This window comes from Vanacampus margaritifer, unplaced genomic scaffold (genome assembly GCF_051991255.1).
Source record: "Vanacampus margaritifer isolate UIUO_Vmar unplaced genomic scaffold, RoL_Vmar_1.0 HiC_scaffold_23, whole genome shotgun sequence".
NCBI classification, from domain to species: Eukaryota; Metazoa; Chordata; class Actinopteri; order Syngnathiformes; family Syngnathidae; genus Vanacampus; species Vanacampus margaritifer.
Genome location: NW_027520733.1, coordinates 654641 through 798819, shown reverse-complemented (window position 1 = coordinate 798819; position 144179 = coordinate 654641).

Here is a 144179-nt window from a genome sequence, read left to right as displayed (position 1 = left end):
TGCTCATTTTGAAGATTTTGACATTTTCACCTAAAGTGCACAATCAGGCTGAAAACGCATTTAAAGCCATAAAAAGTTCATTTTGGCTCTCACACCTAAACAAAACGTTGTAGACTCAACATTTTTGCTGTATTTAGTGTATTCTAGCATCCTGAAGATGATTCCAGCATTAATTTCATTGTGCTTATGCTCATTTTTAAGATTTTGACATTTTCACCTTAAGTGTACAATCAGGGGCTGAAAACGCGTTTAAAGCAATAAAAAGTTCATTTTGGCTCTCACACCTAAACTAAACGTTGTAGACTCAAAATTTTTGCTGTATTTAGTGTATTCTAGCATCCTGAAGATTATTCCAGCATTAATTTCATTGTGCTTATGCTCATTTTGAAGATTTTGACATTTTCACCTAAAGTGCACAATCAGGCTGAAAACGCATTTAAAGCCATAAAAAGTTCATTTTGGCTCTCACACCTAAACAAAACGTTGTAGACTCAACATTTTTGCTGTATTTAGTGTATTCTAGCATCCTGAAGATGATTCCAGCATTAATTTCATTGTGCTTATGCTCATTTTGAAGATTTTGACATTTTCACCTTTAGTGTACAATCAGGGGCTGAAAACGCGTTTAAAGCAATAAAAAGTTCATTTTGGCTCTCACACCTAAACTAAACCTTGTAGACTCAAAAATTTTGCTGTATTTAGTGTATTCTAGCATCCTGAAGATGATTCCAGCAATAATTTCATTGTGCTTATGCTCATTTTTAAGATTTTGACATTTTCACCTAAAGTGCACAATCAGGCTGAAAACGCATTTAAAGCAATAAAAAGTTCATTTTGGCACACAAACCTAAACTAAACGTTGTAGACTCAAAATTGTTGCTGTATTTAGTGTATTCTAGCTTCCTGAAGATGATTCCAGCATTTATTTCATTGTGCTTATGCTCATTTTGAAGATTTTGACATTTTCACCTTAAGTGTACAATCAGGGGCTGAAAACGCGTTTAAAGCAATAAAAAGTTCATTTTGGCTCTCACACCTAAACTAAACGTTGTAGACTCAAAATTTTTGCTGTATTTAGTGTATTCTAGCATCCTGAAGATGATTCCAGCATTAATTTCATTGTGCTTATGCTCATTTTTAAGATTTTGACATTTTCACCTAAAGTGCACAATCAGGCTGAAAACGCATTTAAAGCAATAAAAAGTTCATTTTTGCTCACAAACCTAAACTAAACGTTGTAGACTCCAAATTTTTGCTGTATTTAGTGTATTCTAGCATCCTGAAGATGATTCCAGCATTAATTTCATTGTGCTTATGCTCATTTTGAAGATTTTGACATTTTCACCTTAAGTGTACAATCAGGGGCTGAAAACGCGTTTAAAGCAATAAAAAGTTCATTTTGGCTCTCACACCTAAACTAAACGTTGTAGACTCAAAATTTTTGTTGTATTTAGTGTATTCTAGCATCCTGAAGATGATTCCAGCATTAATTTCATTGTGCTTATGCTCATTTTGAAGATTTTGACATTTTCACCTAAAGTGTACAATCAGGCTGAAAACGCATTTAAAGCAATAAAAAGTTCATTTTGGCTCTCACACCTAAACTAAACGTTGTAGACTCAAAATTTTTGCTGTATTTAGTGTATTCTAGCATCCTGAAGATGATTCCAGCATTAATTTCATTGTGCTTATGCTCATTTTTAAGATTTTGACATTTTCACCTAAAGTGCACAATCATGCTGAAAACGCATTTAAAGCAATAAAAAGTTCATTTTGGCACACAAACCTAAACTAAACGTTGTAGACTCAAAATTTTTGCTGTATTTAGTGTATTCTAGCATCCTGAAGATGATTCCAGCATTAATTTCATTGTGCTTATGCTCATTTTGAAGATTTTGACATTTTCACCTTAAGTGTACAATCAGGGGCTGAAAACGCGTTTAAAGCAATAAAAAGTTCATTTTGGCTCTCACACCTAAAATACACGTTGTAGACTCAAAATTTTTGCTGTATTTAGTGTATTCTAGCATCCTGAAGATGATTCCAGCATTAATTTCATTGTGCTTATGCTCATTTTTAAGATTTTGACATTTTCACCTAAAGTGCACAATCAGGCTGAAAACGCGTTTAAAGCAATAAAAAGTTCATTTTGGCTCTCACACCTAAACTAAACGTTGTAGACTCAAAATTTTTGCTGTATTTAGTGTATTCTAGCATCCTGAAGATGATTCCAGCATTAATTTCATTGTGCTTATGCTCATTTTTAAGATTTTGACATATTTACCTAAAGTGCACAATCAGGCTGAAAACGCGTTTAAAGCAATAAAAAGTTCATTTTGGCTCTCACACCTAAACTAAACGTTGTAGACTCAAAATTTTTGCTGTATTTAGTGTATTCTAGCATCCTGAAGATGATTCCAGCATTAATTTCATTGTGCTTATGCTCATTTTGAAGATTTTGACATTTTCACCTAAAGTGCACAATCAGGCTGAAAACGCATTTAAAGCCATAAAAAGTTCATTTTGGCTCTCACACCTAAACAAAACGTTGTAGACTCAACATTTTTGCTGTATTTAGTGTATTCTAGCATCCTGAAGATGATTCCAGCATTAATTTCATTGTGCTTATGCTCATTTTGAAGATTTTGACATTTTCACCTTAAGTGTACAATCAGGGGCTGAAAACGCGTTTAAAGCAATAAAAAGTTCATTTTGGCTCTCACACCTAAACTAAACGTTGTAGACTCAAAATTTTTGCTGTATTTAGTGTATTCTAGCATCCTGAAGATGATTCCAGCATTAATTTCATTGTGCTTATGCTCATTTTTAAGATTTTGACATTTTCACCTAAAGTGCACAATCAGGCGCTGAAAACGCGTTTAAAGCAATAAAAAGTTCATTTTGGCTCTCACACCTAAACTAAACGTTGTAGACTCAAAATTTTTGCTGTATTTAGTGTATTCTAGCATCCTGAAGATGATTCCAGCATTAATTTCATTGTGCTTATGCTCATTTTGAAGATTTTGACATTTTCACCTAAAGTGCACAATCAGGCTGAAAACGCATTTAAAGCCATAAAAAGTTCATTTTGACTCTCACACCTAAACAAAACGTTGTAGACTCAACATTTTTGCTGTATTTAGTGTATTCTAGCATCCTGAAGATGATTCCAGCATTAATTTCATTGTGCTTATGCTCATTTTGAAGATTTTGACATTTTCACCTTAAGTGTACAATCAGGGGCTGAAAACGCGTTTAAAGCAATAAAAAGTTCATTTTGGCTCTCACACCTAAACTAAACGTTGTAGACTCAAAATTTTTGCTGTATTTAGTGTATTCTAGCATCCTGAAGATGATTCCAGCATTAATTTCATTGTGCTTATGCTCATTTTTAAGATTTTGACATTTTCACCTAAAGTGCACAATCAGGCTGAAAACGCGTTTAAAGCAATAAAAAGTTCATTTTGGCTCTCACACCTAAACTAAACGTTGTAGACTCAAAATTTTTGCTGTATTTAGTGTATTCTAGCATCCTGAAGATGATTCCAGCATTAATTTCATTGTGCTTATGCTCATTTTGAAGATTTTGACATTTTCACCTTAAGTGTACAATCAGGGGCTGAAAACGCGTTTAAAGCAATAAAAAGTTCATTTTGGCTCTCACACCTAAACTAAACGTTGTAGACTCAAAATTTTTGCTGTATTTAGTGTATTCTAGCATCCTGAAGATGATTCCAGCATTAATTTCATTGTGCTTATGCTCATTTTTAAGATTTTGACATTTTCACCTAAAGTGCACAATCAGGCTGAAAACGCGTTTAAAGCAATAAAAAGTTCATTTTGGCTCTCACACCTAAACTAAACGTTGTAGACTCAAAATTTTTGCTGTATTTAGTGTATTCTAGCATCCTGAAGATGATTCCAGCATTAATTTCATTGTGCTTATGCTCATTTTGAAGATTTTGACATTTTCACCTAAAGTGCACAATCAGGCTGAAAACGCATTTAAAGCCATAAAAAGTTCATTTTGGCTCTCACACCTAAACAAAACGTTGTAGACTCAACATTTTTGCTGTATTTAGTGTATTCTAGCATCCTGAAGATTATTCCAGCATTAATTTCATTGTGCTTATGCTCATTTTGAAGATTTTGACATTTTCACCTAAAGTGCACAATCAGGCTGAAAACGCATTTAAAGCCATAAAAAGTTCATTTTGGCTCTCACACCTAAACAAAACGTTGTAGACTCAACATTTTTGCTGTATTTAGTGTATTCTAGCATCCTGAAGATGATTCCAGCATTAATTTCATTGTGCTTATGCTCATTTTGAAGATTTTGACATTTTCACCTTTAGTGTACAATCAGGGGCTGAAAACGCGTTTAAAGCAATAAAAAGTTCATTTTGGCTCTCACACCTAAACTAAACCTTGTAGACTCAAAAATTTTGCTGTATTTAGTGTATTCTAGCATCCTGAAGATGATTCCAGCAATAATTTCATTGTGCTTATGCTCATTTTTAAGATTTTGACATTTTCACCTAAAGTGCACAATCAGGCTGAAAACGCATTTAAAGCAATAAAAAGTTCATTTTGGCACACAAACCTAAACTAAACGTTGTAGACTCAAAATTGTTGCTGTATTTAGTGTATTCTAGCTTCCTGAAGATGATTCCAGCATTTATTTCATTGTGCTTATGCTCATTTTGAAGATTTTGACATTTTCACCTTAAGTGTACAATCAGGGGCTGAAAACGCGTTTAAAGCAATAAAAAGTTCATTTTGGCTCTCACACCTAAACTAAACGTTGTAGACTCAAAATTTTTGCTGTATTTAGTGTATTCTAGCATCCTGAAGATGATTCCAGCATTAATTTCATTGTGCTTATGCTCATTTTTAAGATTTTGACATTTTCACCTAAAGTGCACAATCAGGCTGAAAACGCATTTAAAGCAATAAAAAGTTCATTTTTGCTCACAAACCTAAACTAAACGTTGTAGACTCCAAATTTTTGCTGTATTTAGTGTATTCTAGCATCCTGAAGATGATTCCAGCATTAATTTCATTGTGCTTATGCTCATTTTGAAGATTTTGACATTTTCACCTTAAGTGTACAATCAGGGGCTGAAAACGCGTTTAAAGCAATAAAAAGTTCATTTTGGCTCTCACACCTAAACTAAACGTTGTAGACTCAAAATTTTTGTTGTATTTAGTGTATTCTAGCATCCTGAAGATGATTCCAGCATTAATTTCATTGTGCTTATGCTCATTTTGAAGATTTTGACATTTTCACCTAAAGTGTACAATCAGGCTGAAAACGCATTTAAAGCAATAAAAAGTTCATTTTGGCTCTCACACCTAAACTAAACGTTGTAGACTCAAAATTTTTGCTGTATTTAGTGTATTCTAGCATCCTGAAGATGATTCCAGCATTAATTTCATTGTGCTTATGCTCATTTTTAAGATTTTGACATTTTCACCTAAAGTGCACAATCATGCTGAAAACGCATTTAAAGCAATAAAAAGTTCATTTTGGCACACAAACCTAAACTAAACGTTGTAGACTCAAAATTTTTGCTGTATTTAGTGTATTCTAGCATCCTGAAGATGATTCCAGCATTAATTTCATTGTGCTTATGCTCATTTTGAAGATTTTGACATTTTCACCTTAAGTGTACAATCAGGGGCTGAAAACGCGTTTAAAGCAATAAAAAGTTCATTTTGGCTCTCACACCTAAAATACACGTTGTAGACTCAAAATTTTTGCTGTATTTAGTGTATTCTAGCATCCTGAAGATGATTCCAGCATTAATTTCATTGTGCTTATGCTCATTTTTAAGATTTTGACATTTTCACCTAAAGTGCACAATCAGGCTGAAAACGCGTTTAAAGCAATAAAAAGTTCATTTTGGCTCTCACACCTAAACTAAACGTTGTAGACTCAAAATTTTTGCTGTATTTAGTGTATTCTAGCATCCTGAAGATGATTCCAGCATTAATTTCATTGTGCTTATGCTCATTTTTAAGATTTTGACATATTTACCTAAAGTGCACAATCAGGCTGAAAACGCGTTTAAAGCAATAAAAAGTTCATTTTGGCTCTCACACCTAAACTAAACGTTGTAGACTCAAAATTTTTGCTGTATTTAGTGTATTCTAGCATCCTGAAGATGATTCCAGCATTAATTTCATTGTGCTTATGCTCATTTTGAAGATTTTGACATTTTCACCTAAAGTGCACAATCAGGCTGAAAACGCATTTAAAGCCATAAAAAGTTCATTTTGGCTCTCACACCTAAACAAAACGTTGTAGACTCAACATTTTTGCTGTATTTAGTGTATTCTAGCATCCTGAAGATGATTCCAGCATTAATTTCATTGTGCTTATGCTCATTTTGAAGATTTTGACATTTTCACCTTAAGTGTACAATCAGGGGCTGAAAACGCGTTTAAAGCAATAAAAAGTTCATTTTGGCTCTCACACCTAAACTAAACGTTGTAGACTCAAAATTTTTGCTGTATTTAGTGTATTCTAGCATCCTGAAGATGATTCCAGCATTAATTTCATTGTGCTTATGCTCATTTTTAAGATTTTGACATTTTCACCTAAAGTGCACAATCAGGCTGAAAACGCGTTTAAAGCAATAAAAAGTTCATTTTGGCTCTCACACCTAAACTAAACGTTGTAGACTCAAAATTTTTGCTGTATTTAGTGTATTCTAGCATCCTGAAGATGATTCCAGCATTAATTTCATTGTGCTTATGCTCATTTTGAAGATTTTGACATTTTCACCTAAAGTGCACAATCAGGCTGAAAACGCATTTAAAGCCATAAAAAGTTCATTTTGGCTCTCACACCTAAACAAAACGTTGTAGACTCAACATTTTTGCTGTATTTAGTGTATTCTAGCATCCTGAAGATGATTCCAGCATTAATTTCATTGTGCTTATGCTCATTTTGAAGATTTTGACATTTTCACCTTAAGTGTACAATCAGGGGCTGAAAACGCGTTTAAAGCAATAAAAAGTTCATTTTGGCTCTCACACCTAAACTAAACGTTGTAGACTCAAAATTTTTGCTGTATTTAGTGTATTCTAGCATCCTGAAGATGATTCCAGCATTAATTTCATTGTGCTTATGCTCATTTTTAAGATTTTGACATTTTCACCTAAAGTGCACAATCAGGCTGAAAACGCGTTTAAAGCAATAAAAAGTTCATTTTGGCTCTCACACCTAAACTAAACGTTGTAGACTCAAAATTTTTGCTGTATTTAGTGTATTCTAGCATCCTGAAGAAGATTCCAGCATTAATTTCATTGTGCTTATGCTCAATTTGAAGATTTTGACATTTTCACCTTAAGTGTACAATCAGGGGCTGAAAACGCGTTTAAAGCAATAAAAAGTTCATTTTGGCTCTCACACCTAAACTAAACGTTGTAGACTCAAAATTTTTGCTGTATTTAGTGTATTCTAGCATCCTGAAGATGATTCCAGCATTAATTTCATTGTGCTTATGCTCATTTTTAAGATTTTGACATTTTCACCTAAAGTGCACAATCAGGCTGAAAACGCGTTTAAAGCAATAAAAAGTTCATTTTGGCTCTCACACCTAAACTAAACGTTGTAGACTCAAAATTGTTGCTGTATTTAGTGTATTCTAGCATCCTGAAGATGATTCCAGCATTAATTTCATTGTGCTTATGCTCATTTTTAAGATTTTGACATTTAAACCTAAAGTGCACAATCAGGCTGAAAACGCATTTAAAGCAATAAAAAGTTCATTTTGGCACACAAACCTAAACTAAACGTTGTAGACTCAAAATTGTTGCTGTATTTAGTGTTTTCTAGCATCCTGAAGATGATTCCAGCATTTATTTCATTGTGCTTATGCTCATTTTGAAGATTTTGACATTTTCACCTTAAGTGTACAATCAGGGGCTGAAAACGCGTTTAAAGCAATAAAAAGTTCATTTTGGCTCTCACACCTAAACTAAACGTTGTAGACTCAAAATTTTTGCTGTATTTAGTGTATTCTAGCATCCTGAAGATGATTCCAGCATTAATTTCATCGTGCTTATGCTCATTTTTAAGATTTTGACATTTTCACCTAAAGTGCACAATCAGGCTGAAAACGCATTTAAAGCAATAAAAAGTTCATTTTTGCTCACAAACCTAAACTAAACGTTGTAGACTCAAAATTTTTGCTGTATTTAGTGTATTCTAGCATCCTGAAGATGATTCCAGCATTAATTTCATTGTGCTTATGCTCATTTTGAAGATTTTGACATTTTCACCTTAAGTGTACAATCAGGGGCTGAAAACGCGTTTAAAGCAATAAAAAGTTCATTTTGGCTCTCACACCTAAACTAAACCTTGTAGACTCAAAATTTTTGCTGTATTTAGTGTATTCTAGCATCCTGAAGATGATTCCAGCATTAATTTCATTGTGCTTATGCTCATTTTTAAGATTTTGACATTTTCACCTAAAGTGCACAATCAGGCTGAAAACGCGTTTAAAGCAATAAAAAGTTCATTTTGGCTCTCACACCTAAACTAAACGTTGTAGACTCAAAATTTTTGCTGTATTTAGTGTATTCTAGCATCCTGAAGATGATTCCAGCATTAATTTCATTGTGCTTATGCTCATTTTGAAGATTTTGACATTTTCACCTTAAGTGTACAATCAGGGGCTGAAAACGCGTTTAAAGCAATAAAAAGTTCATTTTGGCTCTCACACCTAAACTAAACGTTGTAGACTCAAAATTTTTGCTGTATTTAGTGTATTCTAGCATCCTGAAGATGATTCCAGCATTAATTTCATTGTGCTTATGCTCATTTTTAAGATTTTGACATTTTCACCTAAAGTGCACAATCAGGCGCTGAAAACGCGTTTAAAGCAATAAAAAGTTCATTTTGGCTCTCACACCTAAACTAAACGTTGTAGACTCAAAATTTTTGCTGTATTTAGTGTATTCTAGCATCCTGAAGATGATTCCAGCATTAATTTCATTGTGCTTATGCTCATTTTGAAGATTTTGACATTTTCACCTAAAGTGCACAATCAGGCTGAAAACGCATTTAAAGCCATAAAAAGTTCATTTTGGCTCTCACACCTAAACAAAACGTTGTAGACTCAACATTTTTGCTGTATTTAGTGTATTCTAGCATCCTGAAGATGATTCCAGCATTAATTTCATTGTGCTTATGCTCATTTTGAAGATTTTGACATTTTCACCTAAAGTGCACAATCAGGCTGAAAACGCGTTTAAAGCAATAAAAAGTTCATTTTGGCTCTCACACCTAAACTAAACGTTGTAGACTCAAAATTTTTGCTGTATTTAGTGTATTCTAGCATCCTGAAGATGATTCCAGCATTAATTTCATTGTGCTTATGCTCATTTTGAAGATTTTGACATTTTCACCTTAAGTGTACAATCAGGGGCTGAAAACGCGTTTAAAGCAATAAAAAGTTCATTTTGGCTCTCACACCTAAACTAAACGTTGTAGACTCAAAATTTTTGCTGTATTTAGTGTATTCTAGCATCCTGAAGATGATTCCAGCATTAATTTCATTGTGCTTATGCTCATTTTTAAGATTTTGACATTTTCACCTAAAGTGCACAATCAGGCTGAAAACGCGTTTAAAGCAATAAAAAGTTCATTTTGGCTCTCACACCTAAACTAAACGTTGTAGACTCAAAATTTTTGCTGTATTTAGTGTATTCTAGCATCCTGAAGATGATTCCAGCATTAATTTCATTGTGCTTATGCTCATTTTGAAGATTTTGACATTTTCACCTAAAGTGCACAATCAGGCTGAAAACGCATTTAAAGCCATAAAAAGTTCATTTTGGCTCTCACACCTAAACAAAACGTTGTAGACTCAACATTTTTGCTGTATTTAGTGTATTCTAGCATCCTGAAGATGATTCCAGCATTAATTTCATTGTGCTTATGCTCATTTTTAAGATTTTGACATTTTCACCTTAAGTGTACAATCAGGGGCTGAAAACGCGTTTAAAGCAATAAAAAGTTCATTTTGGCTCTCACACCTAAACTAAACGTTGTAGACTCAAAATTTTTGCTGTATTTAGTGTATTCTAGCATCCTGAAGATTATTCCAGCATTAATTTCATTGTGCTTATGCTCATTTTGAAGATTTTGACATTTTCACCTAAAGTGCACAACCAGGCTGAAAACGCATTTAAAGCCATAAAAAGTTCATTTTGGCTCTCACACCTAAACAAAACGTTGTAGACTCAACATTTTTGCTGTATTTAGTGTATTCTAGCATCCTGAAGATGATTCCAGCATTAATTTCATTGTGCTTATGCTCATTTTGAAGATTTTGACATTTTCACCTTTAGTGTACAATCAGGGGCTGAAAACGCGTTTAAAGCAATAAAAAGTTCATTTTGGCTCTCACACCTAAACTAAACCTTGTAGACTCAAAAATTTTGCTGTATTTAGTGTATTCTAGCATCCTGAAGATGATTCCAGCAATAATTTCATTGTGCTTATGCTCATTTTTAAGATTTTGACATTTTCACCTAAAGTGCACAATCAGGCTGAAAACGCATTTAAAGCAATAAAAAGTTCATTTTGGCACACAAACCTAAACTAAACGTTGTAGACTCAAAATTGTTGCTGTATTTAGTGTATTCTAGCTTCCTGAAGATGATTCCAGCATTTATTTCATTGTGCTTATGCTCATTTTGAAGATTTTGACATTTTCACCTTAAGTGTACAATCAGGGGCTGAAAACGCGTTTAAAGCAATAAAAAGTTCATTTTGGCTCTCACACCTAAACTAAACGTTGTAGACTCAAAATTTTTGCTGTATTTAGTGTATTCTAGCATCCTGAAGATGATTCCAGCATTAATTTCATTGTGCTTATGCTCATTTTTAAGATTTTGACATTTTCACCTAAAGTGCACAATCAGGCTGAAAACGCATTTAAAGCAATAAAAAGTTCATTTTTGCTCACAAACCTAAACTAAACGTTGTAGACTCCAAATTTTTGCTGTATTTAGTGTATTCTAGCATCCTGAAGATGATTCCAGCATTAATTTCATTGTGCTTATGCTCATTTTGAAGATTTTGACATTTTCACCTTAAGTGTACAATCAGGGGCTGAAAACGCGTTTAAAGCAATAAAAAGTTCATTTTGGCTCTCACACCTAAACTAAACGTTGTAGACTCAAATTTTTTGTTGTATTTAGTGTATTCTAGCATCCTGAAGATGATTCCAGCATTAATTTCATTGTGCTTATGCTCATTTTGAAGATTTTGACATTTTCACCTAAAGTGTACAATCAGGCTGAAAACGCATTTAAAGCAATAAAAAGTTCATTTTGGCTCTCACACCTAAACTAAACGTTGTAGACTCAAAATTTTTGCTGTATTTAGTGTATTCTAGCATCCTGAAGATGATTCCAGCATTAATTTCATTGTGCTTATGCTCATTTTGAAGATTTTGACATTTTCACCTAAAGTGCACAATCAGGCTGAAAACGCATTTAAAGCCATAAAAAGTTCATTTTGGCTCTCACACCTAAACAAAACGTTGTAGACTCAACATTTTTGCTGTATTTAGTGTATTCTAGCATCCTGAAGATGATTCCAGCATTAATTTCATTGTGCTTATGCTCATTTTTAAGATTTTGACATTTTCACCTTAAGTGTACAATCAGGGGCTGAAAACGCGTTTAAAGCAATAAAAAGTTCATTTTGGCTCTCACACCTAAACTAAACGTTGTAGACTCAAAATTTTTGCTGTATTTAGTGTATTCTAGCATCCTGAAGATTATTCCAGCATTAATTTCATTGTGCTTATGCTCATTTTGAAGATTTTGACATTTTCACCTAAAGTGCACAATCAGGCTGAAAACGCATTTAAAGCCATAAAAAGTTCATTTTGGCTCTCACACCTAAACAAAACGTTGTAGACTCAACATTTTTGCTGTATTTAGTGTATTCTAGCATCCTGAAGATGATTCCAGCATTAATTTCATTGTGCTTATGCTCATTTTGAAGATTTTGACATTTTCACCTTTAGTGTACAATCAGGGGCTGAAAACGCGTTTAAAGCAATAAAAAGTTCATTTTGGCTCTCACACCTAAACTAAACCTTGTAGACTCAAAAATTTTGCTGTATTTAGTGTATTCTAGCATCCTGAAGATGATTCCAGCAATAATTTCATTGTGCTTATGCTCATTTTTAAGATTTTGACATTTTCACCTAAAGTGCACAATCAGGCTGAAAACGCATTTAAAGCAATAAAAAGTTCATTTTGGCACACAAACCTAAACTAAACGTTGTAGACTCAAAATTGTTGCTGTATTTAGTGTATTCTAGCTTCCTGAAGATGATTCCAGCATTTATTTCATTGTGCTTATGCTCATTTTGAAGATTTTGACATTTTCACCTTAAGTGTACAATCAGGGGCTGAAAACGCGTTTAAAGCAATAAAAAGTTCATTTTGGCTCTCACACCTAAACTAAACGTTGTAGACTCAAAATTTTTGCTGTATTTAGTGTATTCTAGCATCCTGAAGATGATTCCAGCATTAATTTCATTGTGCTTATGCTCATTTTTAAGATTTTGACATTTTCACCTAAAGTGCACAATCAGGCTGAAAACGCATTTAAAGCAATAAAAAGTTCATTTTTGCTCACAAACCTAAACTAAACGTTGTAGACTCCAAATTTTTGCTGTATTTAGTGTATTCTAGCATCCTGAAGATGATTCCAGCATTAATTTCATTGTGCTTATGCTCATTTTGAAGATTTTGACATTTTCACCTTAAGTGTACAATCAGGGGCTGAAAACGCGTTTAAAGCAATAAAAAGTTCATTTTGGCTCTCACACCTAAACTAAACGTTGTAGACTCAAAATTTTTGTTGTATTTAGTGTATTCTAGCATCCTGAAGATGATTCCAGCATTAATTTCATTGTGCTTATGCTCATTTTGAAGATTTTGACATTTTCACCTAAAGTGTACAATCAGGCTGAAAACGCATTTAAAGCAATAAAAAGTTCATTTTGGCTCTCACACCTAAACTAAACGTTGTAGACTCAAAATTTTTGCTGTATTTAGTGTATTCTAGCATCCTGAAGATGATTCCAGCATTAATTTCATTGTGCTTATGCTCATTTTTAAGATTTTGACATTTTCACCTAAAGTGCACAATCATGCTGAAAACGCATTTAAAGCAATAAAAAGTTCATTTTGGCACACAAACCTAAACTAAACGTTGTAGACTCAAAATTTTTGCTGTATTTAGTGTATTCTAGCATCCTGAAGATGATTCCAGCATTAATTTCATTGTGCTTATGCTCATTTTGAAGATTTTGACATTTTCACCTTAAGTGTACAATCAGGGGCTGAAAACGCGTTTAAAGCAATAAAAAGTTCATTTTGGCTCTCACACCTAAAATACACGTTGTAGACTCAAAATTTTTGCTGTATTTAGTGTATTCTAGCATCCTGAAGATGATTCCAGCATTAATTTCATTGTGCTTATGCTCATTTTTAAGATTTTGACATTTTCACCTAAAGTGCACAATCAGGCTGAAAACGCGTTTAAAGCAATAAAAAGTTCATTTTGGCTCTCACACCTAAACTAAACGTTGTAGACTCAAAATTTTTGCTGTATTTAGTGTATTCTAGCATCCTGAAGATGATTCCAGCATTAATTTCATTGTGCTTATGCTCATTTTTAAGATTTTGACATATTTACCTAAAGTGCACAATCAGGCTGAAAACGCGTTTAAAGCAATAAAAAGTTCATTTTGGCTCTCACACCTAAACTAAACGTTGTAGACTCAAAATTTTTGCTGTATTTAGTGTATTCTAGCATCCTGAAGATGATTCCAGCATTAATTTCATTGTGCTTATGCTCATTTTGAAGATTTTGACATTTTCACCTAAAGTGCACAATCAGGCTGAAAACGCATTTAAAGCCATAAAAAGTTCATTTTGGCTCTCACACCTAAACAAAACGTTGTAGACTCAACATTTTTGCTGTATTTAGTGTATTCTAGCATCCTGAAGATGATTCCAGCATTAATTTCATTGTGCTTATGCTCATTTTGAAGATTTTGACATTTTCACCTTAAGTGTACAATCAGGGGCTGAAAACGCGTTTAAAGCAATAAAAAGTTCATTTTGGCTCTCACACCTAAACTAAACGTTGTAGACTCAAAATTTTTGCTGTATTTAGTGTATTCTAGCATCCTGAAGATGATTCCAGCATTAATTTCATTGTGCTTATGCTCATTTTTAAGATTTTGACATTTTCACCTAAAGTGCACAATCAGGCTGAAAACGCGTTTAAAGCAATAAAAAGTTCATTTTGGCTCTCACACCTAAACTAAACGTTGTAGACTCAAAATTTTTGCTGTATTTAGTGTATTCTAGCATCCTGAAGATGATTCCAGCATTAATTTCATTGTGCTTATGCTCATTTTGAAGATTTTGACATTTTCACCTAAAGTGCACAATCAGGCTGAAAACGCATTTAAAGCCATAAAAAGTTCATTTTGGCTCTCACACCTAAACAAAACGTTGTAGACTCAACATTTTTGCTGTATTTAGTGTATTCTAGCATCCTGAAGATGATTCCAGCATTAATTTCATTGTGCTTATGCTCATTTTGAAGATTTTGACATTTTCACCTTAAGTGTACAATCAGGGGCTGAAAACGCGTTTAAAGCAATAAAAAGTTCATTTTGGCTCTCACACCTAAACTAAACGTTGTAGACTCAAAATTTTTGCTGTATTTAGTGTATTCTAGCATCCTGAAGATGATTCCAGCATTAATTTCATTGTGCTTATGCTCATTTTTAAGATTTTGACATTTTCACCTAAAGTGCACAATCAGGCTGAAAACGCGTTTAAAGCAATAAAAAGTTCATTTTGGCTCTCACACCTAAACTAAACGTTGTAGACTCAAAATTTTTGCTGTATTTAGTGTATTCTAGCATCCTGAAGAAGATTCCAGCATTAATTTCATTGTGCTTATGCTCAATTTGAAGATTTTGACATTTTCACCTTAAGTGTACAATCAGGGGCTGAAAACGCGTTTAAAGCAATAAAAAGTTCATTTTGGCTCTCACACCTAAACTAAACGTTGTAGACTCAAAATTTTTGCTGTATTTAGTGTATTCTAGCATCCTGAAGATGATTCCAGCATTAATTTCATTGTGCTTATGCTCATTTTTAAGATTTTGACATTTTCACCTAAAGTGCACAATCAGGCTGAAAACGCGTTTAAAGCAATAAAAAGTTCATTTTGGCTCTCACACCTAAACTAAACGTTGTAGACTCAAAATTGTTGCTGTATTTAGTGTATTCTAGCATCCTGAAGATGATTCCAGCATTAATTTCATTGTGCTTATGCTCATTTTTAAGATTTTGACATTTAAACCTAAAGTGCACAATCAGGCTGAAAACGCATTTAAAGCAATAAAAAGTTCATTTTGGCACACAAACCTAAACTAAACGTTGTAGACTCAAAATTGTTGCTGTATTTAGTGTTTTCTAGCATCCTGAAGATGATTCCAGCATTTATTTCATTGTGCTTATGCTCATTTTGAAGATTTTGACATTTTCACCTTAAGTGTACAATCAGGGGCTGAAAACGCGTTTAAAGCAATAAAAAGTTCATTTTGGCTCTCACACCTAAACTAAACGTTGTAGACTCAAAATTTTTGCTGTATTTAGTGTATTCTAGCATCCTGAAGATGATTCCAGCATTAATTTCATCGTGCTTATGCTCATTTTTAAGATTTTGACATTTTCACCTAAAGTGCACAATCAGGCTGAAAACGCATTTAAAGCAATAAAAAGTTCATTTTTGCTCACAAACCTAAACTAAACGTTGTAGACTCAAAATTTTTGCTGTATTTAGTGTATTCTAGCATCCTGAAGATGATTCCAGCATTAATTTCATTGTGCTTATGCTCATTTTGAAGATTTTGACATTTTCACCTTAAGTGTACAATCAGGGGCTGAAAACGCGTTTAAAGCAATAAAAAGTTCATTTTGGCTCTCACACCTAAACTAAACCTTGTAGACTCAAAATTTTTGCTGTATTTAGTGTATTCTAGCATCCTGAAGATGATTCCAGCATTAATTTCATTGTGCTTATGCTCATTTTTAAGATTTTGACATTTTCACCTAAAGTGCACAATCAGGCTGAAAACGCGTTTAAAGCAATAAAAAGTTCATTTTGGCTCTCACACCTAAACTAAACGTTGTAGACTCAAAATTTTTGCTGTATTTAGTGTATTCTAGCATCCTGAAGATGATTCCAGCATTAATTTCATTGTGCTTATGCTCATTTTGAAGATTTTGACATTTTCACCTTAAGTGTACAATCAGGGGCTGAAAACGCGTTTAAAGCAATAAAAAGTTCATTTTGGCTCTCACACCTAAACTAAACGTTGTAGACTCAAAATTTTTGCTGTATTTAGTGTATTCTAGCATCCTGAAGATGATTCCAGCATTAATTTCATTGTGCTTATGCTCATTTTTAAGATTTTGACATTTTCACCTAAAGTGCACAATCAGGCGCTGAAAACGCGTTTAAAGCAATAAAAAGTTCATTTTGGCTCTCACACCTAAACTAAACGTTGTAGACTCAAAATTTTTGCTGTATTTAGTGTATTCTAGCATCCTGAAGATGATTCCAGCATTAATTTCATTGTGCTTATGCTCATTTTGAAGATTTTGACATTTTCACCTAAAGTGCACAATCAGGCTGAAAACGCATTTAAAGCCATAAAAAGTTCATTTTGGCTCTCACACCTAAACAAAACGTTGTAGACTCAACATTTTTGCTGTATTTAGTGTATTCTAGCATCCTGAAGATGATTCCAGCATTAATTTCATTGTGCTTATGCTCATTTTGAAGATTTTGACATTTTCACCTAAAGTGCACAATCAGGCTGAAAACGCGTTTAAAGCAATAAAAAGTTCATTTTGGCTCTCACACCTAAACTAAACGTTGTAGACTCAAAATTTTTGCTGTATTTAGTGTATTCTAGCATCCTGAAGATGATTCCAGCATTAATTTCATTGTGCTTATGCTCATTTTGAAGATTTTGACATTTTCACCTTAAGTGTACAATCAGGGGCTGAAAACGCGTTTAAAGCAATAAAAAGTTCATTTTGGCTCTCACACCTAAACTAAACGTTGTAGACTCAAAATTTTTGCTGTATTTAGTGTATTCTAGCATCCTGAAGATGATTCCAGCATTAATTTCATTGTGCTTATGCTCATTTTTAAGATTTTGACATTTTCACCTAAAGTGCACAATCAGGCTGAAAACGCGTTTAAAGCAATAAAAAGTTCATTTTGGCTCTCACACCTAAACTAAACGTTGTAGACTCAAAATTTTTGCTGTATTTAGTGTATTCTAGCATCCTGAAGATGATTCCAGCATTAATTTCATTGTGCTTATGCTCATTTTGAAGATTTTGACATTTTCACCTAAAGTGCACAATCAGGCTGAAAACGCATTTAAAGCCATAAAAAGTTCATTTTGGCTCTCACACCTAAACAAAACGTTGTAGACTCAACATTTTTGCTGTATTTAGTGTATTCTAGCATCCTGAAGATGATTCCAGCATTAATTTCATTGTGCTTATGCTCATTTTTAAGATTTTGACATTTTCACCTTAAGTGTACAATCAGGGGCTGAAAACGCGTTTAAAGCAATAAAAAGTTCATTTTGGCTCTCACACCTAAACTAAACGTTGTAGACTCAAAATTTTTGCTGTATTTAGTGTATTCTAGCATCCTGAAGATTATTCCAGCATTAATTTCATTGTGCTTATGCTCATTTTGAAGATTTTGACATTTTCACCTAAAGTGCACAACCAGGCTGAAAACGCATTTAAAGCCATAAAAAGTTCATTTTGGCTCTCACACCTAAACAAAACGTTGTAGACTCAACATTTTTGCTGTATTTAGTGTATTCTAGCATCCTGAAGATGATTCCAGCATTAATTTCATTGTGCTTATGCTCATTTTGAAGATTTTGACATTTTCACCTTTAGTGTACAATCAGGGGCTGAAAACGCGTTTAAAGCAATAAAAAGTTCATTTTGGCTCTCACACCTAAACTAAACCTTGTAGACTCAAAAATTTTGCTGTATTTAGTGTATTCTAGCATCCTGAAGATGATTCCAGCAATAATTTCATTGTGCTTATGCTCATTTTTAAGATTTTGACATTTTCACCTAAAGTGCACAATCAGGCTGAAAACGCATTTAAAGCAATAAAAAGTTCATTTTGGCACACAAACCTAAACTAAACGTTGTAGACTCAAAATTGTTGCTGTATTTAGTGTATTCTAGCTTCCTGAAGATGATTCCAGCATTTATTTCATTGTGCTTATGCTCATTTTGAAGATTTTGACATTTTCACCTTAAGTGTACAATCAGGGGCTGAAAACGCGTTAAAAGCAATAAAAAGTTCATTTTGGCTCTCACACCTAAACTAAACGTTGTAGACTCAAAATTTTTGCTGTATTTAGTGTATTCTAGCATCCTGAAGATGATTCCAGCATTAATTTCATTGTGCTTATGCTCATTTTTAAGATTTTGACATTTTCACCTAAAGTGCACAATCAGGCTGAAAACGCATTTAAAGCAATAAAAAGTTCATTTTTGCTCACAAACCTAAACTAAACGTTGTAGACTCCAAATTTTTGCTGTATTTAGTGTATTCTAGCATCCTGAAGATGATTCCAGCATTAATTTCATTGTGCTTATGCTCATTTTGAAGATTTTGACATTTTCACCTTAAGTGTACAATCAGGGGCTGAAAACGCGTTTAAAGCAATAAAAAGTTCATTTTGGCTCTCACACCTAAACTAAACGTTGTAGACTCAAATTTTTTGTTGTATTTAGTGTATTCTAGCATCCTGAAGATGATTCCAGCATTAATTTCATTGTGCTTATGCTCATTTTGAAGATTTTGACATTTTCACCTAAAGTGTACAATCAGGCTGAAAACGCATTTAAAGCAATAAAAAGTTCATTTTGGCTCTCACACCTAAACTAAACGTTGTAGACTCAAAATTTTTGCTGTATTTAGTGTATTCTAGCATCCTGAAGATGATTCCAGCATTAATTTCATTGTGCTTATGCTCATTTTGAAGATTTTGACATTTTCACCTAAAGTGCACAATCAGGCTGAAAACGCATTTAAAGCCATAAAAAGTTCATTTTGGCTCTCACACCTAAACAAAACGTTGTAGACTCAACATTTTTGCTGTATTTAGTGTATTCTAGCATCCTGAAGATGATTCCAGCATTAATTTCATTGTGCTTATGCTCATTTTTAAGATTTTGACATTTTCACCTTAAGTGTACAATCAGGGGCTGAAAACGCGTTTAAAGCAATAAAAAGTTCATTTTGGCTCTCACACCTAAACTAAACGTTGTAGACTCAAAATTTTTGCTGTATTTAGTGTATTCTAGCATCCTGAAGATTATTCCAGCATTAATTTCATTGTGCTTATGCTCATTTTGAAGATTTTGACATTTTCACCTAAAGTGCACAATCAGGCTGAAAACGCATTTAAAGCCATAAAAAGTTCATTTTGGCTCTCACACCTAAACAAAACGTTGTAGACTCAACATTTTTGCTGTATTTAGTGTATTCTAGCATCCTGAAGATGATTCCAGCATTAATTTCATTGTGCTTATGCTCATTTTGAAGATTTTGACATTTTCACCTTTAGTGTACAATCAGGGGCTGAAAACGCGTTTAAAGCAATAAAAAGTTCATTTTGGCTCTCACACCTAAACTAAACCTTGTAGACTCAAAAATTTTGCTGTATTTAGTGTATTCTAGCATCCTGAAGATGATTCCAGCAATAATTTCATTGTGCTTATGCTCATTTTTAAGATTTTGACATTTTCACCTAAAGTGCACAATCAGGCTGAAAACGCATTTAAAGCAATAAAAAGTTCATTTTGGCACACAAACCTAAACTAAACGTTGTAGACTCAAAATTGTTGCTGTATTTAGTGTATTCTAGCTTCCTGAAGATGATTCCAGCATTTATTTCATTGTGCTTATGCTCATTTTGAAGATTTTGACATTTTCACCTTAAGTGTACAATCAGGGGCTGAAAACGCGTTTAAAGCAATAAAAAGTTCATTTTGGCTCTCACACCTAAACTAAACGTTGTAGACTCAAAATTTTTGCTGTATTTAGTGTATTCTAGCATCCTGAAGATGATTCCAGCATTAATTTCATTGTGCTTATGCTCATTTTTAAGATTTTGACATTTTCACCTAAAGTGCACAATCAGGCTGAAAACGCATTTAAAGCAATAAAAAGTTCATTTTTGCTCACAAACCTAAACTAAACGTTGTAGACTCCAAATTTTTGCTGTATTTAGTGTATTCTAGCATCCTGAAGATGATTCCAGCATTAATTTCATTGTGCTTATGCTCATTTTGAAGATTTTGACATTTTCACCTTAAGTGTACAATCAGGGGCTGAAAACGCGTTTAAAGCAATAAAAAGTTCATTTTGGCTCTCACACCTAAACTAAACGTTGTAGACTCAAAATTTTTGTTGTATTTAGTGTATTCTAGCATCCTGAAGATGATTCCAGCATTAATTTCATTGTGCTTATGCTCATTTTGAAGATTTTGACATTTTCACCTAAAGTGTACAATCAGGCTGAAAACGCATTTAAAGCAATAAAAAGTTCATTTTGGCTCTCACACCTAAACTAAACGTTGTAGACTCAAAATTTTTGCTGTATTTAGTGTATTCTAGCATCCTGAAGATGATTCCAGCATTAATTTCATTGTGCTTATGCTCATTTTTAAGATTTTGACATTTTCACCTAAAGTGCACAATCATGCTGAAAACGCATTTAAAGCAATAAAAAGTTCATTTTGGCACACAAACCTAAACTAAACGTTGTAGACTCAAAATTTTTGCTGTATTTAGTGTATTCTAGCATCCTGAAGATGATTCCAGCATTAATTTCATTGTGCTTATGCTCATTTTGAAGATTTTGACATTTTCACCTTAAGTGTACAATCAGGGGCTGAAAACGCGTTTAAAGCAATAAAAAGTTCATTTTGGCTCTCACACCTAAAATACACGTTGTAGACTCAAAATTTTTGCTGTATTTAGTGTATTCTAGCATCCTGAAGATGATTCCAGCATTAATTTCATTGTGCTTATGCTCATTTTTAAGATTTTGACATTTTCACCTAAAGTGCACAATCAGGCTGAAAACGCGTTTAAAGCAATAAAAAGTTCATTTTGGCTCTCACACCTAAACTAAACGTTGTAGACTCAAAATTTTTGCTGTATTTAGTGTATTCTAGCATCCTGAAGATGATTCCAGCATTAATTTCATTGTGCTTATGCTCATTTTTAAGATTTTGACATATTTACCTAAAGTGCACAATCAGGCTGAAAACGCGTTTAAAGCAATAAAAAGTTCATTTTGGCTCTCACACCTAAACTAAACGTTGTAGACTCAAAATTTTTGCTGTATTTAGTGTATTCTAGCATCCTGAAGATGATTCCAGCATTAATTTCATTGTGCTTATGCTCATTTTGAAGATTTTGACATTTTCACCTAAAGTGCACAATCAGGCTGAAAACGCATTTAAAGCCATAAAAAGTTCATTTTGGCTCTCACACCTAAACAAAACGTTGTAGACTCAACATTTTTGCTGTATTTAGTGTATTCTAGCATCCTGAAGATGATTCCAGCATTAATTTCATTGTGCTTATGCTCATTTTGAAGATTTTGACATTTTCACCTTAAGTGTACAATCAGGGGCTGAAAACGCGTTTAAAGCAATAAAAAGTTCATTTTGGCTCTCACACCTAAACTAAACGTTGTAGACTCAAAATTTTTGCTGTATTTAGTGTATTCTAGCATCCTGAAGATGATTCCAGCATTAATTTCATTGTGCTTATGCTCATTTTTAAGATTTTGACATTTTCACCTAAAGTGCACAATCAGGCTGAAAACGCGTTTAAAGCAATAAAAAGTTCATTTTGGCTCTCACACCTAAACTAAACGTTGTAGACTCAAAATTTTTGCTGTATTTAGTGTATTCTAGCATCCTGAAGATGATTCCAGCATTAATTTCATTGTGCTTATGCTCATTTTGAAGATTTTGACATTTTCACCTAAAGTGCACAATCAGGCTGAAAACGCATTTAAAGCCATAAAAAGTTCATTTTGGCTCTCACACCTAAACAAAACGTTGTAGACTCAACATTTTTGCTGTATTTAGTGTATTCTAGCATCCTGAAGATGATTCCAGCATTAATTTCATTGTGCTTATGCTCATTTTGAAGATTTTGACATTTTCACCTTAAGTGTACAATCAGGGGCTGAAAACGCGTTTAAAGCAATAAAAAGTTCATTTTGGCTCTCACACCTAAACTAAACGTTGTAGACTCAAAATTTTTGCTGTATTTAGTGTATTCTAGCATCCTGAAGATGATTCCAGCATTAATTTCATTGTGCTTATGCTCATTTTTAAGATTTTGACATTTTCACCTAAAGTGCACAATCAGGCTGAAAACGCGTTTAAAGCAATAAAAAGTTCATTTTGGCTCTCACACCTAAACTAAACGTTGTAGACTCAAAATTTTTGCTGTATTTAGTGTATTCTAGCATCCTGAAGAAGATTCCAGCATTAATTTCATTGTGCTTATGCTCAATTTGAAGATTTTGACATTTTCACCTTAAGTGTACAATCAAGGGCTGAAAACGCGTTTAAAGCAATAAAAAGTTCATTTTGGCTCTCACACCTAAACTAAACGTTGTAGACTCAAAATTTTTGCTGTATTTAGTGTATTCTAGCATCCTGAAGATGATTCCAGCATTAATTTCATTGTGCTTATGCTCATTTTTAAGATTTTGACATTTTCACCTAAAGTGCACAATCAGGCTGAAAACGCGTTTAAAGCAATAAAAAGTTCATTTTGGCTCTCACACCTAAACTAAACGTTGTAGACTCAAAATTTTTGCTGTATTTAGTGTATTCTAGCATCCTGAAGATGATTCCAGCATTAATTTCATTGTGCTTATGCTCATTTTTAAGATTTTGACATTTAAACCTAAAGTGCACAATCAGGCTGAAAACGCATTTAAAGCAATAAAAAGTTCATTTTGGCACACAAACCTAAACTAAACGTTGTAGACTCAAAATTGTTGCTGTATTTAGTGTTTTCTAGCATCCTGAAGATGATTCCAGCATTTATTTCATTGTGCTTATGCTCATTTTGAAGATTTTGACATTTTCACCTTAAGTGTACAATCAGGGGCTGAAAACGCGTTTAAAGCAATAAAAAGTTCATTTTGGCTCTCACACCTAAACTAAACGTTGTAGACTCAAAATTTTTGCTGTATTTAGTGTATTCTAGCATCCTGAAGATGATTCCAGCATTAATTTCATCGTGCTTATGCTCATTTTTAAGATTTTGACATTTTCACCTAAAGTGCACAATCAGGCTGAAAACGCATTTAAAGCAATAAAAAGTTCATTTTTGCTCACAAACCTAAACTAAACGTTGTAGACTCAAAATTTTTGCTGTATTTAGTGTATTCTAGCATCCTGAAGATGATTCCAGCATTAATTTCATTGTGCTTATGCTCATTTTGAAGATTTTGACATTTTCACCTTAAGTGTACAATCAGGGGCTGAAAACGCGTTTAAAGCAATAAAAAGTTCATTTTGGCTCTCACACCTAAACTAAACCTTGTAGACTCAAAATTTTTGCTGTATTTAGTGTATTCTAGCATCCTGAAGATGATTCCAGCATTAATTTCATTGTGCTTATGCTCATTTTTAAGATTTTGACATTTTCACCTAAAGTGCACAATCAGGCTGAAAACGCGTTTAAAGCAATAAAAAGTTCATTTTGGCTCTCACACCTAAACTAAACGTTGTAGACTCAAAATTTTTGCTGTATTTAGTGTATTCTAGCATCCTGAAGATGATTCCAGCATTAATTTCATTGTGCTTATGCTCATTTTGAAGATTTTGACATTTTCACCTTAAGTGTACAATCAGGGGCTGAAAACGCGTTTAAAGCAATAAAAAGTTCATTTTGGCTCTCACACCTAAACTAAACGTTGTAGACTCAAAATTTTTGCTGTATTTAGTGTATTCTAGCATCCTGAAGATGATTCCAGCATTAATTTCATTGTGCTTATGCTCATTTTTAAGATTTTGACATTTTCACCTAAAGTGCACAATCAGGCGCTGAAAACGCGTTTAAAGCAATAAAAAGTTCATTTTGGCTCTCACACCTAAACTAAACGTTGTAGACTCAAAATTTTTGCTGTATTTAGTGTATTCTAGCATCCTGAAGATGATTCCAGCATTAATTTCATTGTGCTTATGCTCATTTTGAAGATTTTGACATTTTCACCTAAAGTGCACAATCAGGCTGAAAACGCATTTAAAGCCATAAAAAGTTCATTTTGGCTCTCACACCTAAACAAAACGTTGTAGACTCAACATTTTTGCTGTATTTAGTGTATTCTAGCATCCTGAAGATGATTCCAGCATTAATTTCATTGTGCTTATGCTCATTTTGAAGATTTTGACATTTTCACCTTAAGTGTACAATCAGGGGCTGAAAACGCGTTTAAAGCAATAAAAAGTTCATTTTGGCTCTCACACCTAAACTAAACGTTGTAGACTCAAAATTTTTGCTGTATTTAGTGTATTCTAGCATCCTGAAGATGATTCCAGCATTAATTTCATTGTGCTTATGCTCATTTTTAAGATTTTGACATTTTCACCTAAAGTGCACAATCAGGCTGAAAACGCGTTTAAAGCAATAAAAAGTTCATTTTGGCTCTCACACCTAAACTAAACGTTGTAGACTCAAAATTTTTGCTGTATTTAGTGTATTCTAGCATCCTGAAGATGATTCCAGCATTAATTTCATTGTGCTTATGCTCATTTTGAAGATTTTGACATTTTCACCTTAAGTGTACAATCAGGGGCTGAAAACGCGTTTAAAGCAATAAAAAGTTCATTTTGGCTCTCACACCTAAACTAAACGTTGTAGACTCAAAATTTTTGCTGTATTTAGTGTATTCTAGCATCCTGAAGATGATTCCAGCATTAATTTCATTGTGCTTATGCTCATTTTTAAGATTTTGACATTTTCACCTAAAGTGCACAATCAGGCTGAAAACGCGTTTAAAGCAATAAAAAGTTCATTTTGGCTCTCACACCTAAACTAAACGTTGTAGACTCAAAATTTTTGCTGTATTTAGTGTATTCTAGCATCCTGAAGATGATTCCAGCATTAATTTCATTGTGCTTATGCTCATTTTGAAGATTTTGACATTTTCACCTAAAGTGCACAATCAGGCTGAAAACGCATTTAAAGCCATAAAAAGTTCATTTTGGCTCTCACACCTAAACAAAACGTTGTAGACTCAACATTTTTGCTGTATTTAGTGTATTCTAGCATCCTGAAGATGATTCCAGCATTAATTTCATTGTGCTTATGCTCATTTTTAAGATTTTGACATTTTCACCTTAAGTGTACAATCAGGGGCTGAAAACGCGTTTAAAGCAATAAAAAGTTCATTTTGGCTCTCACACCTAAACTAAACGTTGTAGACTCAAAATTTTTGCTGTATTTAGTGTATTCTAGCATCCTGAAGATTATTCCAGCATTAATTTCATTGTGCTTATGCTCATTTTGAAGATTTTGACATTTTCACCTAAAGTGCACAACCAGGCTGAAAACGCATTTAAAGCCATAAAAAGTTCATTTTGGCTCTCACACCTAAACAAAACGTTGTAGACTCAACATTTTTGCTGTATTTAGTGTATTCTAGCATCCTGAAGATGATTCCAGCATTAATTTCATTGTGCTTATGCTCATTTTGAAGATTTTGACATTTTCACCTTTAGTGTACAATCAGGGGCTGAAAACGCGTTTAAAGCAATAAAAAGTTCATTTTGGCTCTCACACCTAAACTAAACCTTGTAGACTCAAAAATTTTGCTGTATTTAGTGTATTCTAGCATCCTGAAGATGATTCCAGCAATAATTTCATTGTGCTTATGCTCATTTTTAAGATTTTGACATTTTCACCTAAAGTGCACAATCAGGCTGAAAACGCATTTAAAGCAATAAAAAGTTCATTTTGGCACACAAACCTAAACTAAACGTTGTAGACTCAAAATTGTTGCTGTATTTAGTGTATTCTAGCTTCCTGAAGATGATTCCAGCATTTATTTCATTGTGCTTATGCTCATTTTGAAGATTTTGACATTTTCACCTTAAGTGTACAATCAGGGGCTGAAAACGCGTTTAAAGCAATAAAAAGTTCATTTTGGCTCTCACACCTAAACTAAACGTTGTAGACTCAAAATTTTTGCTGTATTTAGTGTATTCTAGCATCCTGAAGATGATTCCAGCATTAATTTCATTGTGCTTATGCTCATTTTTAAGATTTTGACATTTTCACCTAAAGTGCACAATCAGGCTGAAAACGCATTTAAAGCAATAAAAAGTTCATTTTTGCTCACAAACCTAAACTAAACGTTGTAGACTCCAAATTTTTGCTGTATTTAGTGTATTCTAGCATCCTGAAGATGATTCCAGCATTAATTTCATTGTGCTTATGCTCATTTTGAAGATTTTGACATTTTCACCTTAAGTGTACAATCAGGGGCTGAAAACGCGTTTAAAGCAATAAAAAGTTCATTTTGGCTCTCACACCTAAACTAAACGTTGTAGACTCAAAATTTTTGTTGTATTTAGTGTATTCTAGCATCCTGAAGATGATTCCAGCATTAATTTCATTGTGCTTATGCTCATTTTGAAGATTTTGACATTTTCACCTAAAGTGTACAATCAGGCTGAAAACGCATTTAAAGCAATAAAAAGTTCATTTTGGCTCTCACACCTAAACTAAACGTTGTAGACTCAAAATTTTTGCTGTATTTAGTGTATTCTAGCATCCTGAAGATGATTCCAGCATTAATTTCATTGTGCTTATGCTCATTTTTAAGATTTTGACATTTTCACCTAAAGTGCACAATCATGCTGAAAACGCATTTAAAGCAATAAAAAGTTCATTTTGGCACACAAACCTAAACTAAACGTTGTAGACTCAAAATTTTTGCTGTATTTAGTGTATTCTAGCATCCTGAAGATGATTCCAGCATTAATTTCATTGTGCTTATGCTCATTTTTAAGATTTTGACATTTTCACCTAAAGTGCACAATCAGGCTGAAAACGCGTTTAAAGCAATAAAAAGTTCATTTTGGCTCTCACACCTAAACTAAACGTTGTAGACTCAAAATTTTTGCTGTATTTAGTGTATTCTAGCATCCTGAAGATGATTCCAGCATTAATTTCATTGTGCTTATGCTCATTTTGAAGATTTTGACATTTTCACCTAAAGTGCACAATCAGGCTGAAAACGCATTTAAAGCCATAAAAAGTTCATTTTGGCTCTCACACCTAAACAAAACGTTGTAGACTCAACATTTTTGCTGTATTTAGTGTATTCTAGCATCCTGAAGATGATTCCAGCATTAATTTCATTGTGCTTATGCTCATTTTTAAGATTTTGACATTTTCACCTTAAGTGTACAATCAGGGGCTGAAAACGCGTTTAAAGCAATAAAAAGTTCATTTTGGCTCTCACACCTAAACTAAACGTTGTAGACTCAAAATTTTTGCTGTATTTAGTGTATTCTAGCATCCTGAAGATTATTCCAGCATTAATTTCATTGTGCTTATGCTCATTTTGAAGATTTTGACATTTTCACCTAAAGTGCACAACCAGGCTGAAAACGCATTTAAAGCCATAAAAAGTTCATTTTGGCTCTCACACCTAAACAAAACGTTGTAGACTCAACATTTTTGCTGTATTTAGTGTATTCTAGCATCCTGAAGATGATTCCAGCATTAATTTCATTGTGCTTATGCTCATTTTGAAGATTTTGACATTTTCACCTTTAGTGTACAATCAGGGGCTGAAAACGCGTTTAAAGCAATAAAAAGTTCATTTTGGCTCTCACACCTAAACTAAACCTTGTAGACTCAAAAATTTTGCTGTATTTAGTGTATTCTAGCATCCTGAAGATGATTCCAGCAATAATTTCATTGTGCTTATGCTCATTTTTAAGATTTTGACATTTTCACCTAAAGTGCACAATCAGGCTGAAAACGCATTTAAAGCAATAAAAAGTTCATTTTGGCACACAAACCTAAACTAAACGTTGTAGACTCAAAATTGTTGCTGTATTTAGTGTATTCTAGCTTCCTGAAGATGATTCCAGCATTTATTTCATTGTGCTTATGCTCATTTTGAAGATTTTGACATTTTCACCTTAAGTGTACAATCAGGGGCTGAAAACGCGTTTAAAGCAATAAAAAGTTCATTTTGGCTCTCACACCTAAACTAAACGTTGTAGACTCAAAATTTTTGCTGTATTTAGTGTATTCTAGCATCCTGAAGATGATTCCAGCATTAATTTCATTGTGCTTATGCTCATTTTTAAGATTTTGACATTTTCACCTAAAGTGCACAATCAGGCTGAAAACGCATTTAAAGCAATAAAAAGTTCATTTTTGCTCACAAACCTAAACTAAACGTTGTAGACTCCAAATTTTTGCTGTATTTAGTGTATTCTAGCATCCTGAAGATGATTCCAGCATTAATTTCATTGTGCTTATGCTCATTTTGAAGATTTTGACATTTTCACCTTAAGTGTACAATCAGGGGCTGAAAACGCGTTTAAAGCAATAAAAAGTTCATTTTGGCTCTCACACCTAAACTAAACGTTGTAGACTCAAAATTTTTGTTGTATTTAGTGTATTCTAGCATCCTGAAGATGATTCCAGCATTAATTTCATTGTGCTTATGCTCATTTTGAAGATTTTGACATTTTCACCTAAAGTGTACAATCAGGCTGAAAACGCATTTAAAGCAATAAAAAGTTCATTTTGGCTCTCACACCTAAACTAAACGTTGTAGACTCAAAATTTTTGCTGTATTTAGTGTATTCTAGCATCCTGAAGATGATTCCAGCATTAATTTCATTGTGCTTATGCTCATTTTTAAGATTTTGACATTTTCACCTAAAGTGCACAATCATGCTGAAAACGCATTTAAAGCAATAAAAAGTTCATTTTGGCACACAAACCTAAACTAAACGTTGTAGACTCAAAATTTTTGCTGTATTTAGTGTATTCTAGCATCCTGAAGATGATTCCAGCATTAATTTCATTGTGCTTATGCTCATTTTGAAGATTTTGACATTTTCACCTTAAGTGTACAATCAGGGGCTGAAAACGCGTTTAAAGCAATAAAAAGTTCATTTTGGCTCTCACACCTAAAATACACGTTGTAGACTCAAAATTTTTGCTGTATTTAGTGTATTCTAGCATCCTGAAGATGATTCCAGCATTAATTTCATTGTGCTTATGCTCATTTTTAAGATTTTGACATTTTCACCTAAAGTGCACAATCAGGCTGAAAACGCGTTTAAAGCAATAAAAAGTTCATTTTGGCTCTCACACCTAAACTAAACGTTGTAGACTCAAAATTTTTGCTGTATTTAGTGTATTCTAGCATCCTGAAGATGATTCCAGCATTAATTTCATTGTGCTTATGCTCATTTTTAAGATTTTGACATATTTACCTAAAGTGCACAATCAGGCTGGAAACGCGTTTAAAGCAATAAAAAGTTCATTTTGGCTCTCACACCTAAACTAAACGTTGTAGACTCAAAATTTTTGCTGTATTTAGTGTATTCTAGCATCCTGAAGATGATTCCAGCATTAATTTCATTGTGCTTATGCTCATTTTGAAGATTTTGACATTTTCACCTAAAGTGCACAATCAGGCTGAAAACGCATTTAAAGCCATAAAAAGTTCATTTTGGCTCTCACACCTAAACAAAACGTTGTAGACTCAACATTTTTGCTGTATTTAGTGTATTCTAGCATCCTGAAGATGATTCCAGCATTAATTTCATTGTGCTTATGCTCATTTTGAAGATTTTGACATTTTCACCTTAAGTGTACAATCAGGGGCTGAAAACGCGTTTAAAGCAATAAAAAGTTCATTTTGGCTCTCACACCTAAACTAAACGTTTTAGACTCAAAATTTTTGCTGTATTTAGTGTATTCTAGCATCCTGAAGATGATTCCAGCATTAATTTCATTGTGCTTATGCTCATTTTGAAGATTTTGACATTTTCACCTTAAGTGTACAATCAGGGGCTGAAAACGCGTTTAAAGCAATAAAAAGTTCATTTTGGCTCTCACACCTAAAATACACGTTGTAGACTCAAAATTTTTGCTGTATTTAGTGTATTCTAGCATCCTGAAGATGATTCCAGCATTAATTTCATTGTGCTTATGCTCATTTTTAAGATTTTGACATTTTCACCTAAAGTGCACAATCAGGCTGAAAACGCGTTTAAAGCAATAAAAAGTTCATTTTGGCTCTCACACCTAAACTAAACGTTGTAGACTCAAAATTTTTGCTGTATTTAGTGTATTCTAGCATCCTGAAGATGATTCCAGCATTAATTTCATTGTGCTTATGCTCATTTTTAAGATTTTGACATATTTACCTAAAGTGCACAATCAGGCTGGAAACGCGTTTAAAGCAATAAAAAGTTCATTTTGGCTCTCACACCTAAACTAAACGTTGTAGACTCAAAATTTTTGCTGTATTTAGTGTATTCTAGCATCCTGAAGATGATTCCAGCATTAATTTCATTGTGCTTATGCTCATTTTGAAGATTTTGACATTTTCACCTAAAGTGCACAATCAGGCTGAAAACGCATTTAAAGCCATAAAAAGTTCATTTTGGCTCTCACACCTAAACAAAACGTTGTAGACTCAACATTTTTGCTGTATTTAGTGTATTCTAGCATCCTGAAGATGATTCCAGCATTAATTTCATTGTGCTTATGCTCATTTTTAAGATTTTGACATTTTCACCTAAAGTGCACAATCAGGCTGAAAACGCGTTTAAAGCAATAAAAAGTTCATTTTGGCTCTCACACCTAAACTAAACGTTGTAGACTCAAAATTTTTGCTGTATTTAGTGTATTCTAGCATCCTGAAGATGATTCCAGCATTAATTTCATTGTGCTTATGCTCATTTTGAAGATTTTGACATTTTCACCTTAAGTGTACAATCAGGGGCTGAAAACGCGTTTAAAGCAATAAAAAGTTCATTTTGGCTCGCACACCTAAACTAAACGTTGTAGACTCAAAATTTTTGCTGTATTTAGTGTATTCTAGCATCCTGAAGATGATTCCAGCATTAATTTCATTGTGCTTATGCTCATTTTTAAGATTTTGACATTTTCACCTAAAGTGCACAATCAGGCTGAAAACGCGTTTAAAGCAATAAAAAGTTCATTTTGGCTCTCACACCTAAACTAAACGTTGTAGACTCAAAATTTTTGCTGTATTTAGTGTATTCTAGCATCCTGAAGATGATTCCAGCATTAATTTCATTGTGCTTATGCTCATTTTTAAGATTTTGACATTTAAACCTAAAGTGCACAATCAGGCTGAAAACGCATTTAAAGCAATAAAAAGTTCATTTTGGCACACAAACCTAAACTAAACGTTGTAGACTCAAAATTGTTGCTGTATTTAGTGTTTTCTAGCATCCTGAAGATGATTCCAGCATTTATTTCATTGTGCTTATGCTCATTTTGAAGATTTTGACATTTTCACCTTAAGTGTAGAATCAGGGGCTGAAAACGCGTTTAAAGCAATAAAAAGTTCATTTTGGCTCTCACACCTAAACTAAACGTTGTAGACTCAAAATTTTTGCTGTATTTAGTGTATTCTAGCATCCTGAAGATGATTCCAGCATTAATTTCATCGTGCTTATGCTCATTTTTAAGATTTTGACATTTTCACCTAAAGTGCACAATCAGGCTGAAAACGCATTTAAAGCAATAAAAAGTTCATTTTTGCTCACAAACCTAAACTAAACGTTGTAGACTCAAAATTTTTGCTGTATTTAGTGTATTCTAGCATCCTGAAGATGATTCCAGCATTAATTTCATTGTGCTTATGCTCATTTTGAAGATTTTGACATTTTCACCTTAAGTGTACAATCAGGGGCTGAAAACGCGTTTAAAGCAATAAAAAGTTCATTTTGGCTCTCACACCTAAACTAAACCTTGTAGACTCAAAATTTTTGCTGTATTTAGTGTATTCTAGCATCCTGAAGATGATTCCAGCATTAATTTCATTGTGCTTATGCTCATTTTTAAGATTTTGACATTTTCACCTAAAGTGCACAATCAGGCTGAAAACGCGTTTAAAGCAATAAAAAGTTCATTTTGGCTCTCACACCTAAACTAAACGTTGTAGACTCAAAATTTTTGCTGTATTTAGTGTATTCTAGCATCCTGAAGATGATTCCAGCATTAATTTCATTGTGCTTATGCTCATTTTGAAGATTTTGACATTTTCACCTTAAGTGTACAATCAGGGGCTGAAAACGCGTTTAAAGCAATAAAAAGTTCATTTTGGCTCTCACACCTAAACTAAACGTTGTAGACTCAAAATTTTTGCTGTATTTAGTGTATTCTAGCATCCTGAAGATGATTCCAGCATTAATTTCATTGTGCTTATGCTCATTTTTAAGATTTTGACATTTTCACCTAAAGTGCACAATCAGGCGCTGAAAACGCGTTTAAAGCAATAAAAAGTTCATTTTGGCTCTCACACCTAAACTAAACGTTGTAGACTCAAAATTTTTGCTGTATTTAGTGTATTCTAGCATCCTGAAGATGATTCCAGCATTAATTTCATTGTGCTTATGCTCATTTTGAAGATTTTGACATTTTCACCTTAAGTGTACAATCAGGGGCTGAAAACGCGTTTAAAGCAATAAAAAGTTCATTTTGGCTCTCACACCTAAACTAAACGTTGTAGACTCAAAATTTTTGCTGTATTTAGTGTATTCTAGCATCCTGAAGATTATTCCAGCATTAATTTCATTGTGCTTATGCTCATTTTGAAGATTTTGACATTTTCACCTAAAGTGCACAACCAGGCTGAAAACGCATTTAAAGCCATAAAAAGTTCATTTTGGCTCTCACACCTAAACAAAACGTTGTAGACTCAACATTTTTGCTGTATTTAGTGTATTCTAGCATCCTGAAGATGATTCCAGCATTAATTTCATTGTGCTTATGCTCATTTTGAAGATTTTGACATTTTCACCTTTAGTGTACAATCAGGGGCTGAAAACGCGTTTAAAGCAATAAAAAGTTCATTTTGGCTCTCACACCTAAACTAAACCTTGTAGACTCAAAAATTTTGCTGTATTTAGTGTATTCTAGCATCCTGAAGATGATTCCAGCAATAATTTCATTGTGCTTATGCTCATTTTTAAGATTTTGACATTTTCACCTAAAGTGCACAATCAGGCTGAAAACGCATTTAAAGCAATAAAAAGTTCATTTTGGCACACAAACCTAAACTAAACGTTGTAGACTCAAAATTGTTGCTGTATTTAGTGTATTCTAGCTTCCTGAAGATGATTCCAGCATTTATTTCATTGTGCTTATGCTCATTTTGAAGATTTTGACATTTTCACCTTAAGTGTACAATCAGGGGCTGAAAACGCGTTTAAAGCAATAAAAAGTTCATTTTGGCTCTCACACCTAAACTAAACGTTGTAGACTCAAAATTTTTGCTGTATTTAGTGTATTCTAGCATCCTGAAGATGATTCCAGCATTAATTTCATTGTGCTTATGCTCATTTTTAAGATTTTGACATTTTCACCTAAAGTGCACAATCAGGCTGAAAACGCATTTAAAGCAATAAAAAGTTCATTTTTGCTCACAAACCTAAACTAAACGTTGTAGACTCCAAATTTTTGCTGTATTTAGTGTATTCTAGCATCCTGAAGATGATTCCAGCATTAATTTCATTGTGCTTATGCTCATTTTGAAGATTTTGACATTTTCACCTTAAGTGTACAATCAGGGGCTGAAAACGCGTTTAAAGCAATAAAAAGTTCATTTTGGCTCTCACACCTAAACTAAACGTTGTAGACTCAAAATTTTTGTTGTATTTAGTGTATTCTAGCATCCTGAAGATGATTCCAGCATTAATTTCATTGTGCTTATGCTCATTTTGAAGATTTTGACATTTTCACCTAAAGTGTACAATCAGGCTGAAAACGCATTTAAAGCAATAAAAAGTTCATTTTGGCTCTCACACCTAAACTAAACGTTGTAGACTCAAAATTTTTGCTGTATTTAGTGTATTCTAGCATCCTGAAGATGATTCCAGCATTAATTTCATTGTGCTTATGCTCATTTTTAAGATTTTGACATTTTCACCTAAAGTGCACAATCATGCTGAAAACGCATTTAAAGCAATAAAAAGTTCATTTTGGCACACAAACCTAAACTAAACGTTGTAGACTCAAAATTTTTGCTGTATTTAGTGTATTCTAGCATCCTGAAGATGATTCCAGCATTAATTTCATTGTGCTTATGCTCATTTTGAAGATTTTGACATTTTCACCTTAAGTGTACAATCAGGGGCTGAAAACGCGTTTAAAGCAATAAAAAGTTCATTTTGGCTCTCACACCTAAAATACACGTTGTAGACTCAAAATTTTTGCTGTATTTAGTGTATTCTAGCATCCTGAAGATGATTCCAGCATTAATTTCATTGTGCTTATGCTCATTTTTAAGATTTTGACATTTTCACCTAAAGTGCACAATCAGGCTGAAAACGCGTTTAAAGCAATAAAAAGTTCATTTTGGCTCTCACACCTAAACTAAACGTTGTAGACTCAAAATTTTTGCTGTATTTAGTGTATTCTAGCATCCTGAAGATGATTCCAGCATTAATTTCATTGTGCTTATGCTCATTTTTAAGATTTTGACATATTTACCTAAAGTGCACAATCAGGCTGGAAACGCGTTTAAAGCAATAAAAAGTTCATTTTGGCTCTCACACCTAAACTAAACGTTGTAGACTCAAAATTTTTGCTGTATTTAGTGTATTCTAGCATCCTGAAGATGATTCCAGCATTAATTTCATTGTGCTTATGCTCATTTTGAAGATTTTGACATTTTCACCTAAAGTGCACAATCAGGCTGAAAACGCATTTAAAGCCATAAAAAGTTCATTTTGGCTCTCACACCTAAACAAAACGTTGTAGACTCAACATTTTTGCTGTATTTAGTGTATTCTAGCATCCTGAAGATGATTCCAGCATTAATTTCATTGTGCTTATGCTCATTTTGAAGATTTTGACATTTTCACCTTAAGTGTACAATCAGGGGCTGAAAACGCGTTTAAAGCAATAAAAAGTTCATTTTGGCTCTCACACCTAAACTAAACGTTTTAGACTCAAAATTTTTGCTGTATTTAGTGTATTCTAGCATCCTGAAGATGATTCCAGCATTAATTTCATTGTGCTTATGCTCATTTTTAAGATTTTGACATTTTCACCTAAAGTGCACAATCAGGCTGAAAACGCGTTTAAAGCAATAAAAAGTTCATTTTGGCTCTCACACCTAAACTAAACGTTGTAGACTCAAAATTTTTGCTGTATTTAGTGTATTCTAGCATCCTGAAGATGATTCCAGCATTAATTTCATTGTGCTTATGCTCATTTTGAAGATTTTGACATTTTCACCTTAAGTGTACAATCAGGGGCTGAAAACGCGTTTAAAGCAATAAAAAGTTCATTTTGGCTCTCACACCTAAACTAAACGTTGTAGACTCAAAATTTTTGCTGTATTTAGTGTATTCTAGCATCCTGAAGATGATTCCAGCATTAATTTCATTGTGCTTATGCTCATTTTTAAGATTTTGACATTTTCACCTAAAGTGCACAATCAGGCTGAAAACGCGTTTAAAGCAATAAAAAGTTCATTTTGGCTCTCACACCTAAACTAAACGTTGTAGACTCAAAATTTTTGCTGTATTTAGTGTATTCTAGCATCCTGAAGATGATTCCAGCATTAATTTCATTGTGCTTATGCTCATTTTGAAGATTTTGACATTTTCACCTAAAGTGCACAATCAGGCTGAAAACGCATTTAAAGCCATAAAAAGTTCATTTTGGCTCTCACACCTAAACAAAACGTTGTAGACTCAACATTTTTGCTGTATTTAGTGTATTCTAGCATCCTGAAGATGATTCCAGCATTAATTTCATTGTGCTTATGCTCATTTTGAAGATTTTGACATTTTCACCTTAAGTGTACAATCAGGGGCTGAAAACGCGTTTAAAGCAATAAAAAGTTCATTTTGGCTCTCACACCTAAACTAAACGTTGTAGACTCAAAATTTTTGCTGTATTTAGTGTATTCTAGCATCCTGAAGATGATTCCAGCATTAATTTCATTGTGCTTATGCTCATTTTTAAGATTTTGACATTTTCACCTAAAGTGCACAATCAGGCTGAAAACGCGTTTAAAGCAATAAAAAGTTCATTTTGGCTCTCACACCTAAACTAAACGTTGTAGACTCAAAATTTTTGCTGTATTTAGTGTATTCTAGCATCCTGAAGAAGATTCCAGCATTAATTTCATTGTGCTTATGCTCAATTTGAAGATTTTGACATTTTCACCTTAAGTGTACAATCAGGGGCTGAAAACGCGTTTAAAGCAATAAAAAGTTCATTTTGGCTCGCACACCTAAACTAAACGTTGTAGACTCAAAATTTTTGCTGTATTTAGTGTATTCTAGCATCCTGAAGATGATTCCAGCATTAATTTCATTGTGCTTATGCTCATTTTTAAGATTTTGACATTTTCACCTAAAGTGCACAATCAGGCTGAAAACGCGTTTAAAGCAATAAAAAGTTCATTTTGGCTCTCACACCTAAACTAAACGTTGTAGACTCAAAATTTTTGCTGTATTTAGTGTATTCTAGCATCCTGAAGATGATTCCAGCATTAATTTCATTGTGCTTATGCTCATTTTTAAGATTTTGACATTTAAACCTAAAGTGCACAATCAGGCTGAAAACGCATTTAAAGCAATAAAAAGTTCATTTTGGCACACAAACCTAAACTAAACGTTGTAGACTCAAAATTGTTGCTGTATTTAGTGTTTTCTAGCATCCTGAAGATGATTCCAGCATTTATTTCATTGTGCTTATGCTCATTTTGAAGATTTTGACATTTTCACCTTAAGTGTACAATCAGGGGCTGAAAACGCGTTTAAAGCAATAAAAAGTTCATTTTGGCTCTCACACCTAAACTAAACGTTGTAGACTCAAAATTTTTGCTGTATTTAGTGTATTCTAGCATCCTGAAGATGATTCCAGCATTAATTTCATCGTGCTTATGCTCATTTTTAAGATTTTGACATTTTCACCTAAAGTGCACAATCAGGCTGAAAACGCATTTAAAGCAATAAAAAGTTCATTTTTGCTCACAAACCTAAACTAAACGTTGTAGACTCAAAATTTTTGCTGTATTTAGTGTATTCTAGCATCCTGAAGATGATTCCAGCATTAATTTCATTGTGCTTATGCTCATTTTGAAGATTTTGACATTTTCACCTTAAGTGTACAATCAGGGGCTGAAAACGCGTTTAAAGCAATAAAAAGTTCATTTTGGCTCTCACACCTAAACTAAACCTTGTAGACTCAAAATTTTTGCTGTATTTAGTGTATTCTAGCATCCTGAAGATGATTCCAGCATTAATTTCATTGTGCTTATGCTCATTTTTAAGATTTTGACATTTTCACCTAAAGTGCACAATCAGGCTGAAAACGCGTTTAAAGCAATAAAAAGTTCATTTTGGCTCTCACACCTAAACTAAACGTTGTAGACTCAAAATTTTTGCTGTATTTAGTGTATTCTAGCATCCTGAAGATGATTCCAGCATTAATTTCATTGTGCTTATGCTCATTTTGAAGATTTTGACATTTTCACCTTAAGTGTACAATCAGGGGCTGAAAACGCGTTTAAAGCAATAAAAAGTTCATTTTGGCTCTCACACCTAAACTAAACGTTGTAGACTCAAAATTTTTGCTGTATTTAGTGTATTCTAGCATCCTGAAGATGATTCCAGCATTAATTTCATTGTGCTTATGCTCATTTTGAAGATTTTGACATTTTCACCTAAAGTGCACAATCAGGCTGAAAACGCATTTAAAGCCATAAAAAGTTCATTTTGGCTCTCACACCTAAACAAAACGTTGTAGACTCAACATTTTTGCTGTATTTAGTGTATTCTAGCATCCTGAAGATGATTCCAGCATTAATTTCATTGTGCTTATGCTCATTTTGAAGATTTTGACATTTTCACCTTAAGTGTACAATCAGGGGCTGAAAACGCGTTTAAAGCAATAAAAAGTTCATTTTGGCTCTCACACCTAAACTAAACGTTGTAGACTCAAAATTTTTGCTGTATTTAGTGTATTCTAGCATCCTGAAGATGATTCCAGCATTAATTTCATTGTGCTTATGCTCATTTTTAAGATTTTGACATTTTCACCTAAAGTGCACAATCAGGCTGAAAACGCGTTTAAAGCAATAAAAAGTTAATTTTGGCTCTCACACCTAAACTAAACGTTGTAGACTCAAAATTTTTGCTGTATTTAGTGTATTCTAGCATCCTGAAGATGATTCCAGCATTAATTTCATTGTGCTTATGCTCATTTTGAAGATTTTGACATTTTCACCTTAAGTGTACAATCAGGGGCTGAAAACGCGTTTAAAGCAATAAAAAGTTCATTTTGGCTCTCACACCTAAACTAAACGTTGTAGACTCAAAATTTTTGCTGTATTTAGTGTATTCTAGCATCCTGAAGATGATTCCAGCATTAATTTCATTGTGCTTATGCTCATTTTTAAGATTTTGACATTTTCACCTAAAGTGCACAATCAGGCTGAAAACGCGTTTAAAGCAATAAAAAGTTCATTTTGGCTCTCACACCTAAACTAAACGTTGTAGACTCAAAATTTTTGCTGTATTTAGTGTATTCTAGCATCCTGAAGATGATTCCAGCATTAATTTCATTGTGCTTATGCTCATTTTGAAGATTTTGACATTTTCACCTAAAGTGCACAATCAGGCTGAAAACGCATTTAAAGCCATAAAAAGTTCATTTTGGCTCTCACACCTAAACAAAACGTTGTAGACTCAACATTTTTGCTGTATTTAGTGTATTCTAGCATCCTGAAGATGATTCCAGCATTAATTTCATTGTGCTTATGCTCATTTTTAAGATTTTGACATTTTCACCTTAAGTGTACAATCAGGGGCTGAAAACGCGTTTAAAGCAATAAAAAGTTCATTTTGGCTCTCACACCTAAACTAAACGTTGTAGACTCAAAATTTTTGCTGTATTTAGTGTATTCTAGCATCCTGAAGATTATTCCAGCATTAATTTCATTGTGCTTATGCTCATTTTGAAGATTTTGACATTTTCACCTAAAGTGCACAATCAGGCTGAAAACGCATTTAAAGCCATAAAAAGTTCATTTTGGCTCTCACACCTAAACAAAACGTTGTAGACTCAACATTTTTGCTGTATTTAGTGTATTCTAGCATCCTGAAGATGATTCCAGCATTAATTTCATTGTGCTTATGCTCATTTTTAAGATTTTGACATTTTCACCTAAAGTGCACAATCAGGCTGAAAACGCGTTTAAAGCAATAAAAAGTTCATTTTGGCTCTCACACCTAAACTAAACGTTGTAGACTCAAAATTTTTGCTGTATTTAGTGTATTCTAGCATCCTGAAGATGATTCCAGCATTAATTTCATTGTGCTTATGCTCATTTTGAAGATTTTGACATTTTCACCTTAAGTGTACAATCAGGGGCTGAAAACGCGTTTAAAGCAATAAAAAGTTCATTTTGGCTCTCACACCTAAACTAAACGTTGTAGACTCAAAATTTTTGCTGTATTTAGTGTATTCTAGCATCCTGAAGATGATTCCAGCATTAATTTCATTGTGCTTATGCTCATTTTGAAGATTTTGACATTTTCACCTAAAGTGCACAATCAGGCTGAAAACGCATTTAAAGCCATAAAAAGTTCATTTTGGCTCTCACACCTAAACAAAACGTTGTAGACTCAACATTTTTGCTGTATTTAGTGTATTCTAGCATCCTGAAGATGATTCCAGCATTAATTTCATTGTGCTTATGCTCATTTTGAAGATTTTGACATTTTCACCTTAAGTGTACAATCAGGGGCTGAAAACGCGTTTAAAGCAATAAAAAGTTCATTTTGGCTCTCACACCTAAACTAAACGTTGTAGACTCAAAATTTTTGCTGTATTTAGTGTATTCTAGCATCCTGAAGATGATTCCAGCATTAATTTCATTGTGCTTATGCTCATTTTTAAGATTTTGACATTTTCACCTAAAGTGCACAATCAGGCTGAAAACGCGTTTAAAGCAATAAAAAGTTAATTTTGGCTCTCACACCTAAACTAAACGTTGTAGACTCAAAATTTTTGCTGTATTTAGTGTATTCTAGCATCCTGAAGATGATTCCAGCATTAATTTCATTGTGCTTATGCTCATTTTGAAGATTTTGACATTTTCACCTTAAGTGTACAATCAGGGGCTGAAAACGCGTTTAAAGCAATAAAAAGTTCATTTTGGCTCTCACACCTAAACTAAACGTTGTAGACTCAAAATTTTTGCTGTATTTAGTGTATTCTAGCATCCTGAAGATGATTCCAGCATTAATTTCATTGTGCTTATGCTCATTTTTAAGATTTTGACATTTTCACCTAAAGTGCACAATCAGGCTGAAAACGCGTTTAAAGCAATAAAAAGTTCATTTTGGCTCTCACACCTAAACTAAACGTTGTAGACTCAAAATTTTTGCTGTATTTAGTGTATTCTAGCATCCTGAAGATGATTCCAGCATTAATTTCATTGTGCTTATGCTCATTTTGAAGATTTTGACATTTTCACCTAAAGTGCACAATCAGGCTGAAAACGCATTTAAAGCCATAAAAAGTTCATTTTGGCTCTCACACCTAAACAAAACGTTGTAGACTCAACATTTTTGCTGTATTTAGTGTATTCTAGCATCCTGAAGATGATTCCAGCATTAATTTCATTGTGCTTATGCTCATTTTGAAGATTTTGACATTTTCACCTTAAGTGTACAATCAGGGGCTGAAAACGCGTTTAAAGCAATAAAAAGTTCATTTTGGCTCTCACACCTAAACTAAACGTTGTAGACTCAAAATTTTTGCTGTATTTAGTGTATTCTAGCATCCTGAAGATGATTCCAGCATTAATTTCATTGTGCTTATGCTCATTTTGAAGATTTTGACATTTTCACCTAAAGTGCACAATCAGGCTGAAAACGCATTTAAAGCCATAAAAAGTTCATTTTGGCTCTCACACCTAAACAAAACGTTGTAGACTCAACATTTTTGCTGTATTTAGTGTATTCTAGCATCCTGAAGATGATTCCAGCATTAATTTCATTGTGCTTATGCTCATTTTGAAGATTTTGACATTTTCACCTTAAGTGTACAATCAGGGGCTGAAAACGCATTTAAAGCAATAAAAAGTTCATTTTGGCTCTCACACCTAAACTAAACGTTGTAGACTCAAAATTTTTGCTGTATTTAGTGTATTCTAGCATCCTGAAGATGATTCCAGCATTAATTTCATTGTGCTTATGCTCATTTTTAAGATTTTGACATTTTCACCTAAAGTGCACAATCAGGCTGAAAACGCGTTTAAAGCAATAAAAAGTTAATTTTGGCTCTCACACCTAAACTAAACGTTGTAGACTCAAAATTTTTGCTGTATTTAGTGTATTCTAGCATCCTGAAGATGATTCCAGCATTAATTTCATTGTGCTTATGCTCATTTTGAAGATTTTGACATTTTCACCTTAAGTGTACAATCAGGGGCTGAAAACGCGTTTAAAGCAATAAAAAGTTCATTTTGGCTCTCACACCTAAACTAAACGTTGTAGACTCAAAATTTTTGCTGTATTTAGTGTATTCTAGCATCCTGAAGATGATTCCAGCATTAATTTCATTGTGCTTATGCTCATTTTTAAGATTTTGACATTTTCACCTAAAGTGCACAATCAGGCTGAAAACGCGTTTAAAGCAATAAAAAGTTCATTTTGGCTCTCACACCTAAACTAAACGTTGTAGACTCAAAATTTTTGCTGTATTTAGTGTATTCTAGCATCCTGAAGATGATTCCAGCATTAATTTCATTGTGCTTATGCTCATTTTGAAGATTTTGACATTTTCACCTAAAGTGCACAATCAGGCTGAAAACGCATTTAAAGCCATAAAAAGTTCATTTTGGCTCTCACACCTAAACAAAACGTTGTAGACTCAACATTTTTGCTGTATTTAGTGTATTCTAGCATCCTGAAGATGATTCCAGCATTAATTTCATTGTGCTTATGCTCATTTTTAAGATTTTGACATTTTCACCTTAAGTGTACAATCAGGGGCTGAAAACGCGTTTAAAGCAATAAAAAGTTCATTTTGGCTCTCACACCTAAACTAAACGTTGTAGACTCAAAATTTTTGCTGTATTTAGTGTATTCTAGCATCCTGAAGATTATTCCAGCATTAATTTCATTGTGCTTATGCTCATTTTGAAGATTTTGACATTTTCACCTAAAGTGCACAATCAGGCTGAAAACGCATTTAAAGCCATAAAAAGTTCATTTTGGCTCTCACACCTAAACAAAACGTTGTAGACTCAACATTTTTGCTGTATTTAGTGTATTCTAGCATCCTGAAGATGATTCCAGCATTAATTTCATTGTGCTTATGCTCATTTTGAAGATTTTGACATTTTCACCTTTAGTGTACAATCAGGGGCTGAAAACGCGTTTAAAGCAATAAAAAGTTCATTTTGGCTCTCACACCTAAACTAAACCTTGTAGACTCAAAAATTTTGCTGTATTTAGTGTATTCTAGCATCCTGAAGATGATTCCAGCAATAATTTCATTGTGCTTATGCTCATTTTTAAGATTTTGACATTTTCACCTAAAGTGCACAATCAGGCTGAAAACGCATTTAAAGCAATAAAAAGTTCATTTTGGCACACAAACCTAAACTAAACGTTGTAGACTCAAAATTGTTGCTGTATTTAGTGTATTCTAGCTTCCTGAAGATGATTCCAGCATTTATTTCATTGTGCTTATGCTCATTTTGAAGATTTTGACATTTTCACCTTAAGTGTACAATCAGGGGCTGAAAACGCGTTTAAAGCAATAAAAAGTTCATTTTGGCTCTCACACCTAAACTAAACGTTGTAGACTCAAAATTTTTGCTGTATTTAGTGTATTCTAGCATCCTGAAGATGATTCCAGCATTAATTTCATTGTGCTTATGCTCATTTTTAAGATTTTGACATTTTCACCTAAAGTGCACAATCAGGCTGAAAACGCATTTAAAGCAATAAAAAGTTCATTTTTGCTCACAAACCTAAACTAAACGTTGTAGACTCCAAATTTTTGCTGTATTTAGTGTATTCTAGCATCCTGAAGATGATTCCAGCATTAATTTCATTGTGCTTATGCTCATTTTGAAGATTTTGACATTTTCACCTTAAGTGTACAATCAGGGGCTGAAAACGCGTTTAAAGCAATAAAAAGTTCATTTTGGCTCTCACACCTAAACTAAACGTTGTAGACTCAAAATTTTTGTTGTATTTAGTGTATTCTAGCATCCTGAAGATGATTCCAGCATTAAATTCATTGTGCTTATGCTCATTTTGAAGATTTTGACATTTTCACCTAAAGTGTACAATCAGGCTGAAAACGCATTTAAAGCAATAAAAAGTTCATTTTGGCTCTCACACCTAAACTAAACGTTGTAGACTCAAAATTTTTGCTGTATTTAGTGTATTCTAGCATCCTGAAGATGATTCCAGCATTAATTTCTTTGTGCTTATGCTCATTTTTAAGATTTTGACATTTTCACCTAAAGTGCACAATCATGCTGAAAACGCATTTAAAGCAATAAAAAGTTCATTTTGGCACACAAACCTAAACTAAACGTTGTAGACTCAAAATTTTTGCTGTATTTAGTGTATTCTAGCATCCTGAAGATGATTCCAGCATTAATTTCATTGTGCTTATGCTCATTTTGAAGATTTTGACATTTTCACCTTAAGTGTACAATCAGGGGCTGAAAACGCGTTTAAAGCAATAAAAAGTTCATTTTGGCTCTCACACCTAAAATAAACGTTGTAGACTCAAAATTTTTGCTGTATTTAGTGTATTCTAGCATCCTGAAGATGATTCCAGCATTAATTTCATTGTGCTTATGCTCATTTTTAAGATTTTGACATTTTCACCTAAAGTGCACAATCAGGCTGAAAACGCATTTAAAGCAATAAAAAGTTCAATTTTGCTCACAAACCTAAACTAAACGTTGTAGACTCCAAATTTTTGCTGTATTTAGTGTATTCTAGCATCCTGAAGATGATTCCAGCATTAATTTCATTGTGCTTATGCTCATTTTGAAGATTTTGACATTTTCACCTTAAGTGTACAATCAGGGGCTGAAAACGCGTTTAAAGCAATAAAAAGTTCATTTTGGCTCTCACACCTAAACTAAACGTTGTAGACTCAAAATTTTTGCTGTATTTAGTGTATTCTAGCATCCTGAAGATGATTCCAGCATTAATTTCATTGTGCTTATGCTCATTTTGAAGATTTTGACATTTTCACCTAAAGTGCACAATCATGCTGAAAACGCATTTAAAGCAATAAAAAGTTCATTTTGGCACACAAACCTAAACTAAACGTTGTAGACTCAAAATTTTTGCTGTATTTAGTGTATTCTAGCATCCTGAAGATGATTCCAGCATTAATTTCATTGTGCTTATGCTCATTTTGAAGATTTTGACATTTTCACCTTAAGTGTACAATCAGGGGCTGAAAACGCGTTTAAAGCAATAAAAAGTTCATTTTGGCTCTCACACCTAAAATACACGTTGTAGACTCAAAATTTTTGCTGTATTTAGTGTATTCTAGCATCCTGAAGATGATTCCAGCATTAATTTCATTGTGCTTATGCTCATTTTTAAGATTTTGACATTTTCACCTAAAGTGCACAATCAGGCTGAAAACGCGTTTAAAGCAATAAAAAGTTCATTTTGGCTCTCACACCTAAACTAAACGTTGTAGACTCAAAATTTTTGCTGTATTTAGTGTATTCTAGCATCCTGAAGATGATTCCAGCATTAATTTCATTGTGCTTATGCTCATTTTTAAGATTTTGACATATTTACCTAAAGTGCACAATCAGGCTGGAAACGCGTTTAAAGCAATAAAAAGTTCATTTTGGCTCTCACACCTAAACTAAACGTTGTAGACTCAAAATTTTTGCTGTATTTAGTGTATTCTAGCATCCTGAAGATGATTCCAGCATTAATTTCATTGTGCTTATGCTCATTTTGAAGATTTTGACATTTTCACCTAAAGTGCACAATCAGGCTGAAAACGCATTTAAAGCCATAAAAAGTTCATTTTGGCTCTCACACCTAAACAAAACGTTGTAGACTCAACATTTTTGCTGTATTTAGTGTATTCTAGCATCCTGAAGATGATTCCAGCATTAATTTCATTGTGCTTATGCTCATTTTGAAGATTTTGACATTTTCACCTTAAGTGTACAATCAGGGGCTGAAAACGCGTTTAAAGCAATAAAAAGTTCATTTTGGCTCTCACACCTAAACTAAACGTTTTAGACTCAAAATTTTTGCTGTATTTAGTGTATTCTAGCATCCTGAAGATGATTCCAGCATTAATTTCATTGTGCTTATGCTCATTTTTAAGATTTTGACATTTTCACCTAAAGTGCACAATCAGGCTGAAAACGCGTTTAAAGCAATAAAAAGTTCATTTTGGCTCTCACACCTAAACTAAACGTTGTAGACTCAAAATTTTTGCTGTATTTAGTGTATTCTAGCATCCTGAAGATGATTCCAGCATTAATTTCATTGTGCTTATGCTCATTTTGAAGATTTTGACATTTTCACCTTAAGTGTACAATCAGGGGCTGAAAACGCGTTTAAAGCAATAAAAAGTTCATTTTGGCTCTCACACCTAAACTAAACGTTGTAGACTCAAAATTTTTGCTGTATTTAGTGTATTCTAGCATCCTGAAGATGATTCCAGCATTAATTTCATTGTGCTTATGCTCATTTTTAAGATTTTGACATTTTCACCTAAAGTGCACAATCAGGCTGAAAACGCGTTTAAAGCAATAAAAAGTTCATTTTGGCTCTCACACCTAAACTAAACGTTGTAGACTCAAAATTTTTGCTGTATTTAGTGTATTCTAGCATCCTGAAGATGATTCCAGCATTAATTTCATTGTGCTTATGCTCATTTTGAAGATTTTGACATTTTCACCTAAAGTGCACAATCAGGCTGAAAACGCATTTAAAGCCATAAAAAGTTCATTTTGGCTCTCACACCTAAACAAAACGTTGTAGACTCAACATTTTTGCTGTATTTAGTGTATTCTAGCATCCTGAAGATGATTCCAGCATTAATTTCATTGTGCTTATGCTCATTTTGAAGATTTTGACATTTTCACCTTAAGTGTACAATCAGGGGCTGAAAACGCGTTTAAAGCAATAAAAAGTTCATTTTGGCTCTCACACCTAAACTAAACGTTGTAGACTCAAAATTTTTGCTGTATTTAGTGTATTCTAGCATCCTGAAGATGATTCCAGCATTAATTTCATTGTGCTTATGCTCATTTTTAAGATTTTGACATTTTCACCTAAAGTGCACAATCAGGCTGAAAACGCGTTTAAAGCAATAAAAAGTTCATTTTGGCTCTCACACCTAAACTAAACGTTGTAGACTCAAAATTTTTGCTGTATTTAGTGTATTCTAGCATCCTGAAGAAGATTCCAGCATTAATTTCATTGTGCTTATGCTCAATTTGAAGATTTTGACATTTTCACCTTAAGTGTACAATCAGGGGCTGAAAACGCGTTTAAAGCAATAAAAAGTTCATTTTGGCTCGCACACCTAAACTAAACGTTGTAGACTCAAAATTTTTGCTGTATTTAGTGTATTCTAGCATCCTGAAGATGATTCCAGCATTAATTTCATTGTGCTTATGCTCATTTTTAAGATTTTGACATTTTCACCTAAAGTGCACAATCAGGCTGAAAACGCGTTTAAAGCAATAAAAAGTTCATTTTGGCTCTCACACCTAAACTAAACGTTGTAGACTCAAAATTTTTGCTGTATTTAGTGTATTCTAGCATCCTGAAGATGATTCCAGCATTAATTTCATTGTGCTTATGCTCATTTTTAAGATTTTGACATTTAAACCTAAAGTGCACAATCAGGCTGAAAACGCATTTAAAGCAATAAAAAGTTCATTTTGGCACACAAACCTAAACTAAACGTTGTAGACTCAAAATTGTTGCTGTATTTAGTGTTTTCTAGCATCCTGAAGATGATTCCAGCATTTATTTCATTGTGCTTATGCTCATTTTGAAGATTTTGACATTTTCACCTTAAGTGTACAATCAGGGGCTGAAAACGCGTTTAAAGCAATAAAAAGTTCATTTTGGCTCTCACACCTAAACTAAACGTTGTAGACTCAAAATTTTTGCTGTATTTAGTGTATTCTAGCATCCTGAAGATGATTCCAGCATTAATTTCATCGTGCTTATGCTCATTTTTAAGATTTTGACATTTTCACCTAAAGTGCACAATCAGGCTGAAAACGCATTTAAAGCAATAAAAAGTTCATTTTTGCTCACAAACCTAAACTAAACGTTGTAGACTCAAAATTTTTGCTGTATTTAGTGTATTCTAGCATCCTGAAGATGATTCCAGCATTAATTTCATTGTGCTTATGCTCATTTTGAAGATTTTGACATTTTCACCTTAAGTGTACAATCAGGGGCTGAAAACGCGTTTAAAGCAATAAAAAGTTCATTTTGGCTCTCACACCTAAACTAAACCTTGTAGACTCAAAATTTTTGCTGTATTTAGTGTATTCTAGCATCCTGAAGATGATTCCAGCATTAATTTCATTGTGCTTATGCTCATTTTTAAGATTTTGACATTTTCACCTAAAGTGCACAATCAGGCTGAAAACGCGTTTAAAGCAATAAAAAGTTCATTTTGGCTCTCACACCTAAACTAAACGTTGTAGACTCAAAATTTTTGCTGTATTTAGTGTATTCTAGCATCCTGAAGATGATTCCAGCATTAATTTCATTGTGCTTATGCTCATTTTGAAGATTTTGACATTTTCACCTTAAGTGTACAATCAGGGGCTGAAAACGCGTTTAAAGCAATAAAAAGTTCATTTTGGCTCTCACACCTAAACTAAACGTTGTAGACTCAAAATTTTTGCTGTATTTAGTGTATTCTAGCATCCTGAAGATGATTCCAGCATTAATTTCATTGTGCTTATGCTCATTTTGAAGATTTTGACATTTTCACCTAAAGTGCACAATCAGGCTGAAAACGCATTTAAAGCCATAAAAAGTTCATTTTGGCTCTCACACCTAAACAAAACGTTGTAGACTCAACATTTTTGCTGTATTTAGTGTATTCTAGCATCCTGAAGATGATTCCAGCATTAATTTCATTGTGCTTATGCTCATTTTGAAGATTTTGACATTTTCACCTTAAGTGTACAATCAGGGGCTGAAAACGCGTTTAAAGCAATAAAAAGTTCATTTTGGCTCTCACACCTAAACTAAACGTTGTAGACTCAAAATTTTTGCTGTATTTAGTGTATTCTAGCATCCTGAAGATGATTCCAGCATTAATTTCATTGTGCTTATGCTCATTTTTAAGATTTTGACATTTTCACCTAAAGTGCACAATCAGGCTGAAAACGCGTTTAAAGCAATAAAAAGTTAATTTTGGCTCTCACACCTAAACTAAACGTTGTAGACTCAAAATTTTTGCTGTATTTAGTGTATTCTAGCATCCTGAAGATGATTCCAGCATTAATTTCATTGTGCTTATGCTCATTTTGAAGATTTTGACATTTTCACCTTAAGTGTACAATCAGGGGCTGAAAACGCGTTTAAAGCAATAAAAAGTTCATTTTGGCTCTCACACCTAAACTAAACGTTGTAGACTCAAAATTTTTGCTGTATTTAGTGTATTCTAGCATCCTGAAGATGATTCCAGCATTAATTTCATTGTGCTTATGCTCATTTTTAAGATTTTGACATTTTCACCTAAAGTGCACAATCAGGCTGAAAACGCGTTTAAAGCAATAAAAAGTTCATTTTGGCTCTCACACCTAAACTAAACGTTGTAGACTCAAAATTTTTGCTGTATTTAGTGTATTCTAGCATCCTGAAGATGATTCCAGCATTAATTTCATTGTGCTTATGCTCATTTTGAAGATTTTGACATTTTCACCTAAAGTGCACAATCAGGCTGAAAACGCATTTAAAGCCATAAAAAGTTCATTTTGGCTCTCACACCTAAACAAAACGTTGTAGACTCAACATTTTTGCTGTATTTAGTGTATTCTAGCATCCTGAAGATGATTCCAGCATTAATTTCATTGTGCTTATGCTCATTTTTAAGATTTTGACATTTTCACCTTAAGTGTACAATCAGGGGCTGAAAACGCGTTTAAAGCAATAAAAAGTTCATTTTGGCTCTCACACCTAAACTAAACGTTGTAGACTCAAAATTTTTGCTGTATTTAGTGTATTCTAGCATCCTGAAGATTATTCCAGCATTAATTTCATTGTGCTTATGCTCATTTTGAAGATTTTGACATTTTCACCTAAAGTGCACAATCAGGCTGAAAACGCATTTAAAGCCATAAAAAGTTCATTTTGGCTCTCACACCTAAACAAAACGTTGTAGACTCAACATTTTTGCTGTATTTAGTGTATTCTAGCATCCTGAAGATGATTCCAGCATTAATTTCATTGTGCTTATGCTCATTTTTAAGATTTTGACATTTTCACCTAAAGTGCACAATCAGGCTGAAAACGCGTTTAAAGCAATAAAAAGTTCATTTTGGCTCTCACACCTAAACTAAACGTTGTAGACTCAAAATTTTTGCTGTATTTAGTGTATTCTAGCATCCTGAAGATGATTCCAGCATTAATTTCATTGTGCTTATGCTCATTTTGAAGATTTTGACATTTTCACCTTAAGTGTACAATCAGGGGCTGAAAACGCGTTTAAAGCAATAAAAAGTTCATTTTGGCTCTCACACCTAAACTAAACGTTGTAGACTCAAAATTTTTGCTGTATTTAGTGTATTCTAGCATCCTGAAGATGATTCCAGCATTAATTTCATTGTGCTTATGCTCATTTTGAAGATTTTGACATTTTCACCTAAAGTGCACAATCAGGCTGAAAACGCATTTAAAGCCATAAAAAGTTCATTTTGGCTCTCACACCTAAACAAAACGTTGTAGACTCAACATTTTTGCTGTATTTAGTGTATTCTAGCATCCTGAAGATGATTCCAGCATTAATTTCATTGTGCTTATGCTCATTTTGAAGATTTTGACATTTTCACCTTAAGTGTACAATCAGGGGCTGAAAACGCGTTTAAAGCAATAAAAAGTTCATTTTGGCTCTCACACCTAAACTAAACGTTGTAGACTCAAAATTTTTGCTGTATTTAGTGTATTCTAGCATCCTGAAGATGATTCCAGCATTAATTTCATTGTGCTTATGCTCATTTTTAAGATTTTGACATTTTCACCTAAAGTGCACAATCAGGCTGAAAACGCGTTTAAAGCAATAAAAAGTTAATTTTGGCTCTCACACCTAAACTAAACGTTGTAGACTCAAAATTTTTGCTGTATTTAGTGTATTCTAGCATCCTGAAGATGATTCCAGCATTAATTTCATTGTGCTTATGCTCATTTTGAAGATTTTGACATTTTCACCTTAAGTGTACAATCAGGGGCTGAAAACGCGTTTAAAGCAATAAAAAGTTCATTTTGGCTCTCACACCTAAACTAAACGTTGTAGACTCAAAATTTTTGCTGTATTTAGTGTATTCTAGCATCCTGAAGATGATTCCAGCATTAATTTCATTGTGCTTATGCTCATTTTTAAGATTTTGACATTTTCACCTAAAGTGCACAATCAGGCTGAAAACGCGTTTAAAGCAATAAAAAGTTCATTTTGGCTCTCACACCTAAACTAAACGTTGTAGACTCAAAATTTTTGCTGTATTTAGTGTATTCTAGCATCCTGAAGATGATTCCAGCATTAATTTCATTGTGCTTATGCTCATTTTGAAGATTTTGACATTTTCACCTAAAGTGCACAATCAGGCTGAAAACGCATTTAAAGCCATAAAAAGTTCATTTTGGCTCTCACACCTAAACAAAACGTTGTAGACTCAACATTTTTGCTGTATTTAGTGTATTCTAGCATCCTGAAGATGATTCCAGCATTAATTTCATTGTGCTTATGCTCATTTTGAAGATTTTGACATTTTCACCTTAAGTGTACAATCAGGGGCTGAAAACGCGTTTAAAGCAATAAAAAGTTCATTTTGGCTCTCACACCTAAACTAAACGTTGTAGACTCAAAATTTTTGCTGTATTTAGTGTATTCTAGCATCCTGAAGATGATTCCAGCATTAATTTCATTGTGCTTATGCTCATTTTGAAGATTTTGACATTTTCACCTAAAGTGCACAATCAGGCTGAAAACGCATTTAAAGCCATAAAAAGTTCATTTTGGCTCTCACACCTAAACAAAACGTTGTAGACTCAACATTTTTGCTGTATTTAGTGTATTCTAGCATCCTGAAGATGATTCCAGCATTAATTTCATTGTGCTTATGCTCATTTTGAAGATTTTGACATTTTCACCTTAAGTGTACAATCAGGGGCTGAAAACGCATTTAAAGCAATAAAAAGTTCATTTTGGCTCTCACACCTAAACTAAACGTTGTAGACTCAAAATTTTTGCTGTATTTAGTGTATTCTAGCATCCTGAAGATGATTCCAGCATTAATTTCATTGTGCTTATGCTCATTTTTAAGATTTTGACATTTTCACCTAAAGTGCACAATCAGGCTGAAAACGCGTTTAAAGCAATAAAAAGTTAATTTTGGCTCTCACACCTAAACTAAACGTTGTAGACTCAAAATTTTTGCTGTATTTAGTGTATTCTAGCATCCTGAAGATGATTCCAGCATTAATTTCATTGTGCTTATGCTCATTTTGAAGATTTTGACATTTTCACCTTAAGTGTACAATCAGGGGCTGAAAACGCGTTTAAAGCAATAAAAAGTTCATTTTGGCTCTCACACCTAAACTAAACGTTGTAGACTCAAAATTTTTGCTGTATTTAGTGTATTCTAGCATCCTGAAGATGATTCCAGCATTAATTTCATTGTGCTTATGCTCATTTTTAAGATTTTGACATTTTCACCTAAAGTGCACAATCAGGCTGAAAACGCGTTTAAAGCAATAAAAAGTTCATTTTGGCTCTCACACCTAAACTAAACGTTGTAGACTCAAAATTTTTGCTGTATTTAGTGTATTCTAGCATCCTGAAGATGATTCCAGCATTAATTTCATTGTGCTTATGCTCATTTTGAAGATTTTGACATTTTCACCTAAAGTGCACAATCAGGCTGAAAACGCATTTAAAGCCATAAAAAGTTCATTTTGGCTCTCACACCTAAACAAAACGTTGTAGACTCAACATTTTTGCTGTATTTAGTGTATTCTAGCATCCTGAAGATGATTCCAGCATTAATTTCATTGTGCTTATGCTCATTTTTAAGATTTTGACATTTTCACCTTAAGTGTACAATCAGGGGCTGAAAACGCGTTTAAAGCAATAAAAAGTTCATTTTGGCTCTCACACCTAAACTAAACGTTGTAGACTCAAAATTTTTGCTGTATTTAGTGTATTCTAGCATCCTGAAGATTATTCCAGCATTAATTTCATTGTGCTTATGCTCATTTTGAAGATTTTGACATTTTCACCTAAAGTGCACAATCAGGCTGAAAACGCATTTAAAGCCATAAAAAGTTCATTTTGGCTCTCACACCTAAACAAAACGTTGTAGACTCAACATTTTTGCTGTATTTAGTGTATTCTAGCATCCTGAAGATGATTCCAGCATTAATTTCATTGTGCTTATGCTCATTTTGAAGATTTTGACATTTTCACCTTTAGTGTACAATCAGGGGCTGAAAACGCGTTTAAAGCAATAAAAAGTTCATTTTGGCTCTCACACCTAAACTAAACCTTGTAGACTCAAAAATTTTGCTGTATTTAGTGTATTCTAGCATCCTGAAGATGATTCCAGCAATAATTTCATTGTGCTTATGCTCATTTTTAAGATTTTGACATTTTCACCTAAAGTGCACAATCAGGCTGAAAACGCATTTAAAGCAATAAAAAGTTCATTTTGGCACACAAACCTAAACTAAACGTTGTAGACTCAAAATTGTTGCTGTATTTAGTGTATTCTAGCTTCCTGAAGATGATTCCAGCATTTATTTCATTGTGCTTATGCTCATTTTGAAGATTTTGACATTTTCACCTTAAGTGTACAATCAGGGGCTGAAAACGCGTTTAAAGCAATAAAAAGTTCATTTTGGCTCTCACACCTAAACTAAACGTTGTAGACTCAAAATTTTTGCTGTATTTAGTGTATTCTAGCATCCTGAAGATGATTCCAGCATTAATTTCATTGTGCTTATGCTCATTTTTAAGATTTTGACATTTTCACCTAAAGTGCACAATCAGGCTGAAAACGCATTTAAAGCAATAAAAAGTTCATTTTTGCTCACAAACCTAAACTAAACGTTGTAGACTCCAAATTTTTGCTGTATTTAGTGTATTCTAGCATCCTGAAGATGATTCCAGCATTAATTTCATTGTGCTTATGCTCATTTTGAAGATTTTGACATTTTCACCTTAAGTGTACAATCAGGGGCTGAAAACGCGTTTAAAGCAATAAAAAGTTCATTTTGGCTCTCACACCTAAACTAAACGTTGTAGACTCAAAATTTTTGTTGTATTTAGTGTATTCTAGCATCCTGAAGATGATTCCAGCATTAAATTCATTGTGCTTATGCTCATTTTGAAGATTTTGACATTTTCACCTAAAGTGTACAATCAGGCTGAAAACGCATTTAAAGCAATAAAAAGTTCATTTTGGCTCTCACACCTAAACTAAACGTTGTAGACTCAAAATTTTTGCTGTATTTAGTGTATTCTAGCATCCTGAAGATGATTCCAGCATTAATTTCTTTGTGCTTATGCTCATTTTTAAGATTTTGACATTTTCACCTAAAGTGCACAATCATGCTGAAAACGCATTTAAAGCAATAAAAAGTTCATTTTGGCACACAAACCTAAACTAAACGTTGTAGACTCAAAATTTTTGCTGTATTTAGTGTATTCTAGCATCCTGAAGATGATTCCAGCATTAATTTCATTGTGCTTATGCTCATTTTGAAGATTTTGACATTTTCACCTTAAGTGTACAATCAGGGGCTGAAAACGCGTTTAAAGCAATAAAAAGTTCATTTTGGCTCTCACACCTAAAATAAACGTTGTAGACTCAAAATTTTTGCTGTATTTAGTGTATTCTAGCATCCTGAAGATGATTCCAGCATTAATTTCATTGTGCTTATGCTCATTTTTAAGATTTTGACATTTTCACCTAAAGTGCACAATCAGGCTGAAAACGCATTTAAAGCAATAAAAAGTTCAATTTTGCTCACAAACCTAAACTAAACGTTGTAGACTCCAAATTTTTGCTGTATTTAGTGTATTCTAGCATCCTGAAGATGATTCCAGCATTAATTTCATTGTGCTTATGCTCATTTTGAAGATTTTGACATTTTCACCTTAAGTGTACAATCAGGGGCTGAAAACGCGTTTAAAGCAATAAAAAGTTCATTTTGGCTCTCACACCTAAACTAAACGTTGTAGACTCAAAATTTTTGTTGTATTTAGTGTATTCTAGCATCCTGAAGATGATTCCAGCATTAATTTCATTGTGCTTATGCTCATTTTGAAGATTTTGACATTTTCACCTAAAGTGTACAATCAGGCTGAAAACGCATTTAAAGCAATAAAAAGTTCATTTTGGCTCTCACACCTAAACTAAACGTTGTAGACTCAAAATTTTTGCTGTATTTAGTGTATTCTAGCATCCTGAAGATGATTCCAGCATTAATTTCATTGTGCTTATGCTCATTTTTAAGATTTTGACATTTTCACCTAAAGTGCACAATCATGCTGAAAACGCATTTAAAGCAATAAAAAGTTCATTTTGGCACACAAACCTAAACTAAACGTTGTAGACTCAAAATTTTTGCTGTATTTAGTGTATTCTAGCATCCTGAAGATGATTCCAGCATTAATTTCATTGTGCTTATGCTCATTTTGAAGATTTTGACATTTTCACCTTAAGTGTACAATCAGGGGCTGAAAACGCGTTTAAAGCAATAAAAAGTTCATTTTGGCTCTCACACCTAAAATAAACGTTGTAGACTCAAAATTTTTGCTGTATTTAGTGTATTCTAGCATCCTGAAGATGATTCCAGCATTAATTTCATTGTGCTTATGCTCATTTTTAAGATTTTGACATTTTCACCTAAAGTGCACAATCAGGCTGAAAACGCGTTTAAAGCAATAAAAAGTTCATTTTGGCTCTCACACCTAAACTAAACGTTGTAGACTCAAAATTTTTGCTGTATTTAGTGTATTCTAGCATCCTGAAGATGATTCCAGCATTAATTTCATTGTGCTTATGCTCATTTTTAAGATTTTGACATTTTCACCTAAAGTGCACAATCAGGCTGAAAACGCGTTTAAAGCAATAAAAAGTTCATTTTGGCTCTCACACCTAAACTAAACGTTGTAGACTCAAAATTTTTGCTGTATTTAGTGTATTCTAGCATCCTGAAGATGATTCCAGCATTAATTTCATTGTGCTTATGCTCATTTTGAAGATTTTGACATTTTCACCTTAAGTGTACAATCAGGGGCTGAAAACGCGTTTAAAGCAATAAAAAGTTCATTTTGGCTCTCACACCTAAACTAAACGTTGTAGACTCAAAATTTTTGCTGTATTTAGTGTATTCTAGCATCCTGAAGATGATTCCAGCATTAATTTCATTGTGCTTATGCTCATTTTTAAGATTTTGACATTTTCACCTAAAGTGCACAATCAGGCTGAAAACGCATTTAAAGCAATAAAAAGTTCATTTTGGCACACAAACCTAAACTAAACGTTGTAGACTCAAAATTGTTGCTGTATTTAGTGTATTCTAGCATCCTGAAGATGATTCCAGCATTTATTTCATTGTGCTTATGCTCATTTTGAAGTTTTTTGTTATTTTCACCTTAAGTGTACAATCAGGGGCTGAAAACGCGTTTAAAGCAATAAAAAGTTCATTTTGGCTCTCACACCTAAACTAAACGTTGTAGACTCAAAATTTTTGCTGTATTTAGTGTATTCTAGCATCCTGAAGATGATTCCAGCATTAATTTCATTGTGCTTATGCTCATTTTGAAGATTTTGACATTTTCACCTAAAGTGCACAATCAGGCTGAAAACGCATTTAAAGCCATAAAAAGTTCATTTTGGCTCTCACACCTAAACAAAACGTTGTAGACTCAACATTTTTGCTGTATTTAGTGTATTCTAGCATCCTGAAGATGATTCCAGCATTAATTTCATTGTGCTTATGCTCATTTTGAAGATTTTGACATTTTCACCTTAAGTGTACAATCAGGGGCTGAAAACGCGTTTAAAGCAATAAAAAGTTCATTTTGGCTCTCACACCTAAACTAAACGTTTTAGACTGAAAATTTTTGCTGTATTTAGTGTATTCTAGCATCCTGAAGATGATTCCAGCATTAATTTCATTGTGCTTATGCTCATTTTTAAGATTTTGACATTTTCACCTAAAGTGCACAATCAGGCTGAAAACGCGTTTAAAGCAATAAAAAGTTCATTTTGGCTCTCACACCTAAACTAAACGTTGTAGACTCAAAATTTTTGCTGTATTTAGTGTATTCTAGCATCCTGAAGATGATTCCAGCATTAATTTCATTGTGCTTATGCTCATTTTGAAGATTTTGACATTTTCACCTTAAGTGTACAATCAGGGGCTGAAAACGCGTTTAAAGCAATAAAAAGTTCATTTTGGCTCTCACACCTAAACTAAACGTTGTAGACTCAAAATTTTTGCTGTATTTAGTGTATTCTAGCATCCTGAAGATGATTCCAGCATTAATTTCATTGTGCTTATGCTCATTTTTAAGATTTTGACATTTTCACCTAAAGTGCACAATCAGGCTGAAAACGCGTTTAAAGCAATAAAAAGTTCATTTTGGCTCTCACACCTAAACTAAACGTTGTAGACTCAAAATTTTTGCTGTATTTAGTGTATTCTAGCATCCTGAAGATGATTCCAGCATTAATTTCATTGTGCTTATGCTCATTTTGAAGATTTTGACATTTTCACCTTAAGTGTACAATCAGGGGCTGAAAACGCGTTTAAAGCAATAAAAAGTTCATTTTGGCTCTCACACCTAAACTAAACGTTGTAGACTCAAAATTTTTGCTGTATTTAGTGTATTCTAGCATCCTGAAGATGATTCCAGCATTAATTTCATTGTGCTTATGCTCATTTTTAAGATTTTGACATTTTCACCTAAAGTGCACAATCAGGCTGAAAACGCGTTTAAAGCAATAAAAAGTTCATTTTGGCTCTCACACTAAACTAAACGTTGTAGACTCAAAATTTTTGCTGTATTTAGTGTATTCTAGCATCCTGAAGATGATTCCAGCATTAATTTCATTGTGCTTATGCTCATTTTGAAGATTTTGACATTTTCACCTAAAGTGCACAATCAGGCTGAAAACGCATTTAAAGCCATAAAAAGTTCATTTTGGCTCTCACACCTAAACAAAACGTTGTAGACTCAACATTTTTGCTGTATTTAGTGTATTCTAGCATCCTGAAGATGATTCCAGCATTAATTTCATTGTGCTTATGCTCATTTTGAAGATTTTGACATTTTCACCTTAAGTGTACAATCAGGGGCTGAAAACGCGTTTAAAGCAATAAAAAGTTCATTTTGGCTCTCACACCTAAACTAAACGTTGTAGACTCAAAATTTTTGCTGTATTTAGTGTATTCTAGCATCCTGAAGATGATTCCAGCATTAATTTCATTGTGCTTATGCTCATTTTTAAGATTTTGACATTTTCACCTAAAGTGCACAATCAGGCGCTGAAAACGCGTTTAAAGCAATAAAAAGTTCATTTTGGCTCTCACACCTAAACTAAACGTTGTAGACTCAAAATTTTTGCTGTATTTAGTGTATTCTAGCATCCTGAAGATGATTCCAGCATTAATTTCATTGTGCTTATGCTCATTTTGAAGATTTTGACATTTTCACCTAAAGTGCACAATCAGGCTGAAAACGCATTTAAAGCCATAAAAAGTTCATTTTGACTCTCACACCTAAACAAAACGTTGTAGACTCAACATTTTTGCTGTATTTAGTGTATTCTAGCATCCTGAAGATGATTCCAGCATTAATTTCATTGTGCTTATGCTCATTTTGAAGATTTTGACATTTTCACCTTAAGTGTACAATCAGGGGCTGAAAACGCGTTTAAAGCAATAAAAAGTTCATTTTAGCTCTCACACCTAAACTAAACGTTGTAGACTCAAAATTTTTGCTGTATTTAGTGTATTCTAGCATCCTGAAGATGATTCCAGCATTAATTTCATTGTGCTTATGCTCATTTTTAAGATTTTGACATTTTCACCTAAAGTGCACAATCAGGCTGAAAACGCGTTTAAAGCAATAAAAAGTTCATTTTGGCTCTCACACCTAAACTAAACGTTGTAGACTCAAAATTTTTGCTGTATTTAGTGTATTCTAGCATCCTGAAGATGATTCCAGCATTAATTTCATTGTGCTTATGCTCATTTTGAAGATTTTGACATTTTCACCTTAAGTGTACAATCAGGGGCTGAAAACGCGTTTAAAGCAATAAAAAGTTCATTTTGGCTCTCACACCTAAACTAAACGTTGTAGACTCAAAATTTTTGCTGTATTTAGTGTATTCTAGCATCCTGAAGATGATTCCAGCATTAATTTCATTGTGCTTATGCTCATTTTTAAGATTTTGACATTTTCACCTAAAGTGCACAATCAGGCTGAAAACGCGTTTAAAGCAATAAAAAGTTCATTTTGGCTCTCACACCTAAACTAAACGTTGTAGACTCAAAATTTTTGCTGTATTTAGTGTATTCTAGCATCCTGAAGATGATTCCAGCATTAATTTCATTGTGCTTATGCTCATTTTGAAGATTTTGACATTTTCACCTAAAGTGCACAATCAGGCTGAAAACGCATTTAAAGCCATAAAAAGTTCATTTTGGCTCTCACACCTAAACAAAACGTTGTAGACTCAACATTTTTGCTGTATTTAGTGTATTCTAGCATCCTGAAGATGATTCCAGCATTAATTTCATTGTGCTTATGCTCATTTTGAAGATTTTGACATTTTCACCTAAAGTGCACAATCAGGCTGAAAACGCATTTAAAGCCATAAAAAGTTCATTTTGGCTCTCACACCTAAACAAAACGTTGTAGACTCAACATTTTTGCTGTATTTAGTGTATTCTAGCATCCTGAAGATGATTCCAGCATTAATTTCATTGTGCTTATGCTCATTTTGAAGATTTTGACATTTTCACCTTTAGTGTACAATCAGGGGCTGAAAACGCGTTTAAAGCAATAAAAAGTTCATTTTGGCTCTCACACCTAAACTAAACCTTGTAGACTCAAAAATTTTGCTGTATTTAGTGTATTCTAGCATCCTGAAGATGATTCCAGCAATAATTTCATTGTGCTTATGCTCATTTTTAAGATTTTGACATTTTCACCTAAAGTGCACAATCAGGCTGAAAACGCATTTAAAGCAATAAAAAGTTCATTTTGGCACACAAACCTAAACTAAACGTTGTAGACTCAAAATTGTTGCTGTATTTAGTGTATTCTAGCTTCCTGAAGATGATTCCAGCATTTATTTCATTGTGCTTATGCTCATTTTGAAGTTTTTTGTTATTTTCACCTTAAGTGTACAATCAGGGGCTGAAAACGCGTTTAAAGCAATAAAAAGTTCATTTTGGCTCTCACACCTAAACTAAACGTTGTAGACTCAAAATTTTTGCTGTATTTAGTGTATTCTAGCATCCTGAAGATGATTCCAGCATTAATTTCATTGTGCTTATGCTCATTTTTAAGATTTTGACATTTTCACCTAAAGTGCACAATCAGGCTGAAAACGCATTTAAAGCAATAAAAAGTTCATTTTTGCTCACAAACCTAAACTAAACGTTGTAGACTCCAAATTTTTGCTGTATTTAGTGTATTCTAGCATCCTGAAGATGATTCCAGCATTAATTTCATTGTGCTTATGCTCATTTTGAAGATTTTGACATTTTCACCTCAAGTGTACAATCAGGGGCTGAAAACGCGTTTAAAGCAATAAAAAGTTCATTTTGGCTCTCAGACCTAAACTAAACGTTGTAGACTCAAAATTTTTGTTGTATTTAGTGTATTCTAGCATCCTGAAGATGATTCCAGCATTAATTTCATTGTGCTTATGCTCATTTTGAAGATTTTGACATTTTCACCTTAAGTGTACAATCAGGGGCTGAAAACGCGTTTAAAGCAATAAAAAGTTCATTTTGGCTCTCACACCTAAACTAAACGTTGTAGACTCAAAATTTTTGCTGTATTTAGTGTATTCTAGCATCCTGAAGATGATTCCAGCATTAATTTCATTGTGCTTATGCTCATTTTTAAGATTTTGACATTTTCACCTAAAGTGCACAATCAGGCTGAAAACGCGTTTAAAGCAATAAAAAGTTCATTTTGGCTCTCACACCTAAACTAAACGTTGTAGACTCAAAATTTTTGCTGTATTTAGTGTATTCTAGCATCCTGAAGATGATTCCAGCATTAATTTCATTGTGCTTATGCTCATTTTGAAGATTTTGACATTTTCACCTTAAGTGTACAATCAGGGGCTGAAAACGCGTTTAAAGCAATAAAAAGTTCATTTTGGCTCTCACACCTAAACTAAACGTTGTAGACTCAAAATTTTTGCTGTATTTAGTGTATTCTAGCATCCTGAAGATGATTCCAGCATTAATTTCATTGTGCTTATGCTCATTTTTAAGATTTTGACATTTTCACCTAAAGTGCACAATCAGGCTGAAAACGCGTTTAAAGCAATAAAAAGTTCATTTTGGCTCTCACACTAAACTAAACGTTGTAGACTCAAAATTTTTGCTGTATTTAGTGTATTCTAGCATCCTGAAGATGATTCCAGCATTAATTTCATTGTGCTTATGCTCATTTTGAAGATTTTGACATTTTCACCTAAAGTGCACAATCAGGCTGAAAACGCATTTAAAGCCATAAAAAGTTCATTTTGGCTCTCACACCTAAACAAAACGTTGTAGACTCAACATTTTTGCTGTATTTAGTGTATTCTAGCATCCTGAAGATGATTCCAGCATTAATTTCATTGTGCTTATGCTCATTTTGAAGATTTTGACATTTTCACCTTAAGTGTACAATCAGGGGCTGAAAACGCGTTTAAAGCAATAAAAAGTTCATTTTGGCTCTCACACCTAAACTAAACGTTGTAGACTCAAAATTTTTGCTGTATTTAGTGTATTCTAGCATCCTGAAGATGATTCCAGCATTAATTTCATTGTGCTTATGCTCATTTTTAAGATTTTGACATTTTCACCTAAAGTGCACAATCAGGCGCTGAAAACGCGTTTAAAGCAATAAAAAGTTCATTTTGGCTCTCACACCTAAACTAAACGTTGTAGACTCAAAATTTTTGCTGTATTTAGTGTATTCTAGCATCCTGAAGATGATTCCAGCATTAATTTCATTGTGCTTATGCTCATTTTGAAGATTTTGACATTTTCACCTAAAGTGCACAATCAGGCTGAAAACGCATTTAAAGCCATAAAAAGTTCATTTTGACTCTCACACCTAAACAAAACGTTGTAGACTCAACATTTTTGCTGTATTTAGTGTATTCTAGCATCCTGAAGATGATTCCAGCATTAATTTCATTGTGCTTATGCTCATTTTGAAGATTTTGACATTTTCACCTTAAGTGTACAATCAGGGGCTGAAAACGCGTTTAAAGCAATAAAAAGTTCATTTTGGCTCTCACACCTAAACTAAACGTTGTAGACTCAAAATTTTTGCTGTATTTAGTGTATTCTAGCATCCTGAAGATGATTCCAGCATTAATTTCATTGTGCTTATGCTCATTTTTAAGATTTTGACATTTTCACCTAAAGTGCACAATCAGGCTGAAAACGCGTTTAAAGCAATAAAAAGTTCATTTTGGCTCTCACACCTAAACTAAACGTTGTAGACTCAAAATTTTTGCTGTATTTAGTGTATTCTAGCATCCTGAAGATGATTCCAGCATTAATTTCATTGTGCTTATGCTCATTTTGAAGATTTTGACATTTTCACCTTAAGTGTACAATCAGGGGCTGAAAACGCGTTTAAAGCAATAAAAAGTTCATTTTGGCTCTCACACCTAAACTAAACGTTGTAGACTCAAAATTTTTGCTGTATTTAGTGTATTCTAGCATCCTGAAGATGATTCCAGCATTAATTTCATTGTGCTTATGCTCATTTTTAAGATTTTGACATTTTCACCTAAAGTGCACAATCAGGCTGAAAACACGTTTAAAGCAATAAAAAGTTCATTTTGGCTCTCACACCTAAACTAAACGTTGTAGACTCAAAATTTTTGCTGTATTTAGTGTATTCTAGCATCCTGAAGATGATTCCAGCATTAATTTCATTGTGCTTATGCTCATTTTGAAGATTTTGACATTTTCACCTAAAGTGCACAATCAGGCTGAAAACGCATTTAAAGCCATAAAAAGTTCATTTTGGCTCTCACACCTAAACAAAACGTTGTAGACTCAACATTTTTGCTGTATTTAGTGTATTCTAGCATCCTGAAGATGATTCCAGCATTAATTTCATTGTGCTTATGCTCATTTTTAAGATTTTGACATTTTCACCTTAAGTGTACAATCAGGGGCTGAAAACGCGTTTAAAGCAATAAAAAGTTCATTTTGGCTCTCACACCTAAACTAAACGTTGTAGACTCAAAATTTTTGCTGTATTTAGTGTATTCTAGCATCCTGAAGATTATTCCAGCATTAATTTCATTGTGCTTATGCTCATTTTGAAGATTTTGACATTTTCACCTAAAGTGCACAATCAGGCTGAAAACGCATTTAAAGCCATAAAAAGTTCATTTTGGCTCTCACACCTAAACAAAACGTTGTAGACTCAACATTTTTGCTGTATTTAGTGTATTCTAGCATCCTGAAGATGATTCCAGCATTAATTTCATTGTGCTTATGCTCATTTTGAAGATTTTGACATTTTCACCTTTAGTGTACAATCAGGGGCTGAAAACGCGTTTAAAGCAATAAAAAGTTCATTTTGGCTCTCACACCTAAACTAAACCTTGTAGACTCAAAATTTTTGCTGTATTTAGTGTATTCTAGCATCCTGAAGATGATTCCAGCATTAATTTCATTGTGCTTATGCTCATTTTTAAGATTTTGACATTTTCACCTAAAGTGCACAATCAGGCTGAAAACGCATTTAAAGCAATAAAAAGTTCATTTTTGCTCACAAACCTAAACTAAACGTTGTAGACTCCAAATTTTTGCTGTATTTAGTGTATTCTAGCATCCTGAAGATGATTCCAGCATTAATTTCATTGTGCTTATGCTCATTTTGAAGATTTTGACATTTTCACCTCAAGTGTACAATCAGGGGCTGAAAACGCGTTTAAAGCAATAAAAAGTTCATTTTGGCTCTCAGACCTAAACTAAACGTTGTAGACTCAAAATTTTTGTTGTATTTAGTGTATTCTAGCATCCTGAAGATGATTCCAGCATTAATTTCATTGTGCTTATGCTCACTTTGAAGATTTTGACATTTTCACCTAAAGTGTACAATCAGGCTGAAAACGCATTTAAAGCAATAAAAAGTTCATTTTGGCTCTCACACCTAAACTAAACGTTGTAGACTCAAAATTTTTGCTGTATTTAGTGTATTCTAGCATCCTGAAGATGATTCCAGCATTAATTTCATTGTGCTTATGCTCATTTTTAAGATTTTCACATTTTCACCTAAAGTGCACAATCATGCTGAAAACCCATTTAAAGCAATAAAAAGTTCATTTTGGCATACAAACCTAAACTAAACGTTGTAGACTCAAAATTTTTGCTGTATTTAGTGTATTCTAGCATCCTGAAGATGATTCCAGCATTAATTTCATTGTGCTTATGCTCATTTTGAAGATTTTGACATTTTCACCTTAAGTGTACAATCAGGGGCTGAAAAAGCGTTTAAAGCAATAAAAAGTTCATTTTGGCTCTCACACCTAAACTAAACGTTGTAGACTCAAAATGTTTGCTGTATTCAGTGTATTCTAGCATCCTGAAGATGATTCCAGCATTAAATTCATCGTGCTTATGCTCATTTTGAAGATTTTGACATTTTCACCTAAAGTGCACAATCAGGCTGAAAACGCATTTAAAGCAATAAAAAGTTCATTTTGGCACACAAACCTAAACTAAACGTTGTAGACTCAAAATTTTTGCTGTATTTAGTGTATTCTAGCATCCTGAAGATGATTCCAGCATTAATTTCATTGTGCTTATGCTCATTTTGAAGATTTTGACATTTTCACCTAAGTGTACAATCAGGGGCTGAAAACGCGTTTAAAGCAATAAAAAGTTCATTTTGGCTCTCACACCTAAACTAAACGTTGTAGACTCAAAATTTTTGCTGTATTTAGTGTATTCTAGCATCCTGAAGATGATTCCAGCATTAATTTCATTGTGCTTATGCTCATTTTTAAGATTTTGACATTTTCACCTAAAGTGCACAATCAGGCTGAAAACGCGTTTAAAGCAATAAAAAGTTCATTTTGGCTCTCACACCTAAACTAAACGTTGTAGACTCAAAATTTTTGCTGTATTTAGTGTATTCTAGCATCCTGAATATGATTCCAGCATTAATTTCATTGTGCTTATGCTCATTTTGAAGATTTTGACATTTTCACCTTAAGTGTACAATCAGGGGCTGAAAACGCGTTTAAAGCAATAAAAAGTTCATTTTGGCTCTCACACCTAAACTAAACGTTGTAGACTCAAAATTTTTGCTGTATTTAGTGTATTCTAGCATCCTGAAGATGATTCCAGCATTAATTTCATTGTGCTTATGCTCATTTTTAAGATTTTGACATTTTCACCTAAAGTGCACAATCAGGCTGAAAACGCATTTAAAGCCATAAAAAGTTCATTTTGGCTCTCACACCTAAACAAAACGTTGTAGACTCAACATTTTTGCTGTATTTAGTGTATTCTAGCATCCTGAAGATGATTCCAGCATTAATTTTATTGTGCTTATGCTCATTTTGAAGATTTTGACATTTTCACCTTAAGTGTACAATCAGGGGCTGAAAACGCGTTTAAAGCAATAAAAAGTTCATTTTGGCTCTCACACCTAAACTAAACGTTGTAGACTCAAAATTTTTGCTGTATTTAGTGTATTCTAGCATCCTGAAGATGATTCCAGCATTAATTTCATTGTGCTTATGCTCATTTTGAAGATTTTGACATTTTCACCTTAAGTGTACAATCAGGGGCTGAAAACGCGTTTAAAGCAATAAAAAGTTCATTTTGGCTCTCACACCTAAACTAAACGTTGTAGACTCAAAATTTTTGCTGTATTTAGTGTATTCTAGCATCCTGAAGATGATTCCAGCATTAATTTCATTGTGCTTATGCTCATTTTGAAGATTTTGACATTTTCACCTAAAGTGCACAATCAGGCTGAAAACGCGTTTAAAGCAATAAAAAGTTCATTTTGGCTCTCACACCTAAACTAAACGTTGTAGACTCAAAATTTTTGCTGTATTTAGTGTATTCTAGCATCCTGAAGATGATTCCAGCATTAATTTCATTGTGCTTATGCTCATTTTGAAGATTTTGACATTTTCACCTTAAGTGTACAATCAGGGGCTGAAAACGCGTTTAAAGCAATAAAAAGTTCATTTTGGCTCTCACACCTAAACTAAACGTTGTAGACTCAAAATTTTTGCTGTATTTAGTGTATTCTAGCATCCTGAAGATGATTCCAGCATTAATTTCATTGTGCTTATGCTCATTTTTAAGATTTTGACATTTTCACCTAAAGTGCACAATCAGGCTGAAAACGCGTTTAAAGCAATAAAAAGTTCATTTTGGCTCTCACACCTAAACTAAACGTTGTAGACTCAAAATTTTTGCTGTATTTAGTGTATTCTAGCATCCTGAAGATGATTCCAGCATTAATTTCATTGTGCTTATGCTCATTTTGAAGATTTTGACATTTTCACCTAAAGTGCACAATCAGGCTGAAAACGCATTTAAAGCCATAAAAAGTTCATTTTGGCTCTCACACCTAAACAAAACGTTGTAGACTCAACATTTTTGCTGTATTTAGTGTATTCTAGCATCCTGAAGATGATTCCAGCATTAATTTCATTGTGCTTATGCTCATTTTTAAGATTTTGACATTTTCACCTTAAGTGTACAATCAGGGGCTGAAAACGCGTTTAAAGCAATAAAAAGTTCATTTTGGCTCTCACACCTAAACTAAACGTTGTAGACTCAAAATTTTTGCTGTATTTAGTGTATTCTAGCATCCTGAAGATTATTCCAGCATTAATTTCATTGTGCTTATGCTCATTTTGAAGATTTTGACATTTTCACCTAAAGTGCACAATCAGGCTGAAAACGCATTTAAAGCCATAAAAAGTTCATTTTGGCTCTCACACCTAAACAAAACGTTGTAGACTCAACATTTTTGCTGTATTTAGTGTATTCTAGCATCCTGAAGATGATTCCAGCATTAATTTCATTGTGCTTATGCTCATTTTGAAGATTTTGACATTTTCACCTTAAGTGTACAATCAGGGGCTGAAAACGCGTTTAAAGCAATAAAAAGTTCATTTTGGCTCTCACACCTAAACTAAACCTTGTAGACTCAAAAATTTTGCTGTATTTAGTGTATTCTAGCATCCTGAAGATGATTCCAGCAATAATTTCATTGTGCTTATGCTCATTTTTAAGATTTTGACATTTTCACCTAAAGTGCACAATCAGGCTGAAAACGCATTTAAAGCAATAAAAAGTTCATTTTGGCACACAAACCTAAACTAAACGTTGTAGACTCAAAATTGTTGCTGTATTTAGTGTATTCTAGCATCCTGAAGATGATTCCAGCATTTATTTCATTGTGCTTATGCTCATTTTGAAGATTTTGACATTTTCACCTTAAGTGTACAATCAGGGGCTGAAAACGCGTTTAAAGCAATAAAAAGTTCATTTTGGCTCTCACACCTAAACTAAACGTTGTAGACTCAAAATTTTTGCTGTATTTAGTGTATTCTAGCATCCTGAAGATGATTCCAGCATTAATTTCATTGTGCTTATGCTCATTTTTAAGATTTTGACATTTTCACCTAAAGTGCACAATCAGGCTGAAAACGCATTTAAAGCAATAAAAAGTTCATTTTTGCTCACAAACCTAAACTAAACGTTGTAGACTCCAAATTTTTGCTGTATTTAGTGTATTCTAGCATCCTGAAGATGATTCCAGCATTAATTTCATTGTGCTTATGCTCATTTTGAAGATTTTGACATTTTCACCTTAAGTGTACAATCAGGGGCTGAAAACGCGTTTAAAGCAATAAAAAGTTCATTTTGGCTCTCACACCTAAACTAAACGTTGTAGACTCAAAATTTTTGTTGTTTTTAGTGTATTCTAGCATCCTGAAGATGATTCCAGCATTAATTTCATTGTGCTTATGCTCATTTTGAAGATTTTGACATTTTCACCTAAAGTGTACAATCAGGCTGAAAACGCATTTAAAGCAATAAAAAGTTCATTTTGGCTCTCACACCTAAACTAAACGTTGTAGACTCAAAATTTTTGCTGTATTTAGTGTATTCTAGCATCCTGAAGATGATTCCAGCATTAATTTCATTGTGCTTATGCTCATTTTTAAGATTTTTACATTTTCACCTAAAGTGCACAATCATGCTGAAAACGCATTTAAAGCAATAAAAAGTTCATTTTGGCACACAAACCTAAACTAAACGTTGTAGACTCAAAATTTTTGCTGTATTTAGTGTATTCTAGCATCCTGAAGATGATTCCAGCATTAATTTCATTGTGCTTATGCTCATTTTGAAGATTTTGACATTTTCACCTTAAGTGTACAATCAGGGGCTGAAAACGCGTTTAAAGCAATAAAAAGTTCATTTTGGCTCTCACACCTAAACTAAACCTTGTAGACTCAAAAATTTTGCTGTATTTAGTGTATTCTAGCATCCTGAAGATGATTCCAGCAATAATTTCATTGTGCTTATGCTCATTTTTAAGATTTTGACATTTTCACCTAAAGTGCACAATCAGGCTGAAAACGCATTTAAAGCAATAAAAAGTTCATTTTGGCACACAAACCTAAACTAAACGTTGTAGACTCAAAATTGTTGCTGTATTTAGTGTATTCTAGCATCCTGAAGATGATTCCAGCATTTATTTCATTGTGCTTATGCTCATTTTGAAGATTTTGACATTTTCACCTTAAGTGTACAATCAGGGGCTGAAAACGCGTTTAAAGCAATAAAAAGTTCATTTTGGCTCTCACACCTAAACTAAACGTTGTAGACTCAAAATTTTTGTTGTTTTTAGTGTATTCTAGCATCCTGAAGATGATTCCAGCATTAATTTCATTGTGCTTATGCTCATTTTGAAGATTTTGACATTTTCACCTAAAGTGTACAATCAGGCTGAAAACGCATTTAAAGCAATAAAAAGTTCATTTTGGCTCTCACACCTAAACTAAACGTTGTAGACTCAAAATTTTTGCTGTATTTAGTGTATTCTAGCATCCTGAAGATGATTCCAGCATTAATTTCATTGTGCTTATGCTCATTTTTAAGATTTTGACATTTTCACCTAAAGTGCACAATCATGCTGAAAACGCATTTAAAGCAATAAAAAGTTCATTTTGGCACACAAACCTAAACTAAACGTTGTAGACTCAAAATTTTTGCTGTATTTAGTGTATTCTAGCATCCTGAAGATGATTCCAGCATTAATTTCATTGTGCTTATGCTCATTTTGAAGATTTTGACATTTTCACCTTAAGTGTACAATCAGGGGCTGAAAACGCGTTTAAAGCAATAAAAAGTTCATTTTGGCTCTCACACCTAAACTAAACGTTGTAGACTCAAAATTTTTGCTGTATTTAGTGTATTCTAGCATCCTGAAGATGATTCCAGCATTAATTTCATTGTGCTTATGCTCATTTTTAAGATTTTGACATTTTCACCTAAAGTGCACAATCAGGCTGAAAACGCGTTTAAAGCAATAAAAAGTTCATTTTGGCTCTCACACCTAAACTAAACGTTGTAGACTCAAAATTTTTGCTGTATTTAGTGTATTCTAGCATCCTGAAGATGATTCCAGCATTAATTTCATTGTGCTTATGCTCATTTTTAAGATTTTGACATTTTCACCTAAAGTGCACAATCAGGCTGAAAACGCGTTTAAAGCAATAAAAAGTTCATTTTGGCTCTCACACCTAAACTAAACGTTGTAGACTCAAAATTTTTGCTGTATTTAGTGTATTCTAGCATCCTGAAGATGATTCCAGCATTAATTTCATTGTGCTTATGCTCATTTTGAAGATTTTGACATTTTCACCTAAAGTGCACAATCAGGCTGAAAACGCATTTAAAGCCATAAAAAGTTCATTTTGGCTCTCACACCTAAACAAAACGTTGTAGACTCAACATTTTTGCTGTATTTAGTGTATTCTAGCATCCTGAAGATGATTCCAGCATTAATTTCATTGTGCTTATGCTCATTTTGAAGATTTTGACATTTTCACCTTAAGTGTACAATCAGGGGCTGAAAACGCGTTTAAAGCAATAAAAAGTTCATTTTGGCTCTCACACCTAAACTAAATGTTTTAGACTCAAAATTTTTGCCTTATTTAGTGTATTCTAGCATCCTGAAGATGATTCCAGCATTAATTTCATTGTGCTTATGCTCATTTTTAAGATTTTGACATTTTCACCTAAAGTGCACAATCAGGCTGAAAACGCGTTTAAAGCAATAAAAAGTTCATTTTGGCTCTCACACCTAAACTAAACGTTGTAGACTCAAAATTTTTGCTGTATTTAGTGTATTCTAGCATCCTGAAGATGATTCCAGCATTAATTTCATTGTGCTTATGCTCATTTTGAAGATTTTGACATTTTCACCTTAAGTGTACAATCAGGGGCTGAAAACGCGTTTAAAGAAATAAAAAGTTCATTTTGGCTCTCACACCTAAACTAAACGTTGTAGACTCAAAATTTTTGCTGTATTTAGTGTATTCTAGCATCCTGAAGATAATTCCAGCATTAATTTCATTGTGCTTATGCTCATTTTTAAGATTTTGACATTTTCACCTAAAGTGCACAATCAGGCTGAAAACGCGTTTAAAGCAATAAAAAGTTCATTTTGGCTCTCACACCTAAACTAAACGTTGTAGACTCAAAATTTTTGCTGTATTTAGTGTATTCTAGCATCCTGAAGATGATTCCAGCATTAATTTCATTGTGCTTATGCTCATTTTGAAGATTTTGACATTTTCACCTTAAGTGTACAATCAGGGGCTGAAAACGCGTTTAAAGCAATAAAAAGTTCATTTTGGCTCTCACACCTAAACTAAACGTTGTAGACTCAAAATTTTTGCTGTATTTAGTGTATTCTAGCATCCTGAAGATGATTCCAGCATTAATTTCATTGTGCTTATGCTCATTTTTAAGATTTTGACATTTTCACCTAAAGTGCACAATCAGGCTGAAAACGCGTTTAAAGCAATAAAAAGTTCATTTTGGCTCTCACACTAAACTAAACGTTGTAGACTCAAAATTTTTGCTGTATTTAGTGTATTCTAGCATCCTGAAGATGATTCCAGCATTAATTTCATTGTGCTTATGCTCATTTTGAAGATTTTGACATTTTCACCTAAAGTGCACAATCAGGCTGAAAACGCATTTAAAGCCATAAAAAGTTCATTTTGGCTCTCACACCTAAACAAAACGTTGTAGACTCAACATTTTTGCTGTATTTAGTGTATTCTAGCATCCTGAAGATGATTCCAGCATTAATTTCATTGTGCTAATGCTCATTTTTAAGATTTTGACATTTTCACCTTAAGTGTACAATCAGGGGCTGAAAACGCGTTTAAAGCAATAAAAAGTTCATTTTGGCTCTCACACCTAAACTAAACGTTGTAGACTCAAAATTTTTGCTGTATTTAGTGTATTCTAGCATCCTGAAGATGATTCCAGCATTAATTTCATTGTGCTTATGCTCATTTTGAAGATTTTGACATTTTCACCTAAAGTGTACAATCAGGGGCTGAAAACGCGCTTAAAGCAATAAAAAGTTCATTTTGGCTCTCACACCTAAACTAAACGTTGTAGACTCAAAATTTTTGCTGTATTTAGTGTATTCTAGCATCCTGAAGATGATTCCAGCATTAATTTCATTGTGCTTATGCTCATTTTGAAGATTTTGACATTTTCACCTAAAGTGCACAATCAGGCTGAAAACGCATTTAAAGCCATAAAAAGTTCATTTTGGCTCTCACACCTAAACAAAACGTTGTAGACTCAACATTTTTGCTGTATTTAGTGTATTCTAGCATCCTGAAGATGATTCCAGCATTAATTTCATTGTGCTAATGCTCATTTTTAAGATTTTGACATTTTCACCTTAAGTGTACAATCAGGGGCTGAAAACGCGTTTAAAGCAATAAAAAGTTCATTTTGGCTCTCACACCTAAACTAAACGTTGTAGACTCAAAATTTTTGCTGTATTTAGTGTATTCTAGCATCCTGAAGATGATTCCAGCATTAATTTCATTGTGCTTATGCTCATTTTGAAGATTTTGACATTTTCACCTAAAGTGCACAATCAGGCTGAAAACGCATTTAAAGCCATACAAAGTTCATTTTGGCTCTCACACCTAAACAAAACGTTGTAGACTCAACATTTTTGCTGTATTTAGTGTATTCTAGCATCCTGAAGATGATTCCAGCATTAATTTCATTGTGCTTATGCTCATTTTGAAGATTTTGACATTTTCACCTTAAGTGTACAATCAGGGGCTGAAAACGCGTTTAAAGCAATAAAAAGTTCATTTTGGCTCTCACACCTAAACTAAACCTTGTAGACTCAAAATTTTGCTGTATTTAGTGTATTCTAGCATCCTGAAGATGATTCCAGCAATAATTTCATTGTGCTTATGCTCATTTTTAAGATTTTGACATTTTCACCTAAAGTGCACAATCAGGCTGAAAACGCGTTTAAAGCAATAAAAAGTTCATTTTGGCTCTCACACCTAAACTAAACGTTGTAGACTCAAAATTTTTGCTGTATTTAGTGTATTCTAGCATCCTGAAGATGATTCCAGCATTAATTTCATTGTGCTTATGCTCATTTTTAAGATTTTGACATTTTCACCTAAAGTGCACAATCATGCTGAAAACGCATTTAAAGCAATAAAAAGTTCATTTTGGCACACAAACCTAAACTAAACGTTGTAGACTCAAAATTTTTGCTGTATTTAGTGTATTCTAGCATCCTGAAGATGATTCCAGCATTAATTTCATTGTGCTTATGCTCATTTTGAAGATTTTGACATTTTCACCTTAAGTGTACAATCAGGGGCTGAAAACGCGTTTAAAGCAATAAAAAGTTCATTTTGGCTCTCACACCTAAACTAAACGTTGTAGACTCAAAATTTTTGCTGTATTTAGTGTATTCTAGCATCCTGAAGATGATTCCAGCATTAATTTCATTGTGCTTATGCTCATTTTTAAGATTTTGACATTTTCACCTAAAGTGCACAATCAGGCTGAAAACGCGTTTAAAGCAATAAAAAGTTCATTTTGGCTCTCACACCTAAACTAAACGTTGTAGACTCAAAATTTTTGCTGTATTTAGTGTATTCTAGCATCCTGAAGATGATTCCAGCATTAATTTCATTGTGCTTATGCTCATTTTTAAGATTTTGACATTTTCACCTAAAGTGCACAATCAGGCTGAAAACGCGTTTAAAGCAATAAAAAGTTCATTTTGGCTCTCACACCTAAACTAAACGTTGTAGACTCAAAATTTTTGCTGTATTTAGTGTATTCTAGCATCCTGAAGATGATTCCAGCATTAATTTCATTGTGCTTATGCTCATTTTGAAGATTTTGACATTTTCACCTAAAGTGCACAATCAGGCTGAAAACGCATTTAAAGCCATAAAAAGTTCATTTTGGCTCTCACACCTAAACAAAACGTTGTAGACTCAACATTTTTGCTGTATTTAGTGTATTCTAGCATCCTGAAGATGATTCCAGCATTAATTTCATTGTGCTTATGCTCATTTTGAAGATTTTGACATTTTCACCTTAAGTGTACAATCAGGGGCTGAAAACGCGTTTAAAGCAATAAAAAGTTCATTTTGGCTCTCACACCTAAACTAAATGTTTTAGACTCAAAATTTTTGCTGTATTTAGTGTATTCTAGCATCCTGAAGATGATTCCAGCATTAATTTCATTGTGCTTATGCTCATTTTTAAGATTTTGACATTTTCACCTAAAGTGCACAATCAGGCTGAAAACGCGTTTAAAGCAATAAAAAGTTCATTTTGGCTCTCACACCTAAACTAAACGTTGTAGACTCAAAATTTTTGCTGTATTTAGTGTATTCTAGCATCCTGAAGATGATTCCAGCATTAATTTCATTGTGCTTATGCTCATTTTGAAGATTTTGACATTTTCACCTTAAGTGTACAATCAGGGGCTGAAAACGCGTTTAAAGCAATAAAAAGTTCATTTTGGCTCTCACACCTAAACTAAACGTTGTAGACTCAAAATTTTTGCTGTATTTAGTGTATTCTAGCATCCTGAAGATAATTCCAGCATTAATTTCATTGTGCTTATGCTCATTTTTAAGATTTTGACATTTTCACCTAAAGTGCACAATCAGGCTGAAAACGCGTTTAAAGCAATAAAAAGTTCATTTTGGCTCTCACACCTAAACTAAACGTTGTAGACTCAAAATTTTTGCTGTATTTAGTGTATTCTAGCATCCTGAAGATGATTCCAGCATTAATTTCATTGTGCTTATGCTCATTTTGAAGATTTTGACATTTTCACCTTAAGTGTACAATCAGGGGCTGAAAACGCGTTTAAAGCAATAAAAAGTTCATTTTGGCTCTCACACCTAAACTAAACGTTGTAGACTCAAAATTTTTGCTGTATTTAGTGTATTCTAGCATCCTGAAGATGATTCCAGCATTAATTTCATTGTGCTTATGCTCATTTTTAAGATTTTGACATTTTCACCTAAAGTGCACAATCAGGCTGAAAACGCGTTTAAAGCAATAAAAAGTTCATTTTGGCTCTCACACTAAACTAAACGTTGTAGACTCAAAATTTTTGCTGTATTTAGTGTATTCTAGCATCCTGAAGATGATTCCAGCATTAATTTCATTGTGCTTATGCTCATTTTGAAGATTTTGTCATTTTCACCTAAAGTGCACAATCAGGCTGAAAACGCATTTAAAGCCATAAAAAGTTCATTTTGGCTCTCACACCTAAACAAAACGTTGTAGACTCAACATTTTTGCTGTATTTAGTGTATTCTAGCATCCTGAAGATGATTCCAGCATTAATTTCATTGTGCTAATGCTCATTTTTAAGATTTTGACATTTTCACCTTAAGTGTACAATCAGGGGCTGAAAACGCGTTTAAAGCAATAAAAAGTTCATTTTGGCTCTCACACCTAAACTAAACGTTGTAGACTCAAAATTTTTGCTGTATTTAGTGTATTCTAGCATCCTGAAGATGATTCCAGCATTAATTTCATTGTGCTTATGCTCATTTTGAAGATTTTGACATTTTCACCTAAAGTGTACAATCAGGGGCTGAAAACGCGCTTAAAGCAATAAAAAGTTCATTTTGGCTCTCACACCTAAACTAAACGTTGTAGACTCAAAATTTTTGCTGTATTTAGTGTATTCTAGCATCCTGAAGATGATTCCAGCATTAATTTCATTGTGCTTATGCTCATTTTTAAGATTTTGACATTTTCACCTAAAGTGCACAATCAGGCTGAAAACGCGTTTAAAGCAATAAAAAGTTCATTTTGGCTCTCACACTAAACTAAACGTTGTAGACTCAAAATTTTTGCTGTATTTAGTGTATTCTAGCATCCTGAAGATGATTCCAGCATTAATTTCATTGTGCTTATGCTCATTTTGAAGATTTTGACATTTTCACCTAAAGTGCACAATCAGGCTGAAAACGCATTTAAAGCCATAAAAAGTTCATTTTGGCTCTCACACCTAAACAAAACGTTGTAGACTCAACATTTTTGCTGTATTTAGTGTATTCTAGCATCCTGAAGATGATTCCAGCATTAATTTCATTGTGCTAATGCTCATTTTTAAGATTTTGACATTTTCACCTTAAGTGTACAATCAGGGGCTGAAAACGCGTTTAAAGCAATAAAAAGTTCATTTTGGCTCTCACACCTAAACTAAACGTTGTAGACTCAAAATTTTTGCTGTATTTAGTGTATTCTAGCATCCTGAAGATGATTCCAGCATTAATTTCATTGTGCTTATGCTCATTTTGAAGATTTTGACATTTTCACCTAAAGTGCACAATCAGGCTGAAAACGCATTTAAAGCCATACAAAGTTCATTTTGGCTCTCACACCTAAACAAAACGTTGTAGACTCAAAATTTTTGCTGTATTTAGTGTATTCTAGCATCCTGAAGATGATTCCAGCATTAATTTCATTGTGCTTATGCTCATTTTGAAGATTTTGACATTTTCACCTTAAGTGTACAATCAGGGGCTGAAAACGCGTTTAAAGCAATAAAAAGTTCATTTTGGCTCTCACACCTAAACTAAACCTTGTAGACTCAAAATTTTTGCTGTATTTAGTGTATTCTAGCATCCTGAAGATGATTCCAGCATTAATTTCATTGTGCTTATGCTCATTTTTAAGATTTTGACATTTTCACCTAAAGTGCACAATCAGGCTGAAAACGCGTTTAAAGCAATAAAAAGTTCATTTTGGCTCTCACACCTAAACTAAACGTTGTAGACTCAAAATTTTTGCTGTATTTAGTGTATTCTAGCATCCTGAAGATGATTCCAGCATTAATTTCATTGTGCTTATGCTCATTTTGAAGATTTTGACATTTTCACCTTAAGTGTACAATCAGGGGCTGAAAACGCGTTTAAAGCAATAAAAAGTTCATTTTGGCTCTCACACCTAAACTAAACGTTGTAGACTCAAAATTTTTGCTGTATTTAGTGTATTCTAGCATCTTGAAGATGATTCCAGCATTAATTTCATTGTGCTTATGCTCATTTTTAAGATTTTGACATTTTCACCTAAAGTGCACAATCAGGCTGAAAACGCGTTTAAAGCAATAAAAAGTTCATTTTGGCTCTCACACCTAAACTAAACGTTGTAGACTCAAAATTTTTGCTGTATTTAGTGTATTCTAGCCTCCTGAAGATGATTCCAGCATTAATTTCATTGTGCTTATGCTCATTTTGAAGATTTTGACATTTTCACCTTAAGTGTACAATCAGGGGCTGAAAACGCGTTTAAAGCAATAAAAAGTTCATTTTGGCTCTCACACCTAAACTAAACGTTGTAGACTCAAAATTTTTGCTGTATTTAGTGTATTCTAGCCTCCTGAAGATGATTCCAGCATTAATTTCATTGTGCTTATGCTCATTTTGAAGATTTTGACATTTTCACCTTAAGTGTACAATCAGGGGCTGAAAACGCGTTTAAAGCAATAAAAAGTTCATTTTGGCTCTCACACCTAAACTAAACGTTGTAGACTCAAAATTTTTGCTGTATTTAGTGTATTCTAGCATCCTGAAGATGATTCCAGCATTAATTTCATTGTGCTTATGCTCATTTTTAAGATTTTGACATTTTCACCTAAAGTGCACAATCAGGCTGAAAACGCGTTTAAAGCAATAAAAAGTTCATTTTGGCTCTCACACCTAAACTAAACGTTGTAGACTCAAACTTTTTGCTGTATTTAGTGTATTCTAGCATCCTGAAGATGATTCCAGCATTAATTTCATTGTGCTTATGCTCATTTTGAAGATTTTGACATTTTCACCTAAAGTGCACAATCAGGCTGAAAACGCGTTTAAAGCAATAAAAAGTTCATTTTGGCTCTCACACCTAAACTAAACGTTGTAGACTCAATATTTTTGCTGTATTTAGTGTATTCTAGCATCCTGAAGATGATTCCAGCATTAATTTCATTGTGCTTATGCTCATTTTGAAGATTTTGACATTTTCACCTAAAGTGCACAATCAGGCTGAAAACGCATTTAAAGCCATAAAAAGTTCATATTGGCTCTCACACCTAAACAAAACGTTGTAGACTCAACATTTTTGCTGTATTTAGTGTATTCTAGCATCCTGAAGATGATTCCAGCATTAATTTCATTGTGCTTATGCTCATTTTGAAGATTTTGACATTTTCACCTTAAGTGTACAATCAGGGGCTGAAAACTCGTTTAAAGCAATAAAAAGTTCATTTTGGCTCTCACACCTAAACTAAACCTTGTAGACTCAAAATTTTTGCTGTATTTAGTGTATTCTAGCATCCTGAAGATGATTCCAGCATTAATTTCATTGTGCTTATGCTCATTTTGAAGATTTTGACATTTTCACCTAAAGTGCACAATCAGGCTGAAAACGCGTTTAAAGCAATAAAAAGTTCATTTTGGCTCTCACACCTAAACTAAACGTTGTAGACTCAAAATTTTTGCTGTATTTAGTGTATTCTAGCATCCTGAAGATGATTCCAGCATTAATTTCATTGTGCTTATGCTCATTTTTAAGATTTTGACATTTTCACCTAAAGTGCACAATCAGGCTGAAAACGCGTTTAAAGCAATAAAAAGTTCATTTTGGCTCTCACACCTAAACTAAACGTTGTAGACTCAAAATTTTTGCTGTATTTAGTGTATTCTAGCATCCTGAAGAGGATTCCAGCATTAATTTCATTGTGCTTATGCTCATTTTGAAGATTTTGACATTTTCACCTTAAGTGTACAATCAGGGGCTGAAAACGCGTTTAAAGCAATAAAAAGTTCATTTTGGCTCTCACACCTAAACTAAACGTTGTAGACTCAAAATTTTTGCTGTATTTAGTGTATTCTAGCATCCTGAAGATGATTCCAGCATTAATTTCATTGTGCTTATGCTCATTTTTAAGATTTTGACATTTTCACCTAAAGTGCACAATCAGGCTGAAAACGCGTTTAAAGCAATAAAAAGTTCATTTTGGCTCTCACACTAAACTAAACGTTGTAGACTCAAAATTTTTGCTGTATTTAGTGTATTCTAGCATCCTGAAGATGATTCCAGCATTAATTTCATTGTGCTTATGCTCATTTTGAAGATTTTGACATTTTCACCTAAAGTGCACAATCAGGCTGAAAACGCATTTAAAGCTATAAAAAGTTCATTTTGGCTCTCACACCTAAACAAAACGTTGTAGACTCAAAATTTTTGCTGTATTTAGTGTATTCTAGCATCCTGAAGATGATTCCAGCATTAATTTCATTGTGCTTATGCTCATTTTTAAGATTTTGACATTTTCACCTTAAGTGTACAATCAGGGGCTGAAAACGCGTTTAAAGCAATAATAAGTTCATTTTGGCTCTCACACCTAAACTAAACGTTGTAGACTCAAAATTTTTGCTGTATTTAGTGTATTCTAGCATCCTGAAGATGATTCCAGCATTAATTTCATTGTGCTTATGCTCATTTTGAAGATTTTGACATTTTCACCTAAAGTGCACAATCAGGCTGAAAACGCGTTTAAAGCAATAAAAAGTTCATTTTGGCTCTCACACCTAAACTAAACGTTGTAGACTCAAAATTTTTGCTGTATTTAGTGTATTCTAGCATCCTGAAGATGATTCCAGCATTAATTTCATTGTGCTTATGCTCATTTTGAAGATTTTGACATTTTCACCTTAAGTGTACAATCAGGGGCTGAAAACGCGTTTAAAGCAATAAAAAGTTCATTTTGGCTCTCACACCTAAACTAAACGTTGTAGACTCAAAATTTTTGCTGTATTTAGTGTATTCTAGCATCCTGAAGATGATTCCAGCATTAATTTCATTGTGCTTATGCTCATTTTTAAGATTTTGACATTTTCACCTAAAGTGCACAATCAGGCTGAAAACGCATTTAAAGCAATAAAAAGTTCATTTTGGCACACAAACCTAAACTAAACGTTGTAGACTCAAAATTGTTGCTGTATTTAGTGTATTCTAGCATCCTGAAGATGATTCCAGCATTTATTTCATTGTGCTTATGCTCATTTTGAAGTTTTTTGTTATTTTCACCTTAAGTGTACAATCAGGGGCTGAAAACGCGTTTAAAGCAATAAAAAGTTCATTTTGGCTCTCACACCTAAACTAAACGTTGTAGACTCAAAATTTTTGCTGTATTTAGTGTATTCTAGCATCCTGAAGATGATTCCAGCATTAATTTCATTGTGCTTATGCTCATTTTTAAGATTTTGACATTTTCACCTAAAGTGCACAATCAGGCTGAAAACGCATTTAAAGCAATAAAAAGTTCATTTTTGCTCACAAACCTAAACTAAACGTTGTAGACTCCAAATTTTGGCTGTATTTAGTGTATTCTAGCATCCTGAAGATGATTCCAGCATTAATTTCATTGTGCTTATGCTCATTTTGAAGATTTTGACATTTTCACCTTAAGTGTACAATCAGGGGCTGAAAACGCGTTTAAAGCAATAAAAAGTTCATTTTGGCTCTCAGACCTAAACTAAACGTTGTAGACTCAAAATTTTTGTTGTATTTAGTGTATTCTAGCATCCTGAAGATGATTCCAGCATTAATTTCATTGTGCTTATGCTCATTTTGAAGATTTTGACATTTTCACCTAAAGTGTACAATCAGGCTGAAAACGCATTTAAAGCAATAAAAAGTTCATTTTGGCTCTCACACCTAAACTAAACGTTGTAGACTCAAAATTTTTGCTGTATTTAGTGTATTCTAGCATCCTGAAGATGATTCCAGCATTAATTTCATTGTGCTTATGCTCATTTTTAAGATTTTCACATTTTCACCTAAAGTGCACAATCATGCTGAAAACGCATTTAAAGCAATAAAAAGTTCATTTTGGCACACAAACCTAAACTAAACGTTGTAGACTCAAAATTTTTGCTGTATTTAGTGTATTCTAGCATCCTGAAGATGATTCCAGCATTAATTTCATTGTGCTTATGCTCATTTTGAAGATTTTGACATTTTCACCTTAAGTGTACAATCAGGGGCTGAAAAAGCGTTTAAAGCAATAAAAAGTTCATTTTGGCTCTCACACCTAAACTAAACGTTGTAGACTCAAAATGTTTGCTGTATTCAGTGTATTCTAGCATCCTGAAGATGATTCCAGCATTAAATTCATCGTGCTTATGCTCATTTTGAAGATTTTGACATTTTCACCTAAAGTGCACAATCAGGCTGAAAACGCATTTAAAGCAATAAAAAGTTCATTTTGGCACACAAACCTAAACTAAACGTTGTAGACTCAAAATTTTTGCTGTATTTAGTGTATTCTAGCATCCTGAAGATGATTCCAGCATTAATTTCATTGTGCTTATGCTCATTTTGAAGATTTTGACATTTTCACCTAAGTGTACAATCAGGGGCTGAAAACGCGTTTAAAGCAATAAAAAGTTCATTTTGGCTCTCACACCTAAACTAAACGTTGTAGACTCAAAATTTTTGCTGTATTTAGTGTATTCTAGCATCCTGAAGATGATTCCAGCATTAATTTCATTGTGCTTATGCTCATTTTGAAGATTTTGACATTTTCACCTAAAGTGCACAATCAGGCTGAAAACGCATTTAAAGCCATAAAAAGTTCATTTTGGCTCTCACACCTAAACAAAACGTTGTAGACTCAACATTTTTGCTGTATTTAGTGTATTCTAGCATCCTGAAGATGATTCCAGCATTAATTTTATTGTGCTTATGCTCATTTTGAAGATTTTGACATTTTCACCTTAAGTGTACAATCAGGGGCTGAAAACGCGTTTAAAGCAATAAAAAGTTCATTTTGGCTCTCACACCTAAACTAAACGTTGTAGACTCAAAATTTTTGCTGTATTTAGTGTATTCTAGCATCCTGAAGATGATTCCAGCATTAATTTCATTGTGCTTATGCTCATTTTGAAGATTTTGACATTTTCACCTTAAGTGTACAATCAGGGGCTGAAAACGCGTTTAAAGCAATAAAAAGTTCATTTTGGCTCTCACACCTAAACTAAACGTTGTAGACTCAAAATTTTTGCTGTATTTAGTGTATTCTAGCATCCTGAAGATGATTCCAGCATTAATTTCATTGTGCTTATGCTCATTTTGAAGATTTTGACATTTTCACCTAAAGTGCACAATCAGGCTGAAAACGCATTTAAAGCCTTAAAAAGTTCATTTTGGCTCTCACACCTAAACAAAACGTTGTAGACTCAACATTTTTGCTGTATTTAGTGTATTCTAGCATCCTGAAGATGATTCCAGCATTAATTTCATTGTGCTTATGCTCATTTTGAAGATTTTGACATTTTCACCTTAAGTGTACAATCAGGGGCTGAAAACGCGTTTAAAGCAATAAAAAGTTCATTTTTACCTCTCACACCTAAACTAAACGTTGTAGACTCAAAATTTTTGCTGTATTTAGTGTATTCTAGCATCTTGAAGATGATTCCAGCATTAATTTCATTGTGCTTATGCTCATTTTTAAGATTTTGACATTTTCACCTAAAGTGCACAATCAGGCTGAAAACGCGTTTAAAGCAATAAAAAGTTCATTTTGGCTCTCACACCTAAACTAAACGTTGTAGACTCAAAATTTTTGCTGTATTTAGTGTATTCTAGCCTCCTGAAGATGATTCCAGCATTAATTTCATTGTGCTTATGCTCATTTTGAAGATTTTGACATTTTCACCTTAAGTGTACAATCAGGGGCTGAAAACGCGTTTAAAGCAATAAAAAGTTCATTTTGGCTCTCACACCTAAACTAAACGTTGTAGACTCAAAATTTTTGCTGTATTTAGTGTATTCTAGCCTCCTGAAGATGATTCCAGCATTAATTTCATTGTGCTTATGCTCATTTTGAAGATTTTGACATTTTCACCTTAAGTGTACAATCAGGGGCTGAAAACGCGTTTAAAGCAATAAAAAGTTCATTTTGGCTCTCACACCTAAACTAAACGTTGTAGACTCAAAATTTTTGCTGTATTTAGTGTATTCTAGCATCCTGAAGATGATTCCAGCATTAATTTCATTGTGCTTATGCTCATTTTTAAGATTTTGACATTTTCACCTAAAGTGCACAATCAGGCTGAAAACGCGTTTAAAGCAATAAAAAGTTCATTTTGGCTCTCACACCTAAACTAAACGTTGTAGACTCAAACTTTTTGCTGTATTTAGTGTATTCTAGCATCCTGAAGATGATTCCAGCATTAATTTCATTGTGCTTATGCTCATTTTGAAGATTTTGACATTTTCACCTAAAGTGCACAATCAGGCTGAAAACGCGTTTAAAGCAATAAAAAGTTCATTTTGGCTCTCACACCTAAACTAAACGTTGTAGACTCAATATTTTTGCTGTATTTAGTGTATTCTAGCATCCTGAAGATGATTCCAGCATTAATTTCATTGTGCTTATGCTCATTTTGAAGATTTTGACATTTTCACCTAAAGTGCACAATCAGGCTGAAAACGCATTTAAAGCCATAAAAAGTTCATATTGGCTCTCACACCTAAACAAAACGTTGTAGACTCAACATTTTTGCTGTATTTAGTGTATTCTAGCATCCTGAAGATGATTCCAGCATTAATTTCATTGTGCTTATGCTCATTTTGAAGATTTTGACATTTTCACCTTAAGTGTACAATCAGGGGCTGAAAACTCGTTTAAAGCAATAAAAAGTTCATTTTGGCTCTCACACCTAAACTAAACCTTGTAGACTCAAAATTTTTGCTGTATTTAGTGTATTCTAGCATCCTGAAGATGATTCCAGCATTAATTTCATTGTGCTTATGCTCATTTTGAAGATTTTGACATTTTCACCTAAAGTGCACAATCAGGCTGAAAACGCGTTTAAAGCAATAAAAAGTTCATTTTGGCTCTCACACCTAAACTAAACGTTGTAGACTCAAAATTTTTGCTGTATTTAGTGTATTCTAGCATCCTGAAGATGATTCCAGCATTAATTTCATTGTGCTTATGCTCATTTTTAAGATTTTGACATTTTCACCTAAAGTGCACAATCAGGCTGAAAACGCGTTTAAAGCAATAAAAAGTTCATTTTGGCTCTCACACCTAAACTAAACGTTGTAGACTCAAAATTTTTGCTGTATTTAGTGTATTCTAGCATCCTGAAGAGGATTCCAGCATTAATTTCATTGTGCTTATGCTCATTTTGAAGATTTTGACATTTTCACCTTAAGTGTACAATCAGGGGCTGAAAACGCGTTTAAAGCAATAAAAAGTTCATTTTGGCTCTCACACCTAAACTAAACGTTGTAGACTCAAAATTTTTGCTGTATTTAGTGTATTCTAGCATCCTGAAGATGATTCCAGCATTAATTTCATTGTGCTTATGCTCATTTTTAAGATTTTGACATTTTCACCTAAAGTGCACAATCAGGCTGAAAACGCGTTTAAAGCAATAAAAAGTTCATTTTGGCTCTCACACTAAACTAAACGTTGTAGACTCAAAATTTTTGCTGTATTTAGTGTATTCTAGCATCCTGAAGATGATTCCAGCATTAATTTCATTGTGCTTATGCTCATTTTGAAGATTTTGACATTTTCACCTAAAGTGCACAATCAGGCTGAAAACGCATTTAAAGCTATAAAAAGTTCATTTTGGCTCTCACACCTAAACAAAACGTTGTAGACTCAACATTTTTGCTGTATTTAGTGTATTCTAGCATCCTGAAGATGATTCCAGCATTAATTTCATTGTGCTTATGCTCATTTTTAAGATTTTGACATTTTCACCTTAAGTGTACAATCAGGGGCTGAAAACGCGTTTAAAGCAATAATAAGTTCATTTTGGCTCTCACACCTAAACTAAACGTTGTAGACTCAAAATTTTTGCTGTATTTAGTGTATTCTAGCATCCTGAAGATGATTCCAGCATTAATTTCATTGTGCTTATGCTCATTTTGAAGATTTTGACATTTTCACCTAAAGTGCACAATCAGGCTGAAAACGCGTTTAAAGCAATAAAAAGTTCATTTTGGCTCTCACACCTAAACTAAACGTTGTAGACTCAAAATTTTTGCTGTATTTAGTGTATTCTAGCATCCTGAAGATGATTCCAGCATTAATTTCATTGTGCTTATGCTCATTTTGAAGATTTTGACATTTTCACCTTAAGTGTACAATCAGGGGCTGAAAACGCGTTTAAAGCAATAAAAAGTTCATTTTGGCTCTCACACCTAAACTAAACGTTGTAGACTCAAAATTTTTGCTGTATTTAGTGTATTCTAGCATCCTGAAGATGATTCCAGCATTAATTTCATTGTGCTTATGCTCATTTTTAAGATTTTGACATTTTCACCTAAAGTGCACAATCAGGCTGAAAACGCATTTAAAGCAATAAAAAGTTCATTTTGGCACACAAACCTAAACTAAACGTTGTAGACTCAAAATTGTTGCTGTATTTAGTGTATTCTAGCATCCTGAAGATGATTCCAGCATTTATTTCATTGTGCTTATGCTCATTTTGAAGTTTTTTGTTATTTTCACCTTAAGTGTACAATCAGGGGCTGAAAACGCGTTTAAAGCAATAAAAAGTTCATTTTGGCTCTCACACCTAAACTAAACGTTGTAGACTCAAAATTTTTGCTGTATTTAGTGTATTCTAGCATCCTGAAGATGATTCCAGCATTAATTTCATTGTGCTTATGCTCATTTTTAAGATTTTGACATTTTCACCTAAAGTGCACAATCAGGCTGAAAACGCATTTAAAGCAATAAAAAGTTCATTTTTGCTCACAAACCTAAACTAAACGTTGTAGACTCCAAATTTTGGCTGTATTTAGTGTATTCTAGCATCCTGAAGATGATTCCAGCATTAATTTCATTGTGCTTATGCTCATTTTGAAGATTTTGACATTTTCACCTTAAGTGTACAATCAGGGGCTGAAAACGCGTTTAAAGCAATAAAAAGTTCATTTTGGCTCTCAGACCTAAACTAAACGTTGTAGACTCAAAATTTTTGTTGTATTTAGTGTATTCTAGCATCCTGAAGATGATTCCAGCATTAATTTCATTGTGCTTATGCTCATTTTGAAGATTTTGACATTTTCACCTAAAGTGTACAATCAGGCTGAAAACGCATTTAAAGCAATAAAAAGTTCATTTTGGCTCTCACACCTAAACTAAACGTTGTAGACTCAAAATTTTTGCTGTATTTAGTGTATTCTAGCATCCTGAAGATGATTCCAGCATTAATTTCATTGTGCTTATGCTCATTTTTAAGATTTTCACATTTTCACCTAAAGTGCACAATCATGCTGAAAACGCATTTAAAGCAATAAAAAGTTCATTTTGGCACACAAACCTAAACTAAACGTTGTAGACTCAAAATTTTTGCTGTATTTAGTGTATTCTAGCATCCTGAAGATGATTCCAGCATTAATTTCATTGTGCTTATGCTCATTTTGAAGATTTTGACATTTTCACCTTAAGTGTACAATCAGGGGCTGAAAAAGCGTTTAAAGCAATAAAAAGTTCATTTTGGCTCTCACACCTAAACTAAACGTTGTAGACTCAAAATGTTTGCTGTATTCAGTGTATTCTAGCATCCTGAAGATGATTCCAGCATTAAATTCATCGTGCTTATGCTCATTTTGAAGATTTTGACATTTTCACCTAAAGTGCACAATCAGGCTGAAAACGCATTTAAAGCAATAAAAAGTTCATTTTGGCACACAAACCTAAACTAAACGTTGTAGACTCAAAATTTTTGCTGTATTTAGTGTATTCTAGCATCCTGAAGATGATTCCAGCATTAATTTCATTGTGCTTATGCTCATTTTGAAGATTTTGACATTTTCACCTAAGTGTACAATCAGGGGCTGAAAACGCGTTTAAAGCAATAAAAAGTTCATTTTGGCTCTCACACCTAAACTAAACGTTGTAGACTCAAAATTTTTGCTGTATTTAGTGTATTCTAGCATCCTGAAGATGATTCCAGCATTAATTTCATTGTGCTTATGCTCATTTTGAAGATTTTGACATTTTCACCTAAAGTGCACAATCAGGCTGAAAACGCATTTAAAGCCATAAAAAGTTCATTTTGGCTCTCACACCTAAACAAAACGTTGTAGACTCAACATTTTTGCTGTATTTAGTGTATTCTAGCATCCTGAAGATGATTCCAGCATTAATTTTATTGTGCTTATGCTCATTTTGAAGATTTTGACATTTTCACCTTAAGTGTACAATCAGGGGCTGAAAACGCGTTTAAAGCAATAAAAAGTTCATTTTGGCTCTCACACCTAAACTAAACGTTGTAGACTCAAAATTTTTGCTGTATTTAGTGTATTCTAGCATCCTGAAGATGATTCCAGCATTAATTTCATTGTGCTTATGCTCATTTTGAAGATTTTGACATTTTCACCTTAAGTGTACAATCAGGGGCTGAAAACGCGTTTAAAGCAATAAAAAGTTCATTTTGGCTCTCACACCTAAACTAAACGTTGTAGACTCAAAATTTTTGCTGTATTTAGTGTATTCTAGCATCCTGAAGATGATTCCAGCATTAATTTCATTGTGCTTATGCTCATTTTGAAGATTTTGACATTTTCACCTAAAGTGCACAATCAGGCTGAAAACGCGTTTAAAGCAATAAAAAGTTCATTTTGGCTCTCACACCTAAACAAAACGTTGTAGACTCAACATTTTTGCTGTATTTAGTGTATTCTAGCATCCTGAAGATGATTCCAGCATTAATTTCATTGTGCTTATGCTCATTTTTAAGATTTTGACATTTTCACCTTAAGTGTACAATCAGGGGCTGAAAACGCGTTTAAAGCAATAAAAAGTTCATTTTGGCTCTCACACCTAAACTAAACGTTGTAGACTCAAAATTTTTGCTGTATTTAGTGTATTCTAGCATCCTGAAGATTATTCCAGCATTAATTTCATTGTGCTTATGCTCATTTTGAAGATTTTGACATTTTCACCTAAAGTGCACAATCAGGCTGAAAACGCATTTAACGCCATAAAAAGTTCATTTTGGCTCTCACACCTAAACAAAACGTTGTAGACTCAACATTTTTGCTGTATTTAGTGTATTCTAGCATCCTGAAGATGATTCCAGCATTAATTTCATTGTGCTTATGCTCATTTTGAAGATTTTGACATTTTCACCTTAAGTGTACAATCAGGGGCTGAAAACGCGTTTAAAGCAATAAAAAGTTCATTTTGGCTCTCACACCTAAACTAAACCTTGTAGACTCAAAAATTTTGCTGTATTTAGTGTATTCTAGCATCCTGAAGATGATTCCAGCAATAATTTCATTGTGCTTATGCTCATTTTTAAGATTTTGACATTTTCACCTAAAGTGCACAATCAGGCTGAAAACGCATTTAAAGCAATAAAAAGTTCATTTTGGCACACAAACCTAAACTAAACGTTGTAGACTCAAAATTGTTGCTGTATTTAGTGTATTCTAGCATCCTGAAGATGATTCCAGCATTTATTTCATTGTGCTTATGCTCATTTTGAAGATTTTGACATTTTCACCTTAAGTGTACAATCAGGGGCTGAAAACGCGTTTAAAGCAATAAAAAGTTCATTTTGGCTCTCACACCTAAACTAAACGTTGTAGACTCAAAATTTTTGCTGTATTTAGTGTATTCTAGCATCCTGAAGATGATTCCAGCATTAATTTCATTGTGCTTATGCTCATTTTTAAGATTTTGACATTTTCACCTAAAGTGCACAATCAGGCTGAAAACGCATTTAAAGCAATAAAAAGTTCATTTTTGCTCACAAACCTAAACTAAACGTTGTAGACTCCAAATTTTTGCTGTATTTAGTGTATTCTAGCATCCTGAAGATGATTCCAGCATTAATTTCATTGTGCTTATGCTCATTTTGTAGATTTTGACATTTTCACCTTAAGTGTACAATCAGGGGCTGAAAACGCGTTTAAAGCAATAAAAAGTTCATTTTGGCTCTCACACCTAAACTAAACGTTGTAGACTCAAAATTTTTGTTGTTTTTAGTGTATTCTAGCATCCTGAAGATGATTCCAGCATTAATTTCATTGTGCTTATGCTCATTTTGAAGATTTTGACATTTTCACCTAAAGTGTACAATCAGGCTGAAAACGCATTTAAAGCAATAAAAAGTTCATTTTGGCTCTCACACCTAAACTAAACGTTGTAGACTCAAAATTTTTGCTGTATTTAGTGTATTCTAGCATCCTGAAGATGATTCCAGCATTAATTTCATTGTGCTTATGCTCATTTTTAAGATTTTGACATTTTCACCTAAAGTGCACAATCATGCTGAAAACGCATTTAAAGCAATAAAAAGTTCATTTTGGCACACAAACCTAAACTAAACGTTGTAGACTCAAAATTTTTGCTGTATTTAGTGTATTCTAGCATCCTGAAGATGATTCCAGCATTAATTTCATTGTGCTTATGCTCATTTTGAAGATTTTGACATTTTCACCTTAAGTGTACAATCAGGGGCTGAAAACGCGTTTAAAGCAATAAAAAGTTCATTTTGGCTCTCACACCTAAACTAAACGTTGTAGACTCAAAATTTTTGCTATATTTAGTGTATTCTAGCATCCTGAAGATGATTCCAGCATTAATTTCATTGTGCTTATGCTCATTTTTAAGATTTTGACATTTTCACCTAAAGTGCACAATCAGGCTGAAAACGCGTTTAAAGCAATAAAAAGTTCATTTTGGCTCTCACACCTAAACTAAACGTTGTAGACTCAAAATTTTTGCTGTATTTAGTGTATTCTAGCATCCTGAAGATGATTCCAGCATTAATTTCATTGTGCTTATGCTCATTTTTAAGATTTTGACATTTTCACCTAAAGTGCACAATCAGGCTGAAAACGCGTTTAAAGCAATAAAAAGTTCATTTTGGCTCTCACACCTAAACTAAACGTTGTAGACTCAAAATTTTTGCTGTATTTAGTGTATTCTAGCATCCTGAAGATGATTCCAGCATTAATTTCATTGTGCTTATGCTCATTTTGAAGATTTTGACATTTTCACCTAAAGTGCACAATCAGGCTGAAAACGCATTTAAAGCCATAAAAAGTTCATTTTGGCTCTCACACCTAAACAAAACGTTGTAGACTCAACATTTTTGCTGTATTTAGTGTATTCTAGCATCCTGAAGATGATTCCAGCATTAATTTCATTGTGCTTATGCTCATTTTGAAGATTTTGACATTTTCACCTTAAGTGTACAATCAGGGGCTGAAAACGCGTTTAAAGCAATAAAAAGTTCATTTTGGCTCTCACACCTAAACTAAACGTTGTAGACTCAAAATTTTTGCTGTATTTAGTGTATTCTAGCATCCTGAAGATGATTCCAGCATTAATTTCATTGTGCTTATGCTCATTTTGAAGATTTTGACATTTTCACCTTAAGTGTACAATCAGGGGCTGAAAACGCGTTTAAAGCAATAAAAAGTTCATTTTGGCTCTCACACCTAAACTAAACGTTGTAGACTCAAAATTTTTGCTGTATTTAGTGTATTCTAGCATCCTGAAGATGATTCCAGCATTAATTTCATTGTGCTTATGCTCATTTTTAAGATTTTGACATTTTCACCTAAAGTGCACAATCAGGCTGAAAACGCGTTTAAAGCAATAAAAAGTTCATTTTGGCTCTCACACCTAAACTAAACGTTGTAGACTCAAAATTTTTGCTGTATTTAGTGTATTCTAGCATCCTGAAGATGATTCCAGCATTAATTTCATTGTGCTTATGCTCATTTTGAAGATTTTGACATTTTCACCTTAAGTGTACAATCAGGGGCTGAAAACGCGTTTAAAGCAATAAAAAGTTCATTTTGGCTCTCACACCTAAACTAAACGTTGTAGACTCAAAATTTTTGCTGTATTTAGTGTATTCTAGCATCCTGAAGATGATTCCAGCATTAATTTCATTGTGCTTATGCTCATTTTTAAGATTTTGACATTTTCACCTAAAGTGCACAATCAGGCTGAAAACGCGTTTAAAGCAATAAAAAGTTCATTTTGGCTCTCACACCTAAACTAAACGTTGTAGACTCAAAATTTTTGCTGTATTTAGTGTATTCTAGCATCCTGAAGATGATTCCAGCATTAATTTCATTGTGCTTATGCTCATTTTGAAGATTTTGACATTTTCACCTAAAGTGCACAATCAGGCTGAAAACGCATTTAAAGCCATAAAAAGTTCATTTTGGCTCTCACACCTAAACAAAACGTTGTAGACTCAACATTTTTGCTGTATTTAGTGTATTCTAGCATCCTGAAGATGATTCCAGCATTAATTTCATTGTGCTTATGCTCATTTTTAAGATTTTGACATTTTCACCTTAAGTGTACAATCAGGGGCTGAAAACGCGTTTAAAGCAATAAAAAGTTCATTTTGGCTCTCACACCTAAACTAAACGTTGTAGACTCAAAATTTTTGCTGTATTTAGTGTATTCTAGCATCCTGAAGATTATTCCAGCATTAATTTCATTGTGCTTATGCTCATTTTAAAGATTTTGACATTTTCACCTAAAGTGCACAATCAGGCTGAAAACGCATTTAAAGCCATAAAAAGTTCATTTTGGCTCTCACACCTAAACAAAACGTTGTAGACTCAACATTTTTGCTGTATTTAGTGTATTCTAGCATCCTGAAGATGATTCCAGCATTAATTTCATTGTGCTTATGCTCATTTTGAAGATTTTGACATTTTCACCTTAAGTGTACAATCAGGGGCTGAAAACGCGTTTAAAGCAATAAAAAGTTCATTTTGGCTCTCACACCTAAACTAAACGTTGTAGACTCAAAATTGTTGCTGTATTTAGTGTATTCTAGCATCCTGAAGATGATTCCAGCATTTATATCATTGTGCTTATGCTCATTTTGAAGATTTTGACATTTTCACCTTAAGTGTACAATCAGGGGCTGAAAACGCGTTTAAAGCAATAAAAAGTTCATTTTGGCTCTCACACCTAAACTAAACGTTGTAGACTCAAAATTTTTGCTGTATTTAGTGTATTCTAGCATCCTGAAGATGATTCCAGCATTAATTTCATTGTGCTTATGCTCATTTTTAAGATTTTGACATTTTCACCTAAAGTGCACAATCAGGCTGAAAACGCATTTAAAGCAATAAAAAGTTCATTTTTGCTCACAAACCTAAACTAAACGTTGTAGACTCCAAATTTTTGCTGTATTTAGTGTATTCTAGCATCCTGAAGATGATTCCAGCATTAATTTCATTGTGCTTATGCTCATTTTGAAGATTTTGACATTTTCACCTTAAGTGTACAATCAGGGGCTGAAAACGCGTTTAAAGCAATAAAAAGTTCATTTTGGCTCTCACACCTAAACTAAACGTTGTAGACTCAAAATTTTTGTTGTTTTTAGTGTATTCTAGCATCCTGAAGATGATTCCAGCATTAATTTCATTGTGCTTATGCTCATTTTGAAGATTTTGACATTTTCACCTAAAGTGTACAATCAGGCTGAAAACGCATTTAAAGCAATAAAAAGTTCATTTTGGCTCTCACACCTAAACTAAACGTTGTAGACTCAAAATTTTTGCTGTATTTAGTGTATTCTAGCATCCTGAAGATGATTCCAGCATTAATTTCATTGTGCTTATGCTCATTTTTAAGATTTTGACATTTTCACCTAAAGTGCACAATCATGCTGAAAACGCATTTAAAGCAATAAAAAGTTCATTTTGGCACACAAACCTAAACTAAACGTTGTAGACTCAAAATTTTTGCTGTATTTAGTGTATTCTAGCATCCTGAAGATGATTCCAGCATTAATTTCATTGTGCTTATGCTCATTTTGAAGATTTTGACATTTTCACCTTAAGTGTACAATCAGGGGCTGAAAACGCGTTTAAAGCAATAAAAAGTTCATTTTGGCTCTCACACCTAAACTAAACGTTGTAGACTCAAAATTTTTGCTATATTTAGTGTATTCTAGCATCCTGAAGATGATTCCAGCATTAATTTCATTGTGCTTATGCTCATTTTTAAGATTTTGACATTTTCACCTAAAGTGCACAATCAGGCTGAAAACGCGTTTAAAGCAATAAAAAGTTCATTTTGGCTCTCACACCTAAACTAAACGTTGTAGACTCAAAATTTTTGCTGTATTTAGTGTATTCTAGCATCCTGAAGATGATTCCAGCATTAATTTCATTGTGCTTATGCTCATTTTTAAGATTTTGACATTTTCACCTAAAGTGCACAATCAGGCTGAAAACGCGTTTAAAGCAATAAAAAGTTCATTTTGGCTCTCACACCTAAACTAAACGTTGTAGACTCAAAATTTTTGCTGTATTTAGTGTATTCTAGCATCCTGAAGATGATTCCAGCATTAATTTCATTGTGCTTATGCTCATTTTGAAGATTTTGACATTTTCACCTAAAGTGCACAATCAGGCTGAAAACGCATTTAAAGCCATAAAAAGTTCATTTTGGCTCTCACACCTAAACAAAACGTTGTAGACTCAACATTTTTGCTGTATTTAGTGTATTCTAGCATCCTGAAGATGATTCCAGCATTAATTTCATTGTGCTTATGCTCATTTTGAAGATTTTGACATTTTCACCTTAAGTGTACAATCAGGGGCTGAAAACGCGTTTAAAGCAATAAAAAGTTCATTTTGGCTCTCACACCTAAACTAAACGTTTTAGACTCAAAATTTTTGCTGTATTTAGTGTATTCTAGCATCCTGAAGATGATTCCAGCATTAATTTCATTGTGCTTATGCTCATTTTTAAGATTTTGACATTTTCACCTAAAGTGCACAATCAGGCTGAAAACGCGTTTAAAGCAATAAAAAGTTCATTTTGGCTCTCACACCTAAACTAAACGTTGTAGACTCAAAATTTTTGCTGTATTTAGTGTATTCTAGCATCCTGAAGATGATTCCAGCATTAATTTCATTGTGCTTATGCTCATTTTGAAGATTTTGACATTTTCACCTTAAGTGTACAATCAGGGGCTGAAAACGCGTTTAAAGCAATAAAAAGTTCATTTTGGCTCTCACACCTAAACTAAACGTTGTAGACTCAAAATTTTTGCTGTATTTAGTGTATTCTAGCATCCTGAAGATAATTCCAGCATTAATTTCATTGTGCTTATGCTCATTTTTAAGATTTTGACATTTTCACCTAAAGTGCACAATCAGGCTGAAAACGCGTTTAAAGCAATAAAAAGTTCATTTTGGCTCTCACACCTAAACTAAACGTTGTAGACTCAAAATTTTTGCTGTATTTAGTGTATTCTAGCATCCTGAAGATGATTCCAGCATTAATTTCATTGTGCTTATGCTCATTTTGAAGATTTTGACATTTTCACCTTAAGTGTACAATCAGGGGCTGAAAACGCGTTTAAAGCAATAAAAAGTTCATTTTGGCTCTCACACCTAAACTAAACGTTGTAGACTCAAAATTTTTGCTGTATTTAGTGTATTCTAGCATCCTGAAGATGATTCCAGCATTAATTTCATTGTGCTTATGCTCATTTTTAAGATTTTGACATTTTCACCTAAAGTGCACAATCAGGCTGAAAACGCGTTTAAAGCAATAAAAAGTTCATTTTGGCTCTCACACTAAACTAAACGTTGTAGACTCAAAATTTTTGCTGTATTTAGTGTATTCTAGCATCCTGAAGATGATTCCAGCATTAATTTCATTGTGCTTATGCTCATTTTGAAGATTTTGACATTTTCACCTAAAGTGCACAATCAGGCTGAAAACGCATTTAAAGCCATAAAAAGTTCATTTTGGCTCTCACACCTAAACAAAACGTTGTAGACTCAACATTTTTGCTGTATTTAGTGTATTCTAGCATCCTGAAGATGATTCCAGCATTAATTTCATTGTGCTAATGCTCATTTTTAAGATTTTGACATTTTCACCTTAAGTGTACAATCAGGGGCTGAAAACGCGTTTAAAGCAATAAAAAGTTCATTTTGGCTCTCACACCTAAACTAAACGTTGTAGACTCAAAATTTTTGCTGTATTTAGTGTATTCTAGCATCCTGAAGATGATTCCAGCATTAATTTCATTGTGCTTATGCTCATTTTGAAGATTTTGACATTTTCACCTAAAGTGCACAATCAGGCTGAAAACGCATTTAAAGCCATACAAAGTTCATTTTGGCTCTCACACCTAAACAAAACGTTGTAGACTCAACATTTTTGCTGTATTTAGTGTATTCTAGCATCCTGAAGATGATTCCAGCATTAATTTCATTGTGCTTATGCTCATTTTGAAGATTTTGACATTTTCACCTTAAGTGTACAATCAGGGGCTGAAAACGCGTTTAAAGCAATAAAAAGTTCATTTTGGCTCTCACACCTAAACTAAACGTTGTAGACTCAAAATTTTTGCTGTATTTAGTGTATTCTAGCATCCTGAAGATGATTCCAGCATTAAATTCATTGTGCTTATGCTCATTTTTAAGATTTTGACATTTTCACCTAAAGTGCACAATCAGGCTGAAAACGCATTTAAAGCAATAAAAAGTTCATTTTTGCTCACAAACCTAAACTAAACGTTGTAGACTCCAAATTTTTGCTGTATTTAGTGTATTCTAGCATCCTGAAGATGATTCCAGCATTAATTTCATTGTGCTTATGCTCATTTTGAAGATTTTGACATTTTCACCTTAAGTGTACAATCAGGGGCTGAAAACGCGTTTAAAGCAATAAAAAGTTCATTTTGGCTCTCACACCTAAACTAAACGTTGTAGACTCAAAATTTTTGTTGTTTTTAGTGTATTCTAGCATCCTGAAGATGATTCCAGCATTAATTTCATTGTGCTTATGCTCATTTTGAAGATTTTGACATTTTCACCTAAAGTGTACAATCAGGCTGAAAACGCATTTAAAGCAATAAAAAGTTCATTTTGGCTCTCACACCTAAACTAAACGTTGTAGACTCAAAATTTTTGCTGTATTTAGTGTATTCTAGCATCCTGAAGATGATTCCAGCATTAATTTCATTGTGCTTATGCTCATTTTTAAGATTTTGACATTTTCACCTAAAGTGCACAATCATGCTGAAAACGCATTTAAAGCAATAAAAAGTTCATTTTGGCACACAAACCTAAACTAAACGTTGTAGACTCAAAATTTTTGCTGTATTTAGTGTATTCTAGCATCCTGAAGATGATTCCAGCATTAATTTCATTGTGCTTATGCTCATTTTGAAGATTTTGACATTTTCACCTTAAGTGTACAATCAGGGGCTGAAAACGCGTTTAAAGCAATAAAAAGTTCATTTTGGCTCTCACACCTAAACTAAACGTTGTAGACTCAAAATTTTTGCTATATTTAGTGTATTCTAGCATCCTGAAGATGATTCCAGCATTAATTTCATTGTGCTTATGCTCATTTTTAAGATTTTGACATTTTCACCTAAAGTGCACAATCAGGCTGAAAACGCGTTTAAAGCAATAAAAAGTTCATTTTGGCTCTCACACCTAAACTAAACGTTGTAGACTCAAAATTTTTGCTGTATTTAGTGTATTCTAGCATCCTGAAGATGATTCCAGCATTAATTTCATTGTGCTTATGCTCATTTTGAAGATTTTGACATTTTCACCTAAAGTGCACAATCAGGCTGAAAACGCATTTAAAGCCATAAAAAGTTCATTTTGGCTCTCACACCTAAACAAAACGTTGTAGACTCAACATTTTTGCTGTATTTAGTGTATTCTAGCATCCTGAAGATGATTCCAGCATTAATTTCATTGTGCTTATGCTCATTTTGAAGATTTTGACATTTTCACCTTAAGTGTACAATCAGGGGCTGAAAACGCGTTTAAAGCAATAAAAAGTTCATTTTGGCTCTCACACCTAAACTAAACGTTTTAGACTCAAAATTTTTGCTGTATTTAGTGTATTCTAGCATCCTGAAGATGATTCCAGCATTAATTTCATTGTGCTTATGCTCATTTTTAAGATTTTGACATTTTCACCTAAAGTGCACAATCAGGCTGAAAACGCGTTTAAAGCAATAAAAAGTTCATTTTGGCTCTCACACCTAAACTAAACGTTGTAGACTCAAAATTTTTGCTGTATTTAGTGTATTCTAGCATCCTGAAGATGATTCCAGCATTAATTTCATTGTGCTTATGCTCATTTTGAAGATTTTGACATTTTCACCTTAAGTGTACAATCAGGGGCTGAAAACGCGTTTAAAGCAATAAAAAGTTCATTTTGGCTCTCACACCTAAACTAAACGTTGTAGACTCAAAATTTTTGCTGTATTTAGTGTATTCTAGCATCCTGAAGATAATTCCAGCATTAATTTCATTGTGCTTATGCTCATTTTGAAGATTTTGACATTTTCACCTAAAGTGCACAATCAGGCTGAAAACGCGTTTAAAGCAATAAAAAGTTCATTTTGGCTCTCACACCTAAACTAAACGTTGTAGACTCAAAATTTTTGCTGTATTTAGTGTATTCTAGCATCCTGAAGATGATTCCAGCATTAATTTCATTGTGCTTATGCTCATTTTGAAGATTTTGACATTTTCACCTTAAGTGTACAATCAGGGGCTGAAAACGCGTTTAAAGCAATAAAAAGTTCATTTTGGCTCTCACACCTAAACTAAACGTTGTAGACTCAAAATTTTTGCTGTATTTAGTGTATTCTAGCATCCTGAAGATGATTCCAGCATTAATTTCATTGTGCTTATGCTCATTTTTAAGATTTTGACATTTTCACCTAAAGTGCACAATCAGGCTGAAAACGCGTTTAAAGCAATAAAAAGTTCATTTTGGCTCTCACACTAAACTAAACGTTGTAGACTCAAAATTTTTGCTGTATTTAGTGTATTCTAGCATCCTGAAGATGATTCCAGCATTAATTTCATTGTGCTTATGCTCATTTTGAAGATTTTGACATTTTCACCTAAAGTGCACAATCAGGCTGAAAACGCATTTAAAGCCATAAAAAGTTCATTTTGGCTCTCACACCTAAACAAAACGTTGTAGACTCAACATTTTTGCTGTATTTAGTGTATTCTAGCATCCTGAAGATGATTCCAGCATTAATTTCATTGTGCTAATGCTCATTTTTAAGATTTTGACATTTTCACCTTAAGTGTACAATCAGGGGCTGAAAACGCGTTTAAAGCAATAAAAAGTTCATTTTGGCTCTCACACCTAAACTAAACGTTGTAGACTCAAAATTTTTGCTGTATTTAGTGTATTCTAGCATCCTGAAGATGATTCCAGCATTAATTTCATTGTGCTTATGCTCATTTTGAAGATTTTGACATTTTCACCTAAAGTGCACAATCAGGCTGAAAACGCATTTAAAGCCATACAAAGTTCATTTTGGCTCTCACACCTAAACAAAACGTTGTAGACTCAACATTTTTGCTGTATTTAGTGTATTCTAGCATCCTGAAGATGATTCCAGCATTAATTTCATTGTGCTTATGCTCATTTTGAAGATTTTGACATTTTCACCTTAAGTGTACAATCAGGGGCTGAAAACGCGTTTAAAGCAATAAAAAGTTCATTTTGGCTCTCACACCTAAACTAAACCTTGTAGACTCAAAATTTTTGCTGTATTTAGTGTATTCTAGCATCCTGAAGATGATTCCAGCAATAATTTCATTGTGCTTATGCTCATTTTTAAGATTTTGACATTTTCACCTAAAGTGCACAATCAGGCTGAAAACGCGTTTAAAGCAATAAAAAGTTCATTTTGGCTCTCACACCTAAACTAAACGTTGTAGACTCAAAATTTTTGCTGTATTTAGTGTATTCTAGCATCCTGAAGATGATTCCAGCATTAATTTCATTGTGCTTATGCTCATTTTTAAGATTTTGACATTTTCACCTAAAGTGCACAATCAGGCTGAAAACGCATTTAAAGCAATAAAAAGTTCATTTTGGCACACAAACCTAAACTAAACGTTGTAGACTCAAAATTGTTGCTGTATTTAGTGTATTCTAGCATCCTGAAGATGATTCCAGCATTTATTTCATTGTGCTTATGCTCATTTTGAAGTTTTTTGTTATTTTCACCTTAAGTGTACAATCAGGGGCTGAAAACGCGTTTAAAGCAATAAAAAGTTCATTTTGGCTCTCACACCTAAACTAAACGTTGTAGACTCAAAATTTTTGCTGTATTTAGTGTATTCTAGCATCCTGAAGATGATTCCAGCATTAATTTCATTGTGCTTATGCTCATTTTGAAGATTTTGACATTTTCACCTAAAGTGCACAATCAGGCTGAAAACGCATTTAAAGCCATACAAAGTTCATTTTGGCTCTCACACCTAAACAAAACGTTGTAGACTCAACATTTTTGCTGTATTTAGTGTATTCTAGCATCCTGAAGATGATTCCAGCATTTATTTCATTGTGCTTATGCTCATTTTGAAGTTTTTTGTTATTTTCACCTTAAGTGTACAATCAGGGGCTGAAAACGCGTTTAAAGCAATAAAAAGTTCATTTTGGCTCTCACACCTAAACTAAACGTTGTAGACTCAAAATTTTTGCTGTATTTAGTGTATTCTAGCTTCCTGAAGATGATTCCAGCATTAATTTCATTGTGCTTATGCTCATTTTTAAGATTTTGACATTTTCACCTAAAGTGCACAATCAGGCTGAAAACGCATTTAAAGCAATAAAAAGTTCATTTTTGCTCACAAACCTAAACTAAACGTTGTAGACTCCAAATTTTTGCTGTATTTAGTGTATTCTAGCATCCTGAAGATGATTCCAGCATTAATTTCATTGTGCTTATGCTCATTTTGAAGATTTTGACATTTTCACCTTAAGTGTACAATCAGGGGCTGAAAACGCGTTTAAAGCAATAAAAAGTTCATTTTGGCTCTCAGACCTAAACTAAACGTTGTAGACTCAAAATTTTTGTTGTATTTAGTGTATTCTAGCATTTTGAAGATGATTCCAGCATTAATTTTATTGTGCTTATGCTCATTTTGAAGATTTTGACATTTTCACCTAAAGTGTACAATCAGGCTGAAAACGCATTTAAAGCAATAAAAAGTTCATTTTGGCTCTCACACCTAAACTAAACGTTGTAGACTCAAAATTTTTGCTGTATTTAGTGTATTCTAGCATCCTGAAGATGATTCCAGCATTAATTTTATTGTGCTTATGCTCATTTTTAAGATTTTCACATTTTCACCTAAAGTGCACAATCATGCTGAAAACGCATTTAAAGCAATAAAAAGTTCATTTTGGCACACAAACCTAAACTAAACGTTGTAGACTCAAAATTTTTGCTGTATTTAGTGTATTCTAGCATCCTGAAGATGATTCCAGCATTAATTTCATTGTGCTTATGCTCATTTTGAAGATTTTGACATTTTCACCTTAAGTGTACAATCAGGGGCTGAAAAAGCGTTTAAAGCAATAAAAAGTTCATTTTGGCTCTCACACCTAAACTAAACGTTGTAGACTCAAAATGTTTGCTGTATTCAGTGTATTCTAGCATCCTGAAGATGATTCCAGCATTAAATTCATCGTGCTTATGCTCATTTTGAAGATTTTGACATTTTCACCTAAAGTGCACAATCAGGCTGAAAACGCATTTAAAGCAATAAAAAGTTCATTTTGGCACACAAACCTAAACTAAACGTTGTAGACTCAAAATTTTTGCTGTATTTAGTGTATTCTAGCATCCTGAAGATGATTCCAGCATTAATTTCATTGTGCTTATGCTCATTTTGAAGATTTTGACATTTTCACCTAAGTGTACAATCAGGGGCTGAAAACACGTTTAAAGCAATAAAAAGTTCATTTTGGCTCTCACACCTAAACTAAACGTTGTAGACTCAAAATTTTTGCTGTATTTAGTGTATTCTAGCATCCTGAAGATGATTCCAGCATAAATTTCATTGTGCTTATGCTCATTTTTAAGATTTTGACATTTTCACCTAAAGTGCACAATCAGGCTGAAAACGCGTTTAAAGCAATAAAAAGTTCATTTTGGCTCTCACACCTAAACTAAACGTTGTAGACTCAAAATTTTTGCTGTATTTAGTGTATTCTAGCATCCTGAATATGATTCCAGCATTAATTTCATTGTGCTTATGCTCATTTTGAAGATTTTGACATTTTCACCTTAAGTGTACAATCAGGGGCTGAAAACGCGTTTAAAGCAATAAAAAGTTCATTTTGGCTCTCACACCTAAACTAAACGTTGTAGACTCAAAATTTTTGCTGTATTTAGTGTATTCTAGCATCCTGAAGATGATTCCAGCATTAATTTCATTGTGCTTATGCTCATTTTGAAGATTTTGACATTTTCACCTAAAGTGCACAATCAGGCTGAAAACGCATTTAAAGCCATAAAAAGTTCATTTTGGCTCTCACACCTAAACAAAACGTTGTAGACTCAACATTTTTGCTGTATTTAGTGTATTCTAGCATCCTGAAGATGATTCCAGCATTAATTTCATTGTGCTTATGCTCATTTTGAAGATTTTGACATTTTCACCTTAAGTGTACAATCAGGGGCTGAAAACGCGTTTAAAGCAATAAAAAGTTCATTTTGGCTCTCACACCTAAACTAAACGTTGTAGACTCAAAATTTTTGCTGTATTTAGTGTATTCTAGCATCCTGAAGATGATTCCAGCATTAATTTCATTGTGCTTATGCTCATTTTTAAGATTTTGACATTTTCACCTAAAGTGCACAATCAGGCTGAAAACGCGTTTAAAGCAATAAAAAGTTCATTTTGGCTCTCACACCTAAACTAAACGTTGTAGACTCAAAATTTTTGCTGTATTTAGTGTATTCTAGCATCCTGAAGATGATTCCAGCATTAATTTCATTGTGCTTATGCTCATTTTGAAGATTTTGACATTTTCACCTTAAGTGTACAATCAGGGGCTGAAAACGCGTTTAAAGCAATAAAAAGTTCATTTTGGCTCTCACACCTAAACTAAACGTTGTAGACTCAAAATTTTTGCTGTATTTAGTGTATTCTAGCATCCTGAAGATGATTCCAGCATTAATTTCATTGTGCTTATGCTCATTTTGAAGATTTTGACATTTTCACCTTAAGTGTACAATCAGGGGCTGAAAACGCGTTTAAAGCAATAAAAAGTTCATTTTGGCTCTCACACCTAAACTAAACCTTGTAGACTCAAAATTTTTGCTGTATTTAGTGTATTCTAGCATCCTGAAGATGATTCCAGCATTAATTTCATTGTGCTTATGCTCATTTTTAAGATTTTGACATTTTCACCTAAAGTGCACAATCAGGCTGAAAACGCGTTTAAAGCAATAAAAAGTTCATTTTGGCTCTCACACCTAAACTAAACGTTGTAGACTCAAAATTTTTGCTGTATTTAGTGTATTCTAGCATCCTGAAGATGATTCCAGCATTAATTTCATTGTGCTTATGCTCATTTTGAAGATTTTGACATTTTCACCTTAAGTGTACAATCAGGGGCTGAAAACGCGTTTAAAGCAATAAAAAGTTCATTTTGGCTCTCACACCTAAACTAAACGTTGTAGACTCAAAATTTTTGCTGTATTTAGTGTATTCTAGCATCCTGAAGATGATTCCAGCATTAATTTCATTGTGCTTATGCTCATTTTTAAGATTTTGACATTTTCACCTAAAGTGCACAATCAGGCTGAAAACGCGTTTAAAGCAATAAAAAGTTCATTTTGGCTCTCACACCTAAACTAAACGTTGTAGACTCAAAATTTTTGCTGTATTTAGTGTATTCTAGCATCCTGAAGATGATTCCAGCATTAATTTCATTGTGCTTATGCTCATTTTGAAGATTTTGACATTTTCACCTAAAGTGCACAATCAGGCTGAAAACGCATTTAAAGCCATAAAAAGTTCATTTTGGCTCTCACACCTAAACAAAACGTTGTAGACTCAACATTTTTGCTGTATTTAGTGTATTCTAGCATCCTGAAGATGATTCCAGCATTAATTTCATTGTGCTTATGCTCATTTTGAAGATTTTGACATTTTCACCTTAAGTGTACAATCAGGGGCTGAAAACGCGTTTAAAGCAATAAAAAGTTCATTTTGGCTCTCACACCTAAACTAAACGTTGTAGACTCAAAATTTTTGCTGTATTTAGTGTATTCTAGCATCCTGAAGATGATTCCAGCATTAATTTCATTGTGCTTATGCTCATTTTTAAGATTTTGACATTTTCACCTAAAGTGCACAATCAGGCTGAAAACGCGTTTAAAGCAATAAAAAGTTCATTTTGGCTCTCACACCTAAACTAAACGTTGTAGACTCAAAATTTTTGCTGTATTTAGTGTATTCTAGCATCCTGAAGATGATTCCAGCATTAATTTCATTGTGCTTATGCTCATTTTGAAGATTTTGACATTTTCACCTTAAGTGTACAATCAGGGGCTGAAAACGCGTTTAAAGCAATAAAAAGTTCATTTTGGCTCTCACACCTAAACTAAACGTTGTAGACTCAAAATTTTTGCTGTATTTAGTGTATTCTAGCATCCTGAAGATGATTCCAGCATTAATTTCATTGTGCTTATGCTCATTTTTAAGATTTTGACATTTTCACCTAAAGTGCACAATCAGGCTGAAAACGCGTTTAAAGCAATAAAAAGTTCATTTTGGCTCTCACACCTAAACTAAACGTTGTAGACTCAAAATTTTTGCTGTATTTAGTGTATTCTAGCATCCTGAAGATGATTCCAGCATTAATTTCATTGTGCTTATGCTCATTTTGAAGATTTTGACATTTTCACCTAAAGTGCACAATCAGGCTGAAAACGCATTTAAAGCCTTAAAAAGTTCATTTTGGCTCTCACACCTAAACAAAACGTTGTAGACTCAACATTTTTGCTGTATTTAGTGTATTCTAGCATCCTGAAGATGATTCCAGCATTAATTTCATTGTGCTTATGCTCATTTTGAAGATTTTGACATTTTCACCTTAAGTGTACAATCAGGGGCTGAAAACGCGTTTAAAGCAATAAAAAGTTCATTTTTACCTCTCACACCTAAACTAAACGTTGTAGACTCAAAATTTTTGCTGTATTTAGTGTATTCTAGCATCTTGAAGATGATTCCAGCATTAATTTCATTGTGCTTATGCTCATTTTTAAGATTTTGACATTTTCACCTAAAGTGCACAATCAGGCTGAAAACGCGTTTAAAGCAATAAAAAGTTCATTTTGGCTCTCACACCTAAACTAAACGTTGTAGACTCAAAATTTTTGCTGTATTTAGTGTATTCTAGCCTCCTGAAGATGATTCCAGCATTAATTTCATTGTGCTTATGCTCATTTTGAAGATTTTGACATTTTCACCTTAAGTGTACAATCAGGGGCTGAAAACGCGTTTAAAGCAATAAAAAGTTCATTTTGGCTCTCACACCTAAACTAAACGTTGTAGACTCAAAATTTTTGCTGTATTTAGTGTATTCTAGCATCCTGAAGATGATTCCAGCATTAATTTCATTGTGCTTATGCTCATTTTGAAGATTTTGACATTTTCACCTTAAGTGTACAATCAGGGGCTGAAAACGCGTTTAAAGCAATAAAAAGTTCATTTTGGCTCTCACACCTAAACTAAACGTTGTAGACTCAAAATTTTTGCTGTATTTAGTGTATTCTAGCATCCTGAAGATGATTCCAGCATTAATTTCATTGTGCTTATGCTCATTTTTAAGATTTTGACATTTTCACCTAAAGTGCACAATCAGGCTGAAAACGCGTTTAAAGCAATAAAAAGTTCATTTTGGCTCTCACACCTAAACTAAACGTTGTAGACTCAAACTTTTTGCTGTATTTAGTGTATTCTAGCATCCTGAAGATGATTCCAGCATTAATTTCATTGTGCTTATGCTCATTTTGAAGATTTTGACATTTTCACCTAAAGTGCACAATCAGGCTGAAAACGCGTTTAAAGCAATAAAAAGTTCATTTTGGCTCTCACACCTAAACTAAACGTTGTAGACTCAAAATTTTTGCTGTATTTAGTGTATTCTAGCATCCTGAAGATGATTCCAGCATTAATTTCATTGTGCTTATGCTCATTTTGAAGATTTTGACATTTTCACCTAAAGTGCACAATCAGGCTGAAAACGCATTTAAAGCCATAAAAAGTTCATATTGGCTCTCACACCTAAACAAAACGTTGTAGACTCAACATTTTTGCTGTATTTAGTGTATTCTAGCATCCTGAAGATGATTCCAGCATTAATTTCATTGTGCTTATGCTCATTTTGAAGATTTTGACATTTTCACCTTAAGTGTACAATCAGGGGCTGAAAACTCGTTTAAAGCAATAAAAAGTTCATTTTGGCTCTCACACCTAAACTAAACCTTGTAGACTCAAAATTTTTGCTGTATTTAGTGTATTCTAGCATCCTGAAGATGATTCCAGCATTAATTTCATTGTGCTTATGCTCATTTTGAAGATTTTGACATTTTCACCTAAAGTGCACAATCAGGCTGAAAACGCATTTAAAGCCATAAAAAGTTCATTTTGGCTCTCACACCTAAACAAAACGTTGTAGACTCAACATTTTTGCTGTATTTAGTGTATTCTAGCATCCTGAAGATGATTCCAGCATTAATTTCATTGTGCTTATGCTCATTTTTAAGATTTTGACATGTTCACCTTAAGTGTACAATCAGGGGCTGAAAACGCGTTTAAAGCAATAAAAAGTTCATTTTGGCTCTCACACCTAAACTAAACGTTGTAGACTCAAAATTTTTGCTGTATTTAGTGTATTCTAGCATCCTGAAGATGATTCCAGCATTAATTTCATTGTGCTTATGCTCATTTTGAAGATTTTGACATTTTCACCTAAAGTGCACAATCAGGCTGAAAACGCATTTAAAGCCATAAAAAGTTCATTTTGGCTCTCACACCTAAACAAAACGTTGTAGACTCAACATTTTTGCTGTATTTAGTGTATTCTAGCATCCTGAAGATGATTCCAGCATTAATTTCATTGTGCTTATGCTCATTTTGAAGATTTTGACATTTTCACCTTAAGTGTACAATCAGGGGCTGAAAACGCGTTTAAAGCAATAAAAAGTTCATTTTGGCTCTCACACCTAAACTAAACCTTGTAGACTCAAAATTGTTGCTGTATTTAGTGTATTCTAGCATCCTGAAGATGATTCCAGCAATAATTTCATTGTGCTTATGCTCATTTTTAAGATTTTGACATTTTCACCTAAAGTGCACAATCAGGCTGAAAACGCGTTTAAAGCAATAAAAAGTTCATTTTGGCTCTCACACCTAAACTAAACGTTGTAGACTCAAAATTTTTGCTGTATTTAGTGTATTCTAGCATCCTGAAGATGATTCCAGCATTAATTTCATTGTGCTTATGCTCATTTTGAAGATTTTGACATTTTCACCTTAAGTGTACAATCAGGGGCTGAAAACGCGTTTAAAGCAATAAAAAGTTCATTTTGGCTCTCACACCTAAACTAAACGTTGTAGACTCAAAATTTTTGCTGTATTTAGTGTATTCTAGCATCCTGAAGATGATTCCAGCATTAATTTCATTGTGCTTATGCTCATTTTTAAGATTTTGACATTTTCACCTAAAGTGCACAATTAGGCTGAAAACGCGTTTAAAGCAATAAAAAGTTCATTTTGGCTCTCACACCTAAACTAAACGTTGTAGACTCAAAATTTTTGCTGTATTTAGTGTATTCTAGCATCCTGAAGATGATTCCAGCATTAATTTCATTGTGCTTATGCTCATTTTGAAGATTTTGACATTTTCACCTAAAGTGCACAATCAGGCTGAAAACGCATTTAAAGCCTTAAAAAGTTCATTTTGGCTCTCACACCTAAACAAAACGTTGTAGACTCATTATTTTTGCTGTATTTAGTGTATTCTAGCATCCTGAAGATGATTCCAGCATTAATTTCATTGTGCTTATGCTCATTTTGAAGATTTTGACATTTTCACCTTAAGTGTACAATCAGGGGCTGAAAACGCGTTTAAAGCAATAAAAAGTTCATTTTTACCTCTCACACCTAAACTAAACGTTGTAGACTCAAAATATTTGCTGTATTTAGTGTATTCTAGCATCCTGAAGATGATTCCAGCATTAATTTCATTGTGCTTATGCTCATTTTTAAGATTTTGACATTTTCACCTAAAGTGCACAATCAGGCTGAAAACGCGTTTAAAGCAATAAAAAGTTCATTTTGGCTCTCACACCTAAACTAAACGTTGTAGACTCAAAATTTTTGCTGTATTTAGTGTATTCTAGCATCCTGAAGATGATTCCAGCATTAATTTCATTGTGCTTATGCTCATTTTGAAGATTTTGACATTTTCACCTTAAGTGTACAATCAGGGGCTGAAAACGCGTTTAAAGCAATAAAAAGTTCATTTTGGCTCTCACACCTAAACTAAACGTTGTAGACTCAAAATTTTTGCTGTATTTAGTGTATTCTAGCATCCTGAAGATGATTCCAGCATTAATTTCATTGTGCTTATGCTCATTTTGAAGATTTTGACATTTTCACCTTAAGTGTACAATCAGGGGCTGAAAACGCGTTTAAAGCAATAAAAAGTTCATTTTGGCTCTCACACCTAAACTAAACGTTGTAGACTCAAAATTTTTGCTGTATTTAGTGTATTCTAGCATCCTGAAGATGATTCCAGCATTAATTTCATTGTGCTTATGCTCATTTTGAAGATTTTGACATTTTCACCTAAAGTGCACAATCAGGCTGAAAACGCATTTAAAGCCATAAAAAGTTCATTTTGGCTCTCACACCTAAACAAAACGTTGTAGACTCAACATTTTTGCTGTATTTAGTGTATTCTAGCATCCTGAAGATGATTCCAGCATTAATTTCATTGTGCTTATGCTCATTTTTAAGATTTTGACATTTTCACCTTAAGTGTACAATCAGGGGCTGAAAACGCGTTTAAAGCAATAAAAAGTTCATTTTGGCTCTCACACCTAAACTAAACGTTGTAGACTCAAAATTTTTGCTGTATTTAGTGTATTCTAGCATCCTGAAGATGATTCCAGCATTAATTTCATTGTGCTTATGCTCATTTTGAAGATTTTGACATTTTCACCTAAAGTGCACAATCAGGCTGAAAACGCATTTAAAGCCATAAAAAGTTCATTTTGGCTCTCACACCTAAACAAAACGTTGTAGACTCAACATTTTTGCTGTATTTAGTGTATTCTAGCATCCTGAAGATGATTCCAGCATTAATTTCATTGTGCTTATGCTCATTTTGAAGATTTTGACATTTTCACCTTAAGTGTACAATCAGGGGCTGAAAACGCGTTAAAAGCAATAAAAAGTTCATTTTGGCTCTCACACCTAAACTAAACCTTGTAGACTCAAAATTGTTGCTGTATTTAGTGTATTCTAGCATCCTGAAGATGATTCCAGCAATAATTTCATTGTGCTTATGCTCATTTTTAAGATTTTGACATTTTCACCTAAAGTGCACAATCAGGCTGAAAACGCGTTTAAAGCAATAAAAAGTTCATTTTGGCTCTCACACCTAAACTAAACGTTGTAGACTCAAAATTTTTGCTGTATTTAGTGTATTCTAGCATCCTGAAGATGATTCCAGCATTAATTTCATTGTGCTTATGCTCATTTTGAAGATTTTGACATTTTCACCTTAAGTGTACAATCAGGGGCTGAAAACGCGTTTAAAGCAATAAAAAGTTCATTTTGGCTCTCACACCTAAACTAAACGTTGTAGACTCAAAATTTTTGCTGTATTTAGTGTATTCTAGCATCCTGAAGATGATTCCAGCATTAATTTCATTGTGCTTATGCTCATTTTTAAGATTTTGACATTTTCACCTAAAGTGCACAATCAGGCTGAAAACGCGTTTAAAGCAATAAAAAGTTCATTTTGGCTCTCACACCTAAACTAAACGTTGTAGACTCAAAATTTTTGCTGTATTTAGTGTATTCTAGCATCCTGAAGATGATTCCAGCATTAATTTCATTGTGCTTATGCTCATTTTGAAGATTTTGACATTTTCACCTAAAGTGCACAATCAGGCTGAAAACGCATTTAAAGCCTTAAAAAGTTCATTTTGGCTCTCACACCTAAACAAAACGTTGTAGACTCAACATTTTTGCTGTATTTAGTGTATTCTAGCATCCTGAAGATGATTCCAGCATTAATTTCATTGTGCTTATGCTCATTTTGAAGATTTTGACATTTTCACCTTAAGTGTACAATCAGGGGCTGAAAACGCGTTTAAAGCAATAAAAAGTTCATTTTTACCTCTCACACCTAAACTAAACGTTGTAGACTCAAAATTTTTGCTGTATTTAGTGTATTCTAGCATCCTGAAGATGATTCCAGCATTAATTTCATTGTGCTTATGCTCATTTTTAAGATTTTGACATTTTCACCTAAAGTGCACAATCAGGCTGAAAACGCGTTTAAAGCAATAAAAAGTTCATTTTGGCTCTCACACCTAAACTAAACGTTCTAGACTCAAAATTTTTGCTGTATTTAGTGTATTCTAGCATCCTGAAGATGATTCCAGCATTAATTTCATTGTGCTTATGCTCATTTTGAAGATTTTGACATTTTCACCTTAAGTGTACAATCAGGGGCTGAAAACGCGTTTAAAGCAATAAAAAGTTCATTTTGGCTCTCACACCTAAACTAAACGTTGTAGACTCAAAATTTTTGCTGTATTTAGTGTATTCTAGCATCCTGAAGATGATTCCAGCATTAATTTCATTGTGCTTATGCTCATTTTGAAGATTTTGACATTTTCACCTTAAGTGTACAATCAGGGGCTGAAAACGCGTTTAAAGCAATAAAAAGTTCATTTTGGCTCTGACACCTAAACTAAACGTTGTAGACTCAAAATTTTTGCTGTATTTAGTGTATTCTAGCATCCTGAAGATGATTCCAGCATTAATTTCATTGTGCTTATGCTCATTTTTAAGATTTTGACATTTTCACCTAAAGTGCACAATCAGGCTGAAAACGCGTTTAAAGCAATAAAAAGTTCATTTTGGCTCTCACACCTAAACTAAACGTTGTAGACTCAAAATTTTTGCTGTATTTAGTGTATTCTAGCATCCTGAAGATGATTCCAGCATTAAATTCATTGTGCTTATGCTCATTTTGAAGATTTTGACATTTTCACCTAAAGTGCACAATCAGGCTGAAAACGCATTTAAAGCCATAAAAAGTTCATATTGGCTCTCACACCTAAACAAAACGTTGTAGACTCAACATTTTTGCTGTATTTAGTGTATTCTAGCATCCTGAAGATGATTCCAGCATTAATTTCATTGTGCTTATGCTCATTTTGAAGATTTTGACATTTTCACCTTAAGTGTACAATCAGGGGCTGAAAACTCGTTTAAAGCAATAAAAAGTTCATTTTGGCTCTCACACCTAAACTAAACCTTGTAGACTCAAAATTTTTGCTGTATTTAGTGTATTCTAGCATCCTGAAGATGATTCCAGCATTAATTTCATTGTGCTTATGCTCATTTTGAAGATTTTGACATTTTCACCTAAAGTGCACAATCAGGCTGAAAACGCGTTTAAAGCAATAAAAAGTTCATTTTGGCTCTCACACCTAAACTAAACGTTGTAGACTCAAAATTTTTGCTGTATTTAGTGTATTCTAGCATCCTGAAGATGATTCCAGCATTAATTTCATTGTGCTTATGCTCATTTTTAAGATTTTGACATTTTCACCTAAAGTGCACAATCAGGCTGAAAACGCGTTTAAAGCAATAAAAAGTTCATTTTGGCTCTCACACCTAAACTAAACGTTGTAGACTCAAAATTTTTGCTGTATTTAGCGTATTCTAGCATCCTGAAGATGATTCCAGCATTAATTTCATTGTGCTTATGCTCATTTTGAAAATTTTGACATTTTCACCTAAAGTGCACAATCAGGCTGAAAACGCATTTAAAGCCATAAAAAGTTCATTTTGGCTCTCACACCTAAACAAAACGTTGTAGACTCAACATTTTTGCTGTATTTAGTGTATTCTAGCATCCTGAAGATGATTCCAGCATTAATTTCATTGTGCTTATGCTCATTTTTAAGATTTTGACATGTTCACCTTAAGTGTACAATCAGGGGCTGAAAACGCGTTTAAAGCAATAAAAAGTTCATTTTGGCTCTCACACCTAAACTAAACCTTGTAGACTCAAAATTGTTGCTGTATTTAGTGTATTCTAGCATCCTGAAGATGATTCCAGCAATAATTTCATTGTGCTTATGCTCATTTTTAAGATTTTGACATTTTCACCTAAAGTGCACAATCAGGCTGAAAACGCGTTTAAAGCAATAAAAAGTTCATTTTGGCTCTCACACCTAAACTAAACGTTGTAGACTCAAAATTTTTGCTGTATTTAGTGTATTCTAGCATCCTGAAGATGATTCCAGCATTAATTTCATTGTGCTTATGCTCATTTTGAAGATTTTGACATTTTCACCTAAAGTGCACAATCAGGCTGAAAACGCATTTAAAGCCATAAAAAGTTCATTTTGGCTCTCACACCTAAACTAAACGTTGTAGACTCAAAATTTTTGCTGTATTTAGTGTATTCTAGCATCCTGAAGATGATTCCAGCATTAATTTCATTGTGCTTATGCTCATTTTTAAGATTTTGACATTTTCACCTAAAGTGCACAATCAGGCTGAAAACGCGTTTAAAGCAATAAAAAGTTCATTTTGGCTCTCACACCTAAACTAAACGTTGTAGACTCAAAATTTTTGCTGTATTTAGTGTATTCTAGCATCCTGAAGATGATTCCAGCATTAATTTCATTGTGCTTATGCTCATTTTGAAGATTTTGACATTTTCACCTAAAGTGCACAATCAGGCTGAAAACGCATTTAAAGCCATAAAAAGTTCATATTGGCTCTCACACCTAAACAAAACGTTGTAGACTCAACATTTTTGCTGTATTTAGTGTATTCTAGCATCCTGAAGATGATTCCAGCATTAATTTCATTGTGCTTATGCTCATTTTGAAGATTTTGACATTTTCACCTTAAGTGTACAATCAGGGGCTGAAAACGCGTTTAAAGCAATAAAAAGTTCATTTTGGCTCTCACACCTAAACTAAACGTTGTAGACTCAAAATTTTTGCTGTATTTAGTGTATTCTGGCATCCTGAAGATGATTCCAGCATTAATTTCATTGTGCTTATGCTCATTTTTAAGATTTTGACATTTTCACCTAAAGTGCACAATCAGGCTGAAAACGCGTTTAAAGCAATAAAAAGTTCATTTTGGCTCTCACACCTAAACTAAACCTTGTAGACTCAAAATTTTTGCTGTATTTAGTGTATTCTAGCATCCTGAAGATGATTCCAGCATTAATTTCATTGTGCTTATGCTAATTTTGAAGATTTTGACATTTTCACCTTAAGTGTACAATCAGGGGCTGAAAACGCGTTTAAAGCAATAAAAAGTTCATTTTGGCTCTCACACCTAAACTAAACGTTGGAGACTCAAAATTTTTGCTGTATTTAGTGTATTCTAGCATCCTGAAGATGATTCCAGCATTAATTTCATTGTGCTTATGCTCATTTTGAAGATTTTGACATTTTCACCTTAAGTGTACAATCAGGGGCTGAAAACGCGTTTAAAGCAATAAAAAGTTCATTTTGGCTCTCACACCTAAACTAAACGTTGTAGACTCAAAATTTTTGCTGTATTTAGTGTATTCTAGCATCCTGAAGATGATTCCAGCATTAATTTCATTGTGCTTATGCTCATTTTTAAGATTTTGACATTTTCACCTAAAGTGCACAATCAGGCTGAAAACGCGTTTAAAGCAATAAAAAGTTCATTTTGGCTCTCACACCTAAACTAAACGTTGTAGACTCAAAATTTTTGCTGTATTTAGTGTATTATAGCATCCTGAAGATGATTCCAGCATTAATTTCATTGTGCTTATGCTCATTTTGAAGATTTTGACATTTTCACCTAAAGTGCACAATCAGGCTGAAAACGCATTTAAAGCCATAAAAAGTTCATTTTGGCTCTCACACCTAAACTAAACGTTGTAGACTCAAAATTTTTGCTGTATTTAGTGTATTCTAGCATCCTGAAGATGATTCCAGCATTAATTTCATTGTGCTTATGCTCATTTTTAAGATTTTGACATTTTCACCTAAAGTGCACAATCAGGCTGAAAACGCGTTTAAAGCAATAAAAAGTTCATTTTGGCTCTCACACCTAAACTAAACGTTGTAGACTCAAAATTTTTGCTGTATTTAGTGTATTCTAGCATCCTGAAGATGATTCCAGCATTAATTTCATTGTGCTTATGCTCATTTTTAAGATTTTGACATTTTCACCTAAAGTGCACAATCAGGCTGAAAACGCGTTTAAAGCAATAAAAAGTTCATTTTGGCTCTCACACCTAAACTAAACGTTGTAGACTCAAAATTTTTGCTGTATTTAGTGTATTCTAGCATCCTGAAGATGATTCCAGCATTAATTTCATTGTGCTTATGCTCATTTTGAAGATTTTGACATTTTCACCTTAAGTGTACAATCAGGGGCTGAAAACGCGTTTAAAGCAATAAAAAGTTCATTTTGGCTCTCACACCTAAACTAAACGTTGTAGACTCAAAATTTTTGCTGTATTTAGTGTATTCTAGCATCCTGAAGATGATTCCAGCATTAATTTCATTGTGCTTATGCTCATTTTTAAGATTTTGACATTTTCACCTAAAGTGCACAATCAGGCTGAAAACGCGTTTAAAGCAATAAAAAGTTCATTTTGGCTCTCACACCTAAACTAAACGTTGTAGACTCAAAATTTTTGCTGTATTTAGTGTATTCTAGCATCCTGAAGATGATTCCAGCATTAATTTCATTGTGCTTATGCTCATTTTGAAGATTTTGACATTTTCACCTTAAGTGTACAATCAGGGGCTGAAAACGCGTTTAAAGCAATAAAAAGTTCATTTTGGCTCTCACACCTAAACTAAACGTTGTAGACTCAAAATTTTTGCTGTATTTAGTGTATTCTAGCATCCTGAAGATGATTCCAGCATTAATTTCATTGTGCTTATGCTCATTTTTAAGATTTTGACATTTTCACCTTAAGTGTACAATCAGGGGCTGAAAACGCGTTTAAAGCAATAAAAAGTTCATTTTGGCTCTCACACCTAAACTAAACGTTGTAGACTCAAAATTTTTGCTGTATTTAGTGTATTCTAGCATCCTGAAGATGATTCCAGCATTAATTTCATTGTGCTTATGCTCATTTTGAAGATTTTGACATTTTCACCTTAAGTGTACAATCAGGGGCTGAAAACGCGTTTAAAGCAATAAAAAGTTCATTTTGGCTCTCACACCTAAACTAAACGTTGGAGACTCAAAATTTTTGCTGTATTTAGTGTATTCTAGCATCCTGAAGATGATTCCAGCATTAATTTCATTGTGCTTATGCTCATTTTTAAGATTTTGACATTTTCACCTAAAGTGCACAATCAGGCTGAAAACGCGTTTAAAGCAATAAAAAGTTCATTTTGGCTCTCACACCTAAACTAAACGTTGTAGACTCAAAATTTTTGCTGTATTTAGTGTATTCTAGCATCCTGAAGATGATTCCAGCATTAATTTCATTGTGCTTATGCTCATTTTGAAGATTTTGACATTTTCACCTAAAGTGCACAATCAGGCTGAAAACGCATTTAAAGCCATAAAAAGTTCATTTTGGCTCTCACACCTAAACTAAACGTTGTAGACTCAAAATTTTTGCTGTATTTAGTGTATTCTAGCATCCTGAAGATGATTCCAGCATTAATTGCATTGTGCTTATGCTCATTTTTAAGATTTTGACATTTTCACCTAAAGTGCACAATCAGGCTGAAAACGCGTTTAAAGCAATAAAAAGTTCATTTTGGCTCTCACACCTAAACTAAACGTTGTAGACTCAAAATTTTTGCTGTATTTAGTGTATTCTAGCATCCTGAAGATGATTCCAGCATTAATTTCATTGTGCTTATGCTCATTTTGAAGATTTTGACATTTTCACCTTAAGTGTACAATCAGGGGCTGAAAACGCGTTTAAAGCAATAAAAAGTTCATTTTGGCTCTCACACCTAAACTAAACGTTGTAGACTCAAAATTTTTGCTGTATTTAGTGTATTCTAGCATCCTGAAGATGATTCCAGCATTAATTTCATTGTGCTTATGCTCATTTTTAAGATTTTGACATTTTCACCTAAAGTGCACAATCAGGCTGAAAACGCGTTTAAAGCAATAAAAAGTTCATTTTGGCTCTCACACCTAAACTAAACGTTGTAGACTCAAAATTTTTGCTGTATTTAGTGTATTCTAGCATCCTGAAGATGATTCCAGCATTAATTTCATTGTGCTTATGCTCATTTTGAAGATTTTGACACTTTCACCTAAAGTGCACAATCAGGCTGAAAACGCATTTAAAGCCATAAAAAGTTCATTTTGGCTCTCACACCTAAACAAAACGTTGTAGACTCAACATTTTTGCTGTATTTAGTGTATTCTAGCATCCTGAAGATGATTCCAGCATTAATTTCATTGTGCTTATGCTCATTTTGAAGATTTTGACATTTTCACCTTAAGTGTACAATCAGGGGCTGAAAACGCGTTTAAAGCAATAAAAAGTTCATTTTGGCTCTCACACCTAAACTAAACCTTGTAGACTCAAAATTTTTGCTGTATTTAGTGTATTCTAGCATCCTGAAGATGATTCCAGCAATAATTTCATTGTGCTTATGCTCATTTTTAAGATTGTGACATTTTCACCTAAAGTGCACAATCAGGCTGAAAACGCGTTTAAAGCAATAAAAAGTTCATTTTGGCTCTCACACCTAAACTAAACGTTGTAGATTCAAAATTTTTGCTGTATTTAGTGTATTCTAGCATCCTGAAGATTATTCCAGCATTAATTTCATTGTGCTTATGCTCATTTTGAAGATTTTGACATTTTCACCTTAAGTGTACAATCAGGGGCTGAAAACGCGTTTAAAGCAATAAAAAGTTCATTTTGGCTCTCACACCTAAACTAAACGTTGTAGACTCAAAATTTTTGCTGTATTTAGTGTATTCTAGCATCCTGAAGATGATTCCAGCATTAATTTCATTGTGCTTATGCTCATTTTTAAGATTTTGACATTTTCACCTTAAGTGTACAATCAGGGGCTGAAAACGCGTTTAAAGCAATAAAAAGTTCATTTTGGCTCTCACACCTAAACTAAACGTTGTAGACTCAAAATTTTTGCTGTATTTAGTGTATTCTAGCATCCTGAAGATGATTCCAGCATTAATTTCATTGTGCTTATGCTCATTTTGAAGATTTTGACACTTTCACCTAAAGTGCACAATCAGGCTGAAAACGCATTTAAAGCCATAAAAAGTTCATTTTGGCTCTCACACCTAAACAAAACGTTGTAGACTCAACATTTTTGCTGTATTTAGTGTATTCTAGCATCCTGAAGATGATTCCAGCATTAATTTCATTGTGCTTATGCTCATTTTGAAGATTTTGACATTTTCACCTTAAGTGTACAATCAGGGGCTGAAAACGCGTTTAAAGCAATAAAAAGTTCATTTTGGCTCTCACACCTAAACTAAACCTTGTAGACTCAAAATTTTTGCTGTATTTAGTGTATTCTAGCATCCTGAAGATGATTCCAGCAATAATTTCATTGTGCTTATGCTCATTTTTAAGATTGTGACATTTTCACCTAAAGTGCACAATCAGGCTGAAAACGCGTTTAAAGCAATAAAAAGTTCATTTTGGCTCTCACACCTAAACTAAACGTTGTAGATTCAAAATTTTTGCTGTATTTAGTGTATTCTAGCATCCTGAAGATTATTCCAGCATTAATTTCATTGTGCTTATGCTCATTTTGAAGATTTTGACATTTTCACCTTAAGTGTACAATCAGGGGCTGAAAACGCGTTTAAAGCAATAAAAAGTTCATTTTGGCTCTCACACCTAAACTAAACGTTGTAGACTCAAAATTTTTGCTGTATTTAGTGTATTCTAGCATCCTGAAGATGATTCCAGCATTAATTTCATTGTGTTTATGCTCATTTTTAAGATTTTGACATTTTCACCTTAAGTGTACAATCAGGGGCTGAAAACGCGTTTAAAGCAATAAAAAGTTCATTTTGGCTCTCACACCTAAACTAAACGTTGTAGACTCAAAATTTTTGCTGTATTTAGTGTATTCTAGCATCCTGAAGATGATTCCAGCATTAATTTCATTGTGCTTATGCTCATTTTGAAGATTTTGACATTTTCACCTAAAGTGCACAATCAGGCTGAAAACGCATTTAAAGCCATAAAAAGTTCATTTTGGCTCTCACAACTAAACTAAACGTTGTAGACTCAACATTTTTGCTGTATTTAGTGTATTCTAGCATCCTGAAGATGATTCCAGCATTAATTTCATTGTGCTTATGCTCATTTTGAAGATTTTGACATTTTCACCTTAAGTGTACAATCAGGGGCTGAAAACGCGTTTAAAGCAATAAAAAGTTCATTTTGGCTCTCACACCTAAACTAAACCTTGTAGACTCAAAATTTTTGATGTATTTAGTGTATTCTAGCATCCTGAAGATGATTCCAGCATTAATTTCATTGTGCTTATGCTCATTTTTAAGATTTTGACATTTTCACCTAAAGTGCACAATCAGGCTGAAAACGCGTTTAAAGCAATAAAAAGTTCATTTTGGCTCTCACACCTAAACTAAACGTTGTAGACTCAAAATTTTTGCTGTATTTAGTGTATTCTAGCATCCTGAAGATGATTCCAGCATTAATTTCATTGTGCTTATGCTCATTTTGAAGATTTTGACATTTTCACCTTAAGTGTACAATCAGGGGCTGAAAACGCGTTTAAAGCAATAAAAAGTTCATTTTGGCTCTCACACCTAAACTAAACGTTGTAGACTCAAAATTTTTGCTGTATTTAGTGTATTCTAGCATCCTGAAGATGATTCCAGCATTAATTTCATTGTGCTTATGCTCATTTTTAAGATTTTGACATTTTCACCTAAAGTGCACAATCAGGCTGAAAACGCGTTTAAAGCAATAAAAAGTTCATTTTGGCTCTCACACCTAAACTAAACGTTGTAGACTCAAAATTTTTGCTGTATTTAGTGTATTCTAGCATCCTGAAGATGATTCCAGCATTAATTTCATTGTGCTTATGCTCATTTTGAAGATTTTGACATTTTCACCTTAAGTGTACAATCAGGGGCTGAAAACGCGTTTAAAGCAATAAAAAGTTCATTTTGGCTCTCACACCTAAACTAAACCTTGTAGACTCAAAATTTTTGCTGTATTTAGTGTATTCTAGCATCCTGAAGATGATTCCAGCATTAATTTCATTGTGCTTATGCTCATTTTTAAGATTTTGACATTTTCACCTAAAGTGCACAATCAGGCTGAAAACGCGTTTAAAGCAATAAAAAGTTCATTTTGGCTCTCACACCTAAACTAAACGTTGTAGACTCAAAATTTTTGCTGTATTTAGTGTATTCTAGCATCCTGAAGATGATTCCAGCATTAATTTCATTGTGCTTATGCTCATTTTGAAGATTTTGACATTTTCACCTTAAGTGTACAATCAGGGGCTGAAAACGCGTTTAAAGCAATAAAAAGTTCATTTTGGCTCTCACACCTAAACTAAACGTTGTAGACTCAAAATTTTTGCTGTATTTAGTGTATTCTAGCATCCTGAAGATGATTCCAGCATTAATTTCATTGTGCTTATGCTCATTTTTAAGATTTTGACATTTTCACCTAAAGTGCACAATCAGGCTGAAAACGCGTTTAAAGCAATAAAAAGTTCATTTTGGCTCTCACACCTAAACAAAACGTTGTAGACTCAACATTTTTGCTGTATTTAGTGTATTCTAGCATCCTGAAGATGATTCCAGCATTAATTTCATTGTGCTTATGCTCATTTTGAAGATTTTGACATTTTCACCTTAAGTGTACAATCAGGGGCTGAAAACGCATTTAAAGCAATAAAAAGTTCATTTTGGCTCTCACACCTAAACTAAACCTTGTAGACTCAAAATTTTTGCTGTATTTAGTGTATTCTAGCATCCTGAAGATGATTCCAGCATTAATTTCATTGTGCTTATGCTCATTTTTAAGATTTTGACATTTTCACCTAAAGTGCACAATCAGGCTGAAAACGCGTTTAAAGCAATAAAAAGTTCATTTTGGCTCTCACACCTAAACTAAACGTTGTAGACTCAAAATTTTTGCTGTATTTAGTGTATTCTAGCATCCTGAAGATGGTTCCAGCATTAATTTCATTGTGCTTATGCTCATTTTGAAGATTTTGACATTTTCACCTTAAGTGTACAATCAGGGGCTGAAAACGCGTTTAAAGCAATAAAAAGTTCATTTTGGCTCTCACACCTAAACTAAACGTTGTAGACTCAAAATTTTTGCTGTATTTAGTGTATTCTAGCATCCTGAAGATGATTCCAGCATTAATTTCATTGTGCTTATGCTCATTTTTAAGATTTTGACATTTTCACCTAAAGTGCACAATCAGGCTGAAAACGCGTTTAAAGCAATAAAAAGTTCATTTTGGCTCTCACACCTAAACTAAACGTTGTAGACTCAAAATTTTTGCTGTATTTAGTGTATTCTAGCATCCTGAAGATGATTCCAGCATTAATTTCATTGTGCTTATGCTCATTTTGAAGATTTTGACATTTTCACCTAAAGTGCACAATCAGGCTGAAAACGCATTTAAAGCCATAAAAAGTTCATTTTGGCTCTCACACCTAAACTAAACGTTGGAGACTCAAAATTTTTGCTGTATTTAGTGTATTCTAGCATCCTGAAGATGATTCCAGCATTAATTTCATTGTGCTTATGCTCATTTTTAAGATTTTGACATTTTCACCTAAAGTGCACAATCAGGCTGAAAACGCGTTTAAAGCAATAAAAAGTTCATTTTGGCTCTCACACCTAAACTAAACGTTGTAGACTCAAAATTTTTGCTGTATTTAGTGTATTCTAGCATCCTGAAGATGATTCCAGCATTAATTTCATTGTGCTTATGCTCATTTTGAAGATTTTGACATTTTCACCTTAAGTGTACAATCAGGGGCTGAAAACGTGTTTAAAGCAATAAAAAGTTCATTTTGGCTCTCACACCTAAACTAAACGTTGTAGACTCAAAATTTTTGCTGTATTTAGTGTATTCTAGCATCCTGAAGATGATTCCAGCATTAATTTCATTGTGCTTATGCTCATTTTTAAGATTTTGACATTTTCACCTAAAGTGCACAATCAGGCTGAAAACGCGTTTAAAGCAATAAAAAGTTCATTTTGGCTCTCACACCTAAACTAAACGTTGTAGACTCAAAATTGTTGCTGTATTTAGTGTATTCTAGCATCCTGAAGATGATTCCAGCATTAATTTCATTGTGCTTATGCTCATTTTGAAGATTTTGACATTTTCACCTAAAGTGCACAATCAGGCTGAAAACGCATTTAAAGCCATAAAAAGTTCATTTTGGCTCTCACACCTAAACTAAACGTTGGAGACTCAAAAATTTTGCTGTATTTAGTGTATTCTAGCATCCTGAAGATGATTCCAGCATTAATTTCATTGTGCTTATGCTCATTTTTAAGATTTTGACATTTTCACCTAAAGTGCACAATCAGGCTGAAAACGCGTTTAAAGCAATAAAAAGTTCATTTTGGTTCTCACACCTAAACTAAACGTTGTAGACTCAAAATTTTTGCTGTATTTAGTGTATTCTAGCATCCTGAAGATGATTCCAGCATTAATTTCATTGTGCTTATGCTCATTTTGAAGATTTTGACATTTTCACCTTAAGTGTACAATCAGGGGCTGAAAACGCGTTTAAAGCAATAAAAAGTTCATTTTGGCTCTCACACCTAAACTAAACGTTGTAGACTCAAAATTTTTGCTGTATTTAGTGTATTCTAGCATCCTGAAGATGATTCCAGCATTAATTTCATTGTGCTTATGCTCATTTTTAAGATTTTGACATTTTCACCTAAAGTGCACAATCAGGCTGAAAACGCGTTTAAAGCAATAAAAAGTTCATTTTGGCTCTCACACCTAAACTAAACGTTGTAGACTCAAAATTTTTGCTGTATTTAGTGTATTCTAGCATCCTGAAGATGATTCAAGCATTAATTTCATTGTGATTATGCTCATTTTTAAGATTTTGACATTTTCACATAAAGTGCACAATCAGGCTGAAAACGCATTTAAAGCAATAAAAAGTTCATTTTGGCTCTCACACCTAAACAAAACGTTGTAGACTCAACATTTTTGCTGTATTTAGTGTATTCTAGCATCCTGAAGATGATTCCAGCATTAATTTCATTGTGCTTATGCTCATTTTTAAGATTTTGACATTTTCACCTTAAGTGTACAATCAGGGGCTGAAAACGCGTTTAAAGCAATAAAAAGTTCATTTTGGCTCTCACACCTAAACTAAACGTTGTAGACTCAAAATTTTTGCTGTATTCAGTGTATTCTAGCATCCTGAAGATGATTCCAGCATTAATTTCATCGTGCTTATGCTCATTTTGAAGATTTTGACATTTTCACCTAAAGTGCACAATCAGGCTGAAAACGCATTTAAAGCAATAAAAAGTTCATTTTTGCTCACAAACCTAAACTAAACGTTGTAGACTCAAAATTTTTGCTGTATTTAGTGTATTCTAGCATCCTGAAGATGATTCCAGCATTAATTTCATTGTGCTTATGCTCATTTTTAAGATTTTTACATTTTCACCTTAAGTGTACAATCAGGGGCTGAAAACGCGTTTAAAGCAATAAAAAGTTCATTTTGGCTCTCACACCTAAACTAAACGTTGTAGACTCAAAATTTTTGCTGTATTCAGTGTATTCTAGCATCCTGAAGATGATTCCAGCATTAATTTCATCGTGCTTATGCTCATTTTGAAGATTTTGACATTTTCACCTAAAGTGCACAATCAGGCTGAAAACGCATTTAAAGCAATAAAAAGTTCATTTTTGCTCACAAACCTAAACTAAACGTTGTAGACTCAAAATTTTTGCTGTATTTAGTGTATTCTAGCATCCTGAAGATGATTCCAGCATTAATTTCATTGTGCTTATGCTCATTTTTAAGATTTTGACATTTTCACCTAAAGTGCACAATCAGGCTGAAAACGCGTTTAAAGCAATAAAAAGTTCATTTTGGCTCTCACACCTAAACTAAACGTTGTAGACTCAAAATTTTTGCTGTATTTAGTGTATTCTAGCATCCTGAAGATGATTCCAGCATTAATTTCATTGTGCTTATGCTCATTTTGAAGATTTTGACATTTTCACCTTAAGTGTACAATCAGGGGCTGAAAACGCGTTTAAAGCAATAAAAAGTTCATTTTGGCTCTCACACCTAAACTAAACGTTGTAGACTCAAAATTTTTGCTGTATTTAGTGTATTCTAGCATCCTGAAGATGATTCCAGCATTAATTTCATTGTGCTTATGCTCATTTTTAAGATTTTGACATTTTCACCTAAAGTGCACAATCAGGCTGAAAACGCGTTTAAAGCAATAAAAAGTTCATTTTGGCTCTCACACCTAAACAAAACGTTGTAGACTCAACATTTTTGCTGTATTTAGTGTATTCTAGCATCCTGAAGATGATTCCAGCATTAATTTCATTGTGCTTATGCTCATTTTGAAGATTTTGACATTTTCACCTTAAGTGTACAATCAGGGGCTGAAAACGCGTTTAAAGCAATAAAAAGTTCATTTTGGCTCTCACACCTAAACTAAACCTTGTAGACTCAAAAATTTTGCTGTATTTAGTGTATTCTAGCATCCTGAAGATGATTCCAGCATTAATTTCATTGTGCTTATGCTCATTTTTAAGATTTTGACATTTTCACCTAAAGTGCACAATCAGGCTGAAAACGCGTTTAAAGCAATAAAAAGTTCATTTTGGCTCTCACACCTAAACTAAACGTTGTAGACTCAAAATTTTTGCTGTATTTAGTGTATTCTAGCATCCTGAAGATGATTCCAGCATTAATTTCATTGTGCTTATGCTCATTTTGAAGATTTTGACATTTTCACCTTAAGTGTACAATCAGGGGCTGAAAACGCGTTTAAAGCAATAAAAAGTTCATTTTGGCTCTCACACCTAAACTAAACGTTGTAGACTCAAAATTTTTGCTGTATTTAGTGTATTCTAGCATCCTGAAGATGATTCCAGCATTAATTTCATTGTGCTTATGCTCATTTTTAAGATTTTGACATTTTCACCTAAAGTGCACAATCAGGCTGAAAACGCGTTTAAAGCAATAAAAAGTTCATTTTGGCTCTCACACCTAAACTAAACGTTGTAGACTCAAAATTTTTGCTGTATTTAGTGTATTCTAGCATCCTGAAGATGATTCCAGCATTAATTTCATTGTGCTTATGCTCATTTTGAAGATTTTGACATTTTCACCTAAAGTGCACAATCAGGCTGAAAACTTATTTAAAGCCATAAAAAGTTCATTTTGGCTCTCACACCTAAACAAAACGTTGTAGACTCAACATTTTTGCTGTATTTAGTGTATTCTAGCATCCTGAAGATGATTCCAGCATTAATTTCATTGTGCTTATGCTCATTTTGAAGATTTTGACATTTTCACCTAAAGTGCACAATCAGGCTGAAAACGCATTTAAAGCCATAAAAAGTTCATTTTGGCTCTCACACCTAAACTAAACGTTGGAGACTCAAAATTTTTGCTGTATTTAGTGTATTCTAGCATCCTGAAGATGATTCCAGCATTAATTTCATTGTGCTTATGCTCATTTTTAAGATTTTGACATTTTCACCTAAAGTGCACAATCAGGCTGAAAACGCGTTTAAAGCAATAAAAAGTTCATTTTGGCTCTCACACCTAAACTAAACGTTGTAGACTCAAAATTTTTGCTGTATTTAGTGTATTCTAGCATCCTGAAGATGATTCCAGCATTAATTTCATTGTGCTTATGCTCATTTTTAAGATTTTGACATTTTCACCTAAAGTGCACAATCAGGCTGAAAACGCATTTAAAGCCATAAAAAGTTCATTTTGGCTCTCACACCTAAACTAAACGTTGTAGACTCAACATTTTTGCTGTATTTAGTGTATTCTAGCATCCTGAAGATGATTCCAGCATTAATTTCATTGTGCTTATGCTCATTTTGAAGATTTTGACATTTTCACCTTAAGTGTACAATCAGGGGCTGAAAACGCGTTTAAAGCAATAAAAAGTTCATTTTGGCTCTCACACCTAAACTAAACCTTGTAGACTCAAAATTTTTGATGTATTTAGTGTATTCTAGCATCCTGAAGATGATTCCAGCATTAATTTCATTGTGCTTATGCTCATTTTTAAGATTTTGACATTTTCACCTAAAGTGCACAATCAGGCTGAAAACGCGTTTAAAGCAATAAAAAGTTCATTTTGGCTCTCACACCTAAACTAAACGTTGTAGACTCAAAATTTTTGCTGTATTTAGTGTATTCTAGCATCCTGAAGATGATTCCAGCATTAATTTCATTGTGCTTATGCTCATTTTGAAGATTTTGACATTTTCACCTTAAGTGTACAATCAGGGGCTGAAAACGCGTTTAAAGCAATAAAAACTTCATTTTGGCTCTCACACCTAAACTAAACGTTGTAGACTCAAAATTTTTGCTGTATTTAGTGTATTCTAGCATCCTGAAGATGATTCCAGCAATAATTTCATTGTGCTTATGCTCATTTTTAAGATTGTGACATTTTCACCTAAAGTGCACAATCAGGCTGAAAACGCGTTTAAAGCAATAAAAAGTTCATTTTGGCTCTCACACCTAAACTAAACGTTGTAGATTCAAAATTTTTGCTGTATTTAGTGTATTCTAGCATCCTGAAGATTATTCCAGCATTAATTTCATTGTGCTTATGCTCATTTTGAAGATTTTGACATTTTCACCTTAAGTGTACAATCAGGGGCTGAAAACGCGTTTAAAGCAATAAAAAGTTCATTTTGGCTCTCACACCTAAACTAAACGTTGTAGACTCAAAATTTTTGCTGTATTTAGTGTATTCTAGCATCCTGAAGATGATTCCAGCATTAATTTCATTGTGCTTATGCTCATTTTTAAGATTTTGACATTTTCACCTTAAGTGTACAATCAGGGGCTGAAAACGCGTTTAAAGCAATAAAAAGTTCATTTTGGCTCTCACACCTAAACTAAACGTTGTAGACTCAAAATTTTTGCTGTATTTAGTGTATTCTAGCATCCTGAAGATGATTCCAGCATTAATTTCATTGTGCTTATGCTCATTTTGAAGATTTTGACACTTTCACCTAAAGTGCACAATCAGGCTGAAAACGCATTTAAAGCCATAAAAAGTTCATTTTGGCTCTCACACCTAAACAAAACGTTGTAGACTCAACATTTTTGCTGTATTTAGTGTATTCTAGCATCCTGAAGATGATTCCGGCATTAATTTCATTGTGCTTATGCTCATTTTGAAGATTTTGACATTTTCACCTTAAGTGTACAATCAGGGGCTGAAAACGCGTTTAAAGCAATAAAAAGTTCATTTTGGCTCTCACACCTAAACTAAACCTTGTAGACTCAAAATTTTTGCTGTATTTAGTGTATTCTAGCATCCTGAAGATGATTCCAGCAATAATTTCATTGTGCTTATGCTCATTTTTAAGATTGTGACATTTTCACCTAAAGTGCACAATCAGGCTGAAAACGCGTTTAAAGCAATAAAAAGTTCATTTTGGCTCTCACACCTAAACTAAACGTTGTAGATTCAAAATTTTTGCTGTATTTAGTGTATTCTAGCATCCTGAAGATTATTCCAGCATTAATTTCATTGTGCTTATGCTCATTTTGAAGATTTTGACATTTTCACCTTAAGTGTACAATCAGGGGCTGAAAACGCGTTTAAAGCAATAAAAAGTTCATTTTGGCTCTCACACCTAAACTAAACGTTGTAGACTCAAAATTTTTGCTGTATTTAGTGTATTCTAGCATCCTGAAGATGATTCCAGCATTAATTTCATTGTGCTTATGCTCATTTTGAAGATTTTGACATTTTCACCTTAAGTGTACAATCAGGGGCTGAAAACGCGTTTAAAGCAATAAAAAGTTCATTTTGGCTCTCACACCTAAACTAAACGTTGTAGACTCAAAATTTTTGCTGTATTTAGTGTATTCTAGCATCCTGAAGATGATTCCAGCATTAATTTCATTGTGCTTATGCTCATTTTGAAGATTTTGACATTTTCACCTAAAGTGCACAATCAGGCTGAAAACGCATTTAAAGCCATAAAAAGTTCATTTTGGCTCTCACACCTAAACTAAACGTTGTAGACTCAAAATTTTTGCTGTATTTAGTGTATTCTAGCATCCTGAAGATGATTCCAGCATTAATTTCATTGTGCTTATGCTCATTTTTAAGATTTTGACATTTTCACCTAAAGTGCACAATCAGGCTGAAAACGCGTTTAAAGCAATAAAAAGTTCATTTTGGCTCTCACACCTAAACTAAACGTTGTAGACTCAAAATTTTTGCTGTATTTAGTGTATTCTAGCATCCTGAAGATGATTCCAGCATTAATTTCATTGTGCTTATGCTCATTTTGAAGATTTTGACATTTTCACCTAAAGTGCACAATCAGGCTGAAAACGCATTTAAAGCCATAAAAAGTTCATTTTGGCTCTCACACCTAAACTAAACGTTGTAGACTCAAAATTTTTGCTGTATTTAGTGTATTCTAGCATCCTGAAGATGATTCCAGCATTAATTTCATTGTGCTTATGCTCATTTTTAAGATTTTGACATTTTCACCTAAAGTGCACAATCAGGCTGAAAACGCATTTAAAGCCATAAAAAGTTCATTTTGGCTCTCACACCTAAACTAAACGTTGTAGACTCAACATTTTTGCTGTATTTAGTGTATTCTAGCATCCTGAAGATGATTCCAGCATTAATTTCATTGTGCTTATGCTCATTTTGAAGATTTTGACATTTTCACCTTAAGTGTACAATCAGGGGCTGAAAACGCGTTTAAAGCAATAAAAAGTTCATTTTGGCTCTCACACCTAAACTAAACCTTGTAGACTCAAAATTTTTGATGTATTTAGTGTATTCTAGCATCCTGAAGATGATTCCAGCATTAATTTCATTGTGCTTATGCTCATTTTTAAGATTTTGACATTTTCACCTAAAGTGCACAATCAGGCTGAAAACGCGTTTAAAGCAATAAAAAGTTCATTTTGGCTCTCACACCTAAACTAAACGTTGTAGACTCAAAATTTTTGCTGTATTTAGTGTATTCTAGCATCCTGAAGATGATTCCAGCATTAATTTCATTGTGCTTATGCTCATTTTGAAGATTTTGACATTTTCACCTTAAGTGTACAATCAGGGGCTGAAAACGCGTTTAAAGCAATAAAAACTTCATTTTGGCTCTCACACCTAAACTAAACGTTGTAGACTCAAAATTTTTGCTGTATTTAGTGTATTCTAGCATCCTGAAGATGATTCCAGCAATAATTTCATTGTGCTTATGCTCATTTTTAAGATTGTGACATTTTCACCTAAAGTGCACAATCAGGCTGAAAACGCGTTTAAAGCAATAAAAAGTTCATTTTGGCTCTCACACCTAAACTAAACGTTGTAGATTCAAAATTTTTGCTGTATTTAGTGTATTCTAGCATCCTGAAGATTATTCCAGCATTAATTTCATTGTGCTTATGCTCATTTTGAAGATTTTGACATTTTCACCTTAAGTGTACAATCAGGGGCTGAAAACGCGTTTAAAGCAATAAAAAGTTCATTTTGGCTCTCACACCTAAACTAAACGTTGTAGACTCAAAATTTTTGCTGTATTTAGTGTATTCTAGCATCCTGAAGATGATTCCAGCATTAATTTCATTGTGCTTATGCTCATTTTTAAGATTTTGACATTTTCACCTTAAGTGTACAATCAGGGGCTGAAAACGCGTTTAAAGCAATAAAAAGTTCATTTTGGCTCTCACACCTAAACTAAACGTTGTAGACTCAAAATTTTTGCTGTATTTAGTGTATTCTAGCATCCTGAAGATGATTCCAGCATTAATTTCATTGTGCTTATGCTCATTTTGAAGATTTTGACACTTTCACCTAAAGTGCACAATCAGGCTGAAAACGCATTTAAAGCCATAAAAAGTTCATTTTGGCTCTCACACCTAAACAAAACGTTGTAGACTCAACATTTTTGCTGTATTTAGTGTATTCTAGCATCCTGAAGATGATTCCGGCATTAATTTCATTGTGCTTATGCTCATTTTGAAGATTTTGACATTTTCACCTTAAGTGTACAATCAGGGGCTGAAAACGCGTTTAAAGCAATAAAAAGTTCATTTTGGCTCTCACACCTAAACTAAACCTTGTAGACTCAAAATTTTTGCTGTATTTAGTGTATTCTAGCATCCTGAAGATGATTCCAGCAATAATTTCATTGTGCTTATGCTCATTTTTAAGATTGTGACATTTTCACCTAAAGTGCACAATCAGGCTGAAAACGCGTTTAAAGCAATAAAAAGTTCATTTTGGCTCTCACACCTAAACTAAACGTTGTAGATTCAAAATTTTTGCTGTATTTAGTGTATTCTAGCATCCTGAAGATTATTCCAGCATTAATTTCATTGTGCTTATGCTCATTTTGAAGATTTTGACATTTTCACCTTAAGTGTACAATCAGGGGCTGAAAACGCGTTTAAAGCAATAAAAAGTTCATTTTGGCTCTCACACCTAAACTAAACGTTGTAGACTCAAAATTTTTGCTGTATTTAGTGTATTCTAGCATCCTGAAGATGATTCCAGCATTAATTTCATTGTGCTTATGCTCATTTTGAAGATTTTGACATTTTCACCTTAAGTGTACAATCAGGGGCTGAAAACGCGTTTAAAGCAATAAAAAGTTCATTTTGGCTCTCACACCTAAACTAAACGTTGTAGACTCAAAATTTTTGCTGTATTTAGTGTATTCTAGCATCCTGAAGATGATTCCAGCATTAATTTCATTGTGCTTATGCTCATTTTGAAGATTTTGACATTTTCACCTAAAGTGCACAATCAGGCTGAAAACGCATTTAAAGCCATAAAAAGTTCATTTTGGCTCTCACACCTAAACTAAACGTTGTAGACTCAACATTTTTGCTGTATTTAGTGTATTCTAGCATCCTGAAGATGATTCCAGCATTAATTTCATTGTGCTTATGCTCATTTTGAAGATTTTGACATTTTCACCTTAAGTGTACAATCAGGGGCTGAAAACGCGTTTAAAGCAATAAAAAGTTCATTTTGGCTCTCACACCTAAACTAAACCTTGTAGACTCAAAATTTTTGATGTATTTAGTGTATTCTAGCATCCTGAAGATGATTCCAGCATTAATTTCATTGTGCTTATGCTCATTTTTAAGATTTTGACATTTTCACCTAAAGTGCACAATCAGGCTGAAAACGCGTTTAAAGCAATAAAAAGTTCATTTTGGCTCTCACACCTAAACTAAACGTTGTAGACTCAAAATTTTTGCTGTATTTAGTGTATTCTAGCATCCTGAAGATGATTCCAGCATTAATTTCATTGTGCTTATGCTCATTTTGAAGATTTTGACATTTTCACCTTAAGTGTACAATCAGGGGCTGAAAACGCGTTTAAAGCAATAAAAAGTTCATTTTGGCTCTCACACCTAAACTAAACGTTGTAGACTCAAAATTTTTGCTGTATTTAGTGTATTCTAGCATCCTGAAGATGATTCCAGCATTAATTTCATTGTGCTTATGCTCATTTTTAAGATTTTGACATTTTCACCTAAAGTGCACAATCAGGCTGAAAACGCGTTTAAAGCAATAAAAAGTTCATTTTGGCTCTCACACCTAAACTAAACGTTGTAGACTCAAAATTTTTGCTGTATTTAGTGTATTCTAGCATCCTGAAGATGATTCCAGCATTAATTTCATTGTGCTTATGCTCATTTTGAAGATTTTGACATTTTCACCTAAAGTGCACAATCAGGCTGAAAACTTATTTAAAGCCATAAAAAGTTCATTTTGGCTCTCACACCTAAACAAAACGTTGTAGACTCAACATTTTTGCTGTATTTAGTGTATTCTAGCATCCTGAAGATGATTCCAGCATTAATTTCATTGTGCTTATGCTCATTTTGAAGATTTTGACATTTTCACCTTAAGTGTACAATCAGGGGCTGAAAACGCGTTTAAAGCAATAAAAAGTTCATTTTGGCTCTCACACCTAAACTAAACCTTGTAGACTCAAAATTTTTGCTGTATTTAGTGTATTCTAGCATCCTGAAGATGATTCCAGCATTAATTTCATTGTGCTTATGCTCATTTTTAAGATTTTGACATTTTCACCTAAAGTGCACAATCAGGCTGAAAACGCGTTTAAAGCAATAAAAAGTTCATTTTGGCTCTCACACCTAAACTAAACGTTGTAGACTCAAAATTTTTGCTGTATTTAGTGTATTCTAGCATCCTGAAGATGATTCCAGCATTAATTTCATTGTGCTTATGCTCATTTTGAAGATTTTGACATTTTCACCTTAAGTGTACAATCAGGGGCTGAAAACGCGTTTAAAGCAATAAAAAGTTCATTTTGGCTCTCACACCTAAACTAAACGTTGTAGACTCAAAATTTTTGCTGTATTTAGTGTATTCTAGCATCCTGAAGATGATTCCAGCATTAATTTCATTGTGCTTATGCTCATTTTTAAGATTTTGACATTTTCACCTAAAGTGCACAATCAGGCTGAAAACGCGTTTAAAGCAATAAAAAGTTCATTTTGGCTCTCACACCTAAACTAAACGTTGTAGACTCAAAATTTTTGCTGTATTTAGTGTATTCTAGCATCCTGAAGATGATTCCAGCATTAATTTCATTGTGCTTATGCTCATTTTGAAGATTTTGACATTTTCACCTAAAGTGCACAATCAGGCTGAAAACTTATTTAAAGCCATAAAAAGTTCATTTTGGCTCTCACACCTAAACAAAACGTTGTAGACTCAACATTTTTGCTGTATTTAGTGTATTCTAGCATCCTGAAGATGATTCCAGCATTAATTTCATTGTGCTTATGCTCATTTTGAAGATTTTGACATTTTCACCTTAAGTGTACAATCAGGGGCTGAAAACGCGTTTAAAGCAATAAAAAGTTCATTTTGGCTCTCACACCTAAACTAAACCTTGTAGACTCAAAATTTTTGCTGTATTTAGTGTATTCTAGCATCCTGAAGATGATTCCAGCATTAATTTCATTGTGCTTATGCTCATTTTTAAGATTTTGACATTTTCACCTAAAGTGCACAATCAGGCTGAAAACGCGTTTAAAGCAATAAAAAGTTCATTTTGGCTCTCACACCTAAACTAAACGTTGTAGACTCAAAATTTTTGCTGTATTTAGTGTATTCTAGCATCCTGAAGATGATTCCAGCATTAATTTCATTGTGCTTATGCTCATTTTGAAGATTTTGACATTTTCACCTTAAGTGTACAATCAGGGGCTGAAAACGCGTTTAAAGCAATAAAAAGTTCATTTTGGCTCTCACACCTAAACTAAACGTTGTAGACTCAAAATTTTTGCTGTATTTAGTGTATTCTAGCATCCTGAAGATGATTCCAGCATTAATTTCATTGTGCTTATGCTCATTTTTAAGATTTTGACATTTTCACCTAAAGTGCACAATCAGGCTGAAAACGCGTTTAAAGCAATAAAAAGTTCATTTTGGCTCTCACACCTAAACAAAACGTTGTAGACTCAACATTTTTGCTGTATTTAGTGTATTCTAGCATCCTGAAGATGATTCCAGCATTAATTTCATTGTGCTTATGCTCATTTTGAAGATTTTGACATTTTCACCTTAAGTGTACAATCAGGGGCTGAAAACGCGTTTAAAGCAATAAAAAGTTCATTTTGGCTCTCACACCTAAACTAAACCTTGTAGACTCAAAAATTTTGCTGTATTTAGTGTATTCTAGCATCCTGAAGATGATTCCAGCATTAATTTCATTGTGCTTATGCTCATTTTTAAGATTTTGACATTTTCACCTAAAGTGCACAATCAGGCTGAAAACGCGTTTAAAGCAATAAAAAGTTCATTTTGGCTCTCACACCTAAACTAAACGTTGTAGACTCAAAATTTTTGCTGTATTTAGTGTATTCTAGCATCCTGAAGATGATTCCAGCATTAATTTCATTGTGCTTATGCTCATTTTGAAGATTTTGACATTTTCACCTTAAGTGTACAATCAGGGGCTGAAAACGCGTTTAAAGCAATAAAAAGTTCATTTTGGCTCTCACACCTAAACTAAACGTTGTAGACTCAAAATTTTTGCTGTATTTAGTGTATTCTAGCATCCTGAAGATGATTCCAGCATTAATTTCATTGTGCTTATGCTCATTTTTAAGATTTTGACATTTTCACCTAAAGTGCACAATCAGGCTGAAAACGCGTTTAAAGCAATAAAAAGTTCATTTTGGCTCTCACACCTAAACTAAACGTTGTAGACTCAAAATTTTTGCTGTATTTAGTGTATTCTAGCATCCTGAAGATGATTCCAGCATTAATTTCATTGTGCTTATGCTCATTTTGAAGATTTTGACATTTTCACCTAAAGTGCACAATCAGGCTGAAAACTTATTTAAAGCCATAAAAAGTTCATTTTGGCTCTCACACCTAAACAAAACGTTGTAGACTCAACATTTTTGCTGTATTTAGTGTATTCTAGCATCCTGAAGATGATTCCAGCATTAATTTCATTGTGCTTATGCTCATTTTGAAGATTTTGACATTTTCACCTTAAGTGTACAATCAGGGGCTGAAAACGCGTTTAAAGCAATAAAAAGTTCATTTTGGCTCTCACACCTAAACTAAACCTTGTAGACTCAAAATTTTTGCTGTATTTAGTGTATTCTAGCATCCTGAAGATGATTCCAGCATTAATTTCATTGTGCTTATGCTCATTTTTAAGATTTTGACATTTTCACCTAAAGTGCACAATCAGGCTGAAAACGCGTTTAAAGCAATAAAAAGTTCATTTTGGCTCTCACACCTAAACTAAACGTTGTAGACTCAAAATTTTTGCTGTATTTAGTGTATTCTAGCATCCTGAAGATGATTCCAGCATTAATTTCATTGTGCTTATGCTCATTTTGAAGATTTTGACATTTTCACCTAAAGTGCACAATCAGGCTGAAAACGCATTTAAAGCCATAAAAAGTTCATTTTGGCTCTCACACCTAAACAAAACGTTGTAGACTCAAAATTTTTGCTGTATTTAGTGTATTCTAGCATCCTGAAGATGATTCCAGCATTAATTTCATTGTGCTTATGCTCATTTTGAAGATTTTGACATTTTCACCTTAAGTGTACAATCAGGGGCTGAAAACGCGTTTAAAGCAATAAAAAGTTCATTTTGGCTCTCACACCTAAACTAAACGTTGTAGACTCAAAATTTTTGCTGTATTTAGTGTATTCTAGCATCCTGAAGATGATTCCAGCATTAATTTCATTGTGCTTATGCTCATTTTGAAGATTTTGACATTTTCACCTTAAGTGTACAATCAGGGGCTGAAAACGCGTTTAAAGCAATAAAAAGTTCATTTTGGCTCTCACACCTAAACTAAACGTTGTAGACTCAAAATTTTTGCTGTATTTAGTGTATTCTAGCATCCTGAAGATGATTCCAGCATTAATTTCATTGTGCTTATGCTCATTTTTAAGATTTTGACATTTTCACCTTAAGTGTACAATCAGGGGCTGAAAACGCGTTTAAAGCAATAAAAAGTTCATTTTGGCTCTCACACCTAAACTAAACGTTGTAGACTCAAAATTTTTGCTGTATTTAGTGTATTCTAGCATCCTGAAGATGATTCCAGCATTAATTTCATTGTGCTTATGCTCATTTTGAAGATTTTGACATTTTCACCTAAAGTGCACAATCAGGCTGAAAACGCATTTAAAGCCATAAAAAGTTCATTTTGGCTCTCACACCTAAACTAAACGTTGTAGACTCAAAATTTTTGCTGTATTTAGTGTATTCTAGCATCCTGAAGATGATTCCAGCATTAATTTCATTGTGCTTATGCTCATTTTTAAGATTTTGACATTTTCACCTAAAGTGCACAATCAGGCTGAAAACGCATTTAAAGCCATAAAAAGTTCATTTTGGCTCTCACACCTAAACTAAACGTTGTAGACTCAACATTTTTGCTGTATTTAGTGTATTCTAGCATCCTGAAGATGATTCCAGCATTAATTTCATTGTGCTTATGCTCATTTTGAAGATTTTGACATTTTCACCTTAAGTGTACAATCAGGGGCTGAAAACGCGTTTAAAGCAATAAAAAGTTCATTTTGGCTCTCACACCTAAACTAAACCTTGTAGACTCAAAATTTTTGATGTATTTAGTGTATTCTAGCATCCTGAAGATGATTCCAGCATTAATTTCATTGTGCTTATGCTCATTTTTAAGATTTTGACATTTTCACCTAAAGTGCACAATCAGGCTGAAAACGCGTTTAAAGCAATAAAAAGTTCATTTTGGCTCTCACACCTAAACTAAACGTTGTAGACTCAAAATTTTTGCTGTATTTAGTGTATTCTAGCATCCTGAAGATGATTCCAGCATTAATTTCATTGTGCTTATGCTCATTTTGAAGATTTTGACATTTTCACCTTAAGTGTACAATCAGGGGCTGAAAACGCGTTTAAAGCAATAAAAACTTCATTTTGGCTCTCACACCTAAACTAAACGTTGTAGACTCAAAATTTTTGCTGTATTTAGTGTATTCTAGCATCCTGAAGATGATTCCAGCATTAATTTCATTGTGCTTATGCTCATTTTTAAGATTTTGACATTTTCACCTAAAGTGCACAATCAGGCTGAAAACGCGTTTAAAGCAATAAAAAGTTCATTTTGGCTCTCACACCTAAACTAAACGTTGTAGACTCAAAATTTTTGCTGTATTTAGTGTATTCTAGCATCCTGAAGATGATTCCAGCATTAATTTCATTGTGCTTATGCTCATTTTGAAGATTTTGACATTTTCACCTAAAGTGCACAATCAGGCTGAAAACTTATTTAAAGCCATAAAAAGTTCATTTTGGCTCTCACACCTAAACAAAACGTTGTAGACTCAACATTTTTGCTGTATTTAGTGTATTCTAGCATCCTGAAGATGATTCCAGCATTAATTTCATTGTGCTTATGCTCATTTTGAAGATTTTGACATTTTCACCTTAAGTGTACAATCAGGGGCTGAAAACGCGTTTAAAGCAATAAAAAGTTCATTTTGGCTCTCACACCTAAACTAAACCTTGTAGACTCAAAATTTTTGCTGTATTTAGTGTATTCTAGCATCCTGAAGATGATTCCAGCATTAATTTCATTGTGCTTATGCTCATTTTTAAGATTTTGACATTTTCACCTAAAGTGCACAATCAGGCTGAAAACGCGTTTAAAGCAATAAAAAGTTCATTTTGGCTCTCACACCTAAACTAAACGTTGTAGACTCAAAATTTTTGCTGTATTTAGTGTATTCTAGCATCCTGAAGATGATTCCAGCATTAATTTCATTGTGCTTATGCTCATTTTTAAGATTTTGACATTTTCACCTAAAGTGCACAATCAGGCTGAAAACGCGTTTAAAGCAATAAAAAGTTCATTTTGGCTCTCACACCTAAACTAAACGTTGTAGACTCAAAATTTTTGCTGTATTTAGTGTATTCTAGCATCCTGAAGATGATTCCAGCATTAATTTCATTGTGCTTATGCTCATTTTGAAGATTTTGACATTTTCACCTAAAGTGCACAATCAGGCTGAAAACGCGTTTAAAGCAATAAAAAGTTCATTTTGGCTCTCACACCTAAACTAAACGTTGTAGACTCAAAATTTTTGCTGTATTTAGTGTATTCTAGCATCCTGAAGATGATTCCAGCATTAATTTCATTGTGCTTATGCTCATTTTGAAGATTTTGACATTTTCACCTAAAGTGCACAATCAGGCTGAAAACGCATTTAAAGCCATAAAAAGTTCATTTTGGCTCTCACACCTAAACAAAACGTTGTAGACTCAACACTTTTGCTGTATTTAGTGTATTCTAGCATCCTGAAGATGATTCCAGCATTAATTTCATTGTGCTTATGCTCATTTTTAAGATTTTGACATTTTCACCTAAAGTGCACAATCAGGCTGAAAACGCGTTTAAAGCAATAAAAAGTTCATTTTGGCTCTCACACCTAAACTAAACGTTGTAGACTCAAAATTTTTGCTGTATTTAGTGTATTCTAGCATCCTGAAGATGATTCCAGCATTAATTTCATTGTGCTTATGCTCATTTTGAAGATTTTGACATTTTCACCTAAAGTGCACAATCAGGCTGAAAACGCATTTAAAGCCATAAAAAGTTCATTTTGGCTCTCACACCTAAACAAAACGTTGTAGACTCAACATTTTTGCTGTATTTAGTGTATTCTAGCATCCTGAAGATGATTCCAGCATTAATTTCATTGTGCTTATGCTCATTTTTAAGATTTTGACATTTTCACCTAAAGTGCACAATCAGGCTGAAAACGCGTTTAAAGCAATAAAAAGTTCATTTTGGCTCTCACACCTAAACTAAACGTTGTAGACTCAAAATTTTTGCTGTATTTAGTGTATTCTAGCATCCTGAAGATGATTCCAGCATTAATTTCATTGTGCTTATGCTCATTTTGAAGATTTTGACATTTTCACCTTAAGTGTACAATCAGGGGCTGAAAACGCGTTTAAAGCAATAAAAAGTTCATTTTGGCTCTCACACCTAAACTAAACGTTGTAGACTCAAAATTTTTGCTGTATTTAGTGTATTCTAGCATCCTGAAGATGATTCCAGCATTAATTTCATTGTGCTTATGCTCATTTTTAAGATTTTGACATTTTCACCTAAAGTGCACAATCAGGCTGAAAACGCGTTTAAAGCAATAAAAAGTTCATTTTGGCTCTCACACCTAAACTAAACGTTGTAGACTCAAAATTTTTGCTGTATTTAGTGTATTCTAGCATCCTGAAGATGATTCCAGCATTAATTTCATTGTGCTTATGCTCATTTTGAAGATTTTGACATTTTCACCTAAAGTGCACAATCAGGCTGAAAACTTATTTAAAGCCATAAAAAGTTCATTTTGGCTCTCACACCTAAACAAAACGTTGTAGACTCAACATTTTTGCTGTATTTAGTGTATTCTAGCATCCTGAAGATGATTCCAGCATTAATTTCATTGTGCTTATGCTCATTTTGAAGATTTTGACATTTTCACCTTAAGTGTACAATCAGGGGCTGAAAACGCGTTTAAAGCAATAAAAAGTTCATTTTGGCTCTCACACCTAAACTAAACCTTGTAGACTCAAAATTTTTGCTGTATTTAGTGTATTCTAGCATCCTGAAGATGATTCCAGCATTAATTTCATTGTGCTTATGCTCATTTTTAAGATTTTGACATTTTCACCTAAAGTGCACAATCAGGCTGAAAACGCGTTTAAAGCAATAAAAAGTTCATTTTGGCTCTCACACCTAAACTAAACGTTGTAGACTCAAAATTTTTGCTGTATTTAGTGTATTCTAGCATCCTGAAGATGATTCCAGCATTAATTTCATTGTGCTTATGCTCATTTTTAAGATTTTGACATTTTCACCTAAAGTGCACAATCAGGCTGAAAACGCGTTTAAAGCAATAAAAAGTTCATTTTGGCTCTCACACCTAAACTAAACGTTGTAGACTCAAAATTTTTGCTGTATTTAGTGTATTCTAGCATCCTGAAGATGATTCCAGCATTAATTTCATTGTGCTTATGCTCATTTTGAAGATTTTGACATTTTCACCTAAAGTGCACAATCAGGCTGAAAACGCGTTTAAAGCAATAAAAAGTTCATTTTGGCTCTCACACCTAAACTAAACGTTGTAGACTCAAAATTTTTGCTGTATTTAGTGTATTCTAGCATCCTGAAGATGATTCCAGCATTAATTTCATTGTGCTTATGCTCATTTTGAAGATTTTGACATTTTCACCTAAAGTGCACAATCAGGCTGAAAACGCATTTAAAGCCATAAAAAGTTCATTTTGGCTCTCACACCTAAACAAAACGTTGTAGACTCAACACTTTTGCTGTATTTAGTGTATTCTAGCATCCTGAAGATGATTCCAGCATTAATTTCATTGTGCTTATGCTCATTTTTAAGATTTTGACATTTTCACCTAAAGTGCACAATCAGGCTGAAAACGCGTTTAAAGCAATAAAAAGTTCATTTTGGCTCTCACACCTAAACTAAACGTTGTAGACTCAAAATTTTTGCTGTATTTAGTGTATTCTAGCATCCTGAAGATGATTCCAGCATTAATTTCATTGTGCTTATGCTCATTTTGAAGATTTTGACATTTTCACCTAAAGTGCACAATCAGGCTGAAAACGCATTTAAAGCCATAAAAAGTTCATTTTGGCTCTCACACCTAAACAAAACGTTGTAGACTCAACATTTTTGCTGTATTTAGTGTATTCTAGCATCCTGAAGATGATTCCAGCATTAATTTCATTGTGCTTATGCTCATTTTTAAGATTTTGACATTTTCACCTAAAGTGCACAATCAGGCTGAAAACGCGTTTAAAGCAATAAAAAGTTCATTTTGGCTCTCACACCTAAACTAAACGTTGTAGACTCAAAATTTTTGCTGTATTTAGTGTATTCTAGCATCCTGAAGATGATTCCAGCATTAATTTCATTGTGCTTATGCTCATTTTGAAGATTTTGACATTTTCACCTTAAGTGTACAATCAGGGGCTGAAAACGCGTTTAAAGCAATAAAAAGTTCATTTTGGCTCTCACACCTAAACTAAACGTTGTAGACTCAAAATTTTTGCTGTATTTAGTGTATTCTAGCATCCTGAAGATGATTCCAGCATTAATTTCATTGTGCTTATGCTCATTTTTAAGATTTTGACATTTTCACCTTAAGTGTACAATCAGTGGCTGAAAACGCGTTTAAAGCAATAAAAAGTTCATTTTGGCTCTCACACCTAAACTAAACGTTGTAGACTCAAAATTTTTGCTGTATTTAGTGTATTCTAGCATCCTGAAGATGATTCCAGCATTAATTTCATTGTGCTTATGCTCATTTTGAAGATTTTGACATTTTCACCTTAAGTGTACAATCAGGGGCTGAAAACGCGTTTAAAGCAATAAAAAGTTCATTTTGGCTCTCACACCTAAACTAAACGTTGGAGACTCAAAATTTTTGCTGTATTTAGTGTATTCTAGCATCCTGAAGATGATTCCAGCATTAATTTCATTGTGCTTATGCTCATTTTTAAGATTTTGACATTTTCACCTAAAGTGCACAATCAGGCTGAAAACGCGTTTAAAGCAATAAAAAGTTCATTTTGGCTCTCACACCTAAATTAAACGTTGTAGACTCAAAATTTTTGCTGTATTTAGTGTATTCTAGCATCCTGAAGATGATTCCAGCATTAATTTCATTGTGCTTATGCTCATTTTGAAGATTTTGACATTTTCACCTAAAGTGCACAATCAGGCTGAAAACGCATTTAAAGCCATAAAAAGTTCATTTTGGCTCTCACACCTAAACTAAACGTTGTAGACTCAAAATTTTTGCTGTATTTAGTGTATTCTAGCATCCTGAAGATGATTCCAGCATTAATTGCATTGTGCTTATGCTCATTTTTAAGATTTTGACATTTTCACCTAAAGTGCACAATCAGGCTGAAAACGCGTTTAAAGCAATAAAAAGTTCATTTTGGCTCTCACACCTAAACTAAACGTTGTAGACTCAAAATTTTTGCTGTATTTAGTGTATTCTAGCATCCTGAAGATGATTCCAGCATTAATTTCATTGTGCTTATGCTCATTTTGAAGATTTTGACATTTTCACCTTAAGTGTACAATCAGGGGCTGAAAACGCGTTTAAAGCAATAAAAAGTTCATTTTGGCTCTCACACCTAAACTAAACGTTGTAGACTCAAAATTTTTGCTGTATTTAGTGTATTCTAGCATCCTGAAGATGATTCCAGCATTAATTTCATTGTGCTTATGCTCATTTTGAAGATTTTGACATTTTCACCTTAAGTGTACAATCAGGCTGAAAACGCGTTTAAAGCAATAAAAAGTTCATTTTGGCTCTCACACCTAAACAAAACGTTGTAGACTCAACATTTTTGCTGTATTCAGTGTATTCTAGCATCCTGAAGATGATTCCAGCATTAATTTCATCGTGCTTATGCTCATTTTGAAGATTTTGACATTTTCACCTAAAGTGCACAATCAGGCTGAAAACGCATTTAAAGCAATAAAAAGTTCATTTTGGCTCTCACACCTAAACTAAACGTTGTAGACTCAAAATTTTTGCTGTATTTAGTGTATTCTAGCATCCTGAAGATGATTCCAGCATTAATTTCATTGTGCTTATGCTCATTTTTAAGATTTTGACATTTTCACCTAAAGTGCACAATCAGGCTGAAAACGCATTTAAAGCAATTAAAAGTTCATTTTGGCACACAAACCTAAACTAAACGTTTTAGACTCAAAATTTTTGCTGTATTTAGTGTATTCTAGCATCCTGAAGATGATTCCAGCATTAATTTCATTGTGCTTATGCTCATTTTGAAGATTTTGACATTTTCACCTTAAGTGTACAATCAGGGGCTGAAAACGCGTTTAAAGCAATAAAAAGTTCATTTTGGCTCTCACACCTAAACTAAACGTTGTAGACTAAAAATGTTTGCTGTATTCAGTGTATTCTAGCATCCTGAAGATGATTCCAGCATTAATTTCATCGTGCTTATGCTCATTTTGAAGATTTTGACATTTTCACCTAAAGTGCACAATCAGGCTGAAAACGCATTTAAAGCAATAAAAAGTTCATTTTGGCACACAAACCTAAACTAAACGTTGTAGACTCAAAATTTTTGCTGTATTTAGTGTATTCTAGCATCCTGAAGATGATTCCAGCATTAATTTCATTGTGCTTATGCTCATTTTGAAGATTTTGACATTTTCACCTAAGTGTACAATCAGGGGCTGAAAACGCGTTTAAAGCAATAAAAAGTTCATTTTGGCTCTCACACCTAAACTAAACGTTGTAGACTCAAAATTTTTGCTGTATTTAGTGTATTCTAGCATCCTGAAGATGATTCCAGCATTAATTTCATTGTGCTTATGCTCATTTTTAAGATTTTGACATTTTCACCTAAAGTGCACAATCAGGCTGAAAACGCGTTTAAAGCAATAAAAAGTTCATTTTGGCTCTCACACCTAAACTAAACGTTGTAGACTCAAAATTTTTGCTTTAATTAGTGTATTCTAGCATCCTGAAGATGATTCCAGCATTAATTTCATTGTGCTTATGCTCATTTTGAAGATTTTGACATTTTCACCTTAAGTGCACAATCAGGCTGAAAACGCATTTAAAGCCATAAAAAGTTCATTTTGGCTCTCACACCTAAACAAAACGTTGTAGATTCAACATTTTTGCTGTATTTAGTGTATTCTAGCATCCTGAAGATGATTCCAGCATTAATTTCATTGTGCTTATGCTCATTTTTAAGATTTTGACATTTTCACCTTAAGTGTACAATCAGGGGCTGAAAACGCGTTTAAAGCAATAAAAAGTTCATTTTGGCTCTCACACCTAAACAAAACGTTGTAGACTCAACATTTTTGCTGTATTTAGTGTATTCTAGCATCCTGAAGATGATTCCAGCATTAATTTCATTGTGCTTATGCTCATTTTTAAGATTTTGACATTTTCACCTTAAGTGTACAATCAGGGGCTGAAAACGCGTTTAAAGCAATAAAAAGTTCATTTTGGCTCTCACACCTAAACTAAACGTTGTAGACTCAAAATTTTTGCTGTATTTAGTGTATTCTAGCATCCTGAAGATGATTCCAGCATTAATTTCATTGTGCTTATGCTCATTTTTAAGATTTTGACATTTTCACCTAAAGTGCACAATCAGGCTGAAAACGCATTTAAAGCCATAAAAAGTTCATTTTGGCTCTCACACCTAAACAAAACGTTGTAGACTCAACATTTTTGCTGTATTTAGTGTATTCTAGCATCCTGAAGATGATTCCAGCATTAATTTCATTGTGCTTATGCTCATTTTTAAGATTTTGACATTTTCACCTTAAGTGTACAATCAGGGGCTGAAAACGCGTTTAAAGCAATAAAAAATTCATTTTGGCTCTCACACCTAAACTAAACGTTGTAGACTCAAAATTTTTGCTGTATTCAGTGTATTCTAGCATCCTGAAGATGATTCCAGCATTAATTTCATCGTGCTTATGCTCATTTTGAAGATTTTGACATTTTCACCTTAAGTGCACAATCAGGCTGAAAACGCGTTTAAAGCAATAAAAAGTTCATTTTGGCTCTCACATCTAAACTAAACGTTGTAGACTCAAAATTTTTGCTGTATTTAGTGTATTCTAGCATCCTGAAGATGATTCCAGCATTAATTTCATCGTGCTTATGCTCATTTTTAAGATTTTGACATTTTCACCTAAAGTGCACAATCAGGCTGAAAACGCATTTAAAGCAATAAAAAGTTCATTTTGGCACACAAACCTAAACTAAACGTTGTAGACTCAAAATTGTTGCTGTATTTAGTGTTTTCTAGCATCCTGAAGATGATTCCAGCATTTATTTCATTGTGCTTATGCTCATTTTGAAGATTTTGACATTTTCACCTTAAGTGTACAATCAGGGGCTGAAAACGCGTTTAAAGCAATAAAAAGTTCATTTTGGCTCTCACACCTCAACTAAACGTTGTAGATTCAAAATTTTTGCTGTATTTAGTGTATTCTAGCATCCTGAAGATGATTCCAGCATTAATTTCATCGTGCTTATGCTCATTTTTAAGATTTTGACATTTTCACCTAAAGTGCACAATCAGGCTGAAAACGCATTTAAAGCAATAAAAAGTTCATTTTTGCTCACAAACCTAAACTAAACGTTGTAGACTCAAAATTTTTGCTGTATTTAGTGTATTCTAGCATCCTGAAGATGATTCCAGCATTAATTTCATCGTGCTTATGCTCATTTTGAAGATTTTGACATTTTCACCTTAAGTGTACAATCAGGGGCTGAAAACGCGTTTAAAGCAATAAAAAGTTCATTTTGGCTCTCACACCTAAACTAAACGTTGTAGACTCAAAATTTTTGCTGTATTTAGTGTATTCTAGCATCCTGAAGATGATTCCAGCATTAATTTCATTGTGCTTATGCTCATTTTGAAGATTTTGACATTTTCACCTTAAGTGTACAATCAGGGGCTGAAAACGCGTTTAAAGCAATAAAAAGTTCATTTTGGCTCTCACACCTAAACTAAACGTTGTAGACTAAAAATGTTTGCTGTATTCAGTGTATTCTAGCATCCTGAAGATGATTCCAGCATTAATTTCATCGTGCTTATGCTCATTTTGAAGATTTTGACATTTTCACCTAAAGTGCACAATCAGGCTGAAAACGCATTTAAAGCAATAAAAAGTTCATTTTGGCACACAAACCTAAACTAAACGTTGTAGACTCAAAATTTTTGCTGTATTTAGTGTATTCTAGCATCCTGAAGATGATTCCAGCATTAATTTCATTGTGCTTATGCTCATTTTGAAGATTTTGACATTTTCACCTTAAGTGTACAATCAGGGGCTGAAAACGCGTTTAAAGCAATAAAAAGTTCATTTTGGCTCTCACACCTAAACTAAACGTTGTAGACTCAAAATTTTTGCTGTATTTAGTGTATTCTAGCATCCTGAAGATGATTCCAGCATTAATTTCATTGTGCTTATGCTCATTTTGAAGATTTTGACATTTTCACCTTAAGTGTACAATCAGGGGCTGACAACGCGTTTAAAGCAATAAAAAGTTCATTTTGGCTCTCACACCTAAACTAAACGTTGTAGACTCAAAATTTTTGCTTTAATTAGTGTATTCTAGCATCCTGAAGATGATTCCAGCATTAATTTCATTGTGCTTATGCTCATTTTGAAGATTTTGACATTTTCACCTTAAGTGCACAATCAGGCTGAAAACGCATTTAAAGCCATAAAAAGTTCATTTTGGCTCTCACACCTAAACAAAACGTTGTAGATTCAACATTTTTGCTGTATTTAGTGTATTCTAGCATCCTGAAGATGATTCCAGCATTAATTTCATTGTGCTTATGCTCATTTTTAAGATTTTGACATTTTCACCTTAAGTGTACAATCAGGGGCTGAAAACGCGTTTAAAGCAATAAAAAGTTCATTTTGGCTCTCACACCTAAACAAAACGTTGTAGACTCAACATTTTTGCTGTATTTAGTGTATTCTAGCATCCTGAAGATGATTCCAGCATTAATTTCATTGTGCTTATGCTCATTTTTAAGATTTTGACATTTTCACCTTAAGTGTACAATCAGGGGCTGAAAACGCGTTTAAAGCAATAAAAAGTTCATTTTGGCTCTCACACCTAAAC